At 39.2% G+C, this 144,179-nt stretch overlaps 1 protein-coding gene, 1 pseudogene and 5 gene segments (V, D, J or C); 1 reads left to right on the top strand and 6 right to left on the bottom strand.

Annotated features, from left to right (window-relative positions):
• Positions 1-18,052: 18,052 nt before the first annotated feature.
• Positions 18,053-18,575, bottom strand: LOC138833324 (immunoglobulin kappa variable 1-27-like). The segment is given in 2 exon segments: positions 18,053-18,363; positions 18,488-18,575. Coding segments are annotated over 2 exon segments (366 nt in total).
• Positions 18,576-36,598: 18,023 nt separating this feature from the next.
• Positions 36,599-37,396, bottom strand: LOC138833358 (immunoglobulin kappa variable 2-30-like). The segment is given in 2 exon segments: positions 36,599-36,930; positions 37,313-37,396. Coding segments are annotated over 2 exon segments (381 nt in total).
• Positions 37,397-40,355: 2,959 nt separating this feature from the next.
• Positions 40,356-41,936, top strand: LOC138833357 (zinc finger protein 157-like). The gene is made up of 3 exons (XM_070031740.1): positions 40,356-40,727; positions 41,133-41,817; positions 41,884-41,936. Exons 1-3 carry the CDS (start codon positions 40,356-40,358, stop codon positions 41,934-41,936), a joined length of 1,110 nt encoding a protein of 369 aa, XP_069887841.1.
• A 12,082-nt stretch (positions 41,937-54,018) lies between these two features.
• LOC138833356 (immunoglobulin kappa variable 1-9-like) lies at positions 54,019-54,556 on the bottom strand. The segment is given in 2 exon segments: positions 54,019-54,341; positions 54,454-54,556. Coding segments are annotated over 2 exon segments (378 nt in total).
• A 7,250-nt stretch (positions 54,557-61,806) lies between these two features.
• Positions 61,807-61,875, bottom strand: LOC138833387 (small nucleolar RNA U3; annotated as a pseudogene).
• A 16,136-nt stretch (positions 61,876-78,011) lies between these two features.
• LOC138833355 (immunoglobulin kappa variable 2-30-like) lies at positions 78,012-99,022 on the bottom strand. The segment is given in 2 exon segments: positions 78,012-78,343; positions 99,016-99,022. Coding segments are annotated over 2 exon segments (339 nt in total).
• A 14,741-nt stretch (positions 99,023-113,763) lies between these two features.
• LOC138833323 (immunoglobulin kappa variable 1-39-like) lies at positions 113,764-114,449 on the bottom strand. The segment is given in 2 exon segments: positions 113,764-114,194; positions 114,318-114,449. Coding segments are annotated over 2 exon segments (378 nt in total).
• Positions 114,450-144,179: the final 29,730 nt, after the last annotated feature.

The following is a 144,179-nucleotide window of genomic DNA, read 5'->3' as shown; positions in this document are numbered from 1 at the left end:
CTCAAGTGGTAGAGCACTAGCCTTGAGCTGAAGAGCTGAGGGACAGCACTGAGGCCCAGGGTTCAAGCCCCATGACCCACACCAAAAAAAGACTTTTACAGTTTGAAATAAAATTCACACATGTGCATGCATGTAAACACACACACACACACACACAGACACACACACACACACACACACACACACACTTACTTAAAGAATACCAAGGTAAACTCTCAGAAGGCAGTTTAGAAATCTGTGAAGTTGCCAGTAAAAGTATTGGCTTAAGTTTTATAGGGCAATGTATTTATGCCTAAGGTCCAAAAGTTGTCAACTTCCAAAAACTGACATAGAAATTTACATGATATTCTTGATCAACCTTTTGAAGAGGCTTATTTATATCATTTTAGAGTAAAGCAATTCTATGTTGTCAAAGCTTTGCAGCACTCATTTCTTCCACCCACTTGAACAACTTTAAAGTCTGTAAGCTTGTCAAGAAGCTGTTTTTCATTTCACTTCGGAACTATCAATAATAATAATAATAATAATAATAATAATAATAATAATAATAATAATGAGAATAATAAATGAGAAAACATACATTAAAGGGCATTTATAATAATAGTGATAAAACGCTCAAACACTTGGAGATAAACCACCTTGAAAAATGAGATTTGGCTATAAACTTATTCTTTCACATTAACATATTTTGAACAAAAGCATGCAAATGTTTGGGTAGTTGTATTTTTTCTTCAATAGGGTTTTTTTGAGGTTTTATATTTCACAGCAAAAAGATATTAAGTAGAAGATACAGAGATTTCCTATGTACCCTGCCACACTATCACAATCCTCTGAGTAGTACATTGTTACACATGATACCTCATTATCACCTGAAGTATCCCCCACAGTTTCTATCAGGGATCACTCTTGGTATAAATTTATTCATATTCATGGAATGAACATCACCATGAATCTATCATGATAGCATCAATCGATCACTTTATCCTGCTTTCTCATTGCTCCACTCTGTCCCTTTAACCCTGGTAACTACTGACCTTTCTACTGTCTCCATGGCTTTGCCTTTTTATGCCATGTAATTGGAAAGGATACATACATTTAAAAATAGTGCATACATATGTATTATTCTGATTGGTTTCTTTTAACAAGTGATTGATTAAATTTCCTCCATTTCTATTGCTGGGTATCATTTATATTTTAGCACAGATTACTATATTGGATGTGCCACAGCTTATTCATTCAGTTAGTTACTGAAGGATGTCTTCTTTCCACGTTTAGACAAGTATCGATAAAGCTGTTGTGAATGCCCACATTGTAATTTCATTATAGACATGAGTTTCTAGCTCTTCTGTGTAAATAGTAAGGAACATGATTTCTAACCAAACATTTTCACCATATAACCTTGCCATTATGTTTCTTACTTCCAGTGTACCTGTACAATTGCATTCTCACCAGAAATGAGTGAGTTTCTGTTCATGTCCTTCAGCATTTGGTGGAGTGAATGCTCTGGATTTGGGCCATTCTAATAGGCTTACAACAATACCTTTTGGTTTAATGCATCATTCCCCTGGAGCATTTTTCAGGCATATTTGTCATCCTTGCATATTTTTGTGATATACACAGTGGAATTCTTTTTTTTTTTTTGGGGGGGGATCCAGTCGTGGGGCATGAACTCTGAGCCTGGGCACTGTCCCTCAGCTCTTCAGCTCAAGGCTCGCGCTCTACCACTTGAGCCACCTCGCCACTTCCAGTTTTTTTCTTTTTTCTTATGTGGTGCTGAGGAATCGAACCCAGGGCCTCATGCATGCAAGGCAAGTGCTCTACCACTGAGCCACCTTCCCAGCACCCACAGTGGAATTCTTTCACATGTTTTTGCTTGGGTTGATTATTAATAGTATATTTATCAGGCTATTCAGACTTTTTTCTTGCCCTTTAGTAAGATTTTATCCAATTCCTGTTAATTATTGAGTTTTTTACCCCATAATTGTCCTGTGTTTGGAGTGAGTTTCATGGAAATCAGCTGCACCAATACCTCAATCTGTAGTAATACCAAATAACCTTTAAATTTTGATACAGTTTGCACCAATAAACTTTAAAAAGTCTTGGTGCAGATCAATTGAAAAGTGTAAGTTGAATTTTTTTTAATTAATGCTAGTTTAAAAATAGCATTTAAACTAGAGATCTGAGAATCTTGGTGTCATGGCTTCACAGTTTGAAGCCAGTCTGCTTAGGAATGTCTGTCAGACTGTTACCTCATTAGACAAAAATAAAGGCTGGAAGTGGAGCTATGGTTCAATTGGTAGATGGCTAGCCTTGACAGTGGGCAAGCGTTGAGGTAAACCCAGGAATAGCACCAAAAAAAAGGTATTTAGTAGGATGGGATTTGTGCATTTAAAACTATGACATTAGGGCTGGGAAGGTGGCTCAGTGGTAGAGCGCTTGTCTTGCAAACATGAGTCCCTGGGTCCGATTCCTCAGCACCACATAAGCAAAAAGAAAAAAAAAACTAAAAACAAATAAAACTATGACATTAAATAATTCAAAGAAAAGGAATGTAATGAACTTAACAAAAATTGTTTAAAATGTCTATACAATAGGAAGCAATGCATAGATTCAACTCAATCTTTTAAATTTCCAATGGCACTATTCATAGAAGTAGTAAACAAAAATAGAATATACAAATGGTACCACAAAAACCTTCTATAACCAAAGCAATCTTGATAAAAATGAGCTGGATTATCACTCTAGCTACTTAAGAGGCTGGGATCTGAGGATCACAGTTCAAAGCCATCCTAGATAGGTAGTCCCCTTATATGATTCCTGTTAGTGAAATGAGCTCCTTTCCCATAACTTAGTACACTTCTTCCCCTCTCCACAGCTTAGCATGCTCCCTTCCTAGGCAACACTAGGCCCATTTAGTAAATGCAGTAAGTAATCAGACTCCAACCCCCTTTATCTTGGGATGGCACTTCTCTGGGGTGGCTACCACCATATAAGGCAACAAGGGCCCCTTACAGTGACCTTCAGGTCCAGGCAGTTGCAGGACCCCTTATCTATCTATTATTTGGACAGCAGCCATAAACCCTAGTCTGCCATGATGAAGCCCCTGGCCCACACATCCACACCAGGGTCTCCTCCTAGCCCCTTCTAGCTCCTCCTAAGCCTCCTAGGTTATATAGATCACCTCAGACAATAGCCGGTGCTTCTTCTTACTTCTCCCTTGTGGGAAGGGGTCTTGCGGTTCCTTTCCCGGCAGGCAATAAACTTTTCTTTGTTCTCTGTACCTGGATGTCTGCATGATTTTCTGGCAAAGTGCAATTTATTCTAACAATTCCTTATAGAATCATTTTTGAAAAATGTGTTTCTGCCTAGCACTTTGGAATGTCACAAGTATTATATTGGGATGGCATAGTTAAAATCCAGTTTATGTCAGGTACCAGTGACTCATGCCTGTAATCCTAACTACCCAGGAGGCTGAGAACTGAGGGTTTTGGTTCAAAGCCAGCCCAGGCAGAAAAGACAAGGAGACTCTTATCTCTAATAAAATACTCAAAAGGCCAGATGTGGCATTGTAGTGCAAGTGGTAGAGTTCTAGCCTTGATCACAAAAAGGCTCAGGGACAGTGCCCACACCTTGAGTTCATGCCCCAGGACTGGAAAAAAAATCCAGTTTACTATCCTCTCACAAATCCAAGGAAGTCTCTCTATTTTTGGAAAGTACTAACAATGCAAAGCACTTTATTTTACACTTCAAAAACACCCACAGGTTTCCATAGCTAGTTATGTTTAGGATTGTACAAAACAGCTAATTCTTTTTTTTTCTGTAATTTTATTTTATTTTATTTGTGAACATACTGTACAGAGGGGTTACAATTACATGGGCAGGATAATGCGTACATTTCTTACCAAGCATTGCAGCCTCCTCCTTTGTTTATCCTTCACATCCCTTCCCAGCCTCCCCCCTCCCCCTCAGTCCCAATCCTTCCCGCCCCTCCCCCCCCACCCGCACTGACATTGTAAAGCTCATTATGGACATGACAACTTGTACTTCTCATTGTTGTAACAGGTCCACCTGTATCCTTAAACGACTTGTTTTTCCCCATCTCCTCCACAAGTTATACTGACATCAAATATAGTGAAAGCAGGGGTTATACTGTGGGGGAGGGACATACAAAGCAACAAAGAAATAATCTTATAAATGCGTTAGAAACACATGCATGAAAGAAAAAAACATTAAAATACATATCTAAGGGTTCATTTTCCTAACATCACATTATCTCACCTTTTCTGCTTGACTCATACATATACTAGATATTGCAAATAAGGGAAACCATGGGGCCTATGTTTCTTTGGGCCTGGCTTACTTCAAAACAGCTAATTCTTGTTGGATCATTATGGTAGGTTTAACAATGGTCTTCCAAGAAATAGTTATATTCTAATTCGTAGTACCTGTGGGTGTTGATGGGAAAGAAAGAAGATTTGATTAATAATCTTGAGACTGGATTATTCAAATTGATCCCTCATGGCTATAATCATGACTGTCCTTAAACTAAACGCAGAGAAATATAGATTCCATTATTTCCTTCATTTGTGGTAGCTACAATGTGCCTCTAACTTTCTAAAAACCAGAGGGTAAGCAGTGGGTGAGCAAGGGGTTACAAAGGAATTAACTGAAGTGTGATAGACTCTATGATAGAGAGTGCAAATAGAAAAATTCTTTAAAAGAAAACACTTCAAAGTTCTTTCAAAAGTCAAAGTCCAACAAAACAAATACCAGGAAATGGGTACTAGTAAGAGGAGCAAGTGAGGCCAAGTGGAGGGAAAGAAGAGAGAAGGGGTAGAATACAGGCAAGTATTAATTTTATATACCACAGAATTGAGAAATATAAGAGGAGTGTGTCAAAAGTGGTGATGCTGTTGAAGTGACAACACAGATTAAGATGCATTGTGCACAAACTGCTGCGCTAAATGGCAAATTTAATGCATAACCCAAAATTAAGATAAATGAGGGAAAGGGTGTGTTGGGAAAGATGGATGATTAAGAAGTTTTACAAAGGAGTTTCCATTCACCAAAGCATAGGTAGATTTCATCAGAGAGGGGGTGATGTGATGAAAGCAGAGTTGGGTGATTATGCTTTGGTAATGGAAGAAGACACCACAGAGAAAGAAATACTAATGGTCACTAGAAGCTGGAAAAAAAATAAGCTAACAATGTTCCTTCAGCCTCCAGATAGAACCTATTTCAAGTTTTCTAGTTATTTTGGAGATGGAATCTCATAGACTTTTCTGCCCAGACTGGCTTCAAACTGCCATCCTCAATCCTGCCTAGGTAGGATTACAGATATGAGCTACTGATACCTGGTTTACTAGGGGGATTGTTTGTTTCTTTCACATCAAACTGCTATTTGGCCTATTATTTGGGGCCTCTTCACCTCCTCTCATTTTCCACCATTTTTGTTTTATATCACTGAACAAAGCTATATGGCTCAATTTCAGAGCTCTTCAACTAAAAGGTACTACTTTTCTAAGAAATTTGGTAAGCTTCATTATACTGCTTTCTGTTGAAGAGCTTTAAATAATCCTTGCCCAATTCTATTTTTGTTATCCAGGACAATAGATTATTATAGGCAAAAGACAAATTCAGACAGTACTCCAAAAATAGGGCATTTCATTTTGAAATAAATTATTTCTTACTTTGTGTCAGGGTATATTACAAGGACAAACAGAAATCTCTAGGGAGGTAGTTAAACAGAGAAGTTAATAGTGTTTTGGAGCAGCAATACTGTATTGATTCTATTTTACTTATTCTTTGAGTATGGTCAGTTTCCTACTCTACAGTTTACCTAAGTATGGTAATTTCTTGTGTCCATTTTTAGTACTCTGTAGCTTACCAAGTTCCTCAGTAACTGAGTATACTGGCTATTTCATTTTAGGACCCTTAAATACTGTTTATTTTTTTATTCTGGGATTTGCCTTCTGGACTTTGCATTATATTCAGAAACTGCTTTGTTGAAGGGTCAACTCCTTTGTACAACTAAAAGATTAAAATAAAATTTAAAATAAAATCACAAGTTTCAGTGAGTTTATAAGTGGTTAAACACCTGTCTGGCTGAAAAGTGGCACATCTGGAGAGAGCATGAAATATTCTAATTCCCGAGTGATGTCCTTTTATAATCCATAATCTAGGAGTAAACTTGTTCTGAGGACTGTATACCATTCTAGAAAATGATCTAACAAAGAATGGATGATGATTGACATCTGAAAGGGGGGCAATCTTGTAAGGTTCAGCCCTGAAGTGGATGGACCTGATGATTTACCAATATGTACCAGAGAACTGAATTACATATTTTTGAGAAAAAAACCCACAGATCTCCAAAAGCATTGAGTGTGAGAATAAAGTTATCTTTCCCCTATATTTGGGCACAAAAATGTAATGGAGAACAGTACTTCAGAAGCTAAGAGAAGGTAAAAATGTGAAGCCCAATAACCAGTAAATAGTTAACTCCAATGTGAACTTTAGTTTTGATTCCTAGCCCAATTTGCCTTCTTTTTAGTTGGCTTTTTATCTAAGTTTTAGTAGCAGTTTCTGTATGTTGTGAAGTTTGTTGAATGTATATAAGATAAAGTTCCCCAAGTTTCTGTTCAGGGACCTGACATGGAAACTGTCAAGAAGAGGAGACATTCTGTCCCAACTTAAGTGCTCCCCTGCCAAGGAAGATTCCCCAAATCTGAAGACTGTTATTGGAATGGGGGTGGAGTTGCAAGGTTACTCTATGGAGGCCATGTGAATCAAAATGTCTACCATTCTGGTTTTCACCCTGCTGATTGTCAGTGTGAAATCTGTGATTGACCCACTGCCACTGAATCTGTCTGGGACTCCAGTTTCTCGGTTGGAAACCCAATAGATCAGTCGTTATGGAGACTGGCCTGGCTTCTGCACGAACCAATACAAATATGTTTTTCCATTACTGTACAGGAGGCTCTCACTAGACCTGCAGTAGATGGAGGCCTGATCTCCAAGGGTGACAGGCAGGGAGAGTGGAGTTTGGGTCAATAGAGCAACCCCACCGGATCCTAAAGAGAGAAGTGGACAGGATTAATTACAAGTTTCTTTCTTAACTTATACTGGACTATAAAATTTTTAATAATGTTTTATGATCCAAAATCTTCATTAAACACCACACACACACTGATAGTTGTAAACCATGAGGACCTCTAGAATTTACCAGCACTTTCTGCTTATCTAGTCCTAAGCAGAACAAGGTTCTTTGGTCCTTCTGGAATCTTCCTCACTCTCACAGATACATATATCATCTACCCATCCAGGAGGGAAAATGTGCACCTCTCACGAGTGGATACAATACACATGGGAAGAAGTGGGCACCAGAGCTCAGCCCTTCCCCATCTCCTTCCTCAGCTCTGGTGCGTTCTTACCTGGGATCCAGAGCATGAGCAGCCCCAGGAGTTGAGCAGGGCAACTGATTTTGAGAGTAAACAGTCCTTCTCAGCCCAGGCAAGCTTAGAGCTGAGCTTTTATGGTGGACTTGCAGAGAAGCTCCTTCCCAGGGAGCAATATGCAAATATCCTGGTGAGTGCAGTTGTGAGAGACAAACTGTCAGGAGAAAAACAAAGTGACACCAGGAGGGTGGGGCCTCTCCTGTTAGTAAAAGTCATTAACTATGATCAAGAAACTTGGAAAAAATTATATTAATGAAGTAAGCCAGACTCAAAGAAACAAAGATCCCATGGTTTTCCTTATCTGCAATAACTAGTATATGTCTAGGACAAGAAGAAGAGGTAAAAAGCTATGTACATATGACCATATAACCTGATACTAAGTCAATAAACTCCAAGACAGGGGCACAAGAGATTTTATCTTTCTTGTTGTTCTTTTTAATGTACTAATAATGTACTTTGTGATTTTTTTCTTTGTATGTTCTTCCTCCATTGTACAACCCCTGTTTTCACAGTTTTTGATTCCGGTGTCCTGCATCTTGTATATACCTATTTCTAATTTGAGGAGGAGAAGGGAAATGACAAAATGCTGAAATAAGGATACAGGATGACCATTGTAGCAATAAGATGTACATGACACTATGTTGAAAAGGAACTTTACAACTTTGCAGGGGGGGGGGGGGAAGAGAGGAAGGAGTTGGAGAGAAAAGGGATGGTAAGGGAAAACAGAAGAGGAAATGTACTCATTATCTTGCCCATGTGATTGTAACCCCTCTGTACAGTATTTTCACAATTAAAATAAATAAATAAATATTAAAAAGAAAGGCAAGAGAGATCTTCTATGTGTTCCCTAGAGAGGGACATGCCTTCATGATTCCTGCTTCTCTTTGCCTGCGCCCTAATTCTTCAACCCTTTCCAGGCATGTTTTACAGTTTTCTTGAATAAAGATGCCTTTTCATTAAGTAGTGAGTCATTCTTATTTAGTTTCTAGATATTTATTGAAAAGTTTAAGTTTGGTCATTTTATTTTTGTAATTGTTTTTTATTGTGAAATGTTATTACTATAAAATAACTAACATCTATAATCCTCATAGTTTTTAGATTAATAGAAATGGAAGGGATGTTACTCAACTGATATTATAGAACAAGTATTACACTTATTCCCAAAAGAGAATTCCAACAACAAAAAAAGAATTATAGACCAATCTTTTTGGTGACTTTAGGAACAATAATTCTCAATAAAATATTTGCAAATCAAATTGAACTTCACATTAAAAGATCATAAAACATGATCAAGCATATTGGTCTCTATCCTGAAAAAAAGAAATCCTCACCATATAGAAATCAAACATAATGCAGGACTTAAACAGAATCAATATTTAAAAAATAGCATGATTACTTTAACTTATCCAGAAAAGCATTTGACAAAGTTCAACATCCTTTTTATGATACAAACTCAAATGAGGCCTGGGAATGTGGCTTAGTGATAGTGTTCACTTAGCATGCATGAAGCCCCAGGTTTGATTTCTCAGTAACAGATAGAAAAAGCTGGAAGTGGTGCTGTGACTCACTTAGTAGAGTGCTAGACTTGAGCAAAAGAAGCTCAGGCACAGTGCCTAGGCCCTGAATTCAAGTCCCGGGACTGGCAAAAATAAATAAATAAAATTGCAATAACTAGTATATGTCTGAGACAAGCAGAAACAGTCAGATAATTTGATGTTAGGTGAAATGAACCCCAAGATCAAGATTCAAGTGTTTTTTTCTTTCTTTTGACTGTTTCTAACATATTTATAAGATGATTTCTTTGTTGCTTTGTATGTCCCTCCCCCACGGTATAATACCTGCTTTCGCTGTGTTTGAAGTTGGTATTATTAGTGGAGGGGAAGGGAAAAAACAAATCATTTAAATTGGGATACAGTTGGACCCATTGCAACAATGAAATGTACAAGAAGTTATGTCAAAAAACGATCTTTACAACTGTGGCCAAGTTGGGGTGGTAGGGAAGAGGGGGATGTCGGGAGGAGATGGGAAGGGATGGGAAGGTGAAACAAAGGAGGCAACAATGTTAATAAGAAATGTACTCATTACTTTGCCCATGTAATTATAACCCCTCCTTATGGTATTTTCTTTTTTTTTTTTAAATTGTATTTTATTTTATTTGAGAACATACTGTACAGAGGGGCAACAATTACATGGGCAGGATAATGCATACATTTCTTACCAAGCATTGCAGCCTCCTCCTTTGTTTACCCTTCACTTCCCTTCCCCGCCTCCCCCCTCCCCCCACCGAATTTTACCCCCCTCCCCCCACCCAATTATACTCCCCTCCCCCCCCACACCGACATTGTAAAGCTGGTTTTGACATGACATTTTGTACTTGTATTTTCATAATTAAAAATATATATATTCCATTAAAATATTTTAATAATGAAAAATGAGGAAATTGTCAAATGTGATGAGAAGCCAACTGTATTTTATGCTCATTGACCAACTTTGTGGTGTTTTCCCTATCAAATAAGTAACAAAGATAATTTTACATTGCGCTGTAGAAACTTGGATCCATAAGTATATTTCAACAAGGAATGTGATGGTTATAAGCCATCAAGTACTTTCCACAGAGCACACTTAATTTCCAAGAAAAAAATAACAATGCAGCTAAGAAAAATCAAACAACCATTACCTTAGAATAGAATTGAAGTGAAGATCATCAATAATGGAACTGAGTGACAACAGGGACTTTCAAGTGGATATCCTGAGAAGAACTCAGAAGTACTGCTGTACATTCCTCTAAGCATGGATTCTTGAGTCTAACCTTGATGGAAAGTGCACAAGTCCATACCAAAGACATTCAGGAATATAAGTGGTTGTGATCCTCAAGACTGATAAGATCAGGGGACTGAAGAGACTTTGGAAGATTTCCAGGGAAGAGGAGGAAAGGCAGATCTAGGAAAATCTGACCTAGACTGAACTATTATGTGACAAAAGACAATGGGATAATTGTCAGTATTTGACATGAGCCTAAGAAAGAATTAGACTTGTATATTAAGGTTATCTTCCTGGGGTATGAATGCTGATTTCTTATTTGTTGCAAATAAATAAAAATACACAAGAGAATATGTTTCTTCAATTTGCTTCAGATGGTTCAGGGAAAATCTACTTTGTGTTGTACTTTTAACATTTCTTCTTGAAATAGTTTCCCATTAAAAACTCAAACAGCACTTGTTGAGTACAGACTGAAGATGTTCTAACACCTTTAACAAGGTGGCCTTGTCTCATTCTTATAGGCATTAAAAACAGTAATTAGCCTGGCATGGGTAGCTCACACCTGTAATCCTAGCTACTTAGGCTGAGATCTGAGGATCACATTTTAAAGATAGTTCAGGCAAGACAGGCTGTAAGACTCTTATATTCAGTTAAGCACCAAAAAAAGCTGAAAGTGGAGCTGTGGATCAAATGGTAGAATGTTAACTCAGAACAAAAAACTTAGGGACAGTGCCCAAGCCCTGAGTTCAAGCCCCAGGACTCACACTACACACAAAATAACAATATTCCTGTTATCTTTTTTCTTTTTCCAAATACAATTTAAGACCCTGGAACTGAATCCTGCATTATGAAAAACAGGAATCCCTGGGTCCTACAAGACTCTCTGACAATAAATCCTCCATTAGTGGTCTCAGAGAAGCCTATCTTGGATATGATCCTGAGTTGCAGAAAGATCTGGAGGAGAGTGATTAAGGATAAAGATGGAGGCAGTGTGATTAATGGTGTAATCAGACTACCAGCCTGCAAGTGATAATCAGAATTTGGGCAATCATAGACTGGACAGTGTCAGAAAGTACTCTGAGTGGTCTCAGAGGCACTTGTGTGTAACAGCTCAAAATCAGCTGATACTGATTAACATCATTGGACACCTTCATATTTCTGTTCTCTATTTTTTTCTATAAAACTTAGTTACAAACAGCATTCTGATTTATTAAATAACATGTAATTCTCCAAAAGAATATCTATGATGCAAAGTGTGTGGGCACACATACAGCTACTTAAAGCATATTGACCATCATCAATACCAATTTTGATGCTATTGTCTTTCTTTGTTGAGACAATCTTGGTAAATGACCACATTCCAGCACTTTGACTCTAGCACATTTTTGAGGGAGAATATCACGCTTTGTTCTTAGGCTGCTCACAGAACACAGTACTCTTACCTATGCTTTCCATATAATCACAGATACAGGCTTACAAGTGTGAGGTTTGCTAAATTTTTTGCCCTTGCTGCTGAGGAAAAACATTAAAACAACACTATTTTTTTACCTGCCTCTATTTACATTTTATTGGAAAGGTGACATATGGAGGACTTATAGTTACATGAGTCAGGTAAATAGTATATTTCCTTTTGAACAGTGTCACATCTTCCCTCCATTCCTCCCAGTGTTGCCTTTTGAAATTTGAAATCACCTTTGGAATTCCTCATTTTATAGTATTGAGATCTCCATAAAGAGCACATTTGTCCAGTGAAATATGACATTTAGGGAAGAGTGAGGCATGGTGCTTCTATAATCATAGCTAGCTGGAAACCAGTGAACCTGACAGGGCTCACCGTGACCCCAGAAGCACATTACCTTTTGCTTGCCCTGGTTGAGATGCATGTTTTTTTTTCTTTCTTGCAGTTGTTTCTAACATATTTATAAGATGATTTCTTTGATACTTTGTATGTCCCTCCCCCATGGTATAACCTCTGGTTTCACTGTGTTTGATGCTGGTATAATTTGTGAAGGGGAAGGGAAAAAACAAATCATTTAAATAGGGATACAGGTGGACCCATTGCAACAATGAGATATACAAGACGTTATGTTGAAAAATGAACTTTACCTCTTTGGCTGGGCAAGGGGTGTGTGTGTGTCGGGCAAGGGGTTGGAATAGGGAAGAGGAAACAAATGAGGAGGCAACAATGCTTGATAAGAAATGAATTCATTACCTTGCCCATGTAATTGTAACCCCTCCATATGGTATTTTCACAATAAAAATAAATAAATAAATTTTAAAAAGAAAAAAATCTTATAGTGAAGATTTAAAGAAAAATGAATGAGACAAAGGATGCCTGTTTTCCCTTATGTATGGAAGCCAGATTTAGCTTATAAATTTACTAGTAAATAGGTTAGTTGGTGTACAAATATATACAAATATATTCATTGGAATTTGGTAGATTCCACAGAGCACTCTAGTATAAACCCTTAGAATGGTGAAGTCAAATTTCAACAAAACAACAGTAGAGGGCAGGCACTTGAATTGAATGGAGTGGGATCAAGGGCAAAGGGGAAGAAGACTGAAGCTGAGAAAAGGAGAACGCAGATAAGAGTTCAATGCATGACTCATACCTATACTATATTTGATGTCAGTATAACATGTGGAGTAGATGGGGACAAACAAGTCGTTTAAGGATTCAGGTGGACCTGTTGCAACAATGAGAAGTACAAAATGTCATGTCAAAACCAGCTTTACAATGTCAGTGTGGGGGGGGGAGGGGGGTATAATTGGGTGGGGGGAGGGGGGTAAAATTGGGTGGGGGGAGGGGGGAGGCGGGGAAGGGAAGTGAAGGGTAAACAAAGGAGGAGGCTGCAATGCTTGGTAAGAAATGTATGCATTATCCTGCCCATGTAATTGTAGCCCCTTTGTACAGTATGTTCTCAAATAAAATAAAATACAATTTAAAAAAAAAAAAAAAAGTTCAATGCAAAGCCAGGTGCTGGCAGCTCACTCCTGGAATCCTAGCTACTCAGGAGGCCGAGATCTGAGGATCTCAGTTCAAAGCCCGTCTGGACAGGAAAGTCTGTGAGACTCTTATCTCCAACAAACCACTAGAAAACCGGAAGTGGTGCTTTGGTTCAAGCAGTAGAACAATCACCTTGAGCTGAAGAGCACAGGGACAGCACCCACATTATGAAGAGCGCACAAAGAGTGGGTAGGGATGGATAGTGAGAATGTTTTAAGGAATGACATTGATCAAGATGCATTGTATTCATAACCTGTTTTTCTTATTCATTTATTTTATTGTGAAAATACTGTACAAAGTGGTTCCAATTAAATGGGCAAGATAATGAGTACATTTCTTATCAAGCATTGTAGCCTCCTCCTTTGTTTCCCCTTCCCATCCCTTCCCATCCTCCCCTGCCCCCTCCAATCCCCCCCCTCGCCCTCCGCCAAAGTTGTAAAATTCTTTTTCCACATAACGACTTGTACATCTCATTGTTGCAATGGGTCCACCTGTATTCCTATTTAAACGATTTGTGCTTTTTAAAATGGCAATTCTTTTGTATACCTGCTTAAACATTAAAAATTGGGAAACAAAATTAATGACAGAATGGTAAAGTAGGTCCTCTCTGTGTATGGGTACTCATGGGATAAAGAGAGAATAAACAGTTAAAATGGGCAAATATGGCAAAAATATCATATGAACATATAAAAATGTTTCTAATGAACATTCTTGTAATTGTGTAGTGATAGAAACCACATGACTCTAAGAAATGATGGGTATGTAATGTGTAAAAGAGCCAAATTATGATATTCAAGGAAGGACCACAAAACTGTTCTGAATTAAAAGCAGACAGATCTAGGCCAGTTAAGTCAACCTGTAAGTGGGTCCTTTTGTCACAAATGCTGTTACAATTGTCAAAGTCAAAATGGTCTTGCAATCCACAGGGCACGATTTAGGATACCATCATTTTATTGGGTCAGATTAGAGAATGCCCTGTTTTTAAGAAATTTTTAGGATGTAACTATGAGGGCATATTTTGAAATGAATGAGAAGAAAATGCATTTTTTTACTACACTTACCACCCATCTGTAAGGGTAAAAATGTTTCAAATAATTTACAATATAAAATAATATTCCTTAACCATATGCTGAAATTATTCTTGTTTTGTAAGACAAATCACTTTTCTACAAATGTCCAAGATAATACTGTTTCCCCAGGGATATGACCCTTATAAAAGCCATATGTTTCTTAATGCCCACCTATAATTGCCTAAGTCTTGCTCTTGGTTTAGAGACCTCCATATTCTGTCCTTTGAATGTGGTCTTATTCAGCAACCTGGAAGTTTTTACCAGTAATGCTAAACATATTTGTCAAAGAGAAATTAGTTTTCACTTCTTCCAGCCAAGCAAGATGGAACCACGATTAGGATAAAACTAAAATCCTGGACTGGTCATGATCTATTGCAAAACAATGACTCCCAAGTAAAATTCAAATCAATATCACATCACTGAGTTTGGAAACATAGAGAGGAAGAGAGAAGAGAGAGATAAAAAATTCCACCAGGAATGTAAGAATGCCGGAAATTCCTGACACCTGATGGATAACAAAGGACCCTATGAAAAAGGCAGTGTCTTCATTCAAGTCCCTATCTTCTATTTCAATTGGAGCCTTATAATGTCACAACAATAATCAGAGCATCTGGTCAACCAGAAAGAATTTGGAGACCCAGAAAAAGTGGTATCATTCTTTAACATATTTAATTACTCCCAGAAATTAGACCTCTGACATAGTGCTCCTTCAGTCATTCTGACAGAGTGCACAATTCAAATATCAAATTTCCTTGGATTAATGGGGAAGAATGATGGGGCTGACATGATGTATTGAACTCATAAACTGATTTGGAGAATGATACCTTCTTATGCAAATACTTAAAATAATAAAAGCATAATTTACAAGGTATCAATTATTTTCATCATCATTACCATTGGGCAAAAAAGTTTCAAACTAAAAAGTTCAAGCCTAAATTTCATAGACTCTGTGTGTTTCTTCTTTGGATCTATGCTGTTCATAGGATAGATCACAGCAGTAGTCCATTCCCCAGGTCCACAGTGGGGCCAACCCTGCTGCAGGGGAAGAGAACTCAGTTGCAACTCTATTCTTGTTTCACTTCAGGTTTGAAAGCCTGCAAAACTGCCCACTTCTGGTAGGTCCACTAGATAGTATGTTGATTAGCAACAAAATGTTTAGGTAATATTCTTGGAGTAAACTGGCTTCCCTGGCTCCTGTGTGGAGTGGCTACTCTTGCTGATAATTGTAAATATGAATAACAGGCAGAAAAGTGCACATTCTGGAATATGAAATTACATAGTCTTAGGAACTTTTATGGGTAAATTCCTGCAAAGCTTCAAGAAAGAGATCCAACAAGGCCACTGCTAATTAAGCCTGTGGAAGGGTCCCCTACATCTGTGGTTTCAGTTTCAGGTGACTCCCTAGGGAAGAAAGATATTCCTGTAACTCAGAAGGATTACAACTCTGCAGCAGTACAGATACCAGAGACCAGGGCTCTTGGCCTGCAGCCTTTCCTGTGTGTACTATATCACCATTTGAATTTCTTGAGGATTCATCCATTCTGTTATCTCGCCACCACCAATTTCATCTTGGATATAGATGCAATGCACATTTTCCCATATACAAATTCACATTTTGTGAAACATCAGGAGAAATACATGACCACAGAATACATTGCAAACATATTCTTTACAAGCAAAAATTACTTACCTCAATTCAGATGATGGGGAAACCCAAACCCACTTGGTGGTTCTCCTTCAGAAGTCTCAAGTGTAATCCCAGGACTAAATTATAATGGTGAATCCAAAGTAGTATTTCATTTATAGACTTTCAAAGAAAATAATAATCTTCTTATTTGCAATAACTACTATAAGTTTAGGACAAGCAGAAAATGTCAAAAGCAGAAAATGTCAAAAGCTATGTACATGTGACCATCTAAAATGATATTAAGCGAAATTAACCCCACAATAGGGACACAAATGATTTTTTTTCTTTCTTGCTATTGTTTACAATTATGTATAATGTACTATGTTATTTTGTTTGTTTCTTTGGTATGTTCTTCCCCCATGGTATAACCCCTGTTTTCACTGTATTTTATTTTGGTGCCCTAAATCTTGTATATACATTATTCTAATTTGAGGAGGGGAAGAGAAAAACAAAAATGTTTAAATAGGGATAGAGGTTGACCCATTGTAACAATGAGATGTACAAGACTCTATGTTGAATATGAACTTTACAACTTCGGCAGGAGGAGGGGTGGCGGGGGGGGGAAGTTGAAGGGTGGGGAGGGGTGGGAGGATTAGTTGAGGACTTGGGGAAGGAAGGGCTGGTAGGGAAAAATAAAGGAGGAAGCATCAATGTTCAATAGGAAATGCACTCATTACCTTACTCATGTAACTATAACCCCTCTGTACAGTATTTTTACAATAAAAAATGTATGAAAAAAGATGAGTACTGACAGATTACATATGGGACCCATGTTTTTCCTTACTAAATCTCCACAATATAGGATCCCCAGATCTTCCTTTAAGACCAGATCTGTAAATGTTTAACTACATGATTTAATACACTATTACTTTGTTGCTTGTGGATAAATTAGAACAGAACAGAAAAATGTGTAATGATGTGATCCAATAGAGAAGGTTGAGCAGATTGGGAGACCAGACATCATTCCCATCTCCCTTTAAACTCCCTTTCAAGACTAGGCAAACTCAGTTTGTGGGAATGCAAGTTAGCATAGCCAGTATGGAGGACAGTGAGGAAGTTACTAAAATACCTAAAAAGAGACATACCAGATGATTTGGCTACCTCACTCCCGGGAAAACATCTGAAGAAAATAAAGCCAACATACAAAACTGATTTTTATAAAGCAATTTCTGCATATAGAGATTTATTGTGATACTGTTATCACTAGAGAAAATTTGATATCGATCCATTGTCCTAGAATTAATTAGAAAGTAGTGATGAACTGGTCCATATGTGTATGTATGTCTGTGTACATGTATCTATATACATATATATGTATATAGATACATGTACATATATAAAGAAACATGAAATCCTGTAATCTGCAGCAAAATGAATGGAACTGAAGGACATTCTGTTAAAACAGGCAAAACAAAAGGCCATTATGTATGGTCTTTCTCATTCAAATAAACTTAAAACAGTTAAAATAGAAGGTAATTATGTGGGCCTGAAAAGGGCTCCAGGTCAGGAGGCAGGAGGGTGAGCACAGGGAATGTACATAATAGATCTATATGGAGAATCAAAGAATCTTATTATTAGACACTGCTAAAATATGCTAATATAATAAATACCAGAGAAGTAACGACTAAAATCTGAAGCAATGAATCTATTCTTTGTATTATAAACAATTCCTGGTGGTAGCTCATACATGTAATACTAGCTATTCTGGAAGTTGACATCTCATGATCCTAGTTCAAAGCTGGCCTGGGTAGGAAACTTGGTGAGACTCTTAGCTCCAATTAACCACCAGAATACCAGAAATGGAACTGTGGCTCAATATGTTGGATTGCTAACCTTGAGACAAAAAACTCAAGCCCCAGGACTGACAATAACAATAACAAAAAGCCATTGCTGCTTAAACTATCTATTACTTGTGTTATTGTCTTATGAATCTCAATTGTTGACACAATTCACACTCTTCAAGTCTATATTGTCTATATATGAGCAGCTCTGTCAGCAGGTGGAGGCACCAGGAGGAGCAGCTGGGGCAGCCCAGACTCTCACTTCTGCTTCCCTGGGAGGTTTTTGTCATGGCTTATATCACTGTGGGAGGGTAACTATAATGATCTTGACAGTAATAAGTGGCAACATCTTCAGGCTGCAGGCTGCTGATGGTGAGAGTGAACTCTGTTCCAGATCCACTGCCACTGAACCTGGATGGAACGCCAGATGCCAAAGTACTACTACTATAGATCAGGAGTTTAGGGGCTTTCCCTAGTTTCTGCTGGTACCAGGCTAAATAGCCATAAATGTTTCCACTGGCTCTGCAAGTGATGGTGGCTGTGCCTCCTACAGATGCAGACAAGGTGGATGGGGACTGGGTCATCTGGATGCCACACCTCGCATCTGGCAGGGGAAACATGAAACAAAAATCCACATTAGTAACCGAATTATAAGAAGGCTCTCCTGAAGATTAAAGCATCATGGATCACACTGAGAAATTTTAATGCCCAATATTCTTTATCCTTACCTGGGAGCCAGAGCAGCAGGAGCCCCAGGAGCTGAGCAGGGATCCTCACGTCCATGTTGTGTGCTGACTGGGACAGACTGCTACACTGACTATGAGCAGCCTATGAAGAAGTCCTGAGGGCAGTGGGCTGTGCTGCTGGCACATGCAAATCTTCAGCATCTGGACAAGGGTAAACACAACTTTACAGCTGCCTCATCTCAGTATGTCTACACATTTAGAATCTCAGGAGACTTAGGTCAGGCAACAGACTGTATTGTAGCCACAGAAGAGAATCAGCACATTTCTTTCCTGTGGGCACACCACTGATCTCATTGAGGATAAAAATCTCTTTTCATTTCTTTATCTGAGACAAGACCTGTCCATTAAAAGGTTAGTTCCAGAAATTTACAGACACTTGCACAACACTCGTTTGGCATATGCCTTGATTATCCAGAGCGGGAACTTTGGGAATTGCTCTGATTGGCTGATGATCTTTATGTGGCAATTTGTCAGCACTGCTGCCCTGAAATGCGATCCTTAGAGATGAAATAAGAATGTGGAGCTATTACATTTATTAGAAAAACATTAAACATGTGAGGGAGGGACATACAAAGCCACAAAGAGATAATTGTGCAGCACAGACTTGTTTTCTCCTATAACTCTGAATTTTTGTATAAACAGATACATAAAACCAAGACATTTTCTTCTCTTCAAACCTGACCAATTTTTTCCACCATCCTAGGGGTGTGTATAATTTATAATGTCCATTATTGAGATCTTCATATTCCTTCTGAGTTTTAAACATCTTAACCAAAGCTACTGTGTTTGAATCAGAGATTCTCCTTGAAAAGAAGAATAAACTTGGGTTATGCTGAAGTCTACTAAGTTGGCTAAACCTACATATGTTCCTTTCACATGGTGGTCTCTTCTATTTGTGAAGAGAACACTGTGTTTAACAGCTGGGTTAAAGATATTGGGCCCAAGTAGAGTGAGTAGAACCATGGAAAGGAAGATCGTGTTGGATTTTTTGAACAGAATCCAGGAGCCAGCAGTACATGGAAATAGCATTCATATTGAGAGGAGGCAACATGGGCTTAGAAGCAAGAGTGAGGAGAGCTGATTGTCTATGCCAGGGAGAAAGAGCATTGCTGGCTGCATTGAAGGTGCTGAGGCGGAATGAGACACGAGGACATCCATATGGGCCTGTGCAGTTGTCAGGGTCCAGAAGTCACTACTGCATGGGATGCAAAGTTGACTCATCTCAGCAGTGTTGTGCCAGTCTGAGTAATATATGAGCAAATATGTGAGGGGGGTTGTATGCTATGATCATGTAAGTGACAGTGACAGCTGGTGTTTCTCATCATCCAAAAAATTTGATCATGTTGCTAAATTCATGAGGGATCAATGGATCTGACAGTCCTACCCTTGAGGGAAAGAACTGTAGTCTAACTACAGGAGAACTTTGTCTAAGAATAACTTATTGCCTTGCACACAGGTGGACAAATCACCATAAACTCACATATACATATATGTATGTATAACACTAGATGAATGAATGCATGGATGTATAATTTTTCACAGCCTAGAAGTAATGATGTTCTAGTTCCATGAATAGATAGCACCATCACTAATGTACCTGTAAACTTTCTCCAATAAGTGAAACAAGTGACCCTTGCGGAAATAATTGATTTTTTTTATCAAAACTAGGAAAGTGTAAGATAATTTTGGATCATGTTGTGCCCAAAACAAAAAAAAAATTCCTGGTGTATGAGGTAAAGGAAAAAATGGAGAGAATCAGCTAGCAAGGGATGCCCACTGGTCAATTTCAAGGGATTTTGAATACCATATAAACAGTAATATACACCAATAAATCAATTGTAAATCCTTGGATTCACCATGATATTTTCATAAGAAATGGAATATTCTAAAATGATTAAAAACTTCTCCACACATTTTCATAAATTGCAAAAGGGAAAGAATTGTTATACAACAGAGAAATCTGGCAGCCATCACCTAGTCTAGACTTGAAATGAAGATCACCAGTAATGATGATTCAAACCGTGGGTCTGTTAACAGTCACCATAAAAAGATCACAGTGGCACTTCTGGACTTTATTCACATATATGCACTACTGAATATAACCTGGAGGAAAATTGCATGAATCTAGTTTGAGAGACATTCAGAAACATGGCTGCTGTGCAGTCACTAAGAATGATAAGACCATGATTATATTGTGTTTTTTCTTACACAATAAGATGCAAAATAAAATATATTCTTCTATTGGAACTCATTCATCATTTGGCAATATTTCACTGGCAGTAGGCAGAGATTTCAGTTTATAGAAGAATGGAGAAACAAAAGGTAATTCAAGAGAGGGAGCTCAAACAAAAGTTAATCCAGAGGTTCATTTGTTATAGCAAGATATGATTTTTTCCTACCTCTCTCCTCTGTACTCCTGTGTCCTACTTCTGTAATTAGGACAAGGTTTTTCCTTGTTGTTTACAAATTGTAGGACCATGTATACTCCTTGCCACACACAGGTTTCTTGCTATAACTAGGATCTCATTTTCTCTCCATGAGGTCAAGCCAGGTAAGGTCAACTTGGGCAAATACTGGAGACAATCACTGTCCAGGGAATGACTTCTCATACAGGCCAATTAGATGTCCTGAAATGGGATTAAATTAAACATCCTTAAAAGCAAACTCCCTACAGACAATAATAGCGGTTTGTAGTAAGAGCTCCGAAGTGCATTACAGATGCATTGGAAGAGAAAACATATATGTCCATTCTTTCATCTATGACCAAGGCCATGAGTTAAAGACTAAAGAAGGAATGTAAATTACATTTTGAAGGAAGTATCATTATGAATCAGAGGGATATAATTGATCAAACATACTTTCTCTCCCTTTGCCTATGAACAAACCACTTAAAATGAAGATTGGTTCTCTTCATTAACAGAGATATTAAGAAAGATCTAAGCTGCTCTTTTTTTGGGTTCGGTCGTGGGGCCTGAACTTTGGGACTGGGCACTGTCCCTCAGCTCTTCAGCTCAAGGCTAGTGTTCTACCACTTGAGCCACAGTGCACTTCCAGCTTTTTTTTTCCTTTTTGCTTATGTGGTGCTGAGGAATGGAACGCAGGGCCTTATGCATGCAAGGCAAGCGCTCTACCCGTGAGCCACCTTCCCAGCCCTAAGATGCTCTTTTACAGGGGGTTCAAGGTTTGTTTGAATAGATAGTCAGGGTCTGGTTCATGTTACTCATCTGTGTGTTTGCTGAATTCCAATTGCAGGGACATGATGGAATGAAAAATTAATATCCTTATTCAAAAGATGAATTTGTTAAATGGGCTTCAGTGAGATCATATGGAATATTTTTAATGAACCACAGATGTTCAATTTTAACTTGTTCCTCTTCCTCTCATTCTAATCATGCTAAGAGGTGAAGAGACAAAATGTGTTCCAAGATGCCCACTAACCACTTCCCTTGAGTAACACTGGTGCTAGAGAGAGTGTTGAAAGGGGAGCAGGTGGGTGGGGGTGGCTGGAGTCTCAGGAAACAGGACAGCATGAGATGTATTTGTTCATTGTCTTGCCTTTGCATTAAAATGAGGGTTCTGTAAGATCAGAGGTTTGTGTCTACAAGTGCTCATGGTACTGTGAGGAAATGTACTGAAGATATTTTAGCTTTTACCCACAGAGGGAGCTGTGGCGCCTTAAATCGCTTGGTGACAGAGGGACTGTTAGCATTTGAGATGTCATTGGGGGAACTAGTTGTCCTGAGATGCAGCAATGAGAGGGATTCCTAAGTATGTGAGAACTCATTTTTGAAGATGGTGTTTGCACTGATGGAAATCTAAGTCTCTTTCGATGATCAGGATGTGTTAGCTAAGAACTCAAAACATGTGAGGTCATTGTGTTTTCTATTCTCAGATTCCTATTTGGTCTCTTTCATATTGCTATTGGGTCCTATTTGTTCTATTATTTTCTTCATATATTGCATTTTAGGTGTTTGATCGAAGATCAGAAGCTTCAATGATGTTTAAACATTCGTAGCATTTATAATCCATAAAAAACTACTTTGAAGTCTATTTAGCATTTGGTGGTTGGTTACTGTTGTCATTGATCTTTTTTAAACTTTTAATTTCCAATTTATTGTTTGAATCTCTAATGGCTTACCTTTATCTACACAGCATGACAAATGCCAGTGATGGGTCAGGTTTCCTACACTACAAGTCCATCCTGCTTCTTCCATACATCCTGGTGTGCGGATTGAGAGTGCATTCAATGTGCAGCCAGGTCACCTCCCTTCCTTTTGCTCAAGGCCTCTCTTGTGTCTCTGTCACTCACACATGGAGTGAGGTTTCAGAGAAGACTATTGAGGGGAGGCCTAGGAGGGATGGGGGAGAATGATGAAAGAATGTCATACTTATAAACTGTACTTGTACTTACAAACTGATTGGTTGAATGGTAACTACTTTGTACAACTACTTAAAGACAATAAGGGTATAATTAAAATTTAAAAAAGATTTTGCAGGACACTGGAATCAAATACTATGGGGGAAGAACATACAAAGAAATAAACAAAATTGATTACATAGTACATTATAAGTACATTAAAAAGAACAGCAAGAAATATAAAAAATATTGTGTCCCTATCTTGGGGTTCATTTCACTTAACATCAGCTTATATGGTCATACATACAGAGCTATTGACCTCTTCTGCTTATCCTAGGAATATACTAGTTATTGCAGATAAGGGAAACCATATGACCTATGATTCTTTGGGTCTGACTTACACCACTTAATATAAATTTTTCAGGTTTTCCATTTCATAACAATGTGGTGATGCCAATTTTTTGATGGAGGCATAGAATTCCTATTTCTTCATCCATTCATCTACTGAGGGGCATGAGGGTTGGTTCCATAGCTTAACTATGGTGAATAATGCTGCGATAAACATAGCTGTTCTGGTAGCATTAGTATAGCCTTGTTTGTGATCGTTTGGGTAAATGCCTAAAAGTGGGATTGCTGGGTCATAAGGGAGCTCTATGTGGAGTATTTTGAGGAACCTCCATACTGCTTTCCAAAGTGGTTGAACAAATTTACATTCCCACCAACAATGCATTAGGGTTCCCTTTTGGCCACATCCCCTCCAGAATCTGTTATTATTAGATTTCTTGATTATAGCCATTCTAATTGGTGTGAGGTGGAATCTCAATGTTGTTTTGATTTGCATTTCTTTTATGGCTAGAGAAGTTGAGCATTTCTTCATGTGTCTACTGGCCATTATTATTTCCTCTTCAGAGAAGTCTCTCTTTAAGTCTTTAACCCACTTATTAATCAATGTTGGGGGATTTAATTTTCTGAATTCTAAGTATATTTTAGATATGAGGCCCTTATCCATTGTATGACTAGTGAAGTTCTTCTCCCAATCCCTGAGCTTTCCATTGATCTGGCTTGCTATGTCCTTTGCCATGCAGAAACTCTATAATTTCATGCAGTCGCTTTTGTCCAAACTTTCTTTGACTTGTTGTGTTTCTGGGTCTTTATTAAGAAAATTTCAGCCTGTGCTAAGGCGCCCTAGAGGTTCTCGTATTCCTTCCTGTAATATTTTCAAGGTGTCTGTTTTTATATTGAGGTCTTGGATCTATTTGGAGTTGATTCTGGTGCAGGTGGCATACACAGATCTGCCTTTAGTTTAGAAAGTGTTTTTTTAAGATCTCTTTGGTGAAGAAAATAATCCCTTGACAAGAAGAAATTGATAAATGTTTAGGTTGATGAACTAATTTGTTAGTTACATTGTTTAGATGATTTGACAATACGTGTACATACCAAAACCTAATGTACTTCAAATATATTATAATGTGTCAATCACAAGTTGTTTAAAAAAATGACAATTTTTCTTTATAATGTTGTTTTTTGAAAATCTTTTGTAAAAACTATGTTGTCCTGCTTTTAAAAGGTTATTTTGACATACCTAGAAAGGCTTCTTCTTTATTGAATGACTACAAATTTTTGCACACCTGGACTACACATAAGCACAGATGTGTGTTCTTTGTAAGTCAGAAGAGGTAATGTCAGATATGCTTGCACTAGAAGGAAGACAGAGAGTTAGGGTGTGCAGATGCCTCCAGGGCCTTCCTCCCAATACTTTCTAGTCACCTTAAAGGACTGACTCCACCTGAGAAGCTCTGTCAGCAGGCACCATGAAGAGCAGCTGGGACAGCCCAGTCTCTCACTTCTGCTTCCCTGTGAGGTTTTTGTCATGGCTTGTATCACTGTTGGAGTTCTACTATAATCTTGTTGGTAGTAAAAGGTGGCAATATCTTCAGGCTGCAGGCTGCTGATGGTGTGTGAACTCTGTTCCAGATCAACTCCCATTGAACCTTGAGGCCAAACTATTTGCAAATTAGATCAGAAGCTTTGTAGCATTCTCTGGTCTCTGCTAATACCAATTTAACTCATTGCTAATGTGCTGACTGGCCCTGCAAGTGATGACAACTCTGTCTCCAAAAGATGCATATAAGTGGGAGGACTGGGTCAACTGGATGTCACATCTTGCACCTGACAATGGAAACATGAAAAACATTATACATTTAATTAATTATGCAATCCAAATACTTCCAGAAAGAAGCAGGCTGTTTTTCTTTCTGGGTATTATTTTAACATATTAATAAGATATTTCTTTGTTTCTTTGTATGTCCTCCCTCACAGTATAACCCCTGTTTTCACTGTATTTGATGTTGGTATAATTTGTAGAGGGGAAGGGAAAAAACAAATCGCTTAAATAGAGATATAGGTGGTCCTATTGAAACTATGAGTTATATAAGACATTATGTAAAAAAAATGAACTTTACAACTTTGGCACAGGGGTTGGGGTGGGGAATGCGGGGGTAGGGGTGGGGGGGAGATGGGAAGAGATGGGAAGGGGAAACAAAAGAGGAGGCAACAATGCTTGATAAGAAATGTACCCATTACCTTGCCCATGTAATTGTAACCCCTTTGTATGGTATTTTCACAATAAAAAACACAAAAACCAAACAAAAAAAAACCCATGAGATGAATAATCCCCAGCATTGTCCTTCTTTACCTTGGAGCCAAAACTGTAGAGCCCCAGGATCTGAGCAGGAGCCCTCATGTCCTTGCTGTGTGCTGAGTGGAACCTTCTGCACAGGGTGTGAGCAGCCTATTATGATGTTCAGTTCAGTGGGCTGAGCTCTGGGCACATGCAAATTAACAGGAGTTGGTCAGGGCTGGGGATAACTGCAATCTGGCAGATTTCAGTGACAAAGTGAGACCTAAAGACCACAGATGTCCAATTTTCTTATAGATAATGTGTTTCTCCCTGGTGATGTGAGAACAGAATATGTTGTCCTGTGAGAAAAATAAATGTTTTAAATTCCCATATTGTCCAAGACTTGCTAGTATTTTCTTTACTGTTTATGTTCATGTAAGCCAATCATTGAAAGATAAACATTCCTAAGGGAGGTCAATTTTATATTTTCCTGCATTTTGTATCTGTGAATTTTGTGACACAGGATTCTAGAGCATTCAGGTTAATTCCCTGAACCACATTAAATAGTTAATAACAATCATTATTGTCCAGATTGAGAAATTTATAAAGTTCAAAAATTTTTATGAGAGATAAAACTCTTGAAAAGTATTATATGTGAAATAAACTATTTTTGTCTGAGATGTATAGAGTGTCTTCTGCTGTTTGTATTGGTGTCCTGTTCACTCCATACAAATGACTCATTTCCTTCTCTTCTGAATGCTCTGAGTTCTTGCCTCTCTCTAGGACAGATCATAAAACACCTGAACTCTACTGAACTGTACTTCAAGTTCACTGTTCTCCTTAACCCTGCATTATCTCTCATGACCAATATATTTTCAGTTGTAAGTGATTTTTTTTGTGTGCTTGGCCTGATGTTTGAACTCAGAGTTTAGGTAGTTTTCTCAGCTTCTGTGTTCAAGGCTGGTTTTCTACATGAGCCATAGCTTCACTTCCAGCTTTTTAGTGGTAAATTGGAGATAAGCAGCTCATAGATTTTTGTGCCCAGGCTGACTTCCAATTACCTTGAGGAGATCTCAGCTTCTTGAGTAACTAGAACTAGAGGGATGAGCCAGTGGTACCTGGTACTAAAGCATTTTTTAGCGAATGCATTTAGGCCATTTGATCCAAACAGACACAGATGGAATAAAATGCTATGTGGTCAGAGTGAGGACAACCTGCAGCCACAGTTTGGAAAGGACTTCTTCAGCATGAGGAATCAAGCACAGCTGACAACAGAAAGTGAGGCTAGAGTTAAGTTAGCAGGCCACACAACATGGAGATCAGCATGTGGTGACACACTGCATTGTATAGTGCAGGATGACACATTTGAGGACAAAGGAGTAGAGTAGTCACATGGAACTTAGCATCACAAATGGAAGCATCTGCTGTGGGTGCAAGGAGATAACACAGTTGTTCCAAGTCACAGAGCCCACAAATAAGTCATTGTCCAATCAGAGCCTTCTTCATTACCATTTAGTGTGTAAACTGCATCTGAGTCTTGACTTAATTATCCTCTCCTCCTAACACGTTAATGGTCTCTGCAGCACATGCTAACACAACTGCTCAAAGAAGGATTTTACAATGTTCTTCTTCCCTCTTTTTATGATGATGTATGAACCTACTACCGAAAGCTATACTCTTCCCCTCATTCCTCTTAAATTTAACTTCTATTTTTCTCATACGGTCCTCTCAATCTCTGTCACTGTCTTTGCTGGAAGAGATTTGCTCTCCCTACTGTGCACTGTAGAACAAAGCTGGTACTAATAAAACAAGTACAAGGCATATGGGTGCTGTGAAGTTATAAAGGCTACCTGGCAAATTATTAATAGAATGACAAAGGACATCTACCTGTGTGGAGTTAAAAGCAGACAGGTTCTAGCAATAACACATAAATTCTCTTGATCTATACTCCAGGTCTGGCTGCAGCAACTGTGAAAATTTGTCTTATGAGTTTCAAGTCTGCAAAGGATTTAGGTATTGGAATACTTGGAAGAGTTTGAAACAATGGCCTTCAACCAGAGATCTTGCTCTGGGCTGTGAGGGATGGAGTTACTGGCTGAGAGATGAAGTTGAGGACAGAGAGATGGGGGAGACTAAAGGAACTTTCTGTGGATCTTACTGAAAGAAGGAAGAGCTTCAGGAAAGGAACGTGTTTATAATCTGGGCCATGAAAGTAAGTGAGTTCTGGGACAAGGTGAAAGTCTGAGAGACCTAGACTTCAGAGCAGGGCTGAGACTGGAAAGGATGCTCCAGGGTTCTTCCCTTGGCTTCTGAGGGGGTTGAAAAAGGAGGAAATTCAGCAGGGCCCTCAGGACAGATTCTTAATTCTAGTCCTTATTCAAACATAGAAGAAGTGGAGCTCTGGTAGTTCACTCCTCTAATCCTAGCTTCTCAGGAGGCTGAGATCTGAGGATCATGGTTTGAATCCACCCTGATCAGGAATAAATTGATCTCCAATAAATTACCCAGAAAAAGCTGGAAATGATGTTATGGTTTAAGTGGTAGAATGCTAGCCTTGAGCCCAAAGATCTCAAAGACAACACCTCACCTACATCCTGAGTTCAAGCACCAGGACTGGCAAAAAATATACAAACAAACAACAAAAAAATCAAACAAACAAAATAAAACACCCACCAACTAAAAAAAAACATATAGGAGCACTTCACAAATGAAAGAATGCCGAAGTAACATGTCTATTGTTCATATGTATCAAATTAACACCTGGATAAACATACTTTCTTTGTCTAACTCATCATTTCAAATTCTGATCCTGAAAAAGAACTCTAGGGAACAATGGCTCTTCCTCTCTCTTAGCCTGAGCATCATGAAGCTCAGGACCCAATCTGTTCTTTTGAGAACAAGCAGTTACCTGCTCAGTGCAGAGGACTCTGGGCCCCTGCTGGGGATAGCATTGACAGTGCAGCCCCCTCACCTCCCACAACTGGATATGGTGTGTGCACAGGTTCCCTTCAGGGCTGTGTGTCTTCAGCCCTCCTTCCCTCACCTTTCTGATCTGTATTTGATGATTTCACTACAAGAATCCTGGTGGAAGTGTCAGCCTGGTCTTGTGTGATTACACTTTCAAAGTGAAATATGAAATAGGAACTTGTACATGAGGAGACATTACCCCTTCCATAAACATGGTCCCAGCTGCCATGGGTTCCAGGAAAGCCTGGAATAGAGCTCCCCAGGCTCAAGCTCCTAAGCACAAAAGGGAAACATCACCCCTGCTTTCCCAAGGTCTCTAAGATCAGGCTTAGGTTTTTTTTATCCTTGTGTGGATTTTGGAATCTAGAGGAAGCTTTGGCAAGATTTCCATTTGGTGTTTTGTTTTGTTTTGTTAAATAATCTTCTCAAACAATTATGCAAAAGAATCTCAGCACTTTAATGTAAAATTGTGTCATTTTATTTCTTTTACCTAAGGATAAATTTTAATTTGCATATATTAATAGCATGGGGTGATTTTAAATGGTAATTCTATATCAAAATTCAGTGTATTTTGAAAAATTTCACTACCTTCTTTGTATTTCCACTGTCATTTCCCTCCAACACCTATTATCTTACTTTATATAACTGACTTCATTATTCACAAATATATGTATGTATGCATACATATTATATTATATATTATACTTAAATTCATTTTCATTTATTTGTGCCTTAGGTCTCTTACCTATCTCCCTTTAGACATTTTCCCCATTTTGCTTTCATGAACTGTTACCATGTTTTATTATTAGTATTATTTAATTATTGTTATATTATCATCATTTAATTCTAGATACCACAAATGAGTGGGACCATGGAATATTTGGCTTGGGAATCCTGACATATTATTCAACATGATCTCCAGTTCCTAAATTTTCCAGCATATTATATAATTTCATTGTTCATCTCACTCTGTATTTGCTAATGATCCAGAGAATAATGTCCTCAGGACTTTACTAAAATCCCTATTGTTGTCAGTCATAGGCCTTGAACTCAGGGCCTGGGCACTGTCCCTGAGCTCTTTTGCTCAAGGTTAGCACTCTAGCACATTAAGTCACAGCCACCCTTCTGGTCTTCTGGTATTTATGTGGAGATAAGAATCTCGCAGCTTTCTGCCCAGGCTGGCTTTGAACCAAATCCTCAGATCTCAGCTTCCTTTGTGTCTAGGATTATAAGCATGAGCCACCAATGCCCAGCACATCCTCATTTTAAAGAAGGACCTGAGGAGTCATGATGGATCAAGACAAGGTCAGGCTGAACCTTGAATCTCAGGCTTAGAAGGAAATCTGGTGCAACAGTGTAAGAGGAACAAAGGGAGGGCAAATGCCTCTCTTGTGAGGCCTTCCAAGTGGAAATCATATCCCCTGGATACCATATTCCAGATGCGCTGAAGTACAGATCTGTGTTCTTTTTATGACAGCAGAAGCCTTGTCTGGATGATGACTGTGAGGCTGAGATGAAGAAATACAGTTAAGATTGAGAGGATTGTCACTGACCACCTGGACCAAATCCCCAACTGAACTTCAGAGCCTGGCTGTAGCTGCAAAGCATCAGCAGCAGGTGAAACCACAAGGAGAAGCAGCTGGGGCAGCCCAGCCTGTCACTTCTGCTTCCCTTGGAGGTTTATGTTATGGCTTGTACCACTGTGGGAGGGTAACTATTACCCTGTTGACAGTAGTAAGTTGCAAAGTCTTCAGGCTGAAGGCTGCTGATTGTGAGAGTGAACTCTGTCCCAGATTGCCTCCCACTGAATCTGGATGGCACCCCAGATTCCAATCTCTTTGCCCAGTAAATCAAGAGTTTAGGAGCTTTCCCTGGTTTCTGCTGATACCATTGTAAATCATCGCTAATACCCTGACTGGCCTTGCAGGTGATGGAGACTCTGTCTCCTACTGATGCAGACAGAGAGGATGGAGACTGGGTCATCAGAATGTCACAACTGGTACCTGATAATGGAAACAAAAGACAAATATCCATCCAATTAGTTATACTGTGAGAACTTCCATGAAGACCCAGGCTTCTAGACCTAGACTTCTCCCACAGGGTGGAAGAAGTGCTATCCTTCCTTACCTGGGAGACAGAGCAGCAGGAGCCCCAGGAGCTGGGCAGAGGCCCTCATGTCCATGGTATGTCCTGACTGGGACTGACTGATACACAGAATTTGAGCAGCCTTAAAGAAGTTCTCAGGATAAGTGGGCTGTGCTCTGGTTGCATGCAAATCCTCAACTGCTAGGCAAAGCAACAAAGCCAGCACAGATGCAGGGTGGTGGAAATCGAGGTCAAAGCCCAGAACTAAAGTTACCATGTGTCCCATTGAGACCTGCACATCACTAACTTGTCCTTGAAAAATGTTCTCCCAAAGACGGAATGACTCCCAAGGTAGCAGGCTGGATTTAAACATTTTTTTAAAATACCATGTTAAAACAAAGCAAGTGCAACCAAAATTCATGATCTGCAATGTAGAGACCAGCCCATGGTGTTTGCATTGCTGCCCTGTGCACTCCTGATGAATATTGGCTTTTCTTCTCTTGTGAATGTTCTTTCCCAAAGTCTCCCTCCAAGACATTTCTCATTAGATTTTTTTTTTAAATTTTCAACCTCATATGAAGGAAAGAACTTGGTTCTATTTCTTGCTTTGTAACCATTATTCTTTTCAACACTAGTCATTTTATAAGCTTTTCAGTGCAGTGTGTCTTCTAATTTTATTATCTGAAACTGTGGCCCCTCAGTTGCTAAGTTGTCCTTTAACCCATGGGCTCACATTTACTTTAGTCTACTCCATTCCATGCATCTGAATATCCCTATATCCCCCTCCAGTTTCTCTAGTGTCTAAGTGATGGTAATGTCAATGAATGAGACACCAACAGGCAAAAAAATGGGGTGAAATGCAACATGACCAAGATTGAGGATGAGGAACTGGAGCCACACAGTATGCAGAGGACATCTCCAGGCAGTGAGGACAAAGACCACAGGCAGTGAAGCTAGAGTGAAGTGAGGAGGGTTCCCACATGGAGTTTATTCATTACTATGTCCAAACAAGAACAGAACAGAAAAAACTATGACAAATGTATTAAATTGCTGAGGACTAGAAAAAAATATATGTCTCCTAAATGTGGCTCTGATACAATAAAAAATATATGTTTGCTCATCCTCCTCTGCTCATGACATGAAATCCTAGAAATCCCTTGGAATTTTAGAGAGAGAGAGAGAGAGAGAGAGAGAGAGAGAGAGAGAGAGAGAGAGAGAGAGAGAGAGAGAGAGAGAGAGAGAGAGAGAGAGAGAGAGAGAGAGATTGAGAGAGAGAGAGATTCTTGGGCCTGGATGTGAATAAAGACTGAAATCCAACAATCTTTGTTACAGTGTTCTCTCTATGAGGGAAGCACAGGTAATATGCTTCGTGAGGATAGATAACCACATGATATTGCCTCCTAGGACATGTTTTCTCTGAAAGTCCAGTTAGTGAGGCTGAAGCTAATCTATGGAATGTGATGGCAATCAACATCCTCAAAACTGAACAGCACACCAAATGATACCTGAGAATTAAGAAGGCAAAATCAGTGTTTTAGAGAAGCAAGTGTCCACTCTACAATTAAGGACCAATGCTGCCACTTAATCAGAGAAGGAAAAGGTTAGTCATAGCACTAAAAGGGGTTATTGAGAATCTTGGGGATATAAGAGACTAACGTTTTTTTTCTCTTTGTTACCCTCAAATGCTTCCCTCAAAATAAATGGACAGGCTACTTTTTTATTGAAACACATTATGAATATAGTAAAAATACACACTCTGCCAAAAATAGGCCTTGGTTGGTTTATATAGATTTCATCAGACAGTAATCATCCTCAATGACCAGTGTGTACTGCTTCAAGCTGTGAACACAGGATGGATTAGAAGACCTCTGCCTTAGTTTGGATAACTGGCCACTAGTGAGCGTAGAGTTGAGTTTAATTTACATGAAATAAAATTGTTCAACTGTTCAACTTCTTGTCTATTTCTCTGTTCATTATTATAAATTAGGAGACACTAAATGGAACTGGAAGCCCAATACTATGTGCCCTGATTAAGGACATTGCTTAAAATGGGAGAATACAACTGGGGACCAGTAACTCAGACCTGTGATTCTAGCTACTCAGGAAACTGAGCTGTGAGGATCACAGGTCAATGCCAGTTCACACACAAAACTCTGTGAGACTCTTACCTCCAATTCACCACAATTCACTGTGGATCAAGTAGTTCAGTGCTATCCTTAAGCAGAAAAACTCAGGGACAGCATTCAGGCCTTAAGTTCAAAAGCTACAACAACACTGAAAAAGGGGATGAGAATCCCAATGGAGTAAGTTAGGAGCAGCCATAGAAACAGGATTTGTTCATTTGATTTCTGTCAGTCTCATTAAAATGAAAACTCTGTAAGATCATTGATTTTCTTTGATATACTCAAAACTTCACTGTTGGCGATTGTTCATAATAACTATCAGTGTATAATAATAAATAATTCCTTTGTGTTGATGATAGGAATAAATGAACACCTATACTTGAGACCTGCTGCTATTTCAGCTTTGACCACCAGGGGAAGGAGTGGAACCTTAGACATATCAGTGACAGGCATAGGGAGGACTTGAACTGGGACAGGATAGTCTGGCTGACCTGAGTAGCAGTGACAAAGGTGACTCCTGAGCAGGTGGTGACTCAAGGTTCTGTAGTGGTGCTTGAACTGAGAGAGAGATCAGAAGTCTGCTCTGATGTCTGGAACTGATATGTACTGAAGAAGAGGAACTTAAACATGACTTTAAAACTCAAACAAGGAGCTAAGACAAAGCCATGAACCCTGCACTCTGTTCTCATCCTGTCCAATGACTTAAATATTTTGCATGAGGTAACACAAGAAGTAATGCTTCCCTTATTTTTGTAATCAACTATTCTGGTACCAACCATATCATGTTTCACATGGTGTATCAGTTGGAAGAGTTTCGTTAATGTTTAATGTTTTTAACTATTGAAAATTTTGGTTGACATATATGTATGTGTCACATACACATATATCTTAAGAATAATATATTTTATATTTTTGCTCAGTGTCTGTGGTATTCATGTTGTAAATATCCTAATGAAATCCCTTTGTGTAATTCCTCAATGCTAATACTATTTTTTAAAGGAAAATGAAAAAAAAAAACATGTTTTGGATCTCTAATAAAAGTATACTCAGATTTACTACTAAATACCAAATTCGAATTCTAGGAAAACAAGTAACAATATGAAGTATGTCATGTCCTTACTTACTGGAACTTACTGCTGGAAAATATAATAGATGAAATATATTCTTTAAAGATATTTCTATTGTAAATATATTCCCATTTTTGTGAAAATAAATGATTAACCCTTAAAGAGACTGTCATTACTATTGGCTGCTTTCAGTCTTAATATAGGAACTTCAGTTCTACAGAAATTATTAAAACTTGCCACAATTCGTCTTGGGCCAAAACAAGCCATTTCAGCCAGGTGCTAGTGGCTCACAATTGTAATCCTAGTTCCTTGCTCAGGAGGCCTTGATCTGAGCATGACCATTCAAAGCCAGTCTAACTAATAAAAATGTAACATGTGGAGCTGTGGCTCAAGTGGTAGAGTGCTAGCCTTGGCTCCCAGGCTCTGGATACAAGTATCAGAACCAGCACACAGAAAAAGAAAGGAGCCATTTCAATTTTTGTACACTATCTATAGAATTAAAGGAGAATATGGGCAGGCAACTGTCCTCTGGTGACTGACATAAAATGGCACTCTCCTATGTTACCACATGCTGAGGTCACCAGAGATGGTTACCACAAGCTGGACAAGAAACAGAGTAAGGTCCTAAGAGGAGTGTCTGTTGTTCCCAGGTGGGATGCAGGCTTCTAAACATCTTTCCTAAAGACCAGAGGCAATTAAAGGAGGAAGGACTTAAAGAGAACACTTTGTATTCAGCCATTCGGGCTCCTTAGCCTGATGTTCTCCGTCTGGGTCCATAGATTGTAACCATGTGTGGTATCTTGATGTCAGGCCAGAAGCTCTTCAAAGTAAGTTGTTTGTGTCCATCAAATAAGAGTGAACAATTTGGGCTCAGAAGTTTTGAAATTTTGGGAGGATTGTTAGATCTGTGGGCTTATCACATAAAACAAAAACAAACAACAAAAAGAACCATGATATCAGTGATCAGGAGCAAATGGCAGTTTCATTTTGGGGATGACTGACATATGCAGGAGGAAGCTCCTCACAGCAGGAGACTGTCTAGAGGCTGAGGTGACAGGAAGTATAGAAAGGCTAGTCTGTCTATAAGACTTCACCCAGAGACACACAGGGAGTGTCTGGGTCAGAAAGACACAGAGGGACAAGGTGATTAGGAATTTCCATGAACTGGATTTATCTTTCCTTATTGCTCGGAGCTGTGGATGGGTTATCCTGAAGTGGATAAAAATCAGTACTTCTTTATACTGTTTTTGAAGTAACTGGATATGCAAAATTAAAATTGGCACATACAAACCTGCCTTTAAGGAAAATAGTAAGCTACCCCACTTATGGACATTTATCCAAATGACCACAAACCAGGACAAAGAGTATGGAGCAAAAAAGAAAGCAGCTACAGAAGGAAATAAACCAAAGAAAAAAGAAAAGAAGAAAGGAAAGTAAAAAAATGCAAACAGTTCAATAGAAAAGCTCAAAATCTATGTACATATAACCATATAAGATGATGTTAAGTGAAATTAACTCCAAGATATGGACAAAAGAGGTTTTTCTTTGTTGTTGGTGTTTTCAATGTACTATGTGATTTTTGTTTCTTTTTTATGTTCTTCCTCCTATGGCATATCCCTGTTGTCATTTTATTTGATTTTGGTACCTTACATCTTGTATATACATTTAATCTAATTTGGGGAGGGGAAGGGGAGTAACAAAATGCTGAAACAAGGACACAGGATGATCCATTGCTACAATGATATTCTCAAGATGCTATGTTGTAAATGAACTTTACAACTTTGGGTTGGGGGTAAGTGGGGAGGCTGTGAGAGGGAATGGACAGTAGGGGAGTAGGGGAGGGAAGGGTTAGTGGGGGAAATAAACAAAGGAGGGGGTAACAATGCCCAACAAAAAATGTATTCATATACTGATATAACCATAACATCTATGTACAGCATCTTTATAAGAAAATAAATTTTTTAAAAGACCTATAAACAAAACAAATCAAAGAAAGTTTGGATAAATGGAATTGAATTAAACTGCAGAGCTTCTTCATGGCAAAGGACATAGCAAGCAAGATCAATAGAAAGTCCACAAACTGGGAGAAGATCTTCAGTAGCCATATAGCAGACTAGGACCTTATACCTAAAATACAATTAGAACACAAAAATTAAATCCCCTAAAAACAAATCTTGAAAGAAACAACATACCCATTAATGAGTGGGCTAACAACTTAAAGAGAGACTTCTCTGAAGAGGAAATAAGAATGGCCAATAGACACTTGAAGAAATGCTCAAGTCCTCTAGCCATAAAAGAAATTCAAATCAAAACAACATTGAGATTCCACCTTACCCCAGTTCCAATTACTCTATCCTTCTTAGCCCAAAATGTTCTTCTTCAGAAGCCAAGGTATTTTCTCTCCTATGATCTGAAGTCTACTCACATTACACTTCTCTGTAAACATGCATGTTCCTATGTCAGCCATCTCTTCTAGTGTCAAACAGGAGAAAAATGCAGTGAGTAAATTAAAGACTGGGTTTGTGACCCAGTCAAACCACAGAAACTGACCTGAAAAAACAAAAACCAACAAACAAAACAACAAGAAGTAAAAGTCTGGATGTGTAGCAGAAATGGAAGAGAACTTGTGAAGTCATTAGTTCAAACCTAAGTACCACACAAACAACTAGATTTATCTGATATCTCCTGTTTTCTGTGCTTGCATGATTACTCTCCTGGTTGTTGTAGATTGTATGTTGTCTCATTGACACAGACTTTTCACCTCCACTCAGAGTCACTCTCACACTGACATAGTACCTGAGACAATTTGCTCAGCTGCTCTCCAGACCACCAATGCATGAGCACAGTTGCCCTAGTCAGAAGGGAGGTTTTAGTTCAGGGCTGTATCACTGTGGGAGGATAATGTGTGTGTTGCAAGCAGTAATAAACTCCAATATCCTCAGCCTCTACCCTGCTGATTTTCAGTATGAAATCTGTGCCTGACCCACTGCCACTGACTCTGACTGGGACCCCAGATGCTCTGTTGGAAGCCTTATAGATCAAGAGTTGTGGAATCTGGCCTGGCTTCTGCAGGAACCAATCGAGGTAGATGTGTCCATCCTCATACAGAAGGTTATGACTAGACTTGCAGGAGATGGAGGCCGACTCTCCCAGTGTGACAGACAGGGAACTTGGAGTCTGGGTCATCACAACATCTCCACTGGATCCTGAAATTAGAATAAGAAGAAATGCAAGGTTATTCACAACTATAGACAGACACGCATGTATTACTTGTATTTTGATATATACTGCATTTTATTCATATCATGCCTTGACCCAGAATGTAAAAATAGCAAAAATTAAAGATCAGACGTTTGAAACCATAAATGAGTCTCTAGGAGTCACCAACAGTCTTCTCAACCAGAAGAATATATATCCAAGCATAAATTCTAGCACTTTCTGGAACGTTTCTGACTACCTAAGACCTTTTCTTCATTTGCCCCATCATGGATAACAAGATCTGCACGTCTAAAATGTGGATTGAGCACCATGAGTGCTAAGAGCTCACCCTCCCACCCACTCTCATTCCTCATCTCCCATTGCTCTTACCAGGGATCCAGAGCATTAACAGCCACACGAGCCGAGACAAGAACGTCATTTTTAGGAGTGAAATGAGGAGTCTTGACAGGTAAAGGCAAGTTCAGCAGCACTCAGTCTTTATTTCAGACTTAGAAAGGAAGGTCCTCCTTAGGGAGCAATATGCAAATAGCCAGGTGGGGGCAACAGTGTGGGGAAAGGAAAATAGAGGATAAAGCTTGCTCTTCTAAGAAAAGTGACAACAGAAGTGTTCAGTGTTTGGTAATAACCAAAAATTTACATGGTTTCTGCAGCACTGGAAAGAAGGATCCCACAGTAAATGTTCTGTTTCTCCAAGAAGTGTAGGGTGCACATGCTCTCACCCCATAGAACAGTATCAGGGACCCAATGATAGGCAGGCTTATGTCCAGGATCATCTCTAGGAAATGAATAGATATCATGCCTTAGCTCCCATGAATCTCCTCAGCTAGTCTAGGGAAAGGCACAGTACCCTCTTTCCTCAGTGATCCTCAAGGGAATTGACCACTAAGAGCAGAGAGTTGAGTAGATGAAGAGGCATCTGATATCCATAGTTACCAGATGATCTGTTCAGGATGTTAGCTACAAGTGTTAGAAAGTCTGTTTCCATAGGAACTTCCCGTTAAGACTTAGAGCAAAAAAATTGACATAGAGAGCAATTTTCTCTTATAGGTAATGACCAAATTGTCTTAAAATGAAAAATATGACAGAAATATTTATGCATGAAAGTGTGAATATATATTCATCTATATGTATATTCAATGTAACCATTTTGATACAACAATATCCTGTACTATATTTAATTAATTAATCAACCTATTTCTTAAAAATCCTACCTGGAATGTAATAGAAGTTTGAATTCAGTCAAGATGTAGTATACTCATACATGGAGATGTTGAGTTGAAATGTACTGATGTGACTACTTTAAGATAATTATATTAATACATATTTGTATAAATATATTTCTCATTACCTTTAATTAACATAAAATCTTTAAATGTCTGCAGTACCAATCTAGTTAACTAGTCTTTGTTTATTTGTGTCAGAGTGCTCTGTCTCTATTTCTTGTCTCCAAAATCTCTATGCTTGTGAAGAAGGTGCACATGGAGAAAGAGACGTGCTGATGGACCACATGGCCTTGAGCAGTGATGCCTTATGGGAAGTGAGCAGGCCATCAGGAGGATTAAAGCTGCTCTCATGGATTGAGTCAGTTCTCATAACAGTCATTTGTTATAAAGTGACCACAACCATGTGCTTGGCCATCTCATCTGCAGCTTGTTTCCTCTTTACTAACACTGTTGTGGCACGACAGGACAGGCCTTACCTGAGCTCAAACAGATGAGGATACTACATCGTGGACTTTTATTTCTAACACTGTGCATTAAGCAACACTCTTCTTTATTCAGAATTTGTGCCAATAAATTTGTTTTGGTAAATGATTGACACAGATCTGTGTATGTGTGTGTGTGTATGTGTGTGTGAGAGAGAGAGAGAGTAAGAGAGAGAGAGATTGAGAGAGAAAGGGGGAGAGAGAGGGGAGAGAGGAGGGTATGAGAGAAGTGGTTTAAATAGAAATACTCTTAAATAGACTGGTGTATAAAAAGTAAACCTCCACCTCTGATACTCATCTTAATACAACTTCCTAAACCTTACAGAGATCATTTGTTAACTTGCTGAAGTGCAGATTCAAAATCAGTACATCTGAGGTCATTTTGTAATTTTGTGTTTGTAACATGCTCTAAGTGATGCTGACAAAAAATAATATTGCATCCATGTTCAGTTATGTTCTTTCTTATATGTCAAGAAGTTTTTTTGCTTGAGAAGTGTCCTTTACATATTTCATGCCAATATTCATTTTCCATGGACTGAGACCGAGTGAACTCTGGCTATGGTTACAAGCTCCTGATAGGAAGAAGCAGGTGTGAATATGGTCTTGGGCAATGCCTTCCTAACCATTACCGCAATGGGTCATTAGTTTGAGCTCCTTTCATCACAGTCTCTTCAGGAAGTGCATTTCCCAGCAGTCCTCTCCCTCTCTGCTTTACTGTGGATTTTCTGAATCAGATGAGATTCAACCCTATCCATCCACATCCTGTCTGACAGACAGAGATGAGTGTCATGACAAATGAGAATTTCATACACATTTTTGTTTTTAATTATATTTTTATTATATATAGGTGTTGTATAAAAGAGTGACCATTAAACATAGTTTATACATATGATGTATCTTGATTAATGTCACCTCTTTCATTTTTCTACCCCATCCCTCTCTACTCAACCCCTTTCTTCCATGTATAGTTCTATATATAAATACTAAATATGAATTTATGGCTCTTATTACATCTGCATGGTACATGGAAGACCTTTTTTCTGATTAAACTGGTAAACATTGGTGTAATATATGTCATTATGTAACTGTACCTAGTATATGGTTTATAAATGTCTTAAATATGTTCTATCTATTCACATATTGCCTATTTTTATTTAGATATATGTGGATTTATTTGAATTGGGCTAGAAATCAAGTGTGCTTTAATAATCTGAGTCAAACAACAGAAAAACTCTGTCTGCAGTTTCCAAAGCAGAATTGCAAATTATTTATTATTTTTGTCATTATATTTCCTCAAGTTTCAAAAAAATCATTCCATTTTTATTGTCATAGGATGAGAGAATCATGTGGAGAATAATGATCAATTTGACATTCAGCATCCAAGATAAATTAATATTTGGTAACTAGTTAAAAGCATTGGATATGTTGTAAAAATGTTACTTGAAATCCCTGGTACAAAAAAGAAAAGACAAAACATATTAAAAATTATGAAAGCCGTCTTTTTTTTTGCCTGGCTGCTGGAAGTGCCTTGAAGTACAGTTTGGCCTTCCATATGTGGGAGCCAGGAGGCTGGCGCCCAGCTCTGTGCAGTGGAGCTTGGGAGCTGTAACTTGAAGGAATCTCAGGCTTTGGAACTGATGTCAGCCCATGTATCATGTTTGCAAGAGGAAATTCTGGACCCAAAATCTCACTGATTCATTTCTGAATATGTCATTTGCCTTATATGCCAGCCGTGCTTCTAGAGTCTTCTGTTCATTGTCAGCAGCAAGACAGAATGAATGGATCTCTGCCATTTTTCCAGAATCTTCTGCTCAGTGTCAGCAGCAAGACAGAATGAATGGATCTCTGAAGCTGATGTCATTTGATGATGTGGCTGTGAACTTCACCTGGAAGGCGTCGCAGGATCTGGATCCTGGTCAGAGGACCCTTTATAGAGATGTAATGCTGGAGACCTATAGCAACCTCATGTCCTTCGATGCCCAAGAAATGGAGGATGATGTGATTAGCACCTGTCAGGAAAGTCACAATAAATATCTCTCTGAAGTAGCAGTCATGAATAGTAATCCAGGGGAGGCAAAAGTGAGACTTATAAAAAGTTTTAATTTGAGCTCAAAACAGAAGTCAGAACTGATTAAGAATAATGGGAACTCCGTAGGAATGAGGACAGAAAAGGTCACTGAGTGTCAGAACATGAGTGTTTTCAGTGAACCTGGTAAGATGTGTGCTGTATATAGTCCTCATGTGTCTTCTGTAGTTGAAGAATATAAACAATGTAAAAGGACTTTCACTGAGAAGACACACTGTATTGTCTCTCAGAGAAGACACACAGGAGAGAAACCATATGAAAGTAAAATATGTTTAAAGATTTTCAACAGGAAGGCATACCTTACTGTCCACCGGAGAAGACACACAAATGAGAAACCTTTTAAATGTAATATGTGTGAAATGTCTTTTACCTCGAAGTCAAACCTTACTGTCCACTAGAGAACACACACAGGAAAGAAACCTTATGAATGTAACATTTGTGGAAATTCTTTCACCTGGAAATCAAACCTCATTGTCCACCAGAGAACACACACAGAAGAGAAACCTTATGAATGTAACATGTGTGGAAAGTCTTTCACCAAGAAGGCGTGTCCTACTATCCACCAGAGAACACATACTAAAGAGAAACCTTATGAATGTAACATGTGTGGTAAGTCTTTCACCCAGAAATCAAAGCTTACTCTCCACCAGAGAACACACACAAAAGAGAAACCTTTTGAATGTAACATTTGTGGAAAGTCTTTCACCTGTAAGGCATATCTTACTGACCACCAGAGAACACACACAGGAGAGAAACCTTATGAATGTAATATTTGTGGAAAGTCTTTCACCCAGAAGTCAACTCTCACTGTCCATCACGGAATACACACAGGAAAGAAACCTTATGAATGTAACAATTGTGGAAAGTCTTTCACCTTCAAGGCAAATCTTACTGACCACCAGAGAACACACACAGGAGACGAACCTTTTGAATGTAGTATGTGTGGAAAGTCATTCACCCAGAAGTCAACTCTCACTGTCCATCAGAGAATACACACAGGAAAGAAACCTTATGAATGTAACGTGTGTGGAAAGTCTTTCACCCAGAAGTCACAGCTTACTGTCCACCAGAGAAGACACACAGGCGAGAATCCTTTTGAATATGACATGTGTGAAATGTCTCTTACTGTCCAACAGAGAATACACACAGGAAAGAAACCTTATGAATGTAACGTGTGTGGAAAGTCTTTCACCAAGAAGTAACATACTGTCCACCAGAGAAGAAACACAGGCGAGAAACCTTTTGAATGTAACATGTGTGAAATGTCTTTTACCTGGAAGTCAAACCTTTCTGTCCACCAGAGAACACACACAGGAAAGATACCTTATGAATGTACCATGTGTGGAAAGTCTTTCACCCAGAAGATACACTTAACTGTCCACCAGAGAACAGACACAGGAGACAAACCTTATGAATGTAACATGTGTGGAAAGTCTTTCACCCAAAAGATACACTTTACTGTCCACCAGAGAACACACATATGAGAGAAACCCTATGAATGTAACCTGAGTGGAAAATCTTTCACCAAGAAGTTGTACTTTACTGTCCATCAGAAAACACACAGGAAAGAAACCTTATGAATGTCATATGTGTGGAAAGTATTTCAGCCAAGAGCTACATGTTACTGTCCACCAGAGAGCACACACAGGAGAAAAATTTTATGAATGTAAGCTATGTGGAAAATCTTTCACTGAGAACATACACCTTTCTGTCCATCAGAAAAAATCCCACCAGAGAGACATGTTATGTATGTTGCAGGCATGGATTTTCTTTCACCTGGAAGGCACAACTTAACATCCATCACAGACCACAAGATGAGAAACCTTATAAATGCAACCAGTATGGAAACACCTGGAGGTCACAGCTTAACACACATAAGTTGACTCACACAAATGAAATAACTTAGGATTGTACCAAATGGGAAAGTCTTTGATCTGTAAGAAAATTGAAATTGCAATACAGAACCAATACAGGATAGAGACCTTATGATATAGCAGATGTGGAGTCCTCCAACTACAAGACACAGCTCAGGGTTCATCACAGAACACACAAAACACACAGACACACACACACACCCTCACAAACAAAGAGGAGAGAAATCCTATGTAGGAAAAAGAAATGGAAAGGTTTTCAAGAAAAATTCCTAACTCAGTTTGCATCAGAGAACAGACACAGATGAGAATATACAACTGTAACAATTGTGGAAAGTTCTTTACCAAGTAGTCATGGGTCAAGTTCATATGCCACACATAGCGGAGTAATCTTAAAAATATTACAAATGTGGAAATCCTTTGATCAGAAAGTAATACCTCATGTTCATCAGAGAACTGACTCACATAGGAAAAAGAAAGTAGTGCATAGAACATATGTAAAATGACTTTTAATCAGAACTGAATCCTCAGCATATGTGAGAGCATAGAAAGGAAAGAAATTATGAGTATAGAAAACATTTTGCCAGAAGTCACATCTGTATAGGTATCAGAGACCTGGACACATGACAGAATCTCTGTAAATATAAACATGAGAAAAAGTCTTTCAACCAGAATCCAACCTTCAGCAAGTATTAAAATATTCACACAGGAAAGAAGCCCAATGTAGGAAAATCTTCGTCAGAAAACCTCTGTAAATTATATAGAGAAACCCTTCATGGCAGAGGTAAGCTAGGTGTGAAGCGAAAACATTCTTCACTCTTCAGCTTTCTTTGAGCCAACATTTCTCATACTTTCATCGTGTTGAGTGGGGATGGTGTCATTCAATATTACGCAAAGCATGTGGGAATTCAGAGATTGAAGTTTTAACCTGCCTCTTTTATACTAAGGAATGGTGTATCAGGGTAATTTGATAAACTCTTCTTGGAAATATGAGGTCTGTCCCTTTGGGACTGGATTCAGATCATCTCCAACATGGTTAGGGGTACAATAGTTGAGTGAATACTGTTATGATAGGAGGAAGAACATGTGAACAACATTTTGTCTATTGCTCCTTTAAGTCCCCCTCAGTATGTGTGATCCATGCATTACAGTACAAATGACTTACTTATTCCAGTTCAGTTTTTGAATGGAAGATCTAATGGACAATATAGTCCTTATTGCAGTACATATATAATAGTACAGTCTTTCTCAGAGGGGTAACAATTTTCGATAGGAAATGTATTCATGACCCAATTCATATAATAGTATAACCAATTTATACAGTATCTTTACAATAAAATACATATTCTAAAACATATGGTGGATTAATAAAGACAAGAGTCTCAGCATTTTGCCTTTGGGGAGAACCTGAAAATGTCTTCAGTGCTTGCTCTTTTCTTTAATTAAGCACCTGTGATGAACAACTTGTGATTGATTCACTCTTAGCCCATTTAGTTATTCTGCTGAGTGAGCTATAATAAAAACACCAGTGTGAATGAAAAATAAAAAAAAATTATGAAAGCCAAAAAAAAGATCTCTTGTGCTGAAGAAAAGAAAATTTGCTGACTACAAAAAATTTGATAAGTGTTTTAAGTGATGACTGATTGTCTAATTGTATTATTAAAAAAGTGTACAATATGAACATATACCCTAACATCACATTACCTCAAATAAAATTGTTCCATGGCAATCAAACTTTTTAATGACTATTTTTCTTTACAAAATTATTTTTTAAAATATTTTTCACAAGACATATTGTCTTCCTTTTCAAAAACGCGCTTTGACATACTTAGAATTATTCTTCATTGAGTGACTGCAGAATTTTAGCACAATATGGACCACACATGAGTACAGATGTGTGTTCTTATAAAGTTAGAAGAGGCATTGTCAGGTGTGTGCTGCTTGGGATGAGCAGAAGGACAGAGGGTTAGGGTGTGGAGATGCCTATATAACCTTTCTTCCAATACTTTCCAGTGACCTTCAAATTTGGCTGCATCTGAAAAGCTCTATCAGCAGATGCTGGCACCATGATAAGCAGATGGGGCAGCCCAGCCTCTCACCTTTGCTTCCCTGGAGGTTTATGTTATTGCTTGTATTAATGTGGGAGGGTAACTATTACTCTGTTGACAGTAATAAGTGGCAACATCTTCAGGCTGCAGGCTGCTGATGGTGATAGTGAAATCTGTTCCAGATTGACCTCACTGAACCTTGATGGGACCCCAGATTGCAAACTAGTTGTGTAACTGATCAGGAGTTTTGGAGCTTTCCGTGTTCTCTGCTGGTACCAATGTAAATCATTGCTAATACCCTGACTGGCCCTGCAAGTGATGGCAACTCTGTCTCCAAGAGATGCAGACAGGGATGAGGACTGGGCCAACTGCGCTCTGTAGCATATGCTAACAGAACTGCTTCAGGAAGATTTTTACAATTTTTGTCTTCCCTCCTTTTATGGCGATTAATAATCCTACCTAAAAGCTATACCCATTCCCTCCACTCCTCTAAAATTTCACGTCTAATCTTTTCATCTGTTCCCTTGAATAGCCCCTACTACCTTTTCTGGTACAGATTCACTTCTCTACCATGCACTGAAAGACGAAGCTGGTTCAAATAAAAAGATGGCAGCTGGATACTGTGTAGCAGTAAAAAACACCTGGTAAATTGTAGGGGCTATATTGATAGGATGAGGAAGAGAGGCACCAAAAGCTGCTACTCAAGGGTGTCGAAAGAAGCCAAGCTCTGAAGATAACATATTAAATTCTCCTGATCTATGTGAATTTCAAGTCCACCCAGATTTTAGACACTGGAAAACATGGAGAGTTTGGGACAATGGCTTCAAAACAGAAATGTGGGCACACATACACTGTCTAGGGTTGGAAGCTGACTAGCTTGGAAGCAAGAAGCTGACTAGCTGACAGATGAGGTTAAAAATCAGGAGGAAGTGGGGATCAGAAGTCCTTTCCACCTACAATCAGCACAGGAGGTATACACTGGAAAGGAGAGGGCTTATAGTCTGGGACATGAGCTGGAATAAAGCAACATACAAAAGTAACATTTAGAAGGGAATTTCTGTATCCCTAGATTTACTGTGATACTGTGAATTTGGATTCAATCAAGCATCCTAGAACAGATGAGAAAGTAGCGACAAAATGGACCATATATATACAACATATATAAAGAAACATGAAGTCCTGTAATCAGCAGTAAAATGAATGGAACTGGAGGACATTCTGCTAAAACAGGCAAAAAAAAAAGGTCATTATGTATGGTCTTTCTCATTCAAAGAAACTTAAAACTGTTAGAATAGTAATTATTTGGGCCTGAAAAGAGCTCTAGTTCAGGGGGCAGGAGGGTGAGCACAGAAAAAAAAGTGGAAAGACATTATTAATGTACATAATAGAAGTGTATGGAGAATCCCAGAATCTCAGTAATAGGTTCAGCTAAAATATGTGAATAAAAATAGATATCAGAAAAGTAATGAAGAAAAAAACTGAAGCACATAATTTCTGCCAGGCACTGGTGGATCTTACATATAGTATTAGCTACTCAGGTGGTTGAGATCTCAGGATTCTGGTTTGAAGTTGGCCTGGGCAGGAAAACTTGTGAGAAAAGTCCTGAGGTCAATAGGCTGGGTTGATGGCACATGCAAATCATCAACAGCTAGTCAGGGTTAAACACAGCATACAGCTGCCTCATCTCAGTAAGACTACACATTCGAGTCTCAGGAGACCGAGGTCAGGCAACAGAAGTTTCTTTTCCTGTGGGTAGAACACACCACTGATCTCTTTGAGAATCAAAGATTTCTTTTTATTTCCTCATCTGACACAAGACCTATCCATTAAAGTGTTAGTTCTAGAAATTTACAGATAACTTTAGGACTCTACAAATTTGTCACAAGTCTTTATTATCCAGAGCAGAAAGTTGGAATTGCTGTGATTCACTGATAATTCTTATGTGGCAACTTATCAGCACTGCTGTCCTATAATGCAATCCTCAGTGGTGAAATAAGAAGGTAAGGCATTGAAAAGAAAATAGTTAAACTTGTGTATTGTATAGTATAATCTTGTTTGCTCCTACATATCTGAATTCCTTGTCCCAGAAGATCCATAAAAGCAAGTCTTTGTTAGAATTTTTCCCCTTTGAAATGATCCATGAAAGGATGCTTCACATCCATTCCAGGGGACCAGGTGGAGGCAGCCAGGCACAGGAGAAAGATTATTACAAGGTTTATTAGAGGAGTCATATTTCCCCCACAGAGAGAGAACATGGCAGCCTCCACTATCTATGTAGTAGCAGGGTCTGGGGGTTAGGAAGTAAGGTAGATGAGAGTTCAGGTGGGTCTGGGCAGAGAGAGGGAGGGGCCAGTTGTATGGTAGGAACTCCAGGGCAGGGAGAAGCTATGGTCTAGGTGGAGGTGAGAGCCAAAAGTGGGCATAATGCTTACATTCCCTGCTTTGTTGTTTAATTAAAATAGGGGGTACCAGGCCAGAGGGTATTGGCAGAGGCTATTTATTTTGGACTACATCCTGCTGTAAAGGGGTGAAGTAGTCAGGGGTCCCTGTTTCATTGCTTGGGCGGGTACTATCCAAGAAGCATCTGCTTGACAGTGGTTGGTAAAGGTCCTCCTTTTTCCATGGCAATAATTATCTAAAATTCAAGACAATTAATAAAAGGAATATGCCATGGAGGGATTGATTCCCAGAAGGAGCTATCAAAGACCTGAAATTGGCTTTTGTGTCTTGGATTGGAGATATAGCATACCTGACTCCAGCATCCTGGAGGAGGGGTGTAAGACTTTTTCTGCTTTAGGATCACAGTAACCTGAGGAGGGGGTAGCAGAAATATTTAAAGATACCTGAGCCAATGGGTGTCTTGGGCTCTTTTGGCTACTTCTTGCTGGCCTAGGGGCATCAAGGAATCCCTGGAGCTGGGGTCTTTAGGGTCCAGGTCTCTACTGGGCAAGGCAGGGCTGTGTAAGTGATGTCTCTGGTTGCCTGTAGGAACAGAATGGCCTTGACTTGTTTCCAGGTGGTATCCTGGGCTGGGGATGTTATCTTCTTCAAAGACACTTTTGGAAAAATCAGGCAAAAAGCTGACAAGGTCAGTTAACATGAATGACATAGGAGAACACACGTTGGCCATGGACTGGAAATGTTTCATTTGGAGTATATGCCCAACTGAAGCCCATTACAGGGAAGGAGGAATAACTGGACTCGGGGCAGAGAAGGCAGGAATGGGGTGTCTAGGATCTTTTGGGCAACTGGGTAGGGGAGAAAATCAGAAGCTACTATAAATATAAATAGCAAGCAACAAAGGCAAGATTGCTAACTTTTTGTCCAGTTAAAAGGTAGATGGGTATGGACATTAGGAGGGCAAGCAACTATTTCTCTTGATTTCCCGGCTTTGATTAATTTGGAAAGGACGAGCATAAAGTGACTCCATTTAGGATATCATCTTCTCTTATTCCTCTCCATGATTTTCCATTGTCAGGACTTTTTCCTGATGGGTGTCTCAGCGTCTTTTGCTGGGATAGCTTGTCCCAGTTGGCATTTACAGTTTGGACTCAAGGCCTCCACACTGTCCCTGAGCACTTCTGCTCAAGGCTAGTGCTCTACCACGTAAGAGTCACAATGCCACTTTCAGCCTTCGGCTGGAAACTTAGAGGTGACTCTTGAGCCATGCTTCCAGTCTGGCTCTGTGCTGATTAGCTGGGAAATGGAGTTTTAGAGGGATTCTTTGTGCCCAGGATGGCTTTGAACTGTGATAAAAGGAATCTTTGCTACAAAAGCCCTTTTTATTTCCAATTAAAGCAACAAGGAGAACAATGAGATAGTTACCTATAACTTGTTAACAATTGACTAACAATTACTTGTCAAGAGTTTTTAATAAAGCCCAGTAGATGTTTATAAACTGGCATTGATTGGTGCTCTAAGTACTGCCCATTGCCTCTGGCCAGCCTGTTTAAAGTGGCTTATATCTTGGGCTACTGCAAGGTAGCCTGTTCAGCACTCAGGTTTATAAAAGCATTTTTCTGACTGGCTTAGGAAACTGATTTATGCAGATGTCAATAGGGACACAATCTCAGTTCTCTGGTAATCTTAATTTATCTCTTTTACCTTGAACTAAACCTTTAGGACAATTTTAATTTTAAACTTTTTTGTCTGGGATGCCAGCCACTCCCCACAGCTTCCCAAATTTTCACAAAGGGGACTCCATTTTTAATCCCTTTTTCTAAAGTTCCTTTTGTAAGATTTTTAAAAAGAGGTTGAGTAAGAACAGCACCATGCATGTGGTATTCAAGTAAGGGGTAGGTTTATTCATCCTTCTGGCTGGCACCAGGCCATGTTGTTGGCAGTACAGGCAGCTGGGAAAGGCCTGGGAAAGAGAGTGTCTGGCCCTAGGCTAGACCTTATCTAAGGTAGGGGTGGGGAAAAGTGTGGCTACATTGAATCCATATGTGACCTCTTCCAGGTGTGCCAGATGCCTAGGTAATGCAAGTACTGGGCAGATACTTTTGCTGTGAGAAGTGTGGAATCTACTCGCCATCCAGAAGTGGACCTTACAACTTTAATCTGCATTTATATGCTTCATTGAAACACTGGGCTAAACCCTTTACCTTTAGGCCGCTTATCATTTGGTCATACACCCCTATGGTCTAACTTGCAGGGATTAACATTTACAGAAGCCAAATATCTGTGTGTTTTACCCAAGTTAGCAGGCTTTTGGTCATGTGTGATGGAACAAGGCCAGAGTCTGGGCGAGGCTATGGCATTTGTATGTGGCATCTGTCACTGGTTACCTGCAAACATTTCTATATATACTGGTTAAAGACCTGGTTTACACTGGCTTTTGCAGGCTGGTGCCACTGGTTTAGGCAGCTGTGCATGGGCATAGTCACTCTGGACCCTTGATCTTAAAGGGAGTTGATCGGCCCACAGGGGAGAATATGGAGAATTAAAACCTTAGCCTTAGTTTCTTTAGCTTATAATCAGTTCAAAAAATTTTAAAGCAATTTAAATTAATCACAGCTTCCATTGACAAAGATTTTTAGTAAGCAGAGTGCTTGGCAACCTTGAAACCATAACCGTTAACATATAGACAAGTACACAGACAGACACATATATTTGTGCACAAATTATAGAAAGGGCTTAGATTTTTTAAATCATCCATTTAAGTTTTTTGGAATTTTACTTTGCCTAATTATGATGGAATCACGTGGTCAGTTTAAAACACAAAACTTGGCCAACAACAAACTTTTAGTACACAGGAGACAAGAACAGACACATGACATGATATAATGGAGCAGCTGGTCAGGTCAGAGGTCAGAGGTCACAGAATCAAGTTGAGGTTGGCACAAAATCAAGTTGGTGCGAGATAGCAGCTGAGCTCCCATGAAGCCAAGATGGCGCACCTGCCACATGGTCAATGCTAGAGCGAACTAAAGATTTAGACAGTGAGAGTGCATTGCTTCTGGCACAACTGGAGCTTCAGGTTCTGCCCCCACTACAAAGGCAGAGGAGGGGTCCAGTAAGGCAATGGGGGCCTCACAGAGGAGGCCCTTCAAGGGAGGGGGACTTGCAGGAGAAGCCACATAGGTGGGGGCTTTGCACAGGAGGCCGCAGAGGAAGGGGCAGCTCATGGAGGAAGCTACAAAGGGGGGGCTGCAGAAGTGGGGCACCTCACAGGGGAGGCCACAAAAGAATGGGTCCACAGAGAAGAAGTTTAAACTTAAACTCATCCATACTTGAGAGACAGAGAGAGAGAGAGAGAGAGAGAGAGAGAGAGAGAGAGAGAGAGAGAGAGAGAGAGAGAGAGAGAGAGAGAGAGAGAGAGAGAGAGAGGGGTCTAATTGCCCAAGAGTTCACATAAATGTGGGGTCAAATTTGAGTGTAAGGAAATTTAGTTCTGTACTTTTACATGGTAAGTGACCGGAGCCAAAAGCTAGCTGCAGAGCAGTGCAATGTAGCTCGAACAAGGACCTATCCATGGGAAGGATCATCACCTACTCCACCGTGGTCCTTGGCCATGGAAGGCCTAAAGGGCGGGATGGGGGGGGAGGGCACTTGGCCAAGATTTCAGTCAAATGGCAGGGGTACAGAAATCAAAAACCCAGACTCCAGTCAACTGGTCACTGACCTGGGGTAGGACTTAATTAGCTGCTAGCAGGTACAGTGATCAGTCCGGAGAAATTTACCTTGTTGGTCCATTGGCCATCAGAGTGTAGGCTCTCAGGTTGGGTCCCGGGGAAGCTGGTCAGACCCCCATCCGAATGGAGGGGGTTAGCAAATCAACTGGGGAACCTAGCCCCGTAGGGCCACCAATGAAAGGATCAATGAAAGGATGCTTCATATCCATGCCAGGGTATCATGTGGAGGCAGGCAGGCACAGGAGAAAGATTATTACAAGGTATATTAGAGGAGCCATATTTCTCCCAGAGAGAGAACGATGGCAGTCTCTACTAGCTAGATAGCAGCAGGGTCTAGGGGTTAGGAAGTGAGGTAGATGGGAGTTCTAGTATGTCTGGGCAAAAAGAGGGAGAGGCCAGCTGTATGGTAGGAACTCCAGGGCAGGGAGGAGCTCAGGTCTGGCTGGAGCTCAGGACCAAAGGTGGGCATAATGCTTACATTCCCTGTTGAAAAGCTATACTGACCCCTTCAAATTCTCTTTAATTTAACTTCTGTTCTTCTCATATGGGCCTGTCAGTCTCTGTTACTGCCTTTACCGGGAGAAATTTGCTCTCTCTACCATTCATTGTAGGACAAAACTGGTACTAAATAAGGAAAATGTAGCTGGCTGCTGGGTAGGTATGAAAGCTACCTGGCATTTTAGAGGGGACATGATAATAGAATCATGAAATGAGACCCCAAGAACACCTATTCAAGTGGGGTTAAAAGTAGCCAGGCTCTGAGGACTACACATTAAATTCTCACGATTCATGCTCCAGGTCTGGCTTCAGCAACATGTGTCTTATGAATTGCAAGTCCTCACAGACTTCAGGAACTGGAATACATGGAAGAATTTGAAGCAATGACCCCAAACCAAAGATGTGGGCAGGCTTCTATTTGCCTGGGTTGTGAGGGAAGGAGTTCCTGACTGAGAGATGTAGCTGAAGATAGGGGAAAAAGGAGACCAGAAGAGCTTTCTGTGGATCTTCCTGGAAGAAGGAAGAGCCCCAAGAAAAGAAAGTGATTATAATCTAGGGCATGAACTGAATGATGTCTAGGACCTAGGTGAAAGTCTGAGAGACCCAGATTTCAGAGCAGGGCTGACTCTGTGGCAAGGATACTCCAGGGCTGTCCTCACTGCTTCTGAGGGGAATCAGCAGGGTACTCAGTACAGAGTTGTTGTATTTCATAAAGGAATGAATGCAGAAGTTATATGTCTATTGTTCATATGCATTGAATTAGCTATTAGATTTACAATTTAGTAAATATAATTTTAATTGTTTAACACATCATTTTAAATTCTGACCCTGAGAATCACCACACAGCCTTCCTCACTCTTAGCCTGAGCATCATGAAGCTCAGGATACAATCTGTGCCCTTGAGGACAAGTAGTGACCTGCTCACTGCAGAGGAATCCAGGAACCTGCTGGGGACAGCACTGACACTGCAGCCCCCTCTCACCTCCCACATGTTATGTGCTCAAGTTCCCTTCAAGGCTGCATATCTTAAGGGTCAACCCTCCTTCTCTTACCTTTCTGACCTGTACTTAACAACATCACTACAGGAATCTTGGTGGAAGTGTCATCCTTATCAGGTGTGATTACACTTTCAAAGTAGAATATGAAATAGAAACTTTCACATGGGAAGACATGACCCCTCTAAAAGCATGGTCCCAGCTGCCTATGTACCCTGAAAGCCTAGAATAGAGCTCCCTAGTTTCTAGCTGTTATCGATAAAGGGGCAGTATTACCCATAGTTTCCCAGGGTTTAGAAGGTCAAGATTTGGATTTTTATCCTTGCATGCATTGTTTGTCAATGCACACAACTTTGACAACTTTGTGACAAATCAACAGGTAAGCTTTTCATTTGGAGTTTTGTCTTCGTTATTACCTCAAACAGTTCTGCAAGAGAGTTCCAGTATTTTCCTATGTGAAATTTTGACATTTTATTTGTTTTACCTCTTGATTAATTGTATTTTATGTATATTAATAGCATGAAGTGATTTCTTGATAATTCTATACCTAAATGCAGTGTACTTTCAAAATTTTCACTATTCATTTTATATTTCCAGTTTTTCCTGTCTAACACATACCATTTTTCTGACAGTAGGTAATAGACTCCATTATTCATAAGTGTATGTGTGTATGTATGGATTATACTATATATTACATTATACTTAATTCATATTCCATCATTAGTGCCTTTGCTCCCTTCTTTCCCCTAATCTATCTCCTTAAACATTTTCCCTTTATGGCATTCATGACCCATTATTGATTTTTACTGTCACTACTACTTAATTATTATTATTATTATTATTATATCATCATCATCATCATCATCATCATTTTGGTTCAACAAATGAGTGGTGTCTTGGACAATTTGCTTTGGGATCCCAACTTATATCACTCAACATGATCTCTAGTTCCATTCATTTTTCAGCATATTATGGATTTCATTGTTCATCTTCCCCTCTGTCCTTGCTACTGATCTAGGGAATTACCAGCCTCAGGACTTTACTAAAATACCTCCTTATCTTTGTCCATCATAGTGCTTGAACTCAGGACCTGTACACTCTCCCTGAGATATTTTGCTCAAGGTTAGCACTCTAGCACATTGAGCCTCAGCTCCACTTCTGCTTTTCTGGTAGTTAACTGGAAATAAGTATCTCAAAGACTTTCTTGCCCAAGCTGCCTTTGAATTGAGATGCTTAGATCTCAGCTTCATAAGTAGTTAGGATTGAAGCACCAGTACCCAGGATGAGCCACCAGTACCCAGCAAGACCTCATTTTAAAGAGTGAACAGAGGAGTACTAATATCTTAAGACAAAGTCAAGCTGAGCCTTCATCTCAGACATAGAAGGGAAAACACTATGCAAGTCAGGAAGTGCTTGCAGCAGTTTAAGAGGAGGAAAGAGAAGGCAAAGGTCTCTCTTGTGACCAAGTGGAAATCATATCCACCTGAATACCACATCACTGATGCTCTGAAATACAGACTTGTGTTTTTTATAAGACAACAGAAACCTTGTCTGATTGGTGCCCCTGAGGCTGAGATGGAAGAAAGATGAAATTGAGAGGATTGTCACTGACCACCTGCACCAAACCCCCACTGAACCTCAGAGCCTTGCTCTAGCTGAGAAGCACTATCTTCAGGCAGAGGCCCCAGGAGGAGCAGCTGGGGCAGCTCAGCCTCTCACTTCTGCTTCCCTAGGAGGTTTATGTTATGGCTTGTATCACTGTGGGAGGGTAACTACTACTCTGTTGACAGTAATAAGTTGCAAAGTCTTCAGGCTGAAGGCTGCTGATGGTGAGAGTGTACTCTTCCCCAGATCTACTGCCACTGAATCTGGATGGGACCCCGGTTTGCAAGCTGTTTGCCCAATAAATCAAAAGTTTAGGAGCTTTCCTTGGTTTCTGCTGATACCATTGTAAATTAGTACCAATGCCCTGACTGGCTCTGCAAGTGATGGCGACTCTGTCTCCTACTGACGCGGACAAGTAGAATGGAGACTGAGTCATTAGGATGTCACCTCTGGCACCTGACATTGGAAACAAAAGACAAATATCAACACAATTAATTTTGCTCTGAGACCGTTCATGAAGAATGAGGCAACAATGGGCTGAGTAAATTCCTAGCATCTCCTTCCTTACCTGGGAGCCAGAGCAGCAGGAGCCCCAGGAGCTGAGCAGGGGCCCTTATGTCCATGCTGTGTGCTGACTGCAACTGACTCTTGCACAGGGTGTGAGCAGACTATAAAGAAATTCTCTGGGCAGTAGGTTGTGCTCTAGGCACATGCAAATCCTCAAGCAGTGGGCAGAGCTGCAGGCCTGGCCCAGATGCAGGCTGGCTGAAAGGCCTGTCAAAGCCCAGAACTAAAGTCACCAGGGGTGGAGTCTCTAGAGACCTGCACAGAACAAATTTGTCCTCAGAAAATGTTTTTAAAGGAGGGTGTGACAATGATCAATAGAAAATGGACTCATTACCTTACTCATGTAACTGTAACTCCTCTGTACAATATCTTTTTTTTAATTTTATTTTATTTTATTTGAGAACATACTGTACAGAGGGGTTACAATTACATTGGCAGGATAATGCATACATTTCTTACCAAGCATTGCAGCCTCCTCCTTTGTTTACCCTTCACATCCCTTCCCAGCCTCCCCCCTCCCCCCCACCCAATCATACCACCCTCTCCCCCCCCACACCGACATTGTAAAGCTTGCTTTGACATGACATTTTGTAATTCTCCTTGTTGCAACAGGTCCACCTGAATCCTTAAACGACTTGTTTGTCCCCATCTCCTCCACATGTTATACTGACATCAAATAAAGTGAAAACGGGGGTTACACTGTGGGGGAGGGACATACAAAGCAACAAAGAAATAATCTTATAAATGCGTTAGAAACACATGCATGAAAGAAACGAAAACATTAAAATACATATTTAAGGGTTCGTTTTCCTAACATCACATTATCTGACCTTTTCCGCTTGACTCATACCTATACTAGATATTGCAAATAAGGGAAACCATGGGACCTATGTTTCTTTGGGCCTGGCTTACTTCACTTAATATAATTTTTTCCAAGCCTTTCCATTTCCTAACAAATGGGGAAATGTCATTCTTTCTGTTGGAGGCATAGAATTCCATTGTGTATATATACCACATTTTCTTGATCCATTCATTTACTGAGGGGCTTCTGGGTTGGTTCCATATCTTAGCTATGGTAAATAATGCTGCAATAAACATAGTTGTGCTGGTAGCTTTAGTGTGGTCTTGTTTGTATACATTTGGGTAAATGCCCAAAAGTTCGATTGCTGGATCATAGGGGAGATCTATGTGAAGTCTTTTGAGGAACCTCCATACTGCTTTCCAAAGTAGTTGAACAAGTTTACATTCCCACCAACAATGAAGTAAGGTTCCTTTCTGTCCACATCCCCTCCAGCATCTGAAAATTAAACCACCCAACAACAAATCCTCAAAGAAACAATTGCCCAATAAATAAGTGGGCGAAAGACTTAAAGAGAAGCTTCTCTGAAGAAGAAAGAAGGATGGCCAATAGACACATGAAGAAATGTTCAACATCCCTAGCCATAAAAGAAATGCAAATCAAAACAACATTGAGATATCACCTCACTCCAGTTTGAACAGCAAAAATCAAGAACTCTGTACAATATCTTTACAATAAAATAGATATTAAAAGAAAATGAAGGGACAGTGTTAATGGAAAAGAAAGGGACCTTTGTGGAATGGTGGCCCTTACTCTCCAGCCCCTGTCCCACCCTAGACAACTTCTTTTTTCTTACTGAAGAAACAACCACTGACCTCCCTATTGACTCATCCGATATCAGTTCCCAATGTATCTAGCTCTTTGTTCTATGTGAGCATTAAGCCTGACTCCTGATGGCAATGAGTCTAAAGCTTCCTCTCTCCACCTAGTGGAGGAGCCTGACCCATCCTGAAGGCCTGCTCAGCTCCCTCACTCCACCTCTGAAATAGGTTAAGATCTCTCCTGCCCTAACCCTGGATTTTAACTGCTTGTACAGGATCTGTCTGTCATGTTAGTGAAGTGAAACATTTTTAAATGTTAAATAAACTTTAGTGTCTCTAAAAAAATAATGGAAAGAAAAGAAAATGAAAATCTATGCATTTATCCAAAAAAAAAAGAAAATATTTTTCCTTGGAAACCTAAGGCAGATTGACTCTATTGTTCTTTACTGCTGTTTTTTTAAAGTGCATTTTAATTTTGACATGATCCATGCTATGGTTATTTTTTCTTTTTTCTTTTTTTCTTTTTTTTCCCCGGTTGGTTGTGGGGCCTGAACTCTGGGCCTGGAAACTGTTCCTCAGTTCTTCAGCTCAAGGCAAGCACTCTACCACTTGAGCCACAGCACCACTTCCACTGCTAATTTGGGGCTGAGGAATCGAACCCAGGACCTCATGCATGTAAGGCAAGCACTCTACCACTGAGCCACCCTCCCAGCCCCATGCTATGGTTTTCATGACAGCTTTTTATATAATTAAGTCACTCAGAAAAAATTTAAACAGTTTTACAATTAAAATAATTATATAAGACTGCTGCTCTGTTACTAGATATTATAAGACCAGATTCCCAGAGTTTTCACTGTTTCCCTGTCATATCCAAAAGAATAATCATAATCAGTATTACCCAGAAATTGATAAGTGATGACACTAATCATAGGTAGGTAGGTAGTTGGCTAGGTAGAAGTAGATAGATAGAAATGTACATATGTAGGGAAGTAGAAAAAAGAAAAAAATAGAAATTTAAGGAAAGAATAAAGCAAGGAAGCAAGGAAGAAAAGAAAATCCAGAAAGCTATCTAGGTAGCTAGGTGGCTTAAATTTTACTTTAAAAATACTATGCAAAAACAAAATAGGTGCAATAAAAAATCATGATCGGCAAGGTATAGACCATCCCCTGGTCTTTGCATTGGTGGCCTGCACACTCCTCATAAATGACTGTTTTTCTTTGGTGAATGTTCTTTCCCAGTGCCTCCCTCCAGGACAGTTCATATAAGCTCCCCTAACCAACCCCAGCTTCTACTAAGGAAAGAATTTGATGCTATTTGTAGCTAAGTGAGCATTACAGATTTCTACATCAGTTATTTCCTAAGCTTTTGGGTGTCATGTATCACCTATCTTTATTATCTGACGCTGAGGCCCCTCAGAAGCTGAGATGTTCTCTAAACCATGGACTCATATCTGCTTCAGTGTACTCCATTTCACACATCTGTGTGTTCCTACATCATCCATTTTGTCTACTGTCTAAATGAAGGTATTGACTAAGTGATGGTGTTTTTAATGACTGCGTTTAGGGATTATGTCTCAAATAGACTTGGAAGGGGTAAAATGCAACATGTCCAAGGTTGAAGACTAAGAATTGGAGCTAAAAATATAGAGTGGACATCTTCATACAGTGAGGACAAAGACCGAAGACAGTGAAGTAGAGTAAGTGCAGAGGCCTTCACACATGAGGATCAATCGATACTACACCCAAACAAGAACATAAAGTGAGTGGCCTTTGGGAAAACTTTTGTTTACAATGGGCAGAAAGCTCTATGACAATGCACTAAATGGGAGAAGACTAAGAAAAAGAAACATTTGTGTTAGGAGTACTCTTAAATGTAGCTGTGATACAAAGCAATGTGTGTTTGCACTTCCATCCTTTTTCATGACATAAAAGCCTATAAATCCCTTGGAACTTTGGGGAGGGGAGATGAGAGAGAAAGAACAGAGAGAGAGAGAGAGAGAGAGAGAGAGAGAGAGAGAGAGAGAGAGAGAGAGAGAGAGAGAGAGAGAGAGAGAGAGAGAGAGAGAGAGAGTCAGAGACAGAGACAGAGACAGAGACCGAGACAGAGACAGAGACAGAGACAGAGACAGAGACAGATGCCCAAGTCTGGATTTGAATCAAGCCTAAAATCCAATGATCTTTGTTACACGGTGCTCATATATTACATGCCACCCTCTGTAGAACTTCTCTCCATGATGTGAAGCACAGGTAATGTCCAATGTGGATAGATAACCACTCAGAAGATGGAGATCTGAGGATCATAGTGCAATGCCAGCTCAGACAAAAACCTCTGTGAGACTCTTACCTCCAATTAACCACCAAAAGCCAGCAGTAGAAATGTGGCTCAAGCAGTACAGCTCAGGGACAGCATCCAGGCCTTAAGTTCAAAGGCCCAGACAGCACAGAAAAAGGGGTAAGAATCATGAAAGACCAAGTTAGGAACAGCCCTTTGTTCATGTGATGTCTGTCAATACATTAAATGGAATGCTCTATGAGATCATTGATTTTCTTTGATGTGCTCAAGATTTCAGGGTTGGTGTTCATCCCTGATACTATTAGTGTATAAGAATAATTTCTTTGTGTTTGGGGTAGGAGTAAATGAACAACTGTCCCAACAGTTTGAGATCTGTAGCTGTTTTGCTTATTACCATCAGGTGGTGCTGTGGAACCTTCAATGTGTCAGTGACACAGATGTGAGAGAACTTCACATGGAAGAGGAGAGACTAGCTGACTTGAGGAGCAGTGATAAAGCTCCTGAGCATGTGGTGGGGATTCATAGTCTGCAATAATGCTTGAACTGATGAAGATATCAGAAGCCTGCTTGATGTCTGGAGCTGCTTGTTTACTTAATAAAAGGAATTCAAACATGGATTTATGTAGGGAACTCTGGAGCTGGGCTGTGAGGCCTGGAAATGGTTAAGAAATTGGAAAGCCATCTCAACAGTAACCAGAAGGCTGAAAGCTGGGCCCTGGAAATATCAAACAGTCAAGGGAAAACAGAGGTTCAAGTTACTACCCTGTGGCTGCTTGTGCATCCAAAGTTTAAGGCCTTGGAGATAAGATAAAAGTCTATGCTTAATATAATTTTTAAATTATATTAAGTGAAGTAAGCCAGGCCCAAAGAAACATAGGTCCCATGGTTTTCCTTATTTGCAATATCTAGTATATGTCTGAGTCAAGCAGAAAAGGTCAGATAAGTTGATATTAGGGAAATGAACCCTAAGATATATATTCAAATGTTTTTTTTCTTTCATGCAATTGTTTCTAACATATTTATAAGATGATTTCTTTGTTGCTTTGTATGTCCCTCCCCCACAGTATAACCCCTGCTTTCACTGTATTTGATGTTGGTATAATTTGTGGAGGGGAAGGGGAAAAACAAATTGTTTAAATAGGGATACAGGTGGACCCATTGCAACAATGAGATGTACAAGTCAGTCGTTATGTCGAAACGAACTTTACAACTTTGGTGGGGGGGAGTGTTTGGAGGCGGGGCAGGGGGAAGATGGGAAGGGATGGGAAGGGGAAACAAATGTACTCATTATCTTGCCCTTGTAATTGTAACCCCTCTGTACAGTATTTTCACAATAAATTTTTAAAAAGTCTATGCTAATGTTGGAGTGCTCATTGCTTCCCTCTGCTTCATAAGATAAGGGACTCCATTATCACTTGTATGCAAATTATGCATAGTGTTATAACTTCAAACATATTCAAAGCCTAGTATCAATACTGAACTAAATTAAAAGATTTGTTACTGAGATCTCAGCTCTGGATCCCCTGCTGTCTCCTTTTGTAGTTTCTCTCTTTTCTCCTTTCATTGTCCAGGTATCATGTCATCTTGGTGATCCTGGTTGTAGTTAGCCCCAACATGGGGCTTGAATAACAAGTGAACTGAAGATTTTGAAAAAGTCAACAGAAGAACCCTGAGGAGTTCCTGCACTAGGACCACACTTCAGGATTGCCAGGGTAACAATGGGGCAAGCTGAAAGCAAAAGGGCTGAGTATTTTAAGTCAACAAAGATGCTGCTGGCAGCCTCAGGAGCAAAAGTAAAGAGAAAAGACTGAGGACTTAGCCTTTTATGTCAAAAAATATTGTCATCGGTTGCCTCCACAAGGAATGCTTCAAACTTGGTGATGGAAGGAGATTGTCAGGCCATTTGAAATGGCTCTTAACCAGGGGGAAATAATCCAATTGGGAGGGAAGGGATGGTAGGGGAAAAGCAAAGAAGGAGATAACAATGCTTGATAGGAAATGTACTCATTACCTTACTCATGTAACTATAACCCCTCTGTACAGTATTTTTACAATAAAAAACATAAAAACTGATTTTTATGCAACAATTACAATGATGTTTCAGCCTTTTCAAACTCCTCCACAATCAGAGTGTAGGTCTGTATTGGAAGCTCCTATGTAGAAAAAGGAAACCTGCTTGAAGTCTAACCAGTATTTGTAATTCAAAATGTCCTGGAATGAGGAAGCCCATAGCCAAACCATTAGAAAGGAGCATGTCCAGCCCCCATACAAATTGGGGGGCTGCCCAACTTAGGAGGAAGAGAGGTTGGCTGAACATGGCTCAACAGTTACAGTATGATGATGAAGCTATTAATCAGGAACACAGGGCAAGAGAAAAGATAACACAGCCAGGATAAGTGACTATCTCTTCAGTAGAAATCAGGCATGGAGACCCTTATGTTATTTTATAGCCAGGTTGAGGCAATCTTCATAAAAATGTACAACAAACTGAGTTAATAGAATTACTTCTCCAAATGCTTCCCTTTGATAATACTAATTCAGAGTGTCAGAATGCTTGGACCTCATCAGGGCCACAAATGCCAACCTTGCAGATTAAAAGGAATTGTTCAGAAAATAAAAATTCCAAGCAAATTCAGATGCTTGCATAAGTTAAATAACCTTCTTGGTATAGGATGGGGGTTCACAGACCCTTCTAAAGATTTCTATTGCATTCATAAAATAAGACCATGTGCCTTTCCTTTCTCTATTTCTCTTTCCAGGTCCTGGAGACTGAAGCCCATCTAGGAAATATTTAAAAATCAATATGTGTACTAATGTATATTGGAATGTGTTCTGTGCTATCCAGGTCTTGATTATCTATATACAAATGCTATTGTTAACAGGAGTTTTCTGTTTTGCATTTTGTCTCATAGATTCTTTGGTGTTGTCTGTTTTTCTAACACTGACCACGTTATATCATATTGGGCAAAATAATGTCATTTTGTCAGTGGGATTTATGGCCTATTTTCAATTATAAAACTTAAGTGTGCCTTAAAACTTTGTGCACAAGTGTGTATGTATGGTTAAACATGTTCAAAATAATCTGATATTTTAATATTAGACAGTTACTCTCCTCTATCAAATTAAAGTGCTTCTGTTTCATGTTGTAATGTTTTTTGTGTTGATATTGCCTGGAATTGTTTCCTTATGAGCTATTATCTATACTGTTGTGAGTAGTGGCCATATAAAAAATGTGAATCTTGTGTCAGATGAATTAAAAGAATAAATTGTAATTACCAAGTGTGGGGCTCATTAAAAGGCCCTGCTCACAGCCAGTTGTGATTCAAAAAAATACAGAGAGAAAAGAGAAAGAAAAAAGGGGCAGTGTTAGACTCAAACTACAAAGAAGATCATCATTATATCTGGGTGTCAACAAATGTGTCTGCTATTATATTAAGAAAAACTATGATTTTTGAGTTTAAAACTTTTCTAGTAACGAACTATAGAAATGATCCCTGAAAGTATAGTCTTTTGAGTTTAAAACTTTTCTAAGTGTTAATTCAAAATACAAAGTATGGAAAAAATTAAGGAGACAAGGGAATGTGAAGAAAGAAAGATAGTAAATGAAAGGCTTTGGAAATAAAATTGAGGAAACAGAAAAATGATTTCCCTTAGATAAGAAAGGATTTAGAAAGTAAGAATTGTCTTAAATGTTTCTTTCAAAGTGGATAAAGGAAGAAGACTAATGACTGAAGGTTTAAATAACTAGCGGATGGTCAGAATATGTCTTGAATTTATAAGTGAGAATTTGTTGTTATAGTTTAGTAGTGAATTCAGTATGTAAATAAATGTGATTTAAATAAGTTTAGGATTAATACACTAAAACCAGCATCTCATTCTTTATGTCTACTCATGAAAGTAATAGTACATGTACTATTAAATTTGTCAAGTTTTTAATGACATTAAACTAGTAACTAAACCAAGTTGACTTAAATGTTTATGTCAAAAATCCTCCAAATGAATACCTCTTAACTAAAATGCTAATTTTTCCTCTAAACTCAGGAACGAGACAAAGATGTCCACTCTCTCCACTTCTCTTCAATTTAGTATTAGAATGCCTAGCTAGAGCAATAAGGCAACATACAAACATAAAGGGGATCAAAATAGGGAAAGATGAAGTAAAACTCTCCCTCTTTGCAGATGACATGATCTTGCATTTAAAGAATCTCATGGACTACACTCCCAAATTACTCAAGCTGATTCAAAACTTTGGCAAAGTAGCAGGTTACAAAATTAACCCTCAATAATTAATGGCTTTTTTGTATGCCAACAATGAGGAAAGCATTTCTGAAATCAAGAAAGCAACTCCAATCATAATAGACCCCCCCAAAAAAAACCCTAGGAATTAACCAAAGAAGCAAAGGACCTCTATGATGAAAAATTAAAAAACATGAAAAAGGTAATCAAAACAGAACTTAGAAAGTGGAAAAACCTCCCATGCTCCTAGATTACAAGGATCAACATCGTGAAAATGTCAATACTTCCCAAGGCTATCTACAAATTCAATGCGATACCTATAAATATTCCAACCTCATTCTTCAAGGAAATAGAGGAGACAATCCAAAATTCATATGGAACAATAAAAGACCCCAAATAGCAAAAATGATCTTTAACAGAAAGAACAGTGCTGGAGGAATATCAATACCAAATTTCAAACTCTACTACAAAGCCATAGTAATCATAACAGCTTGGTACTAGCACAAGAACAGACCTCAGGACCAATGGAATAGAATTGAAAACCGGGAAATGAATCCACAGACCTGTAGTCATCTAATCTTCTATAAGGGAGCTAAAAAAATAGAATGGAAGAAAGACAACCTCTTCAGTAAATGGTGCTGGCAAAATTGGTTAATCACTTGTAGAAAACTAAAGCTAGATCCTTATATATGATCCTGTACCAGAATCAATTCCAAATGGATCAAAGACCTCGGAGTCAAAACAGACGCCCTGAAAACATTAAAGGATGGAATAGGAGAAACCCTAGGTCTCCTTGGCACAGGCCGAAATTTTCTTAATAGAGACCCAGAAATACAACAAATCAAAGAAAGGTTGGACAAATTGGATTGGGTGTAATTGCAGAGCTTCTGCCTGGCAAAGGATGTAGCTAGCAAGATCAGTTTTTGCTGTTTAACATGTCTGTTCCCTAATTATGTAAGTTGCTTTGGAGTCAGAGCTTCTGTAGCAATTATAGTCAGGCTCACAAAGGGGCAGATGACACTCACAAATTTTCCTGATTTAACTTTGATCCTTAATAAGTTCCAGGTAAGCCATGCTTAAAATCTATTTTTACGGGTCTCCATGTTTACTCTCACCTGACTTGTCAGTCATCTACCTACTCTTATCTGGGAAGCAAATATTGGTTAAATCCTTCCCTAGGAATTCTGATTTATAAATTTCAGGAAGATAGTGATCTAAGTAACCCTGGTGTATTAACTTCCACAGGCTCAAGAGGAGCTGCAACTACTACAGAAACATATTCAAAATATAGAGTTAGAAAGAGTGAATCCTGAATCCCTAGCATATAAGGAGATAAATAGTTCTTTCCAGTTAGCTGAAACATCTAGGATATCATAATCAAAATGGTAAGGTCTATTCATCTCTAAAATATATACAATTAATTTTGCCAAAGATTGTTATCCTAAATGAAGACTACCTCTTTATTTTACTGACAGAAGTAAAAAGAGAAAGGTATATTGCTCTTGTAACAACTCCCTTAACAGTCTACACAGCAGAAAGAACTGTTCATCCACCTGTTCATCAACTGTTCAAGGTTTAACCCACTTCTTTTAATCTCATTAGAGCTCATTCCCAATTGCTCGGTCCTTTGTCCCAGGGCAATGAGTTCTTTGATCATAGGTGATTCCTCTACAATGTTCTGCTTATACTAGTACTAAATTGCAAACTTCCCTACATAATGGCACATTAAACATATTACAGGAATCCCATATAATCCTCAAGGACAAGCCATTGTGGAATACAGTAACCATACACTCAAGTCTCAACTAAGTAAACAGGAAGGGGGAATAGGCATAGGTCATTGGACCAGCCAAAGAACAGATAGCAATCATTATGTACCCTAAATTATGAAAATTTAATTTTGCATCCAATACTTCACCAGAAGATAAACATTGGAAAGTTCTGAAAAAATTGCCATCTCATGTCAGCCTGTATGGTAGAAGGATGATAGTGATAATAACTGGAAATTTGAAACTGTCAAAGTATGGCACCATGGTCATGCTTATGTCTCCACAGGTTTTGCAGACATCTGGTTACCAGCCCAGAAACTAATACCCAGGAATGAAGTAAAGATCATCTAATACCAAGGAACCTCTGGATGAATCCTTCAAGAGGATGAAGATGACTGCAGGCACTGGATAAACAGTGCAAAGCAGAACAGCAACTATTCCCATCTAGGAACAAATGAAGAAGCTTTCTCAAGAAGCTGAGAGATGCTTACAGGACAATGGACAGGAAATTAATGCCATGTCTTTGTAATGGAAACAGCACTTATTCATACTGTGAGTGCCTCTTGCATAGTGCAAGCCTCTGCCAGGAGGGTTCCAGTGCTGGGTCAATATTATACTTAACTTGTACTGTGATATCTAACAAGTCAGAAGTGGGACCTGTCCATTGATATAAAGGTAGAGTAGAACTATTTAGTCAGAAAAAACTGATTGGTTTCAGTTCCAAAATACAGAGAGTCTACCCCCAAGACAGTGCTCTTACAGAAAAAAAAAATGTTACTGTATATTTAGCTCTTGAGACAGAATTTACAGTTCTTCAAACATAAGGCTTCAATTGGACATTAATACAATGATTAAAACTTCATTTTTATTGAGGAAAGCCCTCTGTACAAAATATCCTATTGCAAAATTTAGTCGGAACTGCTGTCACCTTAGAAGGGGACAAATTTATAACCTAGGATAAAATTAGTCAGCAAAAAGATGAAATCAAAATAAAAAAGATGAAATCATAGAGAATGAGTTAAGTATGGACCTTGAATTTATAGTTCATCAAAAATGTTTATGTTTCAGTTTTGTGAACCATCTTAGTAACTGTTCTGTAGCAATACTTGCTTTGTCTAAAGGAAAATTACTTGGAATTGGTTGGTCTTTTTCTTTTGTGGAAGAAAAACATCTCGTGTTCTGAAGAGAAATTATTCAGGACTCTGTTACATTGGGAGGATGTACCTCTATTACTTAATAATTAAACTAACCAGAATAAGGGATGAATGAAACATGATCTCCAGAAAATTTTGAAGATAACCTTATACTATTAAGTACTGATGATAGAGTTGTAGCTACAGCATTTATTCTACCTGACCCTAAACTTGTGGAGTAGGTGTCCAGAGAGAATCTAGTCAGCTAGCTTGTCTTTTCAACAAGACAACAAATGTTAGGGCCATAATTCTGGAAGAAATAAATCAGGAAATAATGGAGTTAAGATCAAGTATTTGACAAAAATGAGCTTCCATAGATTATTTGCTGATGAAAAACAAGAATTTGAAGGGTTGTTTTAATATAACTAACAATTCTCAAAAAAATTCAGAACAAGTTAGAACAGATCAAAATTGAATTAAACAAGTTAAAAATTATTAATTACCTGGGGCTGACTTGGCTATGTCTCTTCTTGGGTCCAAGAGCTTCCATCTTAGGGGCTGTCCTGTTGGTTCCTTGTCTATTCCAATGTTTATCATAAGCATGTTTCCACTCAAGCAGAAAGGACAATCATATTGTCTTACATAATAATACAAGGGGGAAATGTAGCAAACTCTGGAGTTGAGCTGTGAGACCTAGAAAGGATAAAGAGATTGGAAAGCCATCTCTGACTGTATTCAGAAGGCTGAGAGTTGTGCCCAGGAAAGGTCAAACTGTCAAGGCAAAACAGAGGTTCAATTTTCTCCCTTAAGTGTCAGCTGCTTGGGTTGTTTAAGACTTTAGAGATGAGAAAGAAGTCTATGTTAAAGTTGGATTTTTTGTCACTTTGCATGTTCCTCCCCAACGCTATAACCCCTGTTTTGATTGTATTTAATGTCGGCATAATTTGGAGAGGGGAAGGGAAAAAAACAAAATGTTTAAATAGGAATACATGTTGACCCATTGTAACAATGAGATATATAAGGCACTATGTTGAAAAACAAACTTTACAATTTAGCAGGGGGGGGGGAGTTAGAGGGAGGAATGTATTTGAGGAGGAGGGAGGGAAGGGATGGTAGGGGAAAAACAAAGGAGTAGGCAACAATGCTTGATAAGAAATGTATTCATTACCTTGCTCATGTAACTGTAACCCCTCTGTACAGTACATTCACAATAAAAAACTTATTTAAAAAGTTAGAGAATTTATTGCTTCCCTCTGCTTCCTAAGGCAAGCATTTATCACTTGTATGCAAACTATGCTTCATGTTAATGCTGTTAATTTCAAAGATATGGATACCCTAGTATCTGCACATACTTGTAGTCACTTTGCCTGTACTTTTTTTTCTTTTTTGTACATTTTTTATTGTAAACATACTGTACAGAGGGGTTACAGTTACATGAGCAATGTAATGAGTACCTTTCCTATCGAGCATTTTTGCCTCCTCCTTTGTTTTGCCCCGTACCATCCCTTCCTTTTCCACCTCAATGACATTTCCTGGAAAAACTCCATTTTTCCCTCCCTTTCAAAGATGTAACACCCATGCCCTTTTCTTTTGAATCATTTGATGATTTACATAGTATCCTTGGGTCCAAGCCAGGCTGGTCACATTCCTGTTTACAATTAGCTTGTAAGGCTGACATTTTATTGGCCCTTCCTTTAATGATGATAACTGTTACTGTTGTGCTAATTTCACATCATGAATCATTTAAACATGGAAACAAATTGATTGTGCTCCATTTCTCACTAAAGCATTTGAGACCAGAATAATCCGCTTCTGGGAAAAAATACTGCCTACCTCAGTTTACTTTAGAATAATGCTCATACAGCTGAAAACAAATGCTCGAGGAGTCGGAATCATAGATTGATGCTGGGAGGCAGAGATCAGGTTAGTAGTCCTCGCTACTTAGGAGGCTGAGATCCTAAAGATCCTGGTTGCAGGACAGTCAAATAAAAATATGGTCACAAAGCCTATCTCAAAAATGACCACTAAAAGTATTGTTGAGTGTATGGCTGACGTAATCAAGGACCATTTAAGCAAATGTAAGATCCTATGCTCAACCCCAGCACGTATAAATAAACAAATAGCAAGACAATATATCCTTCTCTATCATTCTTAATTTAAAAGAAATACCAAAAACAAATCTAATTCTAGGTAAGGTTCTGCAAAATCTAACCTTGAAATCTTTTCTAGGAAATTTTGCAAAATAAGATATTTTAACAAACTAACAAGAGTTATTTGCATAAAATTATTTGGGCCATATATGGCAAAATTCTGGGCAATAATCTCTGTAAAAGCCAACAAATCATGATGAGCAGATAAAATTAGAGTAAATGTTTCATACCTCCACAAAGTTTTTACTGTTTCCTTTAGTATAATTTTTATGATTTGTGCATTTTAACTTTTTGTCACTTAGCATAACAAAGTAGAAACTGGTTATCATTTTATAAATGATTCAATCTAAGTCTCATTCCAATAAAAGCAGTTAAGGACATAAGGACTTAGAAAAGAAAAGTACACAGATATACACAAAAATAAAATAAATTCATGAATCCATTTTAAATTCAACAATGCTTAGAAAATAATTGTGAAGAAATGTTAAATTAAAAATAACACTAAGACCTATTACTCAATACCAAATTTGAATTCGGGGAAAATGAGTAACAATATGAAATATGTCATGACCTCACTTACTGCTGGAAAAATATAATGGGTACAAAGCATACTTTAAAGATGTTTGCATTTGAGAATGTATTTCTATATTTTGTAGAAATAAATCCTTAACACTATAAGATACTCTCATTGTTATTGTTTTTGTTTTTGTTATTGTTTTCTGTCATAATATATGACCCTTAAAGGTTCAGAAAATATAAATACTCACCAAAATTCTTCTTTAGCAAAAACAAGCCATTTCAGCCAGGTGCCAGTGGCTCACTCTGTAATCCAAGCTACTTCCTCAGGAGGTCCAGATCTGAGGATCACAGTTCAAAGCCAACTCCAGTTAACTATTAAAAATTCCAGAAGTAGAACTGTGGCTCAAGTGGTAGAGCTTTGAGCCAAAAATTCTCAGGAATTGCTCCCAGGCTCTGAATACAAGTACCGGTACCAGCACACAGAAAAAGAAAAGAGCCATTTCAGTTTTCACATACTATCTATAGAACTAAAGCAGACTATGCCAACATGACTTAAACTGTCACTCTCCTATGCTAATACATAATACTGTGGCTGTAACAACATCACGAAATTTGGTGACCACATGCTGAAAAGGCAAAGAGTAAGGATCTAAGAGGAGTGTCCATTGTGCCCAAGTGGGATTCAGGCTCCTAAATATCTTTAATAAAGACCTGAGGCAATCAAAGGAGGAAGGACTTATAAAAGGGCACTTTGTATTCTGCCATTCAGGCTCCTTTGCCTGATGCTCTTAGTCTGGATTCATACGTTAGAACCAGGTGTATTATCTGGATGTCAGGCCAGAAGATCTTCAAAGTGAATTGTTTGTGTCCAACAAGCAGGAGTGCATAATTTGGGCCTAGGAATTGTGAATCTATAAGAGTATTGTGACACTGTCATATGATTACATAAAATTGATCTGATCTCAAGGACAAGGGGCAAGTGGCAGTTTTATTTTGGGGATGATGGACATTTGCAGGATGAAGCCCCTCACAACAGGAGACTGTCTAGAAGCTGAGATGACAGGGAACAAAGAAGGGCTAGTCTGTCTAGAAGACTTCACCCTGAGACACATAGGGAGTCTCCAGGTCAGAGATACACAAGGCCAGTGTGGTTAGGAATTTCCATGACCTGGGTTTATCTTTCTTGATTGCTTGATGTTGTGGATGGAGTTTCCTGCAGCCCCCACTCCATCTACTTCTTCAGTGGTCAAAAGCAGTGCCACTTTGTAGAAATTTGAAATAACTGGATATGTAAAATTGAACTTGGCAATACAAATCTGCTGCCTTTAAAGAAAGCGATAAAGAAATGTGTGGTTTCTAAAGCTACCAGCACAACTATGTTTATTGCAGCATTATTTACCATAGCTAAGATATGGAACCAACCCAGATGCCCCTCAGTAGATGAATGGATCAAGAAAATGTGGTATATATACACAATGGAATTCTATGCCTCCATCAGAAAGAATGACATTGCCCCATTTGTTAGGAAATGGAAAAACTTGGAAAAAATTATATTAAGTGAAGTAAGCCAGGCCCAAAGAAACATAGGTCCCATGGTTTCCCTTATTTGTAATATCTAGTATAGGTTTGAGTCAAACGGAAAAGGTCAGATAATGTGATGTCAGGAAAATGAACCCTTAGATGTGTATTTTAATGTTTTTTTTCTTTCATGCATGTGTTTCTAACACATTTATAAGATTATCTCTTTGTTGCTTTGTATGTCCCTCCCCCACAGTATAACCCCTGCTTTCACTATATTTGATGTCATTATAACTTGTGGAGGAGATGGGGAAAAACCAGTAGTTTAAGGATACAGGTGGACCTGTTGCAACAATGAGAAGTACAAGTTGTCATGTCCAAAATGAGCTTTACAACGTCAGTGCGGGGGGGGGGGGGGTTGAGGGGGGGAAGGAGAAGGATTGGGATGGGGGGGAGGGGGGAGACTGGTAAGGGATGTGAAGGGTAAACAAAGGTGGAGGCTGCAATGCTTGGTAAGAAATGTACACATTATCCTGCCCATGTAATTGTAACTCCTCTGTACAGTATGTTCACAAATAAAATTAAATTAAAAAAAAGAAATGTGTGGTTTGAATAAATGACATGAAGCATTAATAGACATCTTTATCTCATTTATATCATACAGTTGTATATGCTCTACTTTGTCTAGACTATAATCTTGCAAAGTCTCCAGATCTGTATTACGTTAATAGGGTTCTAAACACACAGAGACCTGTCTCCATCTGGTGCCTATACTGGAGAATCCAACTTACTAGAGATGAGAGTTCTATCCATGGATGAGAATGGAAACCCAGACACTTGTCAAGGCCACTTCTATATAGATCCAATATAAGGAGTGGAATGCCAGCCATGAAGAACTTACACATGAATACTGTGTGCTTTTTCCAGTTACTTTAAGACTGTCAACACTGGGAAATAATAGATTGATAAATATTATTGGTAACTAGATGCACATAGCACGATCTGTGAATGTGTATACCAAAATGGGAATCTCTAAAATACTAAGAAAATCCTCCTTGTTTACACTCAAGAATTTTTTGTTTGATTTTTTTAAAAATATGTTTTTTATTGAAAAATACTGTACAGAGGAGTTACAGTTACATGAGTAAGGTAATAAGTACATTTCCTATTAAGCATTGTTATCTCCTCTTTTGTTTAAGGCCTACCATCCTTTCCCTTCCCATCTCCCCACTCCTCCCCACCTCCCTACTCTGACAGCTAAAAAATGGTGCTTATGCATAGTCACAAAGCTGGACAGCTGGTGCTCCTGCTAAGAATTTTAATTTTACTTCTTATATTTGCATTTTCATAATAGTTTGTGTTAATTTTCTTAAATGCTGTGTAGCATGGATCCAATTCTAGGCTTTTGCCTATAGAAATAATTTGTTTTACCACTAATTGTTTAATAGATACTGTGTTCTCCATTGTACTGTTTTTCCACCCTTTCCAGAAAGCAAAGAACTGTAAGTGGAAGAGATTGGTAAGAATATCAGGTATCCTCTACATCCACATGCCTATTTCTGGACCAGAAGAAGATGAGTTATAAAATCTACAGCTTTTCTTTTGAAAATCTATTTTGTATAATTTTATCTTCTTGTTTACTTTGTGAATCCAATTGAATATCACAGCTCAGATCCTTGTAAGTATAGATGTGTCTCTTTAATAAGATAGCAGGTGCATTGTCAGATCTGTGCTGGTTGGGCAGAAGAAGATGAGTAAGCTGGAAAGGATGGTCCCTGATTTTTTTCAACCAAAAGTTTCAAATGACCTGCAGAGTTCCATTCTTTTGAGTACCACTGTCATCAGATGTAGGCACAAATATGAGCAGTTGGGCAGCCAGCCTTACACTTGTGTTTCCCTGGGAGGTTTATGTTATGACTTGTATCACTGTGGGAGAGTCACTGCATATTGCATACAGAAATAAGTTGTAACATCTTTAGGCTGAAGGCAGTTTATGGTAAAAGTAAACTCTTTCCCAGATCAACTGCCACTCAACTTTGATGGGACCCCGGATTGCAAAATGAATGCTCTATATAAAAGGAGCTTGGAGATTGTTCCTGCTTCCTGTTGATACCAGCATAAGTAACTGCTAATACTGTGACTAGCCCTACAGGTGATGGTGACTCTGTCTCCTAGAGACACAGACAGTGACAGAGACTGCATCAGTTGGGTGTCACATCTGTCACCTAACATGGAAAACACAAAACTTGTTGACACTGTACTTGATTTTAGTACCCTGCATCTTGATTACACATTTGTCTAATCTGGGGAGGGAAAGGGGAATAACAAAATGCTGAAGCATTGCAACATTGCAACAATGATACCCACAGGATGGTATATTGGAAATGAACTTTACAACTTCTGGCAAAGGGTGCAGGCGTGGGGAGGAGGGGGAGGAGTGTGGAAAGTGAGTGAGGGAAGGGATAGTGGGACAACAACAAGGGAAGGGGTAACAATGCTCAAAAAGTAATGTACTCATTGCCTTGCTCACGTAACTGTAACCCCTCTGTATAGCATCTTTATGATAAAATAAAATTAAAAATAGTACATTAACTTATTAAAAGACTTCCTTGAAGAAATATTGATAAAATTTTGTTATATTCTTAAGTAAATCTAGGGATTGTTTTTCCTTACCTGGAAGCCAGAGCAGCAGAAATCCCTGGAGCTGAGCAGGGGCCCTCATGTCCATACGGTGTGCTGACTGGGACTGAGTCCTGACCAGTATGTGAAGAGACTATTATGGTATCCTAAAAGCAGTGGGCTGGGCCCTGGTCACGTGTAAATTGCAGGGACTAGAAGTGTGGTGCACAGCTATAAGACTGCAGATTTTAGTATCTTAGTTCAGACAGGTTGTCCTTAATGTGCCCAGGATACATTAAGGTCAACCCAGCCAGAATAATACAAATGTGCTAGCATGGGATGGTATTCTCTTGGGTCCAGAGAAGTAAATGAATTTATGTCCTGTGATATGAGTGAATTGTGATTTCCATGTTGGTCATGAAATACTTTTTGGCTAGCTTTTTAACTAAGCCAATCTTCCAGGAAAAGATAGTTCCAGAGATATACAAATAATTATTTTTTTTTTACCAGATTCCCTGACTCATTAGCTTGTTTCTTTTTTTTAACAAACTTTATTGTTTAGTGATCATGAAGAGAATTACCCAATTACCCAGAGATAGAATGAGACTTAAGACTGAAGATAGATGGAGAGATAGATAGATGAATAGAGAGAAACCTAAAATATTTCAATGAATGATGAAGACATATGTGGAAATATTCTTTGTGAAATATATTGTTATGTTCTGCAAAGTACAGTCTACCTACTGGGTATCTGCTATCACCTCCACATAAGCCATTTGTTGCTCTCCACTCCTGAATGCACTTTTTCATAACCAGGATTTAGGACAGTTAACATCAGACTTTGGCTCTCTGTCTTCTGAAAGGACACAGATTCATGAACAGCTTTGTGATCATTCCACGTGTCTGAGCTAGAAGTCTCCTACACCTTTGGATGACATTCATGTTTCTGTCCTTTCAAATTGTTCCCATTCCGAAACTGAGATATTCTTTATCCTACAAACTGAAGTCTACTCAGATTACTCTGCTCTATAAATATGTGCATTACTACGTTACCCATCTCTTTTAGTGTCAAACTGAAGAAATCGTTAGTAACTGAACTGCTGTCTGGGCTTGTAACCCAGACAAGCAGAACCCCAAAACCCTACTTTCAATAAATATCCTTAAGCAAAAAGATACGGATATATTACAGCAATAGAAGAGTATTTATGAAATCTTGAGTTCAATCCTCAGTAGCACAGAAAAAAACACAAAAAGAAAGACCAGCATCTTAAACTAATGCCATACATTTTCATGTGCAGAATTCCCTGGTGCTGACAGGGCTTCTGTGTGGCTGCCCTGCAGAACACTAAGATGATCCCCATATTATCACTGAGCTAACGCTGAAGAACCATGAGCATTCAGATCCTAACGTTATGATGACATTTATAAATGTAAAAATTTCCCAATCCAGTAACTACTAAAGCTGTAGAAGTGAATGCATCATTATGGTACTGGCAAGTATTAAGTGCATTATTCTTTCTTTGAGGACACTAACTTCACACATTTCCAATCTAATTGTCTGTTAATACAAGTGTATTAGCATATGGACAGGCACTACTAACATTTCGATGTGCCTTTTCTACAAAGTCTGTGTAATAAGGATTTTTCTCAGTGGACCTTGTGTGTTTATGCTAAGAGGTAGAAGACCTCAAATGTCAGTGAGTTGTGGGAAGTACTTAGATCACTGGAGGTGCTGCCTTTGGGAAGGTTAAAGGAGTAAGTCAGATCTCTTAAGAGTCAATTGCTATGATGTGAAGACAACCAAATAATCAGCCTCTTCAACATGTGGCTTTCTAATAACACATCATATCCTGATACAGACATGACATCCCTTACCTGAGAACAGACAAATAAGGACACTGCACCTAGGACTTTCTAACTCTAAAAGCATATATTAAACAAAACTTTTCTTTGTACAGTGCATAGGTACTTTGTTATAAAAACTGGGAATGAGCTAATGAAGGCATGTGTATGTGTGTGTACACAAGCATGTATATACAGATACACATCTGTGTGTGTTTAACATGTGGGTTAAATAGACATATTCTTATATGTGGCTAATAGAGTAGTAAGGAGAATCTTTTACCCTTGATACTTATCATAAACACAGCTGATTTTTTTTCTGCCAGTCCGCATGCTGGAATGCAGGGCCTAGGCACTTTTCTTGCACTATGTATACTCAAGACTAGTGCTCTACCACTTGAGTCAGAGCTCCACTTCCAGGTCTTTTTGGACAATTAGAAATAAGAGTCTTCCTTTCCTGTCTGGGTTGGCTTTGAACCACAATCTTCAAATCTCAGTCTCCTGAGTAGCTGTAGTTACAGTTGTGAGCCACCAGCCCCTGGCTTGCACAAGGCTTCTTAGACCTAATAAGGAACACTTGTTATCTTGCTGAACTGAATATTCACATTCAGTAGATCTGAGATGGTTTATAATTTTGCCTTTGTCACATGGTCTTCGTGATGTTGTTGATGCTGAATTCTGTACAAACTCTGAAGAGAAAGAAATAATACTGCATCCCTATTTATTTGTTTGCTTTTTATATTGTTAAGAAAGATTTTGGTTTGTTTTTGAAGAGATTCTTACATATTTCATGTAAAAACTTCATTTTCCATTGACCTGTGACTTAAAATTTCCAGTGTTGCTTGCAATACATTGATGATACCTAGATTCAATATGGAAATGTTCTTGGGTAATGAAATCTTGATCAAATCCTTGAGTTTTGGGTCATATGACCACAAAGGGTGGCCAGCTCTCAACTTCTATTATACAGTTTCTACAGGAAGTGTATATCCCAGAATGCTTTTCCCTCTCTGGTTTCCTGTGGATATGCTAAATGAGGGCCTCACATAGGATTCTAGGCCCTAAGATGACTCAGTCATATCCATCCCCAGATATACAGGAGGAAATAGTTGAGAGCTGTAGACAACTGAGGATTCATGAATTTTTACATATTTTATATGTATTCGATATGTTTTATATTTTCATTATACAAATACTGTATAGAGGGTTACAGTTACATGAATAAGGTAATGAGTACATTTCCTTTCAAGCATTGTTACCTCCTCTTTGTTTTGCTCCTATCATCCTTTCCCTCCTCACCTCCCAACTCCTCCCTCCCCCACAAGTTGTAAAGTTTGTTTTAAAGATAGTGTCTTGCACATCTCATTATTACAATGGTTCAGCCTGTATTATATAAGTTTTTATACATTATGTGTGTCTAAGTATGTTTTTTCCATTAATGCATACATGTGAATATCTATCAGTAATTTCATATACGTAAGCCCATTTCTAATTCCTCTGATATTGATTGATGTTTATGTGTCAATTGCAAATTAATTGTTTCTTTTGAGAAGGATCTATGGTAGATGCAACTGCATTACTTTTATTTACATAATGTCATATTTGTCTCTGTATTCTATCACTTTATATTTATTTTATAAATATATTATGTAATCAGTTCTCATAAAATTGCATCCTCTCTATGTGTTCATGTTTCATATAAAACCAGTCATCGTTTTAACAATAATAAAGTGTAACAAACTCCTCTAAATCTAGGTGCTCATAACACAAATCATTTATGTTAGTGCATAGACAAATTCACACTTGCACTGATGTGCCCAATCCAGGCAGGGCTCAGCTTCTTCATTTTGTTGCAGGTCCCTGGTCCTGTCTCCATTGTGTGGAATTGTTTGATCTGGAACAGAGACATAAGAGGAAATGACCACTTAGGATTATATACATTCTGTTGTGGTCAATCTATTGTAACAAATTTATGTCCAAATAACCCCTGAACAGGACCATGAATTTTTATCAAATTGCTAATAAACATTTATTCTATTATACTTTCAAAGGATTGGATCATATAACTGAGAAATAATCATGAATTTGCAGTTTGGCATCCAAAAACAAAAATTAGTTTCTGTTAATTAGACAAAGATGTAGTTGTGTTGCTACCATTTTTTTCTTAACAGGTCTTCATTGAGGTAAAAATCTCCTAAAGCTTAGATTCCAAAAAATCCCATGGAAACCTGTTAACTTGTTGAAACACAGAGCATCATTCCTTGAAGAAATGTGAATCAGCTATTTTGCATTTGTAACCAGTGCTCAGGGATGATAAGAATATTTCTGGTTTCAGGAAAAGAATGAGTAGAAATGCTTAATTATATATATATTTAGGTAACCACATATGACTCCATTATATTCCGTATGTGTGTTTGCCTGTGTATGTGCTTTTCTAGAAAGGTATTCCAGTGTTAAATGTTGACAACAAATATTTAATGTAATTTCTCATTTTGTAATTACCATTACTACAATAATTTTTTCTGATATGATAATAGACTCAATAATAATATCTAGAAATAACTCCACGTGAGCTCCAGTCACAACTCTTAGACTCTTAGATAGGAAGTAGTAATAACAGCTGACTTGTCAATCATACAGCAAAAGCAGTATGCTGGAGTCCCAGTGAAACTTTATTTTTCTTTTCTGATGACTCACAGACTTGTGAGGAGACAATGAGGAGCCCAGGAGAGAATTAGAAATCTGATGGGAACTTCTGTTAAAATGCCTGAGCAGAGAGGAGAACTGAGAATCAACTCTGACATTTCTGGCTGGTCTTCTACAAAATGCTACAATTGTGGATAAACATTGAATTAATTGTTCCTGTTAAGATGTTTCCATAAGTAACTTAAAGCTATTCCATAAGTTCATATACATTCCAGACCTACACTTCTTCTATGAATGATACCTTGATGAAATCAGAGCATTTCCAACTTCATGCCACTTTTTCCCAGATGGATTGGAGATCATCATGGAGAAACAATTTATATCATCTGAAGCAGATGCACACTGGACACTGGTGGAGACTTGAGAATTCCCCAAGTCCTGGTCTGTGAGATGTCATAGTTCCATGTGTCTAAGGTGATAGAAGTGGATCCAAGCAAACAAGATGAATGATGCCCTCCTGAAATGTGTTTTTTTTATATATATAAAGCCACAGAGGTTGACCAGGTAAGATTGTGAATACAGCTCTCATTGAAAAAGAGTTCAGTCTCAGACTTCTGGGACCTATGAACCATATTATAGGGTTTCACCACACACCATTCTCTTAAGTAGAGCCAGAGCCCCAGGACATAGAAGGCAGACAATACTCTGCTTTGTGCAATTTTGTATGTTCCCCAGGTTGATCCAGCCGAGAGACACTGATCAAACTCTGGTGATGGCTTGATGGTCAGGCAGGGTTTGATGAACACACAGAGCAGAAGCTAGAAAAGGCACAACTGGGATTCCAGGTTCTGAACAGAAAGCATATCAAAAGATGTAGTCTACGTGTACTGAAAGGTAGTATTATAAAATTCATCACAAAGAGAATAATCATCACAGAAGACACTTGGTTTTTAGAGTAAAGGTTGGCTATAATATTACTGAAGAGAAAATTGAATTTTCAATAAATACCTAATGGTTCATCTGGTCTTTATATTCAGGTAATTATTCTCCTGGTTGTTATAGATTGCATTTTGTTGTATTGTCATAAACTCTTCACCTCTACTCAGAGTGACCTCAATATCTTCCTCCTAGGCAGACTCACACAATCTGCTGGGCTGCTCCCCAGACCAGCCAGCCATGAGGGCAGCTGACCCAGCCAGATGGCAGGTTTTTGTTCAAGGCTGTATCACTGTGGGAGGAGTATGTGTCCCTTGTAAACAGTAATAAAGTCCAACATCTTCAGCCTCCACCCTGCTGATTGTCAGTGTGAAATCTGTGCCTGACCCACTGCCACTGAATCTGTCTGGGACCCCAGAATCTCGTTTGGAAACTAAATAGATCAGGCGATGTGGAGACTGGCCTGGTTTCTGTAGGAACCAATGCAAATAGGTGTTTCCATTGCTATGCAGAAGGCTCTGACTAGACCTGCAGGAAATGGAGGCTGGCTCTCCCAGGGTGACAGGCAAGGACCTTGGAGTCTGGGTCATCACAACATCTCCACTGGATCCTGGAATTAGAATAAGGCAGAGAGAGCAAGGTTATATTTAAAAATAGAGAGCCATGCATGAATTACTTTTATTTAGATATATGTTTCCTCTTATTCATATTCATGATTTAATTTTTAATTTAAAATACTAAGTATAAAAAGTAATATTCTTGCAGCACAAAAGTGTCTCTAGGAGTAGAGCAGTATTCCCACCTAGCAGAGTCTCCACTCAAGCACAGGTTCTTGCTCTTTCTGGACTGTTTCTCACTTTCTCAGACCTAAACCTCATTGCCCTACCATGAACATCTAACACATGGATAAATTACCACTTGTCCATGAGAGCTCACCTCCCACCCTCAACGATTCCTCACTTCCCTTTGCCCTTACCAGAGATCCAGAGCATTAACAGACATAGGAACTGAGACAAGGACTTCATTTTTAGGAGTGGAATGAGGAGTCTAGTCAGGTCAAGGCAAGATCATAGCTGAGCCTTTATTTCAGACTTAGAAAGGAAGGTCCTCCTTAGGGAGTAATATGCAAATAGCCAGGTGGGTGCAACAGTGTAAGAAAAGAAAAAGGAACAGTCTATGGGCCATCCTTCTTTCCTCTTCAGAGAACCTTCTCTTTAAGTCTTTAGCCCTCTTATTTCTTGGGCAGTTGTTTCTTTGAGAATTTGTTGTTGGGGGATTTAATTTTTCAAGTTCTAAGTATATTTTAGATATGAGACCCTAATCCATTGCATTGCTAGTGAAGATCTTCTCCCAATCAGTGGGCTTTCTATTGATCTTGCTAGCTATGTCCTTTGCCATGGAGAAGCTCTTCAGTTTTGTGCAGTCTTATTTGTCCAAACTTTCTTTGATTTGTTGTGTTTCTGGGTCTCTTTTAAGAAAATTTCGGCCTGTACCCAGGAGAACTAGGGTTTCTCTGATTCCATTCTGTAATGTTTTTAGGGTGTCTGCTTTGACTTTGAGGTCTTTTATCCATTTGGAGTTGCTTTGTTGCAGGGTGATATATAAGGATCTAGCCTTGGTTGTCTACAAGTGATTAAGCAATTTTAACAGCACCATTTACTGAAGAGGCAAGAACTCTAATAACAACAGATGATGGAGGGGATGTGGACAGATGGGAACATTAATGCTCTGTTGTTGGGAGTAAAAACTTGTTCAACCACTTTGGAAAGTAGTATGGAGGTTTCTCAAAAGATTCCACATAGAGCTCTCCTATGACCGAGCAATGCCACTTTTGGGCATTTACTCAAATGATCACAAACAAGACTATAATAAAGCTACCAGCACAATTATGTTTATTGCAACATTATTTACCATAGCTAACATATGGAACCAACCCAGATGCCCCTCAAAAGATGAATGTATCAAGAAAATGTGGTTACATACACAATGGAATTCTATGCCTCCATCAGAAAGAATGTAAAGACTTGGAAAAAATTATATTAAGTGAAGTAAGCCAGGCTCAAAGAAGCATAGGTCCAATGGTTTCCTTTATTTGCAATAACTAGTATATGTCTGAGACAAGCAGAAATTGTCAGATAAGTTGATGTTAGGTGAAATGAACCATAAGGTAGGATTCAAATGTTTTTTTTTTCTTTCTTGTGGTTGTTTCTAACATACTTATATGATGATTTCTTTGTTGCTTTGTATGCCCCCCCACCATGGCATAACCCCTGTTTTCACTGTATTTGATGTTGATATAATTTGTGGAAGTTAAGGGGAAAATAGGGAAGCAGGTGGACCCATCACAAAAATGAAATGTACAAGACATTATGGTGAAAAACAAACTTTACAACTTTGGCCGGTGTGTGTGGGGTTGGTTGGGGAACTTCAGGGGGACAGGGAGTGGTATGGGTAGATGGGAAATGATCAGAAGGGGAAACAAAGGAGGAGGCAACAAGGCTTGATGAGAAATGTACTCATAAATTGAAAGAGAAAGTTCATTACAGAACACATTCTATGAAGCCATCATAACCCTCATCCCAAAACCAGGCAGGGACTCATCAAAGAAAGAGAACTATAGACCCATTTCTTTGATGAACATTTATGCAAAACTTCCCAACAAAATTTTGGCCAACCGACTTCAACAATTCATCCAAAAAAATCATACACCACGATCAAACAGGATTCATTTCAGGGATGCAAAGCTGGTTCAATATATGCAAATCAATTAATATTATTCATCACATCAACAGGAGCAAGAATAAGAACCACATGGTTATCTCAATAGATGCAGAAAAAGCATTCAACAAGATCCAACACTCCTTTATGATGAAGGTTTTGGAAAAATTAGGAATCCATGGAACATTCCTCAATACGATAAAAACTGTATATGACAAACCTACAGCCAGGATTATATTTAATCGTGAAAAACTAAAGCCATTTCCTCTTAACTCAGGAACAAGACAAGGATGTCCATTCTCTCCACTTCTCTTCAATCTAGTATTAGAATGCCTAGCTACAGCAATAAGACAAGATGCAGACATAAAGGGGATCCAAATAGGGAAAGAAGAAATAAAACTCTCCCTCTTTGCAGATGACATGATCTTATATTTAAAGAATCCCATAGACTCCACTGCCAAATTACTCAAGCTGATTCAAAACTTTGGCAAAGTAGCAGGGTATAAAATTAACCCACAAAAATCAATGGCTTTTCTGTATGCCAACAATGAGAAAAGTGTGGCTGAAATTAGGAAAGTAACTCCATTTTTAATAGCCCCTCAAAAAATAAAATAACCAGGAATTAAGTGAACCAAAGAAGTGAAGGACCTCTATGATGAAAACTTTAAAATCTTGAAAAAGGAAATCAAAACAGAACTTAGAAAATGGCAAAACCTCCCATGCTCCTGGATTGGAAAGATTAACATCATGAAAATGGCAATACTTCCCAAGGCTACAAATTCAATGCGATACCTATCAAAATTCCAACCTCATTCTTCAAGGAAATAGAAGAGGCAATCCAAAAATTCATATGGAACAATAAAAAACCCTGAATAGCGAAAACGCTCCTCAACGGAGACGCTACTGGAGGAATATCAATACCAAATTTCAAAATCTACTATAAAGCCATAGTAAGCAAAACAGCTTGGTACTGGCATAAGAACAGACCTCAGGACCAATGGAATAGAATTGAAAACCCAGAAATGAACCTACAGACATATAGCCAACTAATCTTCAATAAGGGAGTTAAAATAATAGAATGGAAGAAAGACAACCTCTTCAGTCAATGGTGCTAGCAATATTGGTTAACTACTTGTAGAAAACTAAAGCTAGATCCTTATATATCACCCTGCAACAGAATCAACTCCAAATGGATCAAAGACCTCAGAGTCAAAGCAGACACTATGAAAACATTACAGGATGGAATAGGAGAAACCCTAGCCCTCCTTGGCTCAGGCCGCAATTTTCTTAATAGAGACCAGGAAACACATCAAATTAAAGAAAGGTTGGATAAATGGGATTGCATGAAGTTGCAGAACTTCTGCATGGCAAAGGACATAGTAAGCAAGATCAATGGAAAGCCCATGGATTGGGAGAAGATCTTCACTAGCCATTGAATGGACAAGGGTCTCATATCTAAAATACACTTGGAACTCAAAAAATTAAATCCCCCAAAAACAAATCCTCAAAAAACTGCCCAATAAATAAGTGGGCTAAAGAATTGAAGAGAAATTTCTCTGAAGAAGAAAGAAGGATGGCCAATAGATATATGAAGAAATGTTCAACCTCCCTAGCCATAAAAGAAATGCAATTCAAAACAACATTGAGATACCACCTCACCCCAGTTAGAATGGCTATAATCAAGAACTCTAACAACAACAGATGTTGGAGAGGATGTGGACAGAAGGGAACCTTAATGCATTTTTGTTGGGAGTGTAAACTTTTTCAACCACTTTGGAAAGCATTATGGAGATTCCTGAAAAGACTTCACAAAGACCTCCCCTATGACCCAGCAATTCCACTTTTGGGCATTTACCCAAATGTTTACAAACAAGACCACACTAAAGCTACTAGCACAACTATGTTTATTGCAGCATTATATACCACAGTTAAGATATGGAACCAACCCAGATGCCCCTCAGCAGATGAAAGGATCAAGAAAATGATGTATATATACACAATGGAATTCTATGCCTCCATCAGAAAGAATGACATTTCCCCATTTGATAGGAAATGGAAAGGCTTGGAAAAAATTATATTCAGTGAAGTAAGCCACGCCCAAAGAAACATAGGTCACATGGTTTCCCTTATTTGCAATATCTAGTATATGTATGAATCAAGCAGGAAAGGGCAGATAATGTGATGTTAGGAAAATGAACCCTTAGATATGTATTTAAATGTTTTTTTTTTCATGCATTTGTTTCTAACTCATTTATAAGAATATTTCTTTGTAGCTTTGTATGTCCCTCCCCCACAATATATCCCCTGCTTTCACTATATTTGGTTTCGGTATAATTTGTGGAGGAGATGGGGAAAAACCAGTTCTTTAAGGATATAGGTGGACCCGATGCAACAATGAGAAGTACAAATTGTCATGTCAAAAACGAAATTTACAACTTTGGTGCGGGGGTGGGGGGGTTGGTTGTGAGGGGGATTGGGAGGGGGGGCAGGGGATTGCTGGGAAGGGATGTGAAGGGTAAACAAAGGAGGAGGCTGCAATGCTTGATAAGAAATGTACACATTATCTTGTCCATGTAATTGTAACCCCTCTGTACAGTATTTTCACAATAAAAAAAAAAAAAGAAATGTACTCATTACCTTGCCCATGTGATTGTAACTCATCTGTATATTTATTTCTTTTGTTTTTTGCGTTTTTTTCTCCTTTCTGGCTGCTTTTCTTTTCTGTACCCTTTGTCTTGTATATAAATTTTGTTTTGTTTTATTTTGAAGAGAGTAAGAGATGCCATAGGAATGTTGGGACAAATGGTCAACAAATGCAACAGTAATACTCACTAGACATTGTTGAAAATGAACTATAAAACTTTTGGGACAAAGATTAGGAGGAAGGAAAGGGAGAAAATGGGGGAAGGGGTAACACTGTTCAAAAATTAATGTATTTATTACCTGTCTTATGTAACTGTAATCACTTTGTACATCACCTATATAATAACAATAAGAAATGAAAAATAATAAGAGTATTTTATTTTTAGAAGATCAAGCAAAAAATGTTAGATCCAAACCTTCCAAAATGGAGGTACAAAATTTTTGTTATTTTGTCTTTATGTTTTTTAAGTTAATAACAAATTCATAATACATTAGACTTCCAAAAGTAGTCTGACAGTGTCATTGAGAATTAATAATAAATTATGTGATATTCAGCATGAAAAAGATAAATTTTCTGATAGATTGCAATTTTAGATGTATTGTTGAGACATGAGTAGAAATAAGTTGTTATAATGATCTTAGTTCCTGAAGAAAAAAGTTGACTACACAAAAATAATAAATATTTAAAGTGGTGGGTGTTCCGGGAAGATGGTGGAGGAGAAGCTGGAATCTGAACAAGCTCTCGCATAGAAAGCAGTTTTAGAGTTCCAGTGAACAGACCTAAGCCAGAGAAACACACCAAGTGTGCCATCACAGGACAGAGAGTTAGAAAAGAGAGGGAAAGCAAAGGCAAGAAGACACATCTGAGCGATTGCCAGCAGCCGCCATGGCGGCGGCGGCAGGGTCGTGGCAGAGACCCCAGCCAGGGCCATACCTGAGCGCTCACACAGAGAGTCTGGGATGAAGGAGCCAGATGCAGCAGGCGAGCGGATTCTACTCAACACCAGAAAGAACCGACAAGGAGCGGACATCTTCATCCTGCAATTTGCAGACCAGAGACAACCCAGGATCCAAGACTCAGCGTGAGTAGAAGCCCGACGTCCTCACTCCTTCTCAGGGAGCAGAGGAGGGAAGGCCACCCCTCCCCCCCTCCAGGCACCGGTGATCTCCATCTTGGATACCGACAAAGCTCGGAGGAGCTGCCAGCTCCAACTCAGGCCTTGGAATAAAACGAGTCATTTAGCAGGTCACAAGAACTTAACGGTGAAGTGACCTGCCAGACTCAGCTCCATCCAGGGAAAAGTCACCCAGCTCAGGCACCACAGCCATTGGAGTGGCTTTCCTCACTGGGTAACCAGAGCTAGATGCTGCCCCTCCCTCTAGCAGCCTCAACAATCAATTGAAAAACAGAAACCCTGAGAATGGCTCCAGGCTGGGCTCTGTGAGTTTTTTCACAAAATAGCACCAGGGAAAAGCTACTGATTGTTGAAAGGCTTCAACTCTACCCAGAACCTAGCCTCACCACTGCATCCCCCTCTTTTGTGATTCTCAAAGCAGATCACCCTCCCATTGAACTAATCTGGGAGGGGGATCTCAAAATCTTGGGTAAAGCAGAGCATTTTTCTGCCAGTTTGAACAAACTGACTTAAAAAACCAATCAAGCCACAGGACCTCAAGCTGACCAGAGACTCCAACAAGAGGCTGGTTACAGACAAAAGGGAGATACAGGATTCTTCCCACCCCTCCCAAAAAAATTAAAAAAAAAATCAAAGAACTTTTTTTTTTCTTCTTCTTCTTTTCTTTTTTATTTTTGGTACTGTATATATATATATAATTTTTTTCCTTTTCTAAAATTTTATTAATCTTTAATTTTTGCCTTTTTTGAAAAAAAGATTGTTTTCCAGTAACTTTTTTTTCATCTTATAATTTTTATTTTAGGAATACGTGAATGTGCGTTCTCCTTTCTTTTCTTGTCTTCTTTCTCTTTTTCTTTCTTAACGATCTTTTTGTTTTTGTCTAGCTCTACTGAACTTCTGATCTTTTTTTCTCCCTTTCTTATCCTTTTCACCTTTTCCTCTCATTGGACCTTCTTTATGTGACTTAACTCTTGTCCTGCACATCCTCAGATAAACAGGTAGTTAACTAGTAGACCTTATCCCCCATTGTGTACACACTTAATCCACAAATTTATTACTCAATTCAAAACCTCTGAGACTTAAATTCCTTAATATCAGTACTACCTCTTTATACCTATATAATATTTTAATCATTTTTTTAAGTTTTTCACTTCTCTATGTCCCTTCCCTTCTCTTAATATACTCACATTCCTCTCTAAATAGATGGTCTTTTAATCTCCATAATAATATTAATTTTTACGTTTCTATTTTTTTCTGGTATCTTTTCACTTCCCTTTCCCTTTCTTCTTTTTCTCTCCCTCTCTACTTGCATCCTAGCCAACTTAGTTCCTGCATTGGGATTAGGAAATAGTTAACTCTCCCTGTGCCTCCCCACACCAATCTATTCCTATTTTTTACCCACATCTCTCCCTAACCCTAATAATTTCTGGTTTTCCAAATTCTTCTCTGCGATTCGAAGCCCATTAGCATATACTTGTTTGATGTTGAATAGATGTATCTGTTGAACTAGATTGTATCTGTAGACTATTGACTATACAAATGCAAACTTTGATTGATGGTTGCCTTAAGATAGTGTTCTAGCACAAAACTGGTGCTATTTTCATCTCAAATGGGCAGAGTAAGCCGGAAAAACACAAGAAAAATGGCAAATCCGGGTATCTCAATTCCCTATCTTGATAGTCAGGGGTCAGAACAGATAATGAATAATCCAGAGGAGAGTTCCCAAATAGCTCTACAAACACTGCTGGCAAACATGATAAATGAGAAGTTTGACAACTTACAAAGGACTCTGTATGAGCGTGAAAGGGAGAGAGAGGAGGCATCCCAAAAGCTGAATATCATAAGCGTGAGGAAGCTACTCAAAAACTGATACAGGATTTGCATGAACAACTTGAGAATACTCAAAGAGAAAGGGAGGAATGGCGTGAGCAGGCTGAGAACACTCAAAGAGAACTGTAGGAATCCCACGTATGGGAGGAAATAGAACTACAGGAATCCCACAAACGGGAGGAAGTTAATCAAAGAGTAATACAGGAATTGAGAGACCAGGTAGAGAATACACAAAGATCACTAAAGGCATTCATGGAATCCATTAACAAAGAGCTGAAGGAAGTCAGGGAGACCACAAAGGGAATGCTGAATGGAACCCAACAGAAGGAATGGGAGTCCAAAGTAAACATAACCAATCAACTAAGTGATTTGAGAACAAACACTGAACACCAAATTAAGGAAGTAAAGAAATTCATACAAGACCTAAAACAGAGCTTCAACCAAGAACTTGAAGCTATCAAAACTGACCAATTAGAAGGAAAAGAGATAAAAAAACAAAGCAGAGAGTCTTGACAGCAGGTTAGACCATGCAGAAGATCGAATCTCAGGGATTGAAGACAGCCTAGATATTATAGAGAAAGAACATACAACCATCCAAGACAAGTCCAAGAAATATGATAGATCTATCCAACACCTGGAAGACACCATCAGAAGGCCTAACCTAAGGATAATGAGTGTAGAGGAGCACCTAGAAACAGAAACAGAAGTTGATGTCTAGGAAATTTGTTTAACAGGATCCTAGCAGAGAACTTCCCAAACACACAAAAAGATAGGCCTATTCAGATACAAGAAGCTTTTAGAACCCCAAATAGACCAGACCAGAAAAGGACATCCCACTGTCACATTATAATCCACACAGGATCAACTCAGACCAAGGAAAAGATCCTTAAAGCTGTCAAGGAGAAAAGGTTAATCACCTATAAAGGAAAACGAATTAGAATCACCTAAGATTTCTCAGCAGAGACAATCAAAGCAAGAAGAGCCTGGAATGTTGTATGCCATGCCCTAAAAACAAACAACTATCAACCAAGAATACTGTATCCAGCTAAACTCTCCTTCATATCTAAAGGCCAAATAAAAACCTTCCATAGCAAAGAAAAATTGAAACAATACATCTCCACCAAACCAGCCCTACAAAAGATTCTTAAAGATGTCCTACACATAGAAAACCAACAAGACCGCAACAAAGGCCAAGAAACTGCACCCAAACTGAGAATCCAAAACCATAGGAAGAACCCAGTTTTCGCAGCCCCCAAGAAGGTGGATAACATGGCAGGAACTCCCAAATACCTCTCAGTCCTATCTCTTAACTTAAACGGACTGAACTCTCCAATTAAGCGACATAGACTGTCTAGTTGGATTAAAAACAAGAGCCTTCTATCTGCTGCCTGCAGGAGTCACATCTTGCCGGTAAAAACAAACACATTTTCAATGTTAAAGGCTGGAACAAAATCTACCAAGCAAACGGCCCCCATAAACAGGCGGGAGTTGCAATCCTAATATCAGATAAAATAGACTTCAAATTAAAATTCGTGAGAAGAGATAAAGAAGGTCGCTACATACTAATTAAAGGATCTCTCCTTCAGGAGGATATTACAATTCTAAATATCTATTCGCCAAACAATGGAGCACCCAAATTTATCAAAGACACACGACTTGCCCTCAAATCCCACATAGATCCAAAGACATTAATTGTTGGGGATTTTAACACACCACTCTCCCCACTAGATAGATCAACTCGGCAAAAACTCAACAGAGAAACCGCAGATCTAAACAGCTGCATGATCAACTAGACTTAACAGACATCTACCGAACATTTCACCCAGCAGCATCAGAATTCACGTTTTTCTCAGCAGCACACGGAACGTTTTGTAAAATAGACCACATTTTGGGCCACAAAGCAAACTTGTCCATATTCAGAAACATTGAATTTATACCTTGCATCCTCTCTGACCACGAGGGAATAAAATTCGAACTCAACACCAAAAGCCACCAGAGAAAGTCTGGCATCACATGGAGGCTGAACAACACACTGCTGAATCATGAGTGGGTCATGGAAGAGATTAGAAAGGAAATTCAAATGTTCATGCTATTCAACAAAAATGAACACACAAATTACTGCTCCTCTGGGACACAGCAAAGGCAGTACTCAGAGGCAAGTTTATAGCTCTGAGCTCCTACATCAACAAATTGGAGAGATCTGAAACTAACAATTTAATGACACATCTAAACCTCCTTGAAAAAGAGCAGCAAGATAAACCCCAATCCTGTAGACAGAAAGAAATAATCAAAATTAAATCAGAATTAAATGAATTAGAATCCAAAAAAAACTATAGAAAGAATCAACAAAACAAAGAGTTGGTTCTTCAAAAAAATTAACAAAATTGACAGACCCTTAGCAAATCTTATCAGAAAAAGAAGAGAACACACCCAAATTAATAAACTCAGAGATGAGAATGGAAACATCACCACGGAAACAACCAAGATTCAGAACACTATAAGGGAATACTTCTCAAAACTTTATGCTAATAAGTTTGAGAACATGACAGAAATGGACCTTTTCCTAGCAAATATTGACATGCCAAAACTAAACCAAGATGAGTTAAACTATCTTAACAGGCCCAAATCAAGCACTGAAATAGAAACAGCAATAAGAGACCTCCCAGCTAAGAAAAGTCCAGGACCAGATGGTTTTTACAGCGGAATTTTACAAGGCCTTCAAAGCAGAGCTCACACCAATACTCCTCCAACTCTTCAATGAAATTGAAAGAGAAAGCTCACTACCGAACACATTCTATGAAGCCATCATAACCCTCATCCCAAAACCAGGCAGGGACTCATCAGAGAAAGAGAAATATAGATCCATTTCTTTGATGAATATTGATGCAAAACTTCTCAACAAAAATTTGGCCAGTCGACATCAACAATTCATCCAAAAAATCATACACCACGATCAAACAGGATTCATTTCAGGGATGCAAAGCTGGTTCAATATATGCAAATCAATTAATATTATTCATCACATCAACAGGAGAAAGAATAAGAACCACATGGTTACCTCAATAGATGCAGAAAAATCATTCAACAAGATCCAACACCCCTTCATGATGAAGGTTTTGGAAAAATTAGGAATCCATGGAACATTCCTCAATACAATAAAGGCTGTATATGACAAACCTATAGCCAGCATTATACTCAATGGTGAAAAACTAAAGCCATTTCCTCTTAACTCAGGAACAAGACAAGGATGCCTACTCTCTCCACTTCTCTTAAATCTAGTATTAGAATGCCTAGCTACAGCAATAAGACAAGATGCAGACATAAAGGGGATCCAAATAGGGAAAGAAGAAATAAAACTCTCCCTCTTTGCAGATGACATGATCTTATATTTAAAGAATCCCATAGACTCCACTGCCAAATTACTCAAGCTGATTCAAAACTTTGGCAAAGTAGCAGGGTATAAAATTAACCCCCCAAAATCAATGACTTTTCTGTATGCCAACAATGAGGAAAGTGTGGCTGAAGTTAGAAAAGCAACTCCATTTTTAATAGCCCCACAAAAAATAAAATACCTAGGAATTAACTTAACTAAAGAAGTGAAGGACCTCTATGATGAAAACTTTAAAATCTTGAAAAAGGAGATCAACACAGAACTAAAAAAATGGCAAAGCCTCCCATGCTCCTGGATTGGAAAGATTAACATCGTGAAAATGGCAATACTTCCCAAGGCTATCTACAAATTCAACGCAATACCTATCAAAATTCCAACCTCATTCTTCAAGGAAATAGAAGAGGCAATCCAAAAATTCATATGGAACAATAAAAGACCCCGAATAGCAAAAACACTCCTCTATGGAAAGAACACTGCTGGAGAAATATCAATACCAAATTTCAAACTCTACTATAAAGCCATAATAATCAAAACAGCTTGGTATTGGCATGAGAACAGACCTCAGGACCAATGGAATAGAATTGAAAACCCAGAAATGAACCTACAGACCTATAGCCATCTAATCTTCGATAAGGGAGCTAAAACAATAGAATGGAAGAAAGACAACCTCTTCAGTAAATGGTGCTGGAAAAATTGGTTATCTACATGTAGACAACTAAAGCTAGATCCTTATATATCACCCTGCACCAGAATCAACTCCAAATGGATCAAACACCTTGAAGTCAAAGTAGACACTCTGAAAACAATACAGGATGGAATAGGAGAAACCCTAGGTCTTCTTGGCTCAGGCCGAAATTTTTTGAATAGAGACCCGGAAACACAACAAATCAAAGAAAGGTTGGACAAATGGGATTGCATAAAGTTGCAGAGCTTTTGCAGGGCAAATGACATAGCTAGCAAGATCAATAGAAAGTCCAAGGATTGGGAGAAGATCTTTACTAGCCATACAACGGACAAGGGTCTCATATCTAAAATATACTTGGAACTCAAAAAATTAAACCTCCCAACAACAAATCCTAAAAGAAACAACTGCCCAATAAATAAGTGGGCGAAAGACTTAAAGAGAAACTTCTCTGAAGAAGAAAGAAGGATGGCCAATAGACACATGAAGAAATGTTCAACATCCCTAGCCATAAAAGAAATGCAAATCAAACCAAAAAAAAAGAAAGAAAAGAAGAAGAAAAGAAGAAAAAAAGTTCTTCGGTTTTGTTTTTTTTTATTATTTTTTTGGGAGGGGTGTGAAGAATCCTGTAAGATTATTTTTTGTTGCTTTGTATGTCCCTCCCCCCAGTATAACCCCTGCTTTCACTATATTTGATGTCAGTATAACTTGTGGAAGAGATGGGGAAAAACCAGTTGTTTAAGGATACAGGTGGACCTGTTTCAACAATGAGAAGTACAAGTTGTCATGTCCAAAATGAGTGCAGGAGGGGGGGAAGGGGGGGGGAAGGAGAAGGATTGGGATTGGGGGGAGGGGGGAGGCTGGGAAGGGATGTGAAGTGTAAACAAAGGAGGAGGCTGCAATGCTTGGTAAGAAATGTATGCATTATCCTGCCAATGTAATTGTAACCCCTCAGTATAGTATGTTCACATATAAAATAAAATTAAATTAAAAAAATAAAAATTTAAAGTGGTAAACTAACTTGTTAATTAACTCCTTTAGATCATTGCACAATGTGTGCAAATGCAAAAATTATATTGTACTTCAAATTAGATTATACTGTGGTAATCAGTAATTGTTTTATAAATTTTAGTGACTAACATATAATATTATTTTTCAAAAATCTTTTTCACAAGCTATTTTGTATTAGCCTTGCATCTTCTATATACTCTTCTGTAATTTCTGTAGGGGAAAAAAGAAAATGCTTAAATAGGGATACAGCTTGACCCATTGTAATACTGAGATATACAAGACACTATGTTAAAAACAAAATTTACAACTTTGCGGGACTGCGGTGTGTGGGGAGTAGTTGTGGAAGTGGGAGGGAAGGGATGGTAGGGGAAAAACAAAGGAGGAGGCAACAATGCTCCATAGGAAATGTACTCATTACCTAGCTCCTGAAACTTCAACCCCTCTGTAAAGTATTTTTAGAAAAGAAAGTACAAAAAATGTTAACATGTCACTTGAAATAACATTTTTACTAAAAGGTTTGATTAACTGAACAAGAAAATCTTTGACTACAAGAAATCAATGTTTAATGTAATTAACAAACGTGTTAATTACGCTGCTTAAGTCATTGTAAAATATGTGAACATACCTAAACATCATATTATACTTCATATACAATTATATTTTGGCAATAAACCATCTTAAAATTTTAATGACTATTTTTCTCTTTACAAAATCTTTCCAAAAATCAAAAGCTATATTAACTGACTTTTAAAAACCTGCTATGGGCCAGGTGTTCTAGGTGCCTTTGGAGCCGGCTTGGCTTGTAAGCCCTGGTGAGCAGCTGGGGAGGAATAGATTTCAAAATGTTTAATGGAAGATAAAATAAAATATATGCAATAAAGTAAAATGCTCTCTGAGTTTTATGGACTGTCCATTGGCCTTTGCATTGGTGCCCTGGGCACTTTTTATGAATGGCTGCCCTCCTTCTATTCTGAATGCTCTTAAACTTAAGCATTGCCTCCCTCAATGATAGTTCACATGAGACATTTCCCCTTAATGCTTAGGAAAAGACATGTCTCCTCATCTAGTTTTGTGTGCATTATGCATTTCTGTGCCAGATATTTACTAAGCTTTTGAGGATATGTGTGTATTCTTTCTTAATTACTGGAAATACTGCCTTCTCAGAAGCGGGAGTGTCCTCTAAACCAACATCATTTAGGTCATAAATAAAACAATATTTTGTGTGCTCTGCCTGGGGATTGAAGTCAATCCCTAAGCTTTTGCTCTCAAAGAACATAATCCACAGCTTCATTTCCAGGCTTTTGGTGTTTAATTGGAAATAAGATTATCACAAGAAATGCACTTCCTACTTTTTGTATATAATTGTAACCCCTCTGTATCTCACCTTGACAGTAAAACTTTAAAAAAGAGTCTCATAGACTCTTATAACCAATGTTTGGTTCAAACCACAATCCTCAGATCTCAGCCTCTTGTGTAACATTATAGGCATGAGCTACCAGTGACCAACAAGAAAGCAGTGTTTACTGTGTTTAGTCTGTGTGATCCAGATACAGAATGGATACAATGCAACAAGGCCAAAGTTGGGGACAGGAAGTAGATCTATACAGTGTGGAGAGAACGTCTTCAACATAGAGAATCAAGGACAAGTGACCACAGACAGTGAAGCTAGAGTGACATGAAGGTGTGTTCACCACATGGAGATTAGCATGTGGACTGACTTCATCCCATTGGGCAGAATGTCAGAACTGGAAATGATGAGCAGAGTACTCTCATAGAAGTTAACAAACCCAAGACAGTGATGCATAAAGATAACACTGCTCTGCTGTGGTAGCCCATGGGCAAACCATAGGCCACTTGATGCCTCTTCAAAACCATTCATTACAAGAATGCCACGAGAGTAGTTATTTCATCACCTCCACCTTCTTAAACATTAGTGCTCACTGCAGTACATGCTAGCATAACTGTTTCAAGAATTTTTCTACACTGCTTTTCTTTCCTCTTTTGACAATAATGTATAATCCTGTCTACAAGGTTGCCACTCCTCTGAAATTTTACTTCCAATCATATCATATGGTCACTGTATATCTCCTACTGTCTTTGTCTGGGGGAGATTTGCTCTCTCTCCTATGCACTTTGGGACAAAGCGGATACTAAAGAAAACAAGGAGAAGGCAGCTAGCTATTTTGTAGATGTGAAGACTATCTAGTACATTATAGGGGACATATTAACTGGATGAGGAAGAGAGATCCTGAGAGCCTCTACTCTTATATGGTTAAAAGAAACCAGGCTCTGAGGATAACACATTAAATTTCCATGATCCATGCTCCAGGGCTCACTTCAGCAAGTGTGGACATGTAGCTTGTGAACTTCAAGTCCACACAGACTTCAGGTACTGGAATATATGGAAGAGTTCGAATACTAGCCTCAAATCAGAGTTGTGGGCAGGCATACATGGCCATGGGTTATGACAGATGGAGCTATCTGACTGGGAGATGAGGCTGAAGACCTCGCTGGAGGGGAAAACCAGCAGACATTTTCACGAAGCTTTCTGGAAGAAGATAATACATCCAAGAAAGGAAAGTGCTTATAGTCTGGGCTATGAACCTGAATGACATCTGGGACTAAGGTGAAAGCCTGAGAGACCCAGCCTTCAGAGCAGGGCTGACTATGTGAAAGGATGATCCAGGGCTTTTCTCACTGATTCTGAGGGGCTGGGATAATGTGGAAAGTCAGCAGGGCCCTCAGGACAGAGCCTTAAATCCACTGGAGCCCTTCTTATCAGAACATAGAGGAACACACCACAAATTAATGCAGAAGTTATACATGTATTATTTATATGTAGTAAATCACCTGTTAAATTAATACATTAATAAACATGATTTTAATTGTATACATCATCATTTTTTAATTTTGACACTGAGAAAATTCTCAGTGTGTGTCACCATGTAGCCCTTACTCACTCTAAGACTGAGTATCATGAAGCTCAGGACTAAATCTGTGTCCTTACCTGCTCATTGCAGAGGGCTCTGGGAACCTGATGGGGACAGCAGTGATACTGCAGCTCCCTCTCCCCTCCCACAACTGGACATGATGTATGCATTTGATCCCTTCAGGGCTGCATATCTGCAGGGTCTCCCCTCCTTCCCTCACCTTTCTGACCTGCATGTTATGACTGCATTCTTTTTTTATTGTGAACAGACTGTACAGAGGGGTTACAATTACACGTGGAAGATAATGAGCACATTTCTTATCAAGCATTGCAGCCTCCTCCTTTGTTTACACTTCACATCCCTTCCCAGGCTCCCCACACCCCCAAAACCAAATCCTCCCCTCCCCCCGCACCAAAGTTGTAAAGTTCCTTTTCGACATGACAACTTGTACTTCTCTTTGTTGCAATGGGTCCACCTGTATCCTTAAACGATTTATTTTCCCCCTTCTCCCCCATAAATTATACCGACATCAAATATAGTGAAAGCAGGGATCATACTCTGGGGGAGGGACATACAAAGTAACAAAGAAATAATCTTATAAATGCGTTAGAAACAAATGTGTGAAAGAAAAAAAACATTTAAATACATATCTAAGGGTTCATTTTCCTAACATCACATTATCTGCCCTTTTCTGCTTGACTCATACATATACTAGATACTGCAAATAAGGGAAACTATGGGACCTATGTTTCTTTGGGCCTGGCTTACTTCACTTAATATAATTTTTTCCAAGCTTTTCCATTTCCTAACAAATGGGGCAATGTCATTCTTTCTAATGGAGGCATAGAATTCCATTGTGTATATATACATCATTTTCTTGATCCTTTCATCTACTGAGGGGCATCTGGGTTGTTTCCATATCTTAGCTATGGTAAATAATGCTGCAATAAACATAGTTGTGCTGGTAGCTTTAGTGTGGTCTTGTTTGTAAACATTTGGTTAAAAGCCCAAAAGTGGGATTGCTGGGTCATAGGGGAGCTCTGTGTGAAGACTTTTGAAGAATCTCCATACTGCTTTCCAAAGTGGTTGAACAAGTTTACATTCCCACCAACAATGAAGTAAGGTTCCCTTCTGTCCACATCTCCTCCAGCATCTGTTGTTATTAGAGTTCTTGATTTTTGCCATTCTAACTGGGGTGAGGTGGTATCTCAATGTTGTTTTGATTTGCATTTCTTTTTTGTTTTAATTTAATTTTATTTGTGAACATACTGTACAGAGGAGTTACAATTACATGGGCAGGATAATGTGTACATTTCTTACCAAGCATTGCAGCCTCCTCCTTTGTTTACCCTTCACATCCCTTCCCAGCCTCCCCCCTCCCCCCATCCCAATCCTTCTCCTCTCCCCCCCCCCCCCCCGCACCGACGTTGTAAAGCTCGTTTTGGACATGACAACTTGTACTTCTCATTGTTGCAACAGGTCCACCTGTATCCTTAAACAACTGGTTTTTCCCCATCTCCTCCACAAGTTATACTGACATCAAATATAGTGAAAGCAGGGGTTATACTGTGGGGGAGGGACATACAAAGCAACAAAGAGATAATCTTATAAATGCATTAGAAACACATGCATGAAAGAAAAAAACATTAAAATACACATCTAAGGGTTCATTTTCCTGACATCATATTATCTGACCTTTTCCGCTTGACTCATACATATACTAGATATTAAAAATAAGGGAAACAATGGAACCTATGTTTCTTTGGGCCTGGCTTACTTCACTTAATATAATTTTTTCCAAGTTTTTCCATTTCCTAACAAATGGGGCAATGTCATTCTTTCTGATGGAGGCATAGAATTCCATTGTGTATATATACCACATTTTCTTGATCCATTCATCTACTGAGGGGCATCTGGGTTGGTTCCATATCTTAGCTATGGTAAATAATGCTGCAATAAACATAGTTGTGCTGGTAGATTTAGTGTGGTCTTGTTTGTAAACATTTGGGTAAATGCCCCAAAGTGGGATTGCTGGGTCATAGGGGAGTTCTATGTGAAGTCTTTTGAGGAACCTCCATACTGCTTTCCAAAGTGGTTGAACAAGTTTACATTCCCACCAACAATGAATAAGGTTCCTTTCTGTCCACATCCCCTCCAGCATCTGTTGTTGTTAGAGTTCTTGATTTTTGCCGTTCTAACTGGAGTGAGGTGATATCTCAATGTTGTTTTTATTTGCATTTCTTTTATGGCTAGGGATGCTGAACATTTCTTCATGTGTCTATTGGCCATCCTTCGAGTTGCATTTCTTTTATGGCTAGGGAGGTTGAGCATTTCTTCATGTGTCTATTGGCCATCCTTCTTTCTTCTTCAGTGAAGTTTCTCTTTAATTCTTTAGTCCACTTATTTATTAGGCAGTTGTTTCTTTGAAGATTTGTTGTTGGGGATTTAATTTTTTGAGTTCCAAGTATATTTTAGATATGAGACCCTTGTCAGTTGTATGGCTAGTGAAGATCTTCTCCCAATCCGTGGGCTTTCTATTGATCTTGCTAGCTATATCCTTTGCCATGCAGAAGCTCTGCAACTTCATGCAATCCCATTTATCCAACCTTTCTTTGATTTGTTGTGTTTCTGGGTCTCATTAAGAAAATTTCGACCTGCGCCAAGGAAACGTAGGGTTTCTCCTATTCCATCCTGTAAAGTTTTCAGAGTTATATCTGCATTCTTAACATTCATGTCCTTCTTGCAGGTCACTCTCCATAAGGACACATACAGGGGACACAACTCCTTCCTTTAGAGACAGCTTTGGTGCCATACAGAATGCAGGGATAGAGGCAATGCCAAGCTTCCAGTCTCAGAATCAGCAAGGGCAGAGACTTTCATCCCCAAATCCATCCTGCTAGGAGAAGCTACTTATCTGCGAGTTTATGTTTGGGGCTGTTGCTCTGTTCAGAGTTCCAGTGGGTGTCACTAGTGACAGCAGACATAGTTCTCTTATTTCCCCTCTAGTATTTCTCATAGGGAGCTTTGTGTGGGCAGTGTCAGATGTGCCATCTAATGGTCGTACTGTAAAATTGCATCTTGTAAGATTAGAGAAACAAGATTTTATGAATCCTCATTCCCTCTTCTTCTTCCATTTCCTGTCATCTCCCTTTGCATATATTACCTGTCTAAAGGCGTTTCATTTTTAAACCTCTATACATACATGCATACAATTTATTTGCTCATACTTAGCACTGGATATTTTATTCCCCTGCTATTTACTTCTGATGTTTTTATACTGATAACGTTTACATACTGTATTTCAGTTACAATACCACTATTGCCATCTCCTGTCCTCTCCCCTCCTTCTGGTGTCCATACCTAAATACACAGTCCCTCTTTAGATTCATGGAGGTGTCTCTTTCCATCCTCACCTTTCTTCATTTCCCCATGTCTCCCTTCACACCTGTATGCACACAAAATTGCACACACATACGTGCACACATACTATAACTCTCCAGTGTTGTTACAAGGTATGTTTACCCAGAGAGTTGGAAAGATATGAATCTTTATCTGGAACACTGAAAGATCAAATTAATATTTCTAGGGATAAGAGAATATTTGTTTCTGCCACGAAAAAATGGTTATTTTATGCAATTACATAGTTATATTTGTTTGTTTTATTTTTTTCTTTTTCTTAGTTTCAACTATTTCTTTTTTTATTGTGAAAATACTATACAGAGGGGTTATAATTACATGGGCAAGGTTATGAGTATATCCCTCCCCTATGGTATAAACCCTGTTTTCACTATATTTGTTTGTTTGTTTTTATTGTCTTTAAGTAATTATACAAAGGACTTGTCATTTAACAAGCAGTTAAAGAATACACTATATCTTTTTATAATATTTTATTGTTATTGTAGAGTTGATATATAGAGGGGTTACAGTTACATGAATCAGATAATGAATAATGAGTACAATTCTCTGTGAACCATGTTTCCTTTTCTGTCACCCTTTCCCAGTCTTTCCCTCCCATCTCCACTCATCATTTATCCAGTTCATTTTCCACATAGTGTCCAGTGTGTATGACTGCTGTATTTGTTCATCTTTGTTCCACATTTTATGTGCCCTCCCTTACTCTCTCAAATACAAGCAAAACAAAAGGAAAAGAAAACAAAAACAGCAACATGCTGGGCGCTGGTGGCTCATGCCTCTAATCCTAGCTACTCAGGAGGCTGAGATCTGAGGATCGCGGTTCAAAGCCAGCCCGGGCAGGAGAGACCGTAAGACTCCTATCTCCCATAAACCACCAGAAAACCGGAAGTGGCGCTGTAGCTCAAGTGGTAGAGCGCTCGCCTTGAGCTGAAGAGCTTAGGGAAGGACAGCGCCCAGGCCCAGAGTTCAAGCCCCATGACCGACAAAAAACCAAACCAAAACAACAACAAAAAACCCAGCAAGATATATCTTGATCAATGTCACCTCTTTTAACATTCCCATTATTCTTTGTTCATACAAAATTTTCACTCCACTTATGGGCTGTTAGTTGTGACAAGACCCTACCAGAAGCATACATGTGTCAATTGTCACATATTAAATTGTGTTCTACTCCTATCATCCCTCTTAGGTGGATATTCTCTACCTCTGTAAATTAGGCCAATATCTTCCAAAAAATGTTCTGCTATAATTTAGCTTTTTCCCTCGAGGTTGAGCCACATCTTCACTACCAGCTTTTTTGATTGTTTATTGGAGATAAGAGTGGGTCACTTGTAATCCTAGCTATTCAGAAGACTGAGATCTGAGGATTGTGGTTTGAAATTAGCTTGATCAGGAAAGTTCCTGGAACTCACAAGTGGACATGGAGCTGTGGTTTAGGTGGTAGTGTTCTACCCTTGAGCAAAAAAGCTCAGGGACAGCACCCAGGCCTTCAGTTTAGGCCTCAGGCCAACAACCCCTTCCCCCTACCCGCCATGTCCCCAAAATAGATTCTCATGCAATTTTTTCTGCCTGAGTTTGGGGTTGGCTTCGAAAAGCCATCCACAGATCTCAGCATCCAGGATAGTTTAGGATTACAGGTGTAAACCACTTGCTCCTAGCTAACTTTTGAAACTTTTGTAGATATTGTAGGTGTTAATGATTCTTGCAGCATGAAACAAATCTCAGCTATTACAAAGGTGAGTTTGTTAAAGGAAGTTTTCCAAATATAAATTTATTTTGAGAATTCTGATATTAAGTATGCAGTCATGGTTATAAATTTTTACACTTTCCATGTTTTTGAAACTCATAAGTTTTAATATTTTATTTTAGCAGTTGTATTTTTTGACATGATATTTTTAATATGCCTTTTGATTTCTTCTTAGACCAACTTTGTAAATCAGATATACAGGCAATGTATGAAAAATGTAGTCTTTACTTAGCTTTTGTAACTGTAACCCCTCTATAAATCATTTTTACAATAACAGTAAAAAAAATAAAATAAATGTAATGCTTTCCCACCATTATATTTGTAAAAATTTCAGGTTTCTTTTTTCTATTGATTTGTGCTTTCATCCTTTTTCATCAATGAAAACAATTTGAGTCTTTGTTTTTAAATTTATTAACAATTTTTAGTAAATACACATAATTATTAATAAAAATGAATTTTGCTCAAGAAAAATATATTATGTTGTTGGTGGTGTAATGTATTTTATGTCTTGAAGATATGATTTTTTTGTACTTGTAAATAATGAAAGATTCAATCCTTTTCATTAGTGATCTTCTACGTATAGTCTGTTATTGAAAGTAGCATAGTAGACTAAGCTATTATTTTTGTAAATCTGTTTCTCCCATTCAGTCACTGCTTATTTCCAGTATTCTGAAGTTCTAATGTTTGGTTCATCTGTGGTCACAATGATCTCCTTCTAGGAGAGTGACAGATGCCCGGAACAGGCATGAGTTAGTGCCCTTAGTGGGCCAAATAGCAGCAGTGATGTCAGGTTCCCTTCCCGAGGTCATGACAGATCTTCACTGTTAGCGATGTTAGCTATGACATTTAAAGAGAACTTACAGCCACTTCCTACTAAAATGTATTCAAAATAGGCTCTTAATATAGAGGGAAGAAGAGGCTACCAGGTTATTTTGGCCAAGTATTTGTTCCTGTGTTTGCATGAGGGTTGCCCAGTGCTCGTGACAAGCTTCTCATGACTCTTTCTCAAGACTCTGAAGACATTTGCCCCTGAGCCAAGTCTTTTTCCCTGTAGTCCTCTGAGCTTTGCAGCTGCTGCTGCTACATTGAGAATCTTAGGCTATCTTGGGAGTTTGTGTTTGGGACTGTCACATTGTGCAGGGTTCCAGTGAGTGTCCAGCACAATGCTGTGTGTGCAGGGTCATCACACTTCATAGTGTGTTTGTAGAAATATATATTCTATAACTCTTCTATTGTACTTCTCATGTCCTACAGATTTAAAAAAGAAATCACATATTTTAAAAAAAAATGTTCTTATATTTTTCATGTAGTGAAAACAATGATTTCCTAAGATAATTCAGGAATGATTTACCTTTACCTATAAATAAACACTTGATTTATTGGAGGAAAATTGAAGCTGTGATATTTGAATGCAAACTAGGAAGTTTCTACCATCATTTTATGTATCAATTTGTTTAAAGTCTAAATAAGAGGGTTCTTCTTTTTAAATTTTTTTAGCATAAATCAAATTGTGTATTGCTTAATGAGTAAGACTTATTGAAATATAAAAGAAGCAAAATATATATTCTAAAGAGTTGTGTTGCCAAATCGTTCCTGTATGTTTTTCTTTGTGTTTATTTTGTGAACAGGTATACAATGATACTGAAAAATAGAATCTATTTCCTTGGCATTAAAAAATCTGACTAAACAGATTATTTCCCTTATTATTTAAATATTCATTTACTGTGAATGGCATGATATGTAATTGCAATGAAAGTAGCTAGTTCCAGAAATATTGATTATTGTTTTTATCAGAAACTAATATAATACACAATCCAAAAGTGGTTCTTGTGAGAATATAGAAATAAGATTAAGTTTTGGTAAATGGCAGTATCATGTTATACTTTGGCAAAGTAGCAGGGTATAAAATTAACCCTCAAAAATCAATGGCTTTTCTGTATGCCAACAATGAAAAGAGCTTGTCTGAAATCAGGAAAGCAACTCCTTTTGTAATTACCCTACAAAAAATGAAATATCTAGGAGTTAACTAAAGAAGTGAGGGACCTCTACAATGAAAAATTAAAAATCTGAAAAAGGAAATTAAAGCAGAACTAAGGAAGAGGAAATACCTTCCATGCTCCTGGATTGGGAAGATTAACATCGGGAATATTGCAATACTTCCAAAGGCTATCTACAAATTCAATGTGATACCTATCAATATTCCAACCTCATTCTTCAATGAAATAGAAGAAGCAACCCCAAAATTCATATGGATCAAAATAATCCTTAGAAGGAAGAACAGAGCTGGAGAAATATCAAGTCCAAATTCCAACATTTTTCCTAAAAGGTTTCATTTGCTGAGGTAAAAAGCTCCTAAAGAGTGGATTGCAAAACATTCCCTGAATACTTTCTAACTTGTTAAAATGCAGACTGTCATTCCTGGGACTACGAAGGATCAGCTATCTTGCATTTGTACCAAGTGCTCAGCGATGATGAGTATATTTCTGATTTGGGGGAAAAATCAGTAGCAATGATTATATATTTGCTATGTGGCTTTTTCTATGTATGCGTTTTTCAAGAAAGATTTTCTACTATTTATAATGTTGACTGGAAATATTTAATATAATTTCTCATTTTTCCATTAATATATTATAATAAAATTTTGTTGACAATGTCTGGAAATATTTCCAAGTGAGCTCCAGGCCCATCACCAGTTGGCCAAATTCTGAGATGGAAAGCAATGATGGCAGTAGACTGCCAGTCCCCAGCATCAGCACCACATGGGAGGCACAGTGAACATTTACTATTGCTTTCCTGTTGACCCACATATTTGCACAATGTGAAGCCATGGCAAGATTAGACATCAGATCAGTGCCACTCTGAACACTTGTAAAATGGCTGGACAGAGATGAGAATAGAATCAACTCTGACATGGTTCTGACTAGTATTCTACAAAATGTTACAAGTATAGATAAATGTTGGGTTAACTATGCCTGTTAGAAGTTCCATACATGATTTAAAGATATTCCATTTGCTCATATACATTCCAGACCTATATTTCTCCTATTAAGATAGCTCAATGAGCTCACAGATTTCCACCTTCATCCTTTGGTTTCTCAGATGGAACTGAGAGCATCATGTAAAAGACTTTATACCATGGCAGATAAATGCACACTGGACACTGAGGGACACTAGAGAATCTTCCAAGACCTACACTGTGCAATGCCTTAGTTCTAGGCCTCAGAAACGTTCATTACAACAAAACAACCCAGGTGATAGAACGAGATGCAAGATACACTTAAGCATTAATGATGTTCTCTTGTCAGTATTTCAAAGTTACAGAGGTTGATCAGGTAGGGCTGTGAATATTGTTCCACTTGAAAAAGGCCTCAGTCTCAGACTTTTGGGACCTATGAACACTATTACAAGGTTTCAACACAGTCCACTGTCTTTTTTTAGTACCCCATCCTGGTGGACAGTGAGGTGGAAATTGGTAAGGCTCTGAATCATCCTCACATGGTCAGGGTATACCAAGTGATCCAGGGAGAGGAATATGTCTACCTGGTGATGGAGATGGCCACCAAAGGAAACCTCCAAATGTGGATTGAAACATCTGGCTGTTTTTCTTTTAGAATGAAGCCTCGAGGTTTATAAAGCAGATAGTAAGTACTATGCAGTACTTTCATCCAAATCAGATTGCACACCTCAACCTAAAGCCTGACAATATCCTACTGTATGGAAATGCAATGCCAAGGTCGGGCATTGAGTAAAGCACAAGGACTGCCACAGGTAAGTTGCTCACAGAAATTCGTGGTGCCTCGCTTAATATAATTTTTCCAAGTCTTTCCATTTCCTAACAAATGGGGTAACGTCATTCTTTCTGATGGAGGCATAGAATTCCATTGTGTATATATACCACATTTTCTTGATCCATTCATATTATATTAAGTGAAGTAAGCCAAGCCCAAAGAAACATAGGTCCCATGGTTTCCCTTATTTGCAATATCTAGTATATGTCTGAGTCAAGCAGAAAAGGTCAGATAAGTTGATGTTAGGGAAATGAACCCTAAGATATATATTTAAATGTTTTTTTTCTTTCATGCATTTGTTTCTAACGCATTTATAAGATTATTTCTTAGTTGCTTTGTATGTCCCTCCCCCACCGTATAACCTCTGCTTTCACTGTATAATTTATGGAGAGGAAGGAGAAAAACAAGTCATTTAAATAAGGATACAGGTGGACCCGTTGCAACAATGAGAAGTACACGTTGTCATGTGGAAAATGAACTTTACAACTTTGGTGAGGGGGTGGGGATTGAGTGGGGGGGGAAGCTAGGAAAGGATGGGAAGGGGAAACAAAGGAGGAGGCTACAATGCTTGATAAGAAATGTACTCATTATCTTGCCCATGTAATTGTAACCCCTCTGTACAGTATTTTCACAATAAAAAATAATTTAAAAAATCTAAAAAAAAAAGAAATTTGTGGTGCCTGTGTGTACCATTGTCCCTCAAATATACCTGCAACAAAAATATAATGGCTTTAAGGTAGCTGTCTGGTGCCTAGGCACCATCTTGTTGTTTATGGTTACAGGAAATTTCTCATTTAAAGGGAACGCTTCCAATCAGCTATGTGCAGAAATTGTAGAGGGCAAGTATCATGTGCCATCTCATCTGACTACCAAAGGATATAACATCCTTGAGCAGCTCAGAACAGTAGACCCGCAACAGAGGCTGGATATACATCAAATCATGGTACACCCCTGGTTTGATCAAGTTGATGAAGGCTGTCTGTATCCAGATTATCTACCGCCAGACAAGTTGGCCCCAACAATTGTCACTAGAATGTGTGGAATGGGAAACAACAAATTGCAGATTAAAACATCAATACTGCAGAGAGCATTTGATGATGTGATGGCCACTTGATGATTAAAGATGGCTTAGAGCAGTGAGGGTCAGTCAGGCAAAGGCTAACTCAGTGCACTTGGGTTTGCTAATACACACAAGTGTCACAAAGCTTTCTTCCTTCCCTCTTGAAGGGAGAGCAAGTCAACCTTCCCTAATTCATTCTTTGCCATTACCATTTCAGTTTCTGCTGACTGTGATGAGAAAGAGTGGATAGGCAGAAGTTCCTATCAACTGTCTTAACTAGGCCAGAGCCACAGGACACAGAAGGCCAGAGACCAGAGTGCAGAGTCCAGTACTATATCTTCTTCAGTCTGATCCAACTAAGAGACAGTAACCAAACACTACTAAGGGTTTGATGATCAGGCAATTTTTTGCGAATAAACAGTAGAAGCTAGAAAAGACACAACTGTATTTCCAGCTTCTGAACAGAAATAACAGTATGTTCTATAGTTGTGGAGTAGGACCACATCTTGATGGAAGTATTTTAACTTTCATTACAAATGAAAACTAAATCACACACAACATTTGATTCTTATACAACTGGAGAGCTATAAACAGCTATAAATACAAACATAATATATAATAAAAATATAATATATAAATGTTTATATTTATAACTTACATATTAATATTTATAATATATTATAGTTATAACATCACATTATAATAATAATATAATTATAATTATAATAAAAATATAATTTATAATATATATTTAAAATATAAATAAATAGCTTATAGAACAGAAGTTTTTCATTAAACATCTAGGGGTTTATCTGAACTCTCTTGATATTTATACTTCTATGATTGTTCTACAAGTCTTTGTAGATTGTATGTAGTATAATTATCAAATTGTCTTCTTGACTCAGTCACTTTCATCTTAACAATTCATCTTACAATTTTATCTCTTGGTAGACTTACACCATCTGCTCTGCTGATTTCCCAGAACAGCAACACATGAGCACAGCTGTCTCATTCAGAAGGAAGGTTTTAGTTCAGGGGTGTATCAGTGTGGGAGGACCATGTGTATGCTGAAAGCAGTAATAAACTCCAACATCCTCAGCCCCACCCTGCTGATTGCCAGTGTGAAATCTGTGCCTGATCCACTGCCACTGAACCTGTCTGAAACCCCATTTGGAATCCTATAGATCAAGAGTTGTAGAGACTGGCCTGACTTCTACAAGAACCAATCCAGATAGTGTTTCCATTGCTATGCAGAAGACTCTGGCTAGAACTGCAGGAGATGGAGGCTGGCTCTCCCAAAGTAAGGGTCAGAGAAACTGGATTTTGAGTCAATACAGCATCCCCACTTGACCCTAAATTAATGAAAGAAATTCACAGAGTTAATTACAAGCATCATAGGATATTTTCATAATCATCTTTTCTTATTTCATGCTATATTTTTAAATTTTTGTTTTATGCATCAAAATGTTCATAAAATACACAACAGACACACACACACAGAATTTGATACTTCTAAATCATGCCTGTAAGGGGCATCTATAATTTGCCAGCACATCCATTATCTAGTTGTAACCAGAGCACAGGTCCTTGCCCCTTCGGGAATCTTCCTCAATCTCACAGATACATATGTCACATTTCCATCCAGGAGGACAAATCTGCACATCTCACATGTGGATACAACAAACATGGAGAGCAATGGCAACAGAGCTCGGCCCCTCCCCATCCCTTTCCTCAGCTCTAGTGTGTTCTTACCTGGGATCCAGAGCATGAGCAGCCCCAGGAGCTGAGCAGGGCACCTCATTTTGAGAGTAAGTAGTGCTGGTCAGTCCAGGCAACTTAGAGCTGAGCTTTTATGTTGGACTTGGAAGGGAGCTCCTCCCTAGGGAGTAATATGCAAATATCCTGCTGGGTGATTTGGTGAGAGACAAACTGTCAGGTGAGCCAGAAACAGACACCAGCAGGGTGGGCCCTCTCCTGTGAGCAAATGACATTAACTGTAATCAAGAAAAGATCAAAAGCTATATATGTATAACCAGATAAGATGCAGTTAAGCGAAATGAAGCCCAAGATTGGGACACAAGTGTTTTTTTTTTCTTGCTATTGTTTCTAATGTATTTATAAGCTACCATGTGATTTTTTTGTTGCTTGTATGTCCCTCCCCCAAGGTATAACCACTGTTTTCACTGTATTTGATGTTGGTATTATTTGGGGAGTGGAAAGGAAAAAACCAAAATATTTAAATAGGCATACAGGTTGACCCACTGCAACAATGAGATGTACAAGACACTATGTTGAAAAAGGAATTTAACAGTTTGGCTGGGTTTAGGGTGAGGGGTGGGGGAGGGTTAGTTGAGGAGGTGGGAGGGACGGTATGGTAGGGGAAAAACAAAGGAGGAGGCAACAATGCTTGATAAGAAATGTACTCATTACCTTGCTCATGTAATTGTAAAGCCTTTGTACAGTATTTTCACAATAAAAACTTATTAAAATAATTACCCCATGGCTATATTGAAGTTTCCATGTATAAAGAGCATACCATCTTTTTATATGTTTTCTGATTCTGTTTCAATAGAACTCTTCTATGTACAAAAGTATATTTTAGTTAAGTTATTTTTTCAAATATTTTTGGCTTAGTTCTGTCTTGTCCTTTATAAGTTTTACACATAATCTTCCCATAATAACTAACACATTAATCTATATGGGTCCATTCTTTTTTTGTACATTTTATTATTGTAAAGATACTGTAGAGAGGGTTTACAGTTACATGAGCAAGGTAATGAGTACATTTTATATGAGCATTGTCGCCTCCTCCTTTATTTTTCCCCTACCATCCCTCCCCTCCAATCTCCACAACTACACCTCACTGCCCCTTCGGAAGTTGTACAGTTTGTTTTCAACGTAGTGTCTTGCACATCTCATTGTTACAGTAGGTCAACCTGTATTCCTATTTAAGTACTTTGTTTTTTCCTTTCCCCTCCCCAAACTAGAGAAGTGTATATACAAGATGCAGGGCATCAACATCAAATACAGTGAAAACAGGGGTTATACCATGAGGGAGGCACTTACAAAGAAACAAAAATCACATGGTACATTATAAAAATGTTAGAAACAATAACAAGAAAGAAAAAAAACACTTGGGTCCCTATCTTGGGGTTCATTTCGCTTAACATCATCTGGTCATATGTACATAGCTTTTGACCTTTTATGCTTGTCCTTGACATACACTAGTTATGGGTCCATTCTTATGACCAAATGGGTAGAGGCACCCTGGAGATTTATTTTCTCTTTAGAAGGATACACTATAGACTAGAAGGATATAAGTTTTCAATCACCTTCCATGGCTGTCATTCTTTATCAAGACATAGCATCCTGGGGTGTTTTTCAGAAATAATCTATGGGTAAAAGCGATAGTAAGATAAGTCTTCCATTAGATGGTACTAGCCTCTGAATTCGAATTCTACCACCATGTCTGGCATCCAAAGGTCTCAAAATCCTCGGTGCCAATGCTCTCTAGGTCTCACTGGAGAGACTTCATGTCACTGGACTTAGAGCCTTAGAGATTCTGTTAGTCTTTCTTGTGTTACACTTTCTGTTTAGTCATTGTTAATGAGTTATAATAAAAGCAAAATTGTCCTAAATTTTAAAAGACAGAGGTAGAAGAAGGGAAAGATAAGGGAAGTTAATCAATTAAAAGCTACAAGTCCAAAGACTATAAGTTTGACAAAACCTTCCTGAAAGCTTTTGAAATATTAAAACTTGAGTAGCAACCAACACATAACTTAGGAATATTAGTAACAACTAATTTCTGTACTGTTAAACCCAATCAATCCATAAACAAGTACTTCTTTACAGACAGCCATATTTTACCTCTGTATATGAAATCTAACTTGTTTTACTTCTACCTAATATAGAATCATTTCAGGGAATATTTGTTAAGCCTTACTGAAATGCTCTAGGTGTTTATATCATGTGAAACATATTCCTACTGCTATTCAGACTTGCCACTGATGGAGACAGGAACTTATCCTAAGACCTGATGCTTTTCTTTTGTGTATGTGTCATGAGTCAATGAACTATTAAATTTCACAGAAACTAAAGTCTCAAGTATTTATAAAGAGCTTTTTTCCTCAAAAAGATTTCTTTATTGAGATTAAGTAACTTACATAAATTTCACAGTACTGTGGCATAGTTACACTTATCTAAAATCATAAACACAATTTACCCTTCATAATGATTATCATCATCATTTTAATCTATGAAGTTTATGAGCTCTACAAACATTAATATTAAACTATTTCTTCCAGATCAGGTGATATGATAAAGAGCTTTAACAAGTAGTATCTCTTCCTGGTTATTATTGGGAGCTATTGAGCAGAAAGAAATAATGTTCAAAGAGGAAACATCTTCAAATTCTCAGTTCCAGTTGGATCTAAACTTCTCTCCATTGTGAATCTCCTAGGTTCTGGGCAACACTTGGTTGATGGTCATAGAGGAAGGGGGTGCCCTCTGACCTTTCCTAAATCATAGGTTTCCTAAATTCTAGATCTTAAGAGCTTATTTGATTAAAGAGGTAAACATTTTTTCTGTAATGGGATGGGTATTCTGTACGAAAAGAAGTGTGATGCTTGACATACAATTTTGCTTCCTGATTCCAAGGAAAGCAAAGAAGTCAACGTGATTTAGGAATTCTTGAATGTTCTTAGGATATACCATTTAATGGCTCAGCTCTTTTTCTTCTTTCTCAGTGATATTTCTGGACCCATATTTTTGGAGTCTTGTGGATGAAATCTGAATGAATGTTGCTTCTTTTAATTTATGATGTATAATTTTAATTTATTATTTAAGAAGTGTTTCCAACCTTCAATAAATCAAATTATATTCACCTGGACTTTCCAGAATTACATTTTTTCATATTATTTTTAACAAATTACCTAGTGGCCTGGCTGTATGGTTAGCTGATCATTCAGGAGAGTGGCTTCTTATTCATAAAGATTCTCTCCAACTTTTGCATTTTCCTTTTCCTATTACAGTATCATAATTTCATCTTCCTTATCCTTCTCATCATCCATTTGCTTTGAATATTTATACGATAGATATTGTACCTCAAGTGAGAATTAACAAAAGAATAAATGCTAAAAGAAAAATAGCATCCCTAATCCTGCTGTCACATTGCTGGACACTGGCTACTGGGTATAACACTCTGTGTGCTTTTATTTTAGTTGAGTTTATTTCTTTTATATTGTAATGTGAAATTGTTTTTCTTCATCTTTATTTGAAATATAACATATTGCAAATAATTCTTCATTTTTTTTTTGGTGGGTTATGGGACTTGAACTCTGAGCCTGGGCACTGTCTCTCAGCTCTTCAGCCCAACGCTAGTGCTCTATCACTTGAGCCACATCACCACTTCTGTTTTTCTGGTGGTTTATTGGAGATAAGAGTCTTAAGGATTAAGGACTTTCCTGCCCGGGCCAGCTTTGAGCTGTCATCCTCAGCTCTCGGGCTCTTGTGTAGCTAGGGTTATAGGCGTGAGCCACCAGGACCTAGCTTAGTAACAAGGTTCTTAAAAGCATTTTCATTGATGGGCTGGACATGGTAATTCATACCTGCAATCCCAGCTAAACTGGAGGCATAGATTTTTAAGATGGTGCTTCATTCATAGCTATCCTGGAAAGCAATGAAACTCAACCCCAAAAACAAGTTATAGCATGTGGTATACGTTTCTGAAGCTATGCAGGAGGTGAAATTAGAAGGATTGTAATAGAAGACCAAGCCAGGTAAAATCACAAGACCTCATCTGAAAAATAAACTAAAGTAAAAACTAATGGTGAAATGACTTAAGTTCTAGAGCCTAATAAGCAAACACCAATAGAACCAAATATATTGCTTTATCATTTATTACAACATTTATCATTTACTACTAAGCATATAATATCTTCAATACAAATCATGTATTCAATTTCTTCTAATTCCTGTAAATTCAATATTTTTTTATTTCAGTTCTAGGACACGGCCTTGAACTCAAGGCCTCCTGCTCACTCTTGTTTGGATTTTTCTCTCAAAGTTGGTGTTCTACCACTTGAACAACATCTCCACATCTGGCTTTTTGCTTATCAATCACAGAAATAAGAGTCACAAGATTTATCCAAAGATGGTGGATAAATATTAAAATGCTCCTTTCCCATGGCTACCATGATAAACCTCCTTTTTCTGCCCTTCACTATATCTGTATTTGGCATTTGAGAGTGAGTAGTCAGACAATATGGGAGTCTGCATTTTGAAATATTAAAAATCTGGTTTCAGAATGATCTGTGTCCAGCATGGGAGATGTACCTTTGATGCTGTTAGACTGAAAAACAGAGAGACACATGCTTAGTCCATAGTTTGGATAACTTTACATCTGATGATTTGATATTTCAAAATGATATATCAAGATTTTACTGTAAATTATCCTGATGGTATTTGCATAGAATCTTTCATGTATATCATTACAGATTTTATTTTCTTTATCTTACAGTTCTTTTTGAGTGTACTACAGTTAGAACTCAGGGACTTCAGATTGCTAGGCCAGCACTCTATCCACTAAGCCACCCTCCCAACTGCTTGTGCTTTAATTCATTGTTCTGATATTATCTGGAATGTTTAAAAAATCCTTGCGCTGTCCCTCGGCTGAGATCTTTCTGCCTCTTTGTCCTTATATCTGAAAGTACACAGCATGCATCACCATGCCTGGACTTCTCATATTCTTCTTATTTGTTTTCTTGTCATCTCATGGTAGCCATGAGCAATGTTAAAAGCATACACCTACATGTGTCTCACCCAAAGTTAAAATTGGCAGTGAATTTTTCTTGAACCTAACATTAGAAAAACTCTGAAGAAAATTCCAGGAAACAAGGTGAAAACCTTATCCAAAAGTTACTGTAGAGAACCCTAAGAAACAGAGACACTAAAACTATGCAGCCAACCAAACAGTTGCCCATTATGCAGCAATTTTTTTTGTTTGTTCCTTTGTATTTTTGGTTGGTCATGGGGCTTGAACTCTGGGCTTGGGGACTCTCCCTCAGCTCTTCAGCTCAAGGAAAGCATTCTACTGCTTGAGCCACAGTGCCACTTTGACAGCAATTGTTATGAGCAAAACAGTCACAGTGATCTCAGACTCACTGCTACTTAGCAGTTTGAAAATTAGGTCTACCTAGAACCCACCTTGGGTTATTCCTGCTCCTTCAAGTTGTGCTCATTGGATGGCTGGTCTTCAACCATGCATGTCTTGAAGGACAGTGTGATCTGCTCTTTACTTTGGCTTAAGTTCTCTGGATCTGAATGTTCTCCCTGTCTGTCTTCTAATTCCTGAATAAAAATTAAACTCTCCTTTTCTATTGCAACATGTGTCTCAAGAAAGCATTTCATCTGTGCCACTCTATTCCATGTATGTCTCTTCAGACTCAGGGTAAATTGCACATCCATAGACACAATCCAGCTGCTATCCTGTGAGCTTGAGGCCAAACAATGTGCCCTGGTGGCCCCGCCCTTCCATGTTTTATGGAGTGTGACAGCTGATAAGTTCCTTAACTGTCTGCTGCAGCATCCTCTTGTGTAACTGGTACAGTAGTGTTGAACACTTTGCTGTATCTTTCCCTGGGATTTTACTTTCTTCCATCCATGGACCAATTTTTTCCTTAGCTATTTTCACTCATAGGATCAGATATCTCATAATCCTAAGTATTTTCTTCAATGTCAACAAACCCCTGAAGTCTTTAATCATACCACATCTCCACCTCCTCAGTCTATTTCCTCCTTCATACACTGTTAGAACATTGCCTATAAAAGAGAGTTGCTGTATGTTTGTCATTTTTACTTTTGTCATTTTGTTTGTCATTTTGCTTGTAATTCACCTTTTTGTATACCTTTTCCCTAATACTTAACTCATTATATTTAGTAGTGGAAACTTCAATACCCACCATAGAAACTCTTTCAGAGTGAGTTTTTTCCCCAAGTTATTGCTTGTTATTAGTTGGATATATTTCCAGGTAAAGTTATAATCAGTGGCACAATATTTTGTAAAATGGAAGAGTTCACCTATACAATGGTTAAAAAATTTGGTAAGTCTTAAGAAGATATGTAAATGACATAACATATAATAAGAAAACAATGTGACAATAATACTTGTTAGACAATATATTGGAAATGAACTTTAAAACTTGGGCTTGGGGAGTAGTTGGACGGGTAGACACTGGAGATAATGAGGGAAAGGGCCACACTATTCAAAAAGAAACCTACTCATTACCTTACTTTTGTAACTGTAATCCCTCTACGTATCACCTTTACAAAATTGTGAAAACAATAAAATAGGGAAAATCAGAAAAATCATAGACTAATATCTAATAATACATCATATATACAAAATAACACATAATATATTTTATATAATTTATATTTAATTATTATGTACTGTATCTTATACATTAGGTATATATACATAAATATGATGCATAAGTTGCATGCATATGTTCACTTGTCAATCTGAGAATCAGATTGATGAAGATCTGCTTTATCTTGGGTTTTCTTCATTATTATTATTATTCTTTTTATAAACAAAAGACTTCAGTGACTATCAAAGATTGCTAAATTCTTGAGATTAAAACAGAGAAGATTCAGTGAGCTAGGAACACTGCTGTGATTCTTGAGGGGAACTGGTCTGGAGGACAGAGGGACTAAACTCAAGAAGCATCTCACCTTCAGTGTACCTTGCAGGGGAGAGCACAGAATGGCTCGATACCCAGTGCCAACAGTGTTGTTTGTATTCAATGTTTCTCTTGATAATTTCAGCTTGATTGATAAGTGGGACTAGGATTTAGAAAATAGGAATAAACTAAATTTATCCTCCTTTCACCCCTCCCTTTCTCTCCTTCCTTTCACACTATCTCCTACTTTGCTTCTCTCTTACTCTCTCTCTTACTCTCTCTCTTACTCTCTCTCTCTCTCTCTCTCTCTCTCTCTCTCTCTCTCTCTCTCTCTCTCTCTCTCTCTCTCTCTCTCTCTCTCTCATTTTCCTTATTTTACTCAGGCAATGTATGTTGATTAAGTCAAATATATTCCACAAGCAGAAATCTCTTTTAAAATTAGATAACTTATCTCTGCACTTCATCATTCTGATTGAGTTAAAGAGAAAAACTATAGGCTGTCTCCATTTATGTAAAAAAATATTTCTAATAGAGTCAACAGCTATCCATGACATATCAGCAGGCCAGGAATAATGGAAAATACCTGTTTTAATAAATAGGAAAACCCTGCAACAAACTTTGTACTCATTAATATAGTTATTTAGCATTTTAACACTCAAGTTTTATTAAAGTATAAAAGCTAAAACGAATTGGAAAAAAGTACAAAAGACCTGAAGCAGAAAAAGGAAGTGGCAAACTGTCTTTACTTGGTGATGAAATTCATGCATGAAGTATTTAAAAATCTCAAAATAAAACTTTTGAAATAATTTCGAAGTGTCTCCGTGCACATTGTGAATATCTATTCAAGATTAAAAGAAACTTGAATAAAGGCAGAGTATTTCCATGTTTATAGTCTGGAATGTCATTTTAATATTTCAACATTCAGCCCAGTGCCAGTATCGCACATCTATAATTACACTTACTCCAAAGATTGAGACACAGAGACTCGCTGGTCCTGGATATCCTGAGAAAGATTCTTGTCCTATGATTCTAGGACAGCTCTTGCAAGAGGAAGCATGAGGAAAGCAGCTGGGAGAGCCCAGGCTCACACTTCTGCTTCTTGGAGGTTTATGTTATGGCTTGTATCACTGTGGGTGGGTTATTATAATTCTGTTGACAGTAATAAGTGGCAATGTCTTCAGGCTGCAGGCTACTGATGGTGAGAGTAAACTCTGTCCCCGATCCACTGCCACTAAATCTGGAGGGGATCCCAGATTGTAAATACTTTACACCATAGATCAGGAGCTTTGGAGTTCCCCCTGGTTTCTGCTGGTACCAGCCTAACCAATTGTTAATGCCCTGACTGGCCTGGCAAGTGATGGAGACTCTGTCTCCAGGAGATGCAGACAAAGTGGATGGAGACTGGGTCATCTGGATGTCACATTTGGTACCTGTCATTGGAAAAGTAATAAGTATACAAAGAATCAAGCATGTTATAAGAAAGCTTCATAAACAGCCAAGCATCACTGACTACAGCTGACTGAGGAGATCTTCAGCTTAGACTCTTTCCTTACCTGTAATCCAAAGCAGCAGGAGCCCCAGGAACTGAGCAGGGGCCTTCATGTCCATGTTGTGTGCTGACTAAGACTGACTCCTGCTCAGAATGTGAGCAGCTTTCAAGAACTGCTCAGGCAGTGGGCTGTGCTCTGGGCACATGCAAATCAGTAGGGGTTGGAAGGGGCCAGCACAGCTGCACCAACATGCCAGATTTCAATATCTCAGCCCAGACATGATGTCCCAGATACAAAAAATATACAAGGGTAGCACTGATGTGCCTGAAGAGAATGTTTCTCTCTGGGGTTCAGGGGACAGAATGGCTCTCTGGTTAAATACAATGAATTTTAATTTATACATGGGTCATGATACACTTTTCATGTTAGCATTTTATCTAAGTCAATTTTTCAAGCAAAAACGGTACCAAAATGTAGAATTAATGATTTAGATCAGATTTTCTAAGTCTTTGGTTTCCTTGAAACCATTTGTTAACCATGAACACAATTATTCAATTACTCAAGCTACATGGGTATGTAGGTTGACAGAGAGATTGACAGTTAAATAAATAGATGATAGACAAGTATCAATTAAGACTTAATGAAAGACAATGAAAAGTATGAAATTAAAGTATGTACAGTATTGTGCTATGGTGTACAGTGTACAGGCTAGCCATTGGGTTTTGCTATCAACTCCAGGTTGCTGTCCTCTGTTTCTGAATGCACTTTCCCACTACCATCATCTAGTAGACTTAACATCAGACATTGGCTCTCTGTATACTGAAAGGACCTGGCTACAGGCATAGCCTTATTATCATTGTACATTTCTGAGCTGCAAGTCTCCTAAAGTCTTGATGACATTCATGACTTATTGTCCTTAATCCAATTTATTCCTCCTCAGAACCTGAGCTATTCTCTAAACCAAGGCTGAACTAAACTTTAATTTACTCTGCCTCTTAAAACTGTAAATTCCTACAGTAATTCCCATTTAATGGAATTTGTAATTAAATAAGTTTTCAGTGATTGAACTTAGAGTTTATGATATAAACAAGCTCTGAAAGGATGACATGTAGCATAGTGAAGTGTGAAGTGGGACACCAGAGCTGCAAAGCCCAGAGAAGACAAGGGAAAATGCCACATGTGATAAATCCAGAGTATGATGAGGAAGGCTCCCACCTGGAGTCTAGCATGTGAGGAAGCTGTTCACCCTAGTGCTGGATGTCACAGCTGGAAAGACACAGACAGGACATTTGCTTGACAATGAATCCACAATCTTATTGTGAGTCCAAGCAGTTGGTACAGATGCACAAAGATAGCACTGCTCCCCAAAGGTCAATAGCTCACAGACCAGGCATTGCCAAAGTCAGAGTCCATCTGTACCAGGCCCTACATGACAGGTTCCTATAGCAACCCTGCTAACTGAACTATTTCACACACTATTGGAGCAAAGCAGAGTATAGAAATAAATTCATGTTTTCCTCTTCCCCCTCCACATAATGAGTAGAGCTTTGATGCTGGATCTGGCTTATGATAAACATGCAGTCCTGGTGCAGACAAGGTCTCCTGATTATCATTCTTCTGATGGGTTTGAGAGTAGAAAAATTAGAGGAATAGCTCTCAGTTGCAGGTGGAAGAAGAGTGGATATGAGGATGGAGAAAGAATTACCCTACTAATAGTGAAATAAGACAGTCAGTCCTGGGCTGGGAACGTGGCTTAATGGTAGACTGCTTTCCTAGTATGCATGAAGCCCTCGGTTCAAGTCCTCAGTACCATGCACACAGAAAAAGCCAGAAGTGATGCTGTGACTCAAGTGGTAGAGCACTAACCTTGAGCACAGAGAGGGCCAGGGATAGCATCCAGGCCCTTAGTTCAAGTACAGGACTGGCAAAAAAAAAAAGACAGTCAGTACCAGAGAACTAAGGTGGAGTAAGCCAGACCCAAGGAAATATAGGTTCCATGGTTTCCGTCATTTACGATAATTAGTGTATGTATAGGACAATTTTATCAGATGAGCAGAAAAAGCTCAAAAGCTATGTACATATGACCATATAACATGATGCTAAGTGAAATGAACCCCAAGATATGGACACAAGAGGTCTTTCTCTATTGTTGTTATTTTTAATGTACTATGTGATTATTTTGTTTCCTTTGTATGTTCTTCCCCCTATGGTATATCCCCTGTTGTTACTGTACTTGATTTTCATACACTGCATCTTGTATATACATTTGTCTAATTTGGGGAGGGGAAGAGGAATAACAAAATTGTGAAACAAAGACATAGGATGACACATTGCAACATATCCACAAGAGAGTATATTGGAAATGAACTTTACAACTTCAGGGAAGGAAGGGTGAAGGGGAGGGTGAAGGGGTGAGGGTGGTGGGGGAAGAAAGGGATAGAGGGAGAACAACTAGGGAAAGGGTTAACAATGCTCGACAGGAAATGTACTCACTGCCTTACTCATGTAAATGTAACCCCTCAGTACAGCATTTTTACAATAAAATAAAATTCACAAAAAATAATAGAAATGTTGTTATTGGATCTAATAAACTAATCAGAGTGATCATAGCTGAAAAAAATTGACACAGAGGAAAAAGCCCATTTCTTACAGTAGTGAGCTCATAACATTTTAAAAAAATAAATTGGATAACAGCAGAGATGTTTATACCTAAAAATGTGAATCTAAAACCCCATGGAATTATTTTTACAATCTAATTGGTAAACCTAAATTATTTCTTCTTGATAATTGGGCACTTAATCATATATTTCTTTCTATTTCTCTGTGTACAATGGGACAAAATGACTAATTTTCTGATGAGCAAAATGTGATCCTGTCTGGGCTGGGAAGGTGTTTCAGTGGTAGAGTGCTTTCCTTGCATGCATGAGGCCCTGGGTTCGATTCCTCAGCACCACATAAGCAAAAAGAAAAAAGTCGGAAGTGGCGTTGTGGCTCAAGTGTTAGAGCACTAACCTTGAGCTGAAGAGCTGGGGGACAGTGCCCAGGCCCAGAATTCAGGCCCCACGACCAGACCCCCCCCCCAAAAAAATGTGATCCTGTCAAGGTTTATAGCTCTTAGTGAGAACCTTACTTCATCTCATCCCAGGCTGTATGTAGAGCATCCACAACAAAGAGTCCATAGTTGAAATGTAGATTTCCCAGATTAAAACACAAGAGTCATTCCACTGTTTATTTGTCTCAATTCAATGTTTATTTGTCTCAATTCAATGACTGAAATTTCACTGGACCTTCATCAAAACCTGCTGAAGAACAGGATGCTTTGTCAGAGCTGCACAGAAACATTATTTACCCTTCCAGCAATCAAATGTATGACAAAGCAATTCCTATCTGCTACTCTGAACTCTAAAATTGTAAAGTTTTGTTATGGATGTCCCAACCATTAACACTGTAATTATCCAATATGGAAACTTGGACTGAGGCGAAATGAAGAAGCAGTAGAAATTATGTCATGAGCTCGTAGAATGAAAATATAATCATGAAAACATTTGTCATATATCAGTGTCTCATGACTATATTCCTAACCATGCAGGAGTCTGAAGATTTCAAGGATCATGATCAAATCCTAATTACCATTCAAGAAGGTGGACTGGAGGTGTGGCTCATGTTGTAGAAGACCAGACAAGCAAGGAAGCTGAACAAGCATGAGGATAAAAAATATAAATAATGTAAAATAGGAAGGGATAGTGGGAGAACAGTAAGAGAAAGGGTAACAGTGCTCGACAAGAAATGTACTCATTTACTCATGAATCAGTAAACCCTCTGTACAGTATCTTTACAATAAAATAAAATTAAAAAAATAAAAAATAGAACGTACCATTTTCACAATGTCACCTCTGACATGCTTGAAATTCCTAATCCTGTTGTTTTTTGTGGAAGTAGGTGTCCCCAAGTGCCTAGGATCTGGCCACCATTAAGGAAAAGACTGAGGCAGGTGCACTGCCTTATAATGTCTATTGTTTTGCCAAGTGCTATTGTTTGGGGCCAAGACAGTGTCTGGCTACTGTGCCGCCTGTGCTTTGGAAAACTACTTGTTGAGGGAATTCTTTAGCATCCCCTGGAGGCAGATGTTGGTGAGTTGAGGAGCATGATTGGACCACAGGTTCTGCACACTGTCCTGTAGAATCTGTCATCACACACAGCCCCATCCCTCACTGTTTGAGGACAGATTAATTCACACAGAAACAGGTTCCCTTCCAAGGCTGAAATGGATGTTCTTTCTGATCACATGGGATGTGTTTGCATATTATAAAAGTGATGTCTAGTCACAAAGCATTACTCCAAACTCAGGGTGGATGGAATAGATCCTTGAATCTCAGGCCATGTAGAATTGAATCTGCCTGTTTTTTTCTAAATAGCTTCTGAGTTTGAAGTCTCTTATCCCCAAAGTAGACATTTCTTAACAGTCTTCTCTGCATCTGAATACAGTTTAAAGGTACCATTTTGCTCTTTAGCTCTCTCCTGTGCTCTATGAATAGCCGACAAGAAGAGCTATGCATCCTATTCAGTGGCTGAAGACCTGTCTCTACTTTCAAGGAAAGAAGCAGCTAAACACCACATCTTGGAGTGCCAGTAAGGTGGCAGCAAAAGGTGAATATGAGTTTAAAATAACCCAATTGTCAATGCAATCCTCCAAATCTCATACCCTTGCATAGCTTAGGATAAAATGTACAGACCACTGTGTCCAGCTCTATCAGCTTAAAAGGGGTCTTGTGAACATTTTGGTCCAGGATGGCCTTCAAACCACACATTCTCAATCCTCAGTTAGGTAGAATTAGAAGTGGGAGCCATTGGTGTATTTTAAATTTTTATTTTATTGCAAAGATGCTGTGTAGATGGGGTTATAGTTACATGAGTAATGTAATGAGTACATTTCTTGTCAAGCACTATTAGCCTCTCCTTTGTTTTTCTTCTACTCTCCTTGGAATTAAGTCTGAAAAAGTTAGTCCAGAAGTTGTAATGAGAAAAATGTCTGTACATGTATGACTTGAGTGACCCCTAGTGTTTTGCTGCTGTAAGAACCAGATGATAGTAAATACCATTGGAATTAGGAAGCGCTAATGTCAAATTCCAGTTCTTCTCAATTAGAATTAGTAGGAACTTCCATTATCTTGAGATATTTCTCTAAACTAATTTATTCTCTTGACCAAAGTCTTCCTTATCTTTCCATGGTGATGGAATTGTTCTTTTATTTTCATTATACCATGTAAATGTTTGAAACTGACATGACAAGCATTATTGACATCTAGTAAGACAGGACTGTTTTAAAAGAAACCAAAGGAAAGCACATATTTGCATAGGTTACTATGAAATAAACAAGTCATATTTGTTTTCAAATTCAGATGGTTATATTGTCAGAATAATATATTGATATATTGTTTGATTACATTTTTATTTTTATGATGATCCTAAAAAATGCTATCACTTTAAACGATTGAAAGGGATTTTTTAACCCCGGTACAATGCTTTTGTCAGGGAAGTAGCAAGTAAGTACTCTGCCTATACAAAATATTTAAATAGGGGCTGGGAAGGTGGCTCAGTGGTAGAGTGCTTGCCTTGCATTCATGAGGCCCTGGGTTTGATTCCTCAGCACCACATAAGCAAAAAGAAAAAAGCCGGAAGTGGCGCTGTGGCTCAAGTGGTAGAGTGCTAGCCTTGAGCTGAAGAGCTGAGCGACAGCGCCCAGGCCCAGAGTTCAGGCCCCATGACCGGACCCCAAAAAAAATTTAAATAATAAAATAAAAGTATATATTCATGTCATCACAAGAAAGCAGAAGAATAAGGACCAGTGAGTATAAGATGTCACAGTAAACATCATTCATTCTATTTTAGACTGATGGTCACTAAGTTTTTATTTTTCTCCATTATTTGATAAATTTATATTTGACACAAGGTTACATTTGATGTGGGAAATCCTGGGGGGTAAAGGTAAAAGAAATGAGGCACATGGTAAGCCAGTACAAGCTCTGTTACAGAGTCAGTGTCTTCTTTGGGATATTAGCTAATGACTAGGTGTGCAAGAAGGCTGCGGGTGGTTATGGAGAAAGATAGAATCTTGCACAGGCTCAGGTGTCTTTGCTTCCTATGGTTACACAGAACATTGCTAAAGCAGATCTGACTGATGAACATGGATTCCTACTGCCTCTGTTCCATGATGGGAAAACCCTTATGGATCTTCAGTTATCATGTCACAGCATGCAACGTGTTTCTAAGCCCAGCTGTGCTAGTCTACCCCTTGAAGCAGAAAGTAGTTTAGAAGCTCTTTTTACCTGCAATGAGGGGAGTGACAGAGCATCAGGTTTCTTTGCAGGGGATCAGCACAGGACATTGTTAGTTACAGACAATGCATTACACTCCTGTGAATCTTGCAGATGTTCAGACACTATATGAGAGCCAGGCTACTGCCTCTTCATCATTCATTGCTCACAAGAAACACCCTAGACCTCTTTTTGCAATCATGTCATTGGCAGCCATCACATTCCCACCAGAGCCCACTGACTGAAGGCATGAAATCAATGGTAGCTAACACCTCTCTATATCCTACGTGCCAATATCTGGCATTCTAGGGAAAATTAAAGGGGGGACTTTGCAAGACCAGTGCTGTTGGAGCCTCTCCCTCTTGATGTATATAATGTGGTGTGGACAGGGGTGGTTGCCTCAGGTTTATCAAGCACCTGGAAGTAATGTCCATCCACACCTGTGCTGATAAAGATGGTGTTCAACAGCTTCCTCCTCCTCTTCCCTCTGCCTCCACCCCTCACACACAATGTTTCCTAGGACATCAAGTGTTGGTTTCTCAGGCAGCCTGGCTGTGAACCCCTTGGCTCCAGTGTGCCTCTCCAGCTGCCTCACCAGTTGGAGCCCAGGTTGAAGGACAACACCTGTGTCTCTCAGCTTTTCCATGAATCATCTTTCACCTGGATATTCTTAAAAATATTTAAACCTTTTTAATTTACACGATTTTTCATATAATTTTAATTGTCACTATTTATTTGTTTGGCTCTGGTCCTGGGGCTTGAACTCAGGGCCTGGTTGCCCTTGCTGAGGTTTCCTTCCTCAAGGATAGTGTTCTACCACTTGAGCCAAAGCTCCACTTCCAGCAATGATTTTGAGGGGGGGATGCCTTTGGGGAAGAGTAGTTCAGAGGAGATGACAGGCTCCTATACTTTCCTATCTGATCTTTTTGGAATCATGATCTTCTGATCCCAAGCTCCTGAGAACACACTGATTGTGTGTTTGTTGTGTACATGTGTGTGTCTATTCTTTGCTCTATACAGATGTTCCTTGTGATTTGAAATCCCCCCACAGTATTGCACTTATGCATTTATATATTTGTATAAAATTAATTTCACTGATATTGACCATGTTTGACTGTTTTCCCTATCCACAGCTGATTTGCACAATGTGTTCACTATGTGGATCTGTGTATGAGCACATGATGCATGTTCACACAGCTGTTCCCTATGAATGGGTGAAAAACTCCTCCCTCTCAAGAGTATTATGGCATAGTAATGAATATATCTTCTAAACCCAATCCACTGAGAGATACCTGTTCCTTAGGACATCTTCCTTCAATTGTACAAGGGTGGGAGTTAAGAAGGGAGCAATAGCCATGAGGTACTCGGGTCCCAGGGTAAGGTAAGAGGGGACATATTGTGGGACTGTGACCCTGGCAGAGGCATTGTAAAACCAGTGGGCAGTGTCCTTTGGATATCACCCGTTATTCCAGGCTTCCCGAGGTCATTGCCAGGGGAACTTGCCATTGCCTTGGTTGTCCTCGTGAATGGTCTTTACCATAGCCCAGCAGTTCTTACATTAGTGGCCTTTCTGGAATTGCCCATGGGCCTGGAGCAGCCATGGTGATAGCAGAAGGGGCACAGGCTGTGGTCTGAGCTTGTGGATGAAACATCCTGCCTCCCAGACCACTCTTTCCTCCACCCCCACCAGCAATGGCAACACTACCAGCACCCCTTCCTCCTCCTACACCTCCAGCTCCTGGCTGACCAGCACTGCCCACACACGTGCCAGGTGGTTGGCGATGTGCACACTCACAGTGTGGGCCAGTTCGAGTATGACCTTGCCTCTTCGGGACATGGCTGGCTTTACAGTCTGGCCAAGAAGCTTGCACCAGGGCCAGGAGGCTTTTCTGGAGGTGGGTGTAGAAGATTCTGGACCCATTTCCCTCTGGTCTTCTTGGATTGGTACTCATTGCATGCAAACCCTGGGGTGAGTGTTACCTTGATGCTGGTGCGAAGAAGGGGTACAAGTCCTGGAAACCAGTGTGAGGAGAATGCAGGGCGGCCTGGGACTGGCTGGAGCACTGTGTTGTGGGAGACCCTGGACATCCTGGGTGCGCCAGGGAGCGAGGGAGCCGCGCTTTTGTCCGCAGTACAGGGGCATCTTCAGGGACATTCTGACAAAGGCAAGACCGCCCCTTCCCCTCCCCCTTTCCTTCTCCTTCTCCCACTTTCCAGGGCACAGAGGCTCCGCGCCCAGGTGGAGGGAATGGGGGAAATCCACTTCAGGTCGGGCAGCTCACCCGAGTTGGCCTGTGACCCAGGGAAATTAGGGGTTTCAGTGCTGAGCGTCACCATTGACACCCTGGCTTCTTGTGTGGAATAGGTGACACTGGCTGTATAGTTGGCTGGGGCTGGGGCCAATTGTCCCGTGCTTACCCTCGAGACTGAGCTATGCACTGAATCTGAGGGTCTACTGGGGCCATGGGAGCCATTCCCTTTCAGACCTTCTGGAGCCGAGGCAGGAGCACGAATCCTGCCCCTGGTCCTCTGTCTCCTCGGCAGCAGTTGGGTCTGGTTGAGGGCATCCTCAAAAGATTGTGGAGGTGCGCAGAATTCATGCTGTTGCTGGGATTTGCTCTGGTGATTGCCCCCACACAGCTTCTCTGAGTTGCCAGAGGTCTGAGCTTAGAGGGCCTAATCCTCCTTCCTCCACAGAGGATCAGCACCCTTATTTTGGTCTGGCCCTGCCCTGTCCCTGGGGTCCTCAAGGGAACCCCTCTTGTAATCACCTTGATGAGTCCTGGACCTACGGTTTGGGAGGGCACCCGATGCCAGTTATGCACCTCCCCTCCCCACCCCCTACCAGTGGGCCCAGGGTCCTGAGGGCCTCTGGAGCTGTTCATGGACTAATGATGAGGATTGTTGCTGCCCCCAGAGGATTCTGGGGCCACTCCGAGATGCTTCTCCCACCTGCTACTAGGTCAAGGGCTGGCAGTCTGCTAGCCAGGTCTCTGGAGCTCACACAGCTTCCCAGGCCATGGGGGCTCTGGCCCAGAGCTGGGGCCTCCCTTCCTGGGCACCATGGCTTTTCCCCCAGAGCCACAAACTACACTTGACTCTTTCAACTTGTCGTCTTGCACCCACCCTGACTCTGACAGCACAAGGGCCTCTTTCTTGGGCTCTTGAATGCCATCCTGTTCAGAGACCTGGTGTAGAAGCGCCGGCAGAAGCGCTGGGTCTCCCAGCGTGTGTCCAGCTCCTTTGCCATACTGCCCACCAGCGGGTGCTTCCTAAAACCCTTCACCATCTCTCTGACACCCGTGGCGCCAAGGATTTCTGCCGTGATGGGCAAGACGGACAACAGACTCATGGATTTGCGGAGCTCCTCCGAATGTGTGCTGGAGGCCAGGTGCTCTTGGAGCAGCCGCACGGCTCCCCACACCCACTCGGCGGTCTGCGTCCCCATGCCACCCCTGGCCACGTCTACAGAGACGCGGGAACCACACACATGGACTGCTCCATCCAGGGGTTCACTCACCCTGCTCTGAGAAGACAGATCCACATTTGACGCCTTCAACAGGTCCTCCTGCTCCCTCTCACCATCCTCCACCTCCCTCTGCCCCTCCACCTGCGCAAGATCATACTTCCTGGGCTCTAGACCTCCATCCTGGTCAGGGACCTGGCTCAGAGCCTCTGATTTGTGGCTCAAAACAGCCAAGGTCTTCCAGTGTTGTCCAGTTCTTTGGCCAAACTGGCCACCTGCGGGTGCTTCCTAAAACTCTTCACTAGCCTTCTGACACCCGTGGTGGCAAGGATTTCTGCTGTGATGAGAATGACTGAGAGCAGCCTCAAGGAATTAAGAAGCTCGTCCGTGTCTTTACTGGAGGCTAGGCACTCCTGGAGCTGCCTCATAGCTCCCCACACCCACCTGGCCACCTTCATCATTTGCCAACCATGTCTACATTTACATAGGTGCCTGGGCCACTCACCTGGGTTCCTGGATTCCATGGGTCACTCACCGTGCTCAGAGCACTTGTCTCTGGTTCATCACTGCGAGGCACCTGACACTGCCCGGCAGTGTCCAGAGTGACTCTGCCTGCCAGCTGCCTGCCTTATTCAGTCCTCTGGCTGCCCCACCTCTTCCCACAGTTCCTCCTCTAAGCCCTTCCCTGACTCATGCCTATTAAGCCCTCACATCCTAGTAGGGGGTCTCTCAAGTTGCACTTTGCATGACCTTCCACAAGTCCCCTCCCCACCACTGCCTAGGACATTGGCCCAAAGCAGTACAGACAAACTGGGGCAAGTCTGTAGAAAACCATTCAAAGACTAAAAACCAGCAGAGGGCGAGTCCTGGCAAGAGCTGTATCTGTGATTTTGTCAACACCAGGAATGGTATCTGAAAGCTGTGAGTGCCAGGTTCTGGGCTGACCAAAGCAAGATGAGCCGAGGCCGACAGGCCCAGATGCTCCTACACCAACATCCAGAAAAGCCTCCTGGCTCTTGCACAAGCTTCTGGGCCATGACCACAGGGGCACAGTGTCCCGAGGAGGTCAACTTCAGCCCGACCTGGCCTGCACTGGGAGTGGCCACATCTCTGCCCACCTACCAAGTGTGATGTGAAGTGCTGGTCAGCCAGGATCTAGAGGTGTAGGAGAAGGAAGGGGTGCTGGTAGTGTTGCTAGTGCTGGCGGGGTGAGGGCAGGGGTGGTCTCAGGGGAAGGAATTTTCACCCCAAGCCTAGACAACAGCCTGTGCCCCTTCCAGCACCACCATGGCCGTCCACAGGCCCATGGGCAACACCAGAAAGGCCGCTGGTATGAAAACTGCCCGGCTCATGGTCAAGACCATCCGTGAGGACAACTAAGGTAATGGCAAGTTCCCCTGGCGATGAGCTTCAGAGGCCTGGAACACTGGTGGGATGTCCAAAGGACACTGCCCACTGGCTTTCCCATGCCTCTGCCAAGGCCACAGTCTCACAATATGTCCACTCTTACCTTACCCCTGGGACCCTAGCACCTCATGACTACTCCCCCCTCCTTAACTCCTGTCCTTATACAACTTGAAGGAAGATGTCCTAAGGAACAAGTATTCCACGTGGATTGGGTTTCTAAGACACATACATTAATAAGTCTTATTACTCTCCAGAAGGAAATGGGTTTTCCTCCCATTCACAGGGAACAGCTGTATGGAAATGCACCATATACCCACACATAGACCCACAAAGTGCACACATTGTGCAGACAGGCTGTGGATAGGGGAAAACAGTCAAACATGGTCAAAATCAATAAAATTAAGTTTTATACCAATATATGAATGAATATGTGCAATAATATCGGAGGATTTCAAATCACAGGGAATATCTGTATAGTGCAAAGACTACACACACACACACACACACACACACATACACACACATACACACACATATACAAGCAAACACACACACAGATATACAAGCAAACACATACATAATATCTGTGTGTGTGTGTGTGTGTCAGACTCAGATCAAGCACAGACTACTCAGTGGGCCTCTGGACAGGGGAAAGTAATCAGATTGTTTTTCCAAACAGGGGAAAAGCTAGAGGACCTCTGACTCAAGTTTGCCATACTAACTACTCAGAATATTGGGATCTGAAGACCATGGTTGCAAAAAGACCATGCAGGAAAGTACAGGAGATTGTCCTACGCACTGAACTACTCTTCCGCAAAGGCATCCCCTCTTCAAAATCATTGCTGGAAGTGGAGTGTTCGTTGGCTCAAGTGGTAGAACACTATCCTTGAGGAAGGAAACCTCAGGAAGGGCAACCAGGCCCTGAGTTCAACCCCAGGACCAGAGCCAAACAAATAAATAATGACAACAATTATGTGGGGTAGTTGTGGAGGTGGGAGGGAAGGGATGGTAGGGGAAAACAAAGGAGTAGGCAATAATGCTCGTTAGGAAATGTACTCATTACCTTGCTCATGTAACAGTAAACCATCTGTACAGTATTTTTAAAATAAAAAGTGTTAAAAATAATGTATTGCATGAGGTAACACAAGAACTAATACTTCAGTTATCTTTGTAATTTCCTATTCTGGTATCTCTCAATTCACCTTTCATATTGTTTCTACTGAAAGAGTACAGTTGATATTTAAAGTAATTAACTACTGGAAATTCTTGAAAACTGTGCATTTAAATTGTATTAACATATAGTAAGCTCAAATGACAATTGCTGCAATGGCTCCATTTTTTAATTCCTTTCTAAAAGATTCCACATTTGCTTGTTTCTTTCACACCATCTGATCACTTACATGGTATCCTTGGAACCAAACTTGGCTACTCAGAGATCTGCTTATAATTAGCTTCTTCAGGTGCAAGTAGTTTCTGAAGAATGATAGTATATTTGAGTCCAGATTAACCAGCTTTTGGAACCATTTTTGCCTACATCACTTCACTTCTGAAACATTCTCAGGACAGCAAACAAATGCTGGGAGGAAAGGGATTTACAGATTGTTGCTGGCAGCAAAGATCAAACTTGTATGCCAAGCTACTTGGGAGGTAGAGATCTGGAGAATCTGGGTTGAAGATCAGTACATGGTCACAAAGGGTCACAAGACCTATCTCCTAAATAACTACCATCAAAGAATGCTGGAAGAATTTCCCAGGGAGAGAGGACTAGCCAAGATGATGTAAGGCTCCATATTCAACCCAGCAATTATAAATAAATAAATATTAAGAAAATATAGTTTTATATAATTTAACCCAAAACCAAGTAATAAAATGTAATCTTGGGTAATAAGCCCAAATTAAACCCAGTACTTCATTTATTAAAACACCCAGAAAACAAATCCATTTCTAGATTTGTTTCTGTAAGAAAGCTAAGTTTGAAATGTCTTCTGGAAAATTTAGCTCTTCATGATGCCTTAATGACATTACAAGAGATAAGAGTAAAAGTTACATTGGCTTTGAATGTTGAATTCAGTGCAATGATCTCTGTAAAGGACAACAAATGATGATGAAGGTGTCAAATTGGAGTAAATATTTTAGTTTTTCGTAAAGCTATTATTCTTTTTTAGTGTAGTTTGTAAGGTTTGTGACATTTTTTTCACTTAGGTCAACTAAGAAAAAACTGATTATCATTCTCTGAATGAATAAGTCATGCATCAAACTATTGAAAGTGACTTACTTTTTTATAGCAATTGGAAATGGACTGTGTATGTGTATATGCACGTGCATGTACATGTATATATGTGCACATTCATGGGTGTATATGCACATGTGTGTATTTAACATGTGGATTAACTTGATATGTTCTTAATAGGGGCTAATAGAGAAGTAAAGAGAATCTCTCAACCTTGATATTCACCCTCTAAACACAACTGGTTTTCTTTTGTTTCTGTCTGCTTGTTTGTGCCAGTCTTCAGGCTTGAACTCAGGGTGTGGGCAGTGTCCTTAAACTCTGTTTGCTCAATGCTAGTACCTTGCCACCTTCGGTCAGTTCTTCGTCCATATTTTTGGTGGTTAAGTGGAGATTAGTGTCTTCATATCTTTCATACCTTGGCTGGTTTTGAACCACAATCCTTAGATCTCAGACTCCAGAGAAGCTAAAGTGGCAGCTGTGAGCCACCAGCTCCTGGGTTAAACATGGCTTCTTAAACCTAATAAAGATCACCTGCTTTCCAAAGTGGTTGAACAAGTTTACATTGCCACCAACAATGAAGTAAGGTTCCTTTCTGTCCACATCCCCTCCAGCATCTGTTGTTAGAGTTCTTGATTTTTTAGTCAAGCGGAAAAGGGCAGATAATGTGATGTCAGAAAAATCAACCCTTAGATGTGTATTTTAATGTTTTTTTTCTTTCATGCATGTGTTTCTAATGCATTTATAAGATTATCTCTTTGTTGCTTTGTATGTCCCTCCCCCACAGTATAACCCCTGCTTTCACTATATTTGATGTCAGTATAACTTGTGGAGGAGATGGGGAAAAACCAGTTGTTTAAGGATACAGGTGGACCTGTTGCAACAATGAGAAGTACAAGTTGTCATGTCCAAAACGAGCTTTACAACATCGGTGCGGGGATGGGGGGAGAAGGGGGGGAAGGAGAAGGATTGGGATTGGGGGGGAGGGGGGAGGCTGGGAAGGGATGTGAAGGGTAAACAAAGGAGGAGGCTGCAATGCTTGGTAAGAAATGTACGCATTATCCTGCCCATGTAATTGTAACTCCTCTGTACAGTATGTTCACAAATAAAATAAAAAAGATCACCTGCCAACATGCTGAAATGCAGATTCACATTCAGTAGATCTCAAGTGGCTTATAATTTTGTATTTGCAACATGTTTTCAGTGTTGTTGATGATATTGTTGAATTCTGGAAAACTGAATAAGAAAGAAAATATTATTTCCATATTTAGTTGAATTTTGCTTTTATTGTGTTAAGCAAGAATTTAGTTTCTAAAGAGACTCATATATATAATATAAAACTTTATTTCCATTGATGTGTGACTTCATGAAATTTGTTGCTTTTATTGCAACCTTCTGATGATGCTTAGATGCAATATGGAAATGTTCTTGGGCAATGCTCTCTCATCAAATCCTGAGGGTTGGGCCATAAGACCACACTGGGTAGTCAGCTCTGAACTTCATTACACAGTCTGTGCAGGAAGTACATTTCCCAGAACTCCTTCCCTCTCTAGATCCCTATCCATATGGTGAATGAGGGCTTTATTTAGGATTCAACTCTGTAGAATGACGGGGTCCTATCCATCTCTGAGAGAGCAGAGGACAGAGTTGAGGGCTGCCGGGAACTGAGCTCTTTATACAAGTTTATGGGAACAAGCATACAATTTGCTGTTAGTGTGTACATTGTTGCAAACTTCTTATCATTAGTATTTTCACATGTTATATCTAAGTCCTTTTTAAATTCCTCTGACACTTATTGATGTTGGTAGATCTCTTGCAAATTAACTGCTCCTGATAGAAGGTTCCTTGGAAGATGTCACTCTACTTCATTGATTCACATGTTCATATTGTCCCTGTATTCTCTTTATAGTTTTTTTAAATAGTTTAGTTATATAGTCAGTTTTGATAAAAATTCATCTCTCTGTGTGCATATTTGACATGAAATTAGTCAGTTTTTCAAAAATGATCGTGTGTAAAACAAACACACAATGAGGAGACTCAGTGAGAATTAGAAATCAGAAGGGTGCCTCTCTGTATGTGGGTAAGATGCTTGCCAGGACAGAGGTGAGAACTGACAATACACTCTGAGGTAGATCTGACTAGCATTCTACAGAATGCTACAAATGAGGATAAACTTTACAATAACTGTTCATAAGTGAATCGAAGGCATCCCTTTTGTTAATATACATTCTAGTCCTATATTTTGCCAATGAATGATAAAATTTGGAGCTCAGAGCATCTCAAACTCCAATCATAAGTTTCCTAGATGTATTTGAGAAAATCATGGTGAAACAGTTTACACCATTTGATGCAGATGCACACTAGATGCTGGCATAAGACAGAATATCACCCAAATCCTAGGGAGTACATTGTCATTGTTTAAAATTAAGGATTATAGAGATGGATGTAGAATAAAATTAAGCTATTAATGATGCTGTCATGCCATGATTTTTCAAATCAATTCACTAAGGCTGGCCAGATAGAGCTATGAATGCTGTGCATATTGAACAAGGCTTAGTCTTCCAATTTTGGGACCTATGGACACCATTACAGGGCTTGATCACACTCACACTCGACAGTCTTAAATAGACCCAGGGCCTGGGGCATAGAAGTTGAGAGACTAGTGAACAGGGTGCAGTAATGTAACTGGTGAAAGGTTAATCTAACCAAAGGACAGTGACCAAACTCTGCTAAGGGCTTGAAGGTAAAGCAGCATTTCGGGAACACATAGAGCAGAGGCAAGAAATGCACAACTGGACCTCCAGCTGGTGAACAGAAAACACAGCATTTGCTATAGTTGTGAGCCAGGACCATGTGCTTGAGGGAAGTATTTCAAGTTCATTATAAAGGGAATAAAATCACAAAAGACATTTCATTCTTATATTACCTGTTAGCTATAATATTACTTAAGACACAAAGAATTTTTTCAATAAATGCTTCATGGTTTATCTGAAGTCTCCTGGTCCTGTGCTACTATGATTTTTCTCCTGTTCCATGATTGTAGATTGAATGAAGTCATATTGTCACTCAAACCTCATCTGCACTCATAGTTACTCATAGGTACATTGATCAAAATATCTTCCTCCTAGACAGACTCAGATGATCTTCTCTGCAGTTCCCCAGACCAGTAACCCTAAGGATAGCTCACACAGCCTAAAAGGAAGTTTTAGTTCAGGGATGTATCACTGTGGGAGGCTCATATGTTTCTTGAAGGCAGTGATAAACTCCAACATCCTCAGGCTCTACCTTGCTGATGTCAGTGTGAAATCTATGCTTGACCCACTGCCAGTGAATCTGTCGGGAACCACAGAAAATCAGTTGGAACCTGTGTATATCAGGAGTTGTGGAGACCGGCCTGGCTTCTGCAGGTACCAATTCAGATAAGTGTTTCCATTGCTATGCAGGAGACTCTAACTAGACCTGCAGGAGATGGAGGCTGGATCTTCCAGCGTGACAGGCAGGGAGACTGGAGTCTGGGTCATCACAACATCTCCACTGGATCCTGAAATTAGAATAAGACAGAAGTGCAAGGTTATCCACAAACATAGACATCCTGATATTATTAGTATTTTGATATATATTGCCTGTTTTTGTAGTTTATATTGATTAATAATCTAAAATATAAAAGATTATAAATAGAGATATTTCTAAAATAAAAAAGAGGTCTCTAGGAGTCACTGACTGTATTTTCATCTAGCAGCCTTCACCCAAGCACAGTTTTAGCTCTTTCTGGAATGTTCCTCACTCTCTCACACCTAACTATCACTTTCCCAACATGGATAATAGGATCTTTACAGACAGGGCACAACTGGACCCTTAGATTTCATCTTTTCACCCACTTTCATTCTTCATCTCCCTTTGCCCTTACCAGGGATCCAGAGCATTAACAGCCCCAGGAGTCGATAGAAGGACTTCATTTTTAAGAGTTAAATGAGGAATCTTGCCAGGTCAATGCAAGTTCAGATCTCAGAAAGGAAGGTCCTCCTTAGGGACCAATATGCAAATCTCCAGGTGGGTGCAATAGTGTGGGAAGAGCCAAGGGGAAGGTAAGGCCTGCTCTTCTGAGAAAAGTGATACCAAATATGCTCTGTGTTTGGTTACAACCAATAAAATCCTTGATTCCTGCAGCACTGGGAAGAAAGACCCCACTGAGAAGGAAGATAGGGTGCACATGGCTCTGACACCCTAAAACATCATCAGAGACCAAAAGCATGCAGGCTCATGTCAAGGACAGTCTGTAGGAAGGGAATGAGCACAATTCCCAGCTTGCCTTAAACTCATGCAGAAGGTCTAGATAGAAACACTGTACTTACCAGCAGCAGCAAGGATCCTCAAGGGAGATGAATAGTTTAACTAGATAAAGTGACATCTTATGCCCATAGTTACTAAGTTATATATTCAGGAATCTCAGCTACAAGTGTTAGAACTTCCATTTCCAAAGGAAATTTAACATAAAGAATTAATAGGAAGAACAAAATTTTCTGCTACTAGTAGTGATCTAAATGCATTTATTTGTAAGATTAAAGGACAATGCCCTCTTTCTGACAGAAGCATATAATTCCAGTGTGTATATATATATAAATATAGATAGATAGACAGATAGATAGCTAGATATAGATGTATACAGATGCATATATAGATGTATATATATATATATATCACATTTTCTTGATCCATTGATCTATTGGGGGGTCATCAGTGTTGGTTCCATATTTTAGCTACGGTGAATAGTGCTGCAAGTAATACAGTTGTGCTGGTAACATTAATGTGGCCTTGTTTGTGGTCACTTGAGTAAATTCCTAGAGGTGGGATTGCTGGATTGTAATGAGTTCTATGTTTAATCTTTTGAGCAACCTCCATACTGCTTTCCATAATGGTTGAATCACATTATGTTCCCACCATCAGAGTAGTATCTGGCCTCATCCCTGCCAACATCTATTATTATTTGTTTTCTTAATGATAGCCATTGTAACTGGGGTGAGGTAGAATCTCAATTTGGTTGTGAATTGCATCTCTCTTATGACCAGAGATGTTGAACATTTCTTCAGGTGTCTATTGGCCATTCTTATTTGCTCTCCAGAATAGACTCTTAAATCTTTAGCCCAATTATTAATGGTCTGGTTATTTCTTTGAGGATTTTTTGGAGGGGTGTTTATTGAGCTTTAGGTATATTTTTGATATGAGGCCTTGTCTGTTGTATAGCAAGTGAATATCTTCTCCAAGTCTGCAAGTTTTCTATTTATTTTACTGGCTATGGCGTTTGCCATGTAGAAGCTCTGCAGCTAAATATGATACCATTTATCCATCCATTTTTTGATTCGCTGTGTTTCTGAATCTTTATTTAGAAAGTTTTCACCGAGGTAAAGGAACCCTAGAAATTCCTTTGCAAGAAAATGTAAAGACTTAGAATAAACCATAATAAGTGAAGTAAGCAGACCTAAAGAAACATAGGCTCCATAGTTTCCTTCATTTGTAATAATTAGTATATATCTAGTATTGTCCTTGCAGACAATCACAATAGATCAATAGCTACGTACATATCACCATATAAAATGATACTAATCCAAATGAACTCCAAAAATTCTTTGTAGTTGACTTTGTTGTGGTTTCTATACTGTATCAAGTTCCTTCTTTTTATTATATCTTTTTTTTAACTACCCTTTGGCTTATCCCCTGTAGTCAATGTTTATATTCTGGTACCATTCATCTTTTATATATGTTTATATGACTTGAGAAGAGAAGGAGAATAACAAAATGGTCAAACAGAGACAAAGGGTGATCAATGCAACAGTGATACTCACAGGACACTATGTTGGAAATGAACTTTATAACTTTGGGCTGGGTGGATTGGGTGGAAGGATAGTAGGAGATGAAGGAATGAGTAACAATATTTGACAAGAAATGTTGTCATTACCCTGCTTATGTAACTGTAATCCTTCTGTACAGTACCTTTACAACAAAATAAAATTAAAAAGCATAAAAGAAAAATGTTATAAAGTTTTACTTCAAAGTGTGACTATATATTCAATGTAATGAGTTTTAAAATCCATTAACTATTCTGTTAATCTTTCACATTGTATTTGCACAACAAATTGCTCACAGAATTTCTTAAATCTTCCATCTAGACAATAAAGGGAGAAAGTAATCAAGATGTATTCCAGTCGAATACCGTTATGTTTTTAACCTCCTTTTTTAAATTATGAAAAGACAAATATAGGTATGTAATTCTGATTATCTTAAATTAACATAAAATCTTTTAATGTCTCCATTCCCAATATAAATTAACCAGTTTCTGCTTATTTGTCACAGAGAGTTCAGTCTCTACTTCTTGTCTCCAAGGATTCTGCTCTGTCATGTGGCAGAACATCACATGGTAAGAAGGAACACATGGAGAAGGAAGTTGGTGCTGATGCTCCAGAAGACTCCACATGGTCATCTGAAGGGCCTCCTTGTGGGAAGTGATTAATTCATTGGAGATCCTGTTCTCAGAAGGGCTATATCTCCTCTCATGGAGAGAGTCAGTTCTCACAGTAATTGCTTGTTATAAACCATATGTTTAAACTCTTTTAATTGCAGCTTGTTTTTATTTTTTGTTTTTCTGTTTATTTGTTCATGGGGCTTGAACTCTAGGCCTGGGCACTGTCCCTCAGCTCTTCAGCTCAAGGAGAGTGCTCTACCACTTGAGCTACAGTGCCACTTCCAGTTTTCTGGTGGTTTATTGGAGATAAGACTCTTAGGTTCTTCCTTCCCAGGCTGGCTTTGAACCTCGAACCTCAGATCTCAGCTTCCTGAGTAGCTAGGATTACAGGTGTGAGCCATCAGCATCCAGCTACTACTTGTTCTCTTTACATTTACACCATATTGTTCGACAGACAGGACAGGCCTCATATGTGAGTAGAGGCAGATGAGACTACTGCATCTAGAATTTTCTATATCTAAAACTGATTAAACATTATTCAGAGTTTAGGTCAGTTGACTGATAAAGGCTTCCTTCTTGTTCCTTTCCTATTTCTATTTATCTTTTCTTTCCACTTGTCCCCAAACAAATTCTTTTTTTAATAAGTTTTTTATTGTGAAAATACTGAACAGAGTGGTTACAATCACATAAACAAGGTAATCAGTACATTTCTTATCAAGCATTGTTACCTCCTCCTGTTTTCCCCTACTATCCCTTCCCTCCCATCTCCACAACTGTACTCCTCCCTCTCCTACCACATCCCTCTCCCCCCACCCACCTAAATTGTAAAGTTTATTTTTCCACAAAGCATCTTGTACATTGTTGCAATGGATCAACCTGTATCCCTATTTAAACAAAATATTTTTTCCCTTCCACTCCACAAAATATACCATCATGAAATTCAGTGAAAACTGCTTCTTAGCCTTGTGCCGGTGAGTCATGCATAAAATGCTAGGTACTCAGGAGGCTGAGATCTGAGGATCACAGTTCAAAGCCAGCCTGGGAAGGAAAGTCTTGGAGATTCTTACCTCCTATTAAAACCACTAGAAAACTGGAAGTGGCATTGAAGCTCAAGTGGGAGAGCGCTCACCTTGAGCTGAAGAGCTGAGGGACAGAGCTCAGGCCCAGAGTACAAGCCCCACGACCCACCAACACAGGCCTGCAAGGGGAGAGCTTTGTGGACTGTAGGCTCAGGTGAGTGGGGTCTCAGAAGATATGCTCTGCTTGGTATCCTCAGAGCCCTTGGCAGCGGAATGAAATACATTACAAATCAGACCATAGCTGTAACAGGGATTGGGTAAATTTGCTATTTTGTGTTTTGTTACTGGATATTATATAGAAATACATATATATGTATATATATTCACATACATATCCTTGCATATATACATATATATATATATATATATATGGTAACTTGTGGATGTATCTCTCAATGAACTGGAAATATTCCATTTTAATCAAGAAATCTGCTTTAGGTGTCAAGACTTGATGATGAATTTTTTATAATCTAAAAGCAAAATCTTTTCTCAAGCTCTCTTGACTTGCTTTTAAAAACTTGGTTTGATATACCTAAGATGGCTCTCTCTTTTTGGTGGCTGCCAATTGTTAGCACAATGTAAGTGAAACATGAGTACAGATCACTGATTTTTTGTTTTTGGGTCTGGTCGTGGGGCCTGAACTCTGGGCCTGGGCGCTGTCCCTCAGCTCTTCAGCTCAAGGCTAGCTCTCTACCACTTGAGCCACAGCGCCACTTCCGGCCTTTTTCTTTTAGCTTATGTGGTGCTGAGGAATCGAACCCAGAGCCTCATGCATGCAAGGCAAGCACTCTACCACTGAGCCACCTTCTCAGCCCTAGATCAGTGATTTTGAAAGACAGAAGAGTCGTTGTAAGGTGTGTGCTGCTTGGGATGAGCAGGAGGAGAGAGAGTTAGGGTGTGCAAATGCCTCCATGACCTCTCTCTCTCCAGTGACCTTAAAGTTTGGCTGCATCTGAGAAGTTGTGTAGAGTAGAGGCAGTTGTGCAGGTAGAGGCCCCAGGAGGAGCAGCTGGGGCAGCCCAGCCTCTCATTTCTGCCTTGCTGGGAGGTTTTTGTTATGACTTGTGTCACTGTGGGAGGTAAACTATAACCCTGTTGACAGAAATAAGTTTCCACATCTTCAGGCTGCAGGCTGCTGATGGCGAGAGTGAACTGTGTCCCAGATCCACTGCCACTGAACCTTGATGGAAACCCAGATTGCAAAGTAGTTGCATAACTGATCAGGAGCTCTGGAGCTTTCCCTGCTCTCTGCTGGTACCAATGTAAATTAGTGCCAATGCCCTGACTGGCTCTGCAAGTGATGGCGACTCTGTCTCCCAGAGATGATGACAGGGATGGTGGCTGGGTCAACTGGATGTCACATCTGGCACCTGACATTGGAAACATAAAAGCCATTAGCAGTTTAATTAATTCTGCTGTCCAAGTAATTCCATGAACAGCCAGGTAGCTCAGCTGAACACTGGGTGAATAATCCCCAGTATCATCTTTCCTTACCTGCAATCCACAGCAGGAGCCCCAGGAGCTGAGCAGGGGCCCTCATGTCCATGCTGTGTGCTGACTGGAACTTCTCCTGCACAGAGTGTGAGCAGCCTATGAAGAAGTTCCCAGTGTAGTGGGCTGTGCTCTGGGTATATGCAAATCAACATGGTTTGGGCAGTGCGAGTCAGAGCTTCAGGCTGCCTGATCTCAGTGACAAAGCACAGACCTGGAAAACCCAGATGTCCAAAGTGCTTGTAAATAATGTGTTTCTAGAGACAAGAAAACATTATGATTCTGTTGGCCTGTGATAAGAATAGACTTTTTTTCCAGAGCTGAGGACTGAACTGAAGGGCCTTGTACTTTCCAGGTAAACACTCTTCCAATGAGCTCAATTCCCAACCCCAAATAGAATTTTTAACATTTTCAACTTATGCATGAATTGGTATGATTTTGTTCACTTAAATCTGTCATTCAAACACAAACATTTCCAAGGAAAATTAATTTTATTATGCCCCTAACTGGTATCAGTGGAGTTTGTGACACAGAATTCCTAAGAGTATTCAGGTTGTTTGCCTGAGCCTTGTTATATGGTTTAATAATGATCATTATTACCCAGACATGTGTGTTAAAAAAGTGTAATAACTGTGTAGGTAGAAAGACAGATAGATTCATTGATTGAAAGAGATAAATGAACAGTTTTCAAAGTTTTTAATGGAAGGTAGCACTGAAAAATATAATATGTGCAATAAAGTGTCATGATCAGAGGTATATGGACAATCCGTTGGTGCATTCATCCTGTGAACTCATATAAATGACTGGATTGCTTCCCTTCTGAATGTTCTTCCCTATCGCCTCCCTCTAGAACAGTTCACCTCAGGTATTTCTTCTTTAGTTTTAGGAAAATACCTGGAATCATATCTAGCTTTGTGGGTATTATGCATGTATGTGCCAGATATTTCTGAACTTTTAGAGGACATTTATTTCATCTATTAATGGAAACTCTTCTTTCTCAGAAGCTGAGTTGTTCTCTAGACCGAGGACTCAACTCTACTTGAACTTAATTATGCTCCTTAAGCCTGCATAGTCCTTCAAGTTACATGTCTTTTAGGTCCTAAGTCAAACAGTTTTTTGTGTACTAGGCCTGGGGCTTGACTTAGTTCCGGAGCTTTTGTGATCAAGGGTGATAGTGTGCCAAATGATTCACAGCTTCACTTCCAACCTTTTGGTGTTTATCTGGTGACAGAGACTCATTGTCTTTATGTCCAAGGTGACCTGCAACCCTAATCATCAGATCTCAACCTCCTGTGTGGCTAGTATTATATGCATTCTCCCAATAAAGCAGTTTTCACAAGTTATATGTAGGAGATATTATTCATATAGGTACAGAAATGATAAATTAAAATGTGGTCCAGGGTGGGGTTGAGAAACTGGAGCCACCCAGTTTGCAAAGAACATCTTCAACCTGGGGAATCACAGCCAAAGTGAAGCGAAGAAATCCCCACATAGAGATTAGCATGTGGACATACTTCATGTCATTGTGTAGATTGTCATACCAGAGTTAGATGAACAGGGTAATCCAATGGAATTTACCATTGGAAGTCCAAAAAGATGATGGGCAAAGATAACACTGCTCTTTAAAAGCCAATAGACCATGAGTAACTCATTACCCAATCAGTGTTTTCTTCAGTACCATTTCCTACCAGAACTCCTTCTGAGTCTTGGTTTGATGACCTCCATCTTTTAAAAAAAATTCATGTTCTCTGCACCACATGCTCACATAATTCTTCTACAATGCTCTTTTTTTACTATTTTGATGATGATTTATAAGCTTTCCTAAAAGATATGTCCACCCCCTTCACTGCTCTGAGATTTCACTTCTAATCTTATCACATGGTCCCATGAATAGCTCCTACTGCCCTTGCTGGGAGGATCTGGTGTCTCTTATATGCACTGCAGGACAAAGCTGGTACTAAAGAAAACCAGGAGAATGTAGCTGGCTGCTATAGTTGTGAAGGCCATCTGGTAAATTCAAGGAGCCATAATAATAGGATGAGAAAGAGAGACCATCAAGAGTATCTATTTGAGTGTGGTTAAAATCAGCCAAGTTCTGGGAATAACACATAACATTTTCCAGATCCACACTCCAGGGCTGCCTTCAGCATGTGTGGACATGTGGCATGGGACTTGTGAATTTGAAATCTGCACAGAATTCAGGTACTGAAATACATGGAAGACTTGGAATACTAGGCTCATATCAGAGCTGCTGGTAGGCTTACACTTCCCTGGAGTGTGAGGAATGTAGCCACCTGGCTGAGAGATGAGGCTGAAAACTAAGGAAAGAGATGAAGACCAAGCAGGACATAAGAAAACATTTCTGGAGATCTTCCTGGAAGAAGAAAGAGCATACAGGAAAGAAAGGTGTTAATGTCTGGGCCATGAACCTGAGTGAAGACTGGGTCCAAGGAAAAGTCTATTCGTCTCAGAACAGAGAGGAGCACTTCACAAATGAATGTAGAATTTATATATCTATTGTTTATATATAGCAAATTACCTATTAAACTAAAACAATAATTAATATAATTCTAATTGTCTAACTCAGCATTTTAAACTCTGACACTGAAAAAGAATGCTAGGAATAATGAGCAGTTATATTTCTAGCCTGACATCATGAAGCTCAGGACACCATCTGTGCCTTTAAGGACAATCAGTGGCCTGATCACTGCAGAGGACTCTTGGGAACTGCTGGGGACAGCACTGACACTGCAGCCCCTCTCACCTCCCACAGCTGGACAGGGTGTGTGCACATGTTCCCTTCAGGGCTGCATATCTGCAGGGTCCACCCTCCTCCCCTCACCTTTCTGACCTGCCCTTAATGACTTCACTACAAGAAACTGTGTGTCATCCTTGTCAGGTTTGATTACAGTTTACATAGTGGACATGGGGAGACACAATCCCCTCTGTAAACATGGTCCCACATGCCATGTGTGCCATGAAAGCCTGAGATGGAACTCCCTGGCTTCAAGCTCCTATGGACAAGGTTAGGTTTCAGGTTTTTCTTTGTGAGGTTTGTTTGCCATCTAGTGGCCTTTTTATGACATAGCAGCTGACAAGATTGTCATTTGGAGTTTTACCATTCTTTGTTAATAGTTGTTCAGATTCACAGGAGTTTTATATGCATGATCATGGCACTTTACTTATTTTCTTGTTGGATAAATTATAATTGTCATATATTAACAACACGAGGTTAGTTTGTGATGAGAATCCCTACCTGAATGCAGCTTATTTTGAAAAAAAATCACCACCTCTTTCTATTGCTATACTCTTCCTCTCCCACTCCCACCATTTTTCATACTGTAAAGGAACTTCATAACTCAAATGCACATGTGAGTGTATATATATGTATATATATTTATTTATATACCAATTCATCTTCTACACTTAGTGTGCTTTTTCCCTTTCTTTCACCGTTACCTGTCTCCCTTCAGACATTTTCCATTTTGGCATTCATGCTATGTTATTATTATTATCATTATTATTATTATCAATGCCATCATCACCATCACCACCATCATCACTACCATCATTTAAGTCTGGGTTCCACAAGTAAGTAGGACCGAACACTATTTTGCTTTTGCATCCTGACCTAAGTCACTCAATATGATGATCTAGTTCCTTTCATTTCCTTGCGATTTACATGATTTTATTGTTCATCTCCCTCTGTCCTTACCAGTGAGCCAGAGCATTAGCAGCCCAGGAGCTTACTAAAAGAATTCTCTTTTAAGAGTCCTGATAGGACAAGACAAGGGCAAGCTGAGCCTTCATCTCAGACTCAAAAGGGAAAGTCCTCCTTAGGGAGCACTATGCAAATTAGCAGGTGGGTGCAGCAGTGTAAAGGGAGCACAAGGCGGGCAAAGGCCTCTTGTGTGACAAACTGCAAATTATATCCACCTGGATGCCATGTTTCAGAGGCTCAGAAGTACAGATCTGTGTTTTTTATAAAACACCAGAAGCATTATCTGGTTGGTGCTCCTGAGGCTGATAGAAGATAGACAGACAACATTGAGAGGGTTGTCAATGACCCCCTCTTCCAAATCCCTCAGTGAGTTTCCGAGACTGTCTATGGCTGAGATGCACTGTCAGCAGGCAGAGGCACAAAGAGGAGTAGCTGGCACAGCAGAGCCTCTCACATTTTCTCCCCCATCCACCCCCTCCCCCACCACAGAGAGGTTTATATTTGGTCTTGCATCGCTGTGGGAGTTGAACTATTTATTACTCAGTTGACAGTAGTAAGTTGCAATATATTCAGATGGCAGGCTACTGATAGTGAAAGTAGACTCTGTTCCCCATAATTGCCACTAAATTTGCATGTCACCCCAGACTGTAAATTGGATGACCAATAAATCAAGAGTTTAGGAGCATCACCTTGTTTCTGGTGATGCTACTGTGAATCACCACTAATCCCTGATTGGATCTACAAGTGATGGAGACTGTCTCCTACAGATGCACACAGAGAGGATGGACACTAGGAAATGGGAATGTCACTCTGGCACCTGATATTGAAAACAGACACCAAATATCCACAGAATCAATTATGTTCTGGGAGTTTCAATGAGGAGTAAGGCATCTCTGCTAACCCTGGGCTCAATAGATCCTTAGTCTTGTCCTTCTTCATCTTTGGGTCAAAGAAGCAGCATTCCCTGAGCTGAACAGGGGCCCTCACTAATCCTGTGTACTGACTGGGATTGATTGATGCACAGAGTGTGAACAGACCATGAAGAAGGGTTCAGGCACTTGGCTGTGTGGGAGCACATGCAAATCCTCAGGCGCTGGGCACAGCTTCAGGACCTGGGCATGATCCCTGAGCTTTCTTGCTTGAAGCCCATGACCTATGCATTCTAATTCTCAGTTCAAGAGGAGTGGAGAGAGTGGACATCATTGTCTCATTCCTGAATTTAGAGAAAATGGACTTGGTATGACCTAAATGGCCATTTAGTATAATGCTGGCTGTGGTTTGTCATATACAGCCTTTATTGTATTGAGGGATGTTCTGTAGATTCCTAGTTTTTCCAGAGCTTTCATCATAAAGGGGTGCTTAATGTTGTCAATTTCTTTCTCTGCATCTATCGAGATAATTGTGTGGTTCTTATCCTTGCTCTTGTTGAATTTTATTAATTAATTTGCACATATTGAACCAGCTTTGCATACCTAAAATGAATCCTGTTTGGTCATGGTATATGATTTTTTTATGAGTTGTTGAAGTCAATTGGCCAAGATTTTGTTGAGAAGTTTTGCGACCATATTCAGCAAAGAAATGAGTCTCTCGTTCTATTTTTTGATGAGTCACAACCTGGTTTTGGATGAGGGTTATACTGGCTTCATTAAAAAGAGTGTGATAGTGAATTTTTGCTTTCAACTTAATTGAAGAGAATGTTGAGATTCCACCTCACCCCAGTTAGAATAGCTATAATCAAGAAATCTAGTAACAAATTCTGGAGAGAATATGGACAGAAGGGAACCCTCCTGTTGGTAGGAGTGTAAACTTGTTCAACCACTTTGGAAAGCAGTATGGAGGTTCCTCAAAAGACTCCACCTAGAGCTCCCCTATGACCCAGCAATCCCACTTTTGAGCATTTACCCAAACAATCACAAACAAGGTCATACCAAAGCTACCAGAACAACCATGTTTATCACAGCATTATTTACCATAGTTAGGATATGGAACCAATACCGATGCCCCTCAATAGATGAATGGATCAAGAAAATATGGTATATGTATACAATAAAATTCAATGCCTCCATCAGAAAGAATGACATTAACCCACTTGTTAAGAAATTGAAAGGCTTGAAAAAATTATATTGAATTAAGTAATCCAGCACAAAGAAACATAGGTTCCATGGCATGTGGAGGGCTTAAGCTGTAAAGGAAAATCTATCACAATTCATGCATGACATGGTGCAGATAGGGAGAACCAGTGGTTCCACCTGTGGTAGTTGTTGTTTTTTTTTTTAATTGTGAAAATACCATACAGAGGAGTTACAATTACATGGTCAAGGTAATGAGTACATTTCTTATCAAGCATTGTTACCTCCTGCTTTGTTTCCCTTAACATCTCTTCCCATCTCCTCCACCACCCCCATTGCCACCCCTCAACACACCCTGCGCCAAAGTTGTAAAGTTTGTTTTTCGACATAATATCTTATACATCTCATTTCTGCAGTGCGTCCACCTATATCCCTACTTAAACAATTTGTTTTTTCCCTTCCCCTCCACAAAATATACCAACATCAAATACAGTGAACACAGGGATAATACCATGGGAGAGGGACATTACAAAGCAACGAAGAAATTTCTCATACATATGTTAGAAACAATAGCAAGAAAGAAAAAACATATGAGTCCTTATCTTGGGGTTCATTTTGCCTAATATCAACTTATCTGACCATTTCTGCTTGTCTCAGACATATACTAGTTATTGCAAATAAAGGAAACCGTGGGACCTATGTTTTGGGGCCTGGCTAACTTCACTTAATATATTATATAATATATTATATAATACATATTAATATATTTTTACAAGTCTTTCCATTTCCTAAAAAATGGGCAATGTCATTCTTTCTGATGGAGGCATAGAATTCCATTGTGTAAATATACCACATTTTCTTGATCCATTCATCTATTGAGAGGCATCTGGATTGGTTCCATATTTTAGCTAAGATAAATAGTGCTGCAATAAACATAGTTGTGCTGGTAGTTTTAGTTTGATCTGGTTTGTGCTTTATTTGGGTAAATGCCCAAAAGTGGGACTTCTGGGTCATAGGGTAGCTCTATGTGGAGTCTTTTGAGGAACCTCTATACTACTTTCCAAAGTGGTTGAACAAGTTTACACTCTCACCAACAGTGCAGTAGGGTTCCATTCTGTCCACATCTCCTAAAGCATCTGTTGTTATTAGAGTTTTTGGTGATAGCCTTTCTAACTGGGGTGAGGGGAATCTCAATGTTGTTTTGATTTGCATTTCTTTTATGTCTATTGGCCATTGAGTCCCGATAACTTACAAGGATACTAGTGTTGACTTCCTGAAGCCAGTGTGCTGGGAAAGTATTATAATTAGAAGAAAATGAGCCTGTTACTCTCTGTGTGATTTCATCACTGTTCTTAGTTACAGATGTTAAGTGCACTCAGTGTCAATGGTCTTATCATGGGAGGTGGATTTTTTCACAAACTATTGAGAAGTTTAAGGCAAAGGGTCTAGAAACTCAGTTTTAAGAGTGGAGCTGTACATAGAGCTGTAGGGGAAACCTTGCTCTATACTCACTTGCCTCCTGCAGAGAAGAGCTGCCACTCTCTTCCTACCCCCAAGAATATGGCACCCAGATACCATTGTTCTGAACCCACCTCCTGGCCTGCAGCTCTCCTGCTTTATTCACACCCACATTTCATCCTCCTGAGGCTAAATAGATGAGATGGTATGTTATTCTACACCCTCTGCTTAGAAAC

This window comes from Dipodomys merriami, unplaced genomic scaffold (genome assembly GCF_024711535.1).
Source record: "Dipodomys merriami isolate MVZ:Mamm:240054 unplaced genomic scaffold, mDipMer1.0.p SCAF_204, whole genome shotgun sequence".
Lineage (NCBI taxonomy): Eukaryota > Metazoa > Chordata > Mammalia > Rodentia > Heteromyidae > Dipodomys > Dipodomys merriami.
The sequence above is the reverse complement of the archived record's forward strand: the minus strand, read 5'-3'. Positions and strand labels throughout refer to the sequence as shown.

Coding starts and splice junctions, on each gene's coding strand:
- LOC138833357 (XM_070031740.1), top strand. CDS start 40,356: ATGTCATTTGCCTTATATGCCAGCCGTGCTTCTAGAGTCTTCTGTTCA. Junction 40,728..41,132: donor GTAATCCAGGGGAGGCAAAA/GTGAGACTTATA, acceptor ACTGTCCACTAG/AGAACACACACAGGAAAGAA. Junction 41,818..41,883: donor CCACCAGAGAAGACACACAG/GCGAGAATCCTT, acceptor GAATACACACAG/GAAAGAAACCTTATGAATGT.